The sequence below is a fragment of the Toxotes jaculatrix genome, chromosome 22, assembly GCF_017976425.1.
Source record: "Toxotes jaculatrix isolate fToxJac2 chromosome 22, fToxJac2.pri, whole genome shotgun sequence".
NCBI lineage: Eukaryota > Metazoa > Chordata > Actinopteri > Toxotidae > Toxotes > Toxotes jaculatrix.
The window spans coordinates 1,057,403-1,195,865 of record NC_054415.1 but is presented as its reverse complement, the minus strand read 5'-3'; the positions used below and the strand labels follow the sequence as shown (position 1 = coordinate 1,195,865).

General features: G+C 45.0%; 11 protein-coding genes and 2 long non-coding RNA genes across 20 annotated transcripts in view; 5 read left to right on the top strand and 8 right to left on the bottom strand.

Moving 5' to 3' along the window:
• LOC121175940 (ras-related protein Rap-1b) overlaps positions 1–1,115 on the bottom strand; it is a 7,714-nt gene extending 6,599 nt beyond the window's left edge. The window contains exon 1 of one of the 2 annotated variants that reach the window (XM_041029822.1): positions 1,008–1,115. The gene's annotated coding sequence lies outside the window, so the exon portion shown is untranslated. The remainder of the gene's footprint in view (positions 1–1,007) is intronic. The other variant, XM_041029823.1, reaches the window with a different exon arrangement.
• A 2,815-nt stretch (positions 1,116–3,930) lies between these two features.
• Positions 3,931–16,380, bottom strand: cand1 (cullin-associated and neddylation-dissociated 1). Its single transcript, XM_041030263.1, has 26 exons — positions 16,071–16,380; positions 13,348–13,423; positions 13,134–13,201; positions 12,805–12,959; positions 12,523–12,646; positions 12,171–12,258; positions 11,899–12,067; positions 11,635–11,740; positions 11,410–11,555; positions 11,167–11,318; positions 10,879–11,019; positions 10,041–10,182; positions 9,556–9,764; positions 9,302–9,470; positions 9,123–9,212; positions 8,725–8,878; positions 8,392–8,629; positions 8,095–8,283; positions 7,838–7,981; positions 7,413–7,548; positions 7,158–7,334; positions 6,774–6,869; positions 6,507–6,676; positions 6,242–6,406; positions 5,493–5,600; positions 3,931–5,197 (listed from the first exon to the last, which is right to left on the bottom strand). The coding sequence occupies exons 1-26, from the start codon at positions 16,136–16,138 to the stop codon at positions 4,973–4,975; spliced, it is 3,705 nt and encodes a 1,234-aa protein (XP_040886197.1). The 5' UTR covers positions 16,139–16,380; the 3' UTR covers positions 3,931–4,972.
• Positions 16,381–40,039: 23,659 nt separating this feature from the next.
• On the top strand, positions 40,040–61,143 carry grip1 (glutamate receptor interacting protein 1). The gene is made up of 26 exons (XM_041030416.1): positions 40,040–40,168; positions 43,781–43,861; positions 45,282–45,417; positions 45,898–46,043; positions 46,249–46,332; positions 46,414–46,489; positions 46,789–46,934; positions 47,289–47,436; positions 47,613–47,782; positions 48,019–48,156; positions 48,356–48,505; positions 48,635–48,821; positions 48,916–49,061; positions 49,968–50,048; positions 50,615–50,684; positions 51,076–51,221; positions 51,830–51,974; positions 52,617–52,756; positions 52,838–53,035; positions 53,193–53,346; positions 53,767–53,805; positions 54,060–54,171; positions 55,386–55,496; positions 55,586–55,702; positions 55,789–55,935; positions 56,034–61,143. Exons 1-26 carry the CDS (start codon positions 40,114–40,116, stop codon positions 56,331–56,333), a joined length of 3,423 nt encoding a protein of 1,140 aa, XP_040886350.1. The 5' UTR covers positions 40,040–40,113; the 3' UTR covers positions 56,334–61,143.
• Positions 61,144–61,734: 591 nt separating this feature from the next.
• lsm8 (LSM8 homolog, U6 small nuclear RNA associated) lies at positions 61,735–63,592 on the top strand. The gene is made up of 4 exons (XM_041030190.1): positions 61,735–61,934; positions 62,194–62,234; positions 62,550–62,677; positions 62,909–63,592. Exons 1-4 carry the CDS (start codon positions 61,904–61,906, stop codon positions 62,997–62,999), a joined length of 291 nt encoding a protein of 96 aa, XP_040886124.1. The 5' UTR covers positions 61,735–61,903; the 3' UTR covers positions 63,000–63,592.
• Positions 63,593–64,021: 429 nt separating this feature from the next.
• On the bottom strand, positions 64,022–68,846 carry LOC121176259 (thymidine phosphorylase). Its single transcript, XM_041030286.1, has 10 exons — positions 68,822–68,846; positions 67,891–68,014; positions 67,594–67,796; positions 67,254–67,352; positions 67,013–67,142; positions 66,814–66,932; positions 66,371–66,533; positions 65,314–65,541; positions 64,762–64,902; positions 64,022–64,663 (listed from the first exon to the last, which is right to left on the bottom strand). The coding sequence occupies exons 2-10, from the start codon at positions 68,006–68,008 to the stop codon at positions 64,512–64,514; spliced, it is 1,353 nt and encodes a 450-aa protein (XP_040886220.1). The 5' UTR covers positions 68,009–68,014; positions 68,822–68,846; the 3' UTR covers positions 64,022–64,511.
• A 162-nt stretch (positions 68,847–69,008) lies between these two features.
• LOC121176023 lies at positions 69,009–79,246 on the top strand. The gene is made up of 4 exons (XR_005892865.1): positions 69,009–69,145; positions 77,770–78,121; positions 78,799–78,974; positions 79,132–79,246. It is a non-coding gene; the product is annotated as an uncharacterized LOC121176023 (long non-coding RNA).
• shank3b (SH3 and multiple ankyrin repeat domains 3b) lies at positions 69,751–95,701 on the bottom strand. 5 transcript variants are annotated; one of them, XM_041029945.1, is made up of 26 exons: positions 95,334–95,701; positions 88,240–88,411; positions 87,851–88,054; positions 87,679–87,750; positions 87,265–87,373; positions 86,832–86,983; positions 85,790–85,919; positions 85,598–85,635; positions 85,323–85,439; positions 85,132–85,209; positions 84,426–84,492; positions 84,043–84,265; positions 83,323–83,498; positions 83,090–83,203; positions 82,859–82,934; positions 82,470–82,552; positions 81,761–81,885; positions 81,490–81,622; positions 81,164–81,244; positions 80,369–80,499; positions 79,714–79,807; positions 78,849–79,457; positions 77,806–78,099; positions 76,235–77,540; positions 76,085–76,111; positions 69,751–75,141 (listed from the first exon to the last, which is right to left on the bottom strand). In XM_041029945.1, exons 2-26 carry the CDS (start codon positions 88,405–88,407, stop codon positions 74,547–74,549), a joined length of 5,202 nt encoding a protein of 1,733 aa, XP_040885879.1. In that variant the 5' UTR covers positions 88,408–88,411; positions 95,334–95,701; the 3' UTR covers positions 69,751–74,546. The 5 variants fall into 5 exon arrangements, with proteins under 5 accessions (XP_040885879.1, XP_040885880.1, XP_040885881.1 ...); XM_041029946.1 differs by having other exon boundaries at positions 84,043–84,262; XM_041029949.1 differs by having other exon boundaries at positions 75,007–75,141; positions 76,068–76,111.
• On the top strand, positions 79,356–82,089 carry LOC121176022. 2 transcript variants are annotated; one of them, XR_005892864.1, is made up of 4 exons: positions 79,356–79,491; positions 79,719–79,809; positions 81,177–81,251; positions 81,506–82,089. It is a non-coding gene; the product is annotated as an uncharacterized LOC121176022 (long non-coding RNA). The 2 variants fall into 2 exon arrangements; XR_005892863.1 differs by lacking the exon at positions 79,719–79,809 and having other exon boundaries at positions 79,382–79,491.
• Positions 95,702–102,211: 6,510 nt separating the features above from the next.
• LOC121176564 lies at positions 102,212–105,026 on the bottom strand. Its single transcript, XM_041030656.1, has 6 exons — positions 104,803–105,026; positions 103,675–103,837; positions 103,461–103,562; positions 103,208–103,333; positions 102,916–102,957; positions 102,212–102,690 (listed from the first exon to the last, which is right to left on the bottom strand). The coding sequence occupies exons 1-6, from the start codon at positions 105,024–105,026 to the stop codon at positions 102,592–102,594; spliced, it is 756 nt and encodes a 251-aa protein (XP_040886590.1). The 3' UTR covers positions 102,212–102,591.
• Positions 105,027–106,045: 1,019 nt separating this feature from the next.
• LOC121176090 (bestrophin-3-like) lies at positions 106,046–114,009 on the top strand. Of its 2 annotated transcripts, none has more exons than XM_041030060.1 (14): positions 106,046–106,155; positions 106,309–106,465; positions 107,305–107,399; positions 108,627–108,714; positions 108,866–109,011; positions 109,557–109,711; positions 110,550–110,627; positions 110,792–110,944; positions 111,358–111,438; positions 111,606–111,757; positions 111,870–111,960; positions 112,236–112,354; positions 112,521–112,796; positions 112,912–114,009. In XM_041030060.1, exons 2-14 carry the CDS (start codon positions 106,320–106,322, stop codon positions 113,291–113,293), a joined length of 1,962 nt encoding a protein of 653 aa, XP_040885994.1. In that variant the 5' UTR covers positions 106,046–106,155; positions 106,309–106,319; the 3' UTR covers positions 113,294–114,009. The 2 variants fall into 2 exon arrangements, with proteins under 2 accessions (XP_040885994.1, XP_040885993.1); XM_041030059.1 differs by having other exon boundaries at positions 106,309–106,471.
• A 214-nt stretch (positions 114,010–114,223) lies between these two features.
• nots (nothepsin) lies at positions 114,224–116,954 on the bottom strand. Its single transcript, XM_041030655.1, has 9 exons — positions 116,872–116,954; positions 116,423–116,603; positions 116,171–116,288; positions 115,863–115,981; positions 115,365–115,564; positions 115,068–115,193; positions 114,751–114,895; positions 114,565–114,663; positions 114,224–114,400 (listed from the first exon to the last, which is right to left on the bottom strand). Exons 1-9 carry the CDS (start codon positions 116,931–116,933, stop codon positions 114,224–114,226), a joined length of 1,227 nt encoding a protein of 408 aa, XP_040886589.1. The 5' UTR covers positions 116,934–116,954.
• Positions 116,955–117,712: 758 nt separating this feature from the next.
• Positions 117,713–123,902, bottom strand: cct2 (chaperonin containing TCP1, subunit 2 (beta)). Its single transcript, XM_041030061.1, has 16 exons — positions 123,837–123,902; positions 121,995–122,069; positions 121,796–121,861; positions 121,566–121,677; positions 121,334–121,410; positions 121,138–121,250; positions 120,748–120,950; positions 120,563–120,663; positions 120,150–120,277; positions 119,807–119,910; positions 119,532–119,651; positions 119,159–119,287; positions 118,915–119,018; positions 118,357–118,456; positions 118,119–118,260; positions 117,713–117,950 (listed from the first exon to the last, which is right to left on the bottom strand). Exons 1-16 carry the CDS (start codon positions 123,837–123,839, stop codon positions 117,920–117,922), a joined length of 1,608 nt encoding a protein of 535 aa, XP_040885995.1. The 5' UTR covers positions 123,840–123,902; the 3' UTR covers positions 117,713–117,919.
• A 3,889-nt stretch (positions 123,903–127,791) lies between these two features.
• The window catches only part of LOC121176201 (myelin regulatory factor-like protein), an 11,937-nt gene continuing 1,265 nt past the window's right edge, over positions 127,792–138,463 (bottom strand). Inside the window, exons 2-24 of the mRNA XM_041030211.1 lie at positions 138,095–138,259; positions 137,640–137,733; positions 136,877–136,938; positions 136,239–136,674; positions 135,897–136,115; positions 135,582–135,777; positions 135,251–135,327; positions 134,830–134,940; positions 134,612–134,702; positions 134,306–134,506; positions 134,026–134,134; positions 133,242–133,351; positions 132,999–133,144; positions 132,324–132,479; positions 132,160–132,231; positions 131,856–131,902; positions 131,317–131,505; positions 131,125–131,169; positions 130,694–130,778; positions 130,355–130,429; positions 130,129–130,240; positions 129,068–129,139; positions 127,792–128,915 (exon numbers count right to left, since the gene is read on the bottom strand). Coding sequence (XP_040886145.1) covers positions 128,823–128,915; positions 129,068–129,139; positions 130,129–130,240; positions 130,355–130,429; positions 130,694–130,778; positions 131,125–131,169; positions 131,317–131,505; positions 131,856–131,902; positions 132,160–132,231; positions 132,324–132,479; positions 132,999–133,144; positions 133,242–133,351; positions 134,026–134,134; positions 134,306–134,506; positions 134,612–134,702; positions 134,830–134,940; positions 135,251–135,327; positions 135,582–135,777; positions 135,897–136,115; positions 136,239–136,674; positions 136,877–136,938; positions 137,640–137,733; positions 138,095–138,167 — 2,871 coding nt within the window. The 5' untranslated portion in view covers positions 138,168–138,259 and the 3' untranslated portion in view covers positions 127,792–128,822. The remainder of the gene's footprint in view (positions 128,916–129,067; positions 129,140–130,128; positions 130,241–130,354; positions 130,430–130,693; positions 130,779–131,124; positions 131,170–131,316; positions 131,506–131,855; positions 131,903–132,159; positions 132,232–132,323; positions 132,480–132,998; positions 133,145–133,241; positions 133,352–134,025; positions 134,135–134,305; positions 134,507–134,611; positions 134,703–134,829; positions 134,941–135,250; positions 135,328–135,581; positions 135,778–135,896; positions 136,116–136,238; positions 136,675–136,876; positions 136,939–137,639; positions 137,734–138,094; positions 138,260–138,463) is intronic.

Below are 138,463 nucleotides of genomic sequence, written 5' to 3'. Positions count from 1 at the left end.
TTGCTTTTAATACCTGAAGCACATTCTCATTAAGTTCGTATCATCTTTTAGTTAAGTAACATTTTCAGAGCTGGACTTATGACAGAGTATTTCCACAGTGTAGTTCCACAGTTACTTCTGCTGAGGTAAAACATCTGAATACTTCCTCCACTGCTGAGCAGCTCTACAACAGTCCAGACAGAACCTGCATTTTATCTGTACTGTTAGGAGTACGCAGTGTGAAGTTCTGCTTTTTCCAGGAGCCACCAAACGCAGCATGATGTTAATCTACTAAAGTGAAGTTGTTGGAGAAGAAAGATGGACACACAAACAAGACACAGATCCCTGAGTCAACCACAACTAGGTGGGGCCTGTCAATACCAAGTGTGTGTGTGTGTGTGTTTGAGTGTGTGTGCTGCTGACATTACAACAACAGAGGAATAAACCAGTCCTTGTCTATTCACTGCACACAGACAGACAGGTAGACAGACAGCCCGAGAGGCAGACAGGTTCCTCCGAACTCCTAAACTCCGCAGTTTGTGATAAGTTACTTCCTCTCTTTTTTCTCCAGCAGAGCAGCGGGAGTTCCGCAGCTCTGTTGCCGCCTCAGAACGCTCCCTACTCGGCCAGCTTAAGCAGCAGGCCCCGCTGCCTGGAGGACCGGAGACAAGCTGAAGGCTGCAACACACAGACCGCTATAGACACACGGGCGGACAGACAGCCGCCATGATGCTACCCCGCGGCGTGTCTGTGTCCAACAATCACAATGTTATCATTATTAACGGAGCTCCTGTCTGTCTGCCGCTCCGTCCGTCCGCCCGTCTGTCTGTCCGCCGGTCGGTCGCTTCCGCAAACCCAGCCCAGCTCGGCTCGGCACCGGCCTGTCTCCCTCCCTCCCCGTCTGTCTACACCTGAGTGTCAAGGTCTGTTCATGGTTAATCTACATGTATATGATGGAGGGAAGAAAGAAAAGAGAAGAGCGTAAAAACGGGAAAAGAGAGAAAAGAGGGAAAGGAAGCGGTACTTACAGTCATCCACCGTCCGCTCCGCTGCGCTCTCTCTCTCTCTCTCCTCCGCTCTCTGTGGATGTCGCTCTATCAGAGCCGCTCCCTCCTGCTGCCGCCGCGTTCTGACGTCAAGCTAGACGCGCTGAACGTTAGCGTTTCCTTTCAATCCTTTCAAAATAAACGCCATAGACGTTAAACTACAGAAGCTAATTTGTTGTGATGAAAGAAAATTAATAGCTGAATTAAAACTTTACTAATTTTATTTGACTTTTACTTAAGTAAAAATAGTAATACCACACTGCAAAAGTCCTCATTATGCAGGATGGCCCATTTCAGAACAATGTATATCAGATAATTATTGATACGTTAATGTGTAAATATCACTTTAATATTGAAGGTGGTAAAGGTCCGGCATATTTCTTTCAAAATGAAGGCCTAATAGAAACCTTTAACTCTTTGTCCATCACACTATTTTAAGAAATTTAAAGAACCTCAGTAAAAAAAAAAAAAAAATCACAAATTAATAGACCTTAAAATATTTTTCCATTATTTTTCTCCATTGTCACAATCTGTTATGACAGTCTAGTCTTTAACATTGTGCTTTTATTCTGACAGAAGTCTACACTTCCTTCCTATTTGGCTCTAACGTCGTCACGGCTTGGCTCGGGTTCTTTTTTTCTTCTTCCTGTGACGTTTCTGCCTCGCTCTCAGCTGCTTCCCGCCTCCCTCAGAGTAGAAACATCAGATATTTTATTTTTCATCTGTCTCTATTTTACCAGAATAAAACGCTGAGAACGTCACTTCCCCTGCTTTTAATTGCAGACAGCGCTTTGCTCATCGGCTCCGAGTCAGATAAAATCAAATTACATTTTTTTATTTTATCTGTCACATTTTAAAAAAGTGACATCCCAGTGCATTTACTATATTTGACCTCCATCATTACCAACCTGTGTTATACTGTTTTATTACATTGTATGTAACATTTCTATTAATATAATCAAATATAAAGTATCATTACTTAATCATTAAACAGTATATTATGTTGTTTTAGTAGATTTTATCATGTTACTCTTACATGTATCACACTTTGCTGCTCCTGAACACGTCACCTTGCTGAGACAGGAGCATTAAAGACTTCCTCTGGCTGAGCTGACTTCCTGCTGGTTCCCTGCACAAATGAATCGTGGGAAAATAATTTATAATTTTTAAATTTTGTTGGACCATGACTCGAATTCAGTGAGTCATGTAGTTGTGTTTGTGTGTGTTTGCATTGTTTGTACATACTGAACATGGTCGTCTTTGGGCCGGTATGTGTCACATGATCCTGTGATACTGAGAGTGGCCACTACATCAAAGTGGCTTCAGAGTCCAGCGCTGCTCTGGAGGCTCGGAGAACACCAGCAAGCTTTGTCGCACTGACCTTTGACCCGAGGTCACGGAGATTCCTGTGGTCACCAAACAAACTACAGAAGTGTGGGTGTGTGTTACTGCAGAGTCAGAAAGCAGCAGGGGGTATCGGAGCATGTTGATGGGAACACGCCTATACACACACACACACACACACACACACACACACACACACACACACACACACACACACACACACACACACACACACACACACACACAGTATTTATTACAGCCAGAGATACAGTGTTGTGAAGCCACACCCAAACAGGGTCACCAAGAATAGAGCCACCCCATACAGCTTCCCTTTCACTGACACATACTTCCTCCCTGTGTGTGTGTGTGTGTGTGTGTGTGTACTCCAGTGTAAGTTCTGTTATTTTTTAAGTAGAAGTACACACAGTACACTCACTGAGCAGGAACTCCACACTGAGCCTGGGTCGTTCCTCCCTTCGCCATCATGGATTCACCAGAGGTTGGAAACCTTCCTCTAGTTTTTGTTTTGTGTCTCTGTGGTTATTTCATTTTGCAACAAGATGATGTCAAGAGTTCAAACAGAGGCTCCGATCGCCGGGCCCCCAAGCCCAGGCCCCTGGGCCCGGTAAGCCTGTTCATCCATGGGCTCACTGCTGAGGTCTGAAACATAGAGATGTGCTAAGAACAGCATCAGTTCATCAGGGCAGAATAAATTACTGAACTTCAAAGAGAAAAAATCATCAGCATGTCAATGATCAGCCAGGCCAACACACACACACACAGAGTAACACAAACTCATCAATTCACCTGTTGCTAGGAGACCAGATGAATGTGCATCATTCGCTTTGTTTGCTCTCTAACAAATTTCTGCCTCATTGAAACAGCCAATCAGAGGTGAACTTAGTCCCAAGAACAGGAAGTTGTTTCTCTTAATTCTTACCTGTGTATCTGTAGATAAGAGGTTTCCACATGACGTCAGCACGTCACAGCACCGGAGGCTCGGCGGACCCTGAGTTTAGGCTGTCAGGTAAACAGTCTCTAACGTGAACCATCTGGTTGGTGGAGTCACCGACGGTTCACTGTGCGTCTCCCTCTGCTGCTACCAACTATTTCATCAGCTGCTGCAGACTGTGAAGAGAGAAGCTGCTCAGTTGTATTTTACATTTTACAATTTATACCATTTGTCTGGTCACAGACTAAATAACAAAAAAACTGTTAAATGAATCAATAATGAAACTGCAGCTCTAACTTTGATAATAGATTTATTGTCTAGGTCATTTTTCAAGTAAAAATGCCAAACAGTTGGTGACGCCATGTCCTCGTCCGTGCTGTTCCAGAACAGTAAATCGATTATTGATCTGTCACCTGGTGCTGCAGGATGTTATCATGAGCATTTATCATGTTGTGTCATGTTTCATAAACCGAACAATTAACCAGGAAAATGTCTAATATCAGTGGGTTTTTCAAAGATGTTTCTCACTTTCTTCTATCATCCGAAAATCTGTCCGTCCCCAGCTTACTGACGCACACACCCAGAAAAAGAACTGAGACAGGCGGAGTATGAAGGCAGGCAGAAATGGACCTTTTTTTATTTGTCTTGGGCGATAAACAACAGTGGACTGTCCTGACCAGACCCGAGTGGACCAGATCAAACCAGACAAAATCCAGTTTATCAAACCAGATCAGGCCAGACTCACGGGGACAAACGGAATGATCCAAACACCCTAACTTTGTATCACACGGCGTCACCATGGCAACAGACACACAGCGTTATCGTCAGCATGGTCCAGTCAGGTCTGGTCAGATGGGACCTGGTCCAATAATCCCTCCTCCCTCCCTCCCCGCTTTCCTTCCAGGGAGTGAAGGGATCGAAGGGCAGGTCCATTGAATTAGGGTAAACAAGGAAGCTGATTGGTCCACAAACAGTAAAACCCCTCCCACCCGCTGTTACCCCCAATCATCCTATTGGTTGCCTACATCATTCGCAAAAAAAAAGAAAAAAGAAAAGAAAAAAAAAAACAAAACAAAACAGAGCGAGCCCTTCTCCCATTGGTCACCACAGCCTCAGGCAGGAAAGGCTGTTTTCCCCCCAATTGGTCAGTTTTGATAACCCGCCAACTGTCAGTCACTCAGCAGCAGCCAATCAGGTTACAGTACCTGTGGAACTTTCTGGAATTACGAAAAAAAAAAAAAAATTAAAAAAAGAGAATGATAATGAACATGGAAACCAACCCATCATATGATCTCGCAAAAAAAAACAAACAGGAAGTAGGAGGAGCTTCCAAGCCTCATATGGAACTTATGTTTCTGGAATTTTTGTTTTTTTTTCTTTTCTTTTTTTTTGTTCTTTGTTTTTGTCCTTTTTGTCCATGTGTGTGAGCCGTACATCACTCTTCTTCCTTTCTTTTCCAACAGCTGACTTCAGTGCAATGCATCATGGAACGATCAATTGCTAGGAGAGGGTGTGTCACTACAAGTGTGTGTGTGTGTATGTGAATGTGTGTGTTTGCGTCCTGTTGTCATGGAAACATGCTGCAGGGTTAGCGCTCCAGCAGCGGGAGTGGTGCCGTGTTGCATTGTGGGAACTTCTTGTGTCCGTCTTTTTAGCTGGTGTCCATGGACTCCATGTTGGCAGAGCTGGAGTCCCTCTGGATGGAGTCAAAGATGGCCGCCAGCTCTTGATTGGATGAGATCTGGGACTGGAACTCCGACATCAGCGGCGACTTCTCTGCCTCAGGGATCGTCAGCAGAGCGACGACGGCTCGCATCGCCGACCGCTTCAGCTCGTCCTGCTTCTCGAACTCCTGCTTCACCGAGTTCGCCTTCACCTGCAGAGTCAGACGAGAACATTTTACTCTTCTGCTCAGAGAGTGAACATTGAAGACCGATTTATTTCTCAAAAAGAAAAAAAAAGATTTCCACTAGTTGTTTTTAAATTTGGAACCAGTTTCAAAAGAAAAGCTCCAGAGTGTCAGGCAGGATTTAAAGTTAGACGACTCAAGGTAAGATAAGATAGGAATTTATGACTTTTATGACAAAGCATTATTAAACTGTTCACTCCACGTTACCAGTAAATGACCTGTGACGTGTAATACTGGTGACGCGTGTCTGTTGGTTGCGTACCTTGGTGGTGCAGGTGGCTCTCAGTGGTTCCACCAGTCTGTCCAGTCTCTGCAGAACAGCACTGGGACACAGAGACGACAGTCGGGCCAGCATCAGGAACGTCAGCATCTGAAAACAACAACAACAACAACTTCAGTAAACTGTGGGCAGCAGCAGTGAAACTGGCCCAGCAGCAGCTGCTGTAGTAACAGTGATAGTCAGGAGACCAGGCTGGAATCACACAACGGCATTCAATAGGACTCTGATATTATTACAGGCGTCTTAAATATGGCTATGAAAAAATGAATAAAACACTGGCTCATCAGCTTATTATATATATACTGGTATCAGTTTTAAATAAAAATGGCAGCACAGAAATATGTTTGAAGGACTTGACAAAGTGTCTGTTACACGAAGGTAAGTGCACATTAACAGGAACCTTTTCAGAAAAGTTGGTTATGTCATAGAAAGTTCAGTGGACAGATTAAAGCCGCTTTCACGCCGCGGCCATGTCGGTGGTTTGTGAGCGTGTCTGTTGTTAAGGGGAAGTTACTGTAAAGAGGGGAAACAGCTGGTTTCTGCTTTCACAACAGACTCAAACCATGTGTATGAAATGATTTAGCAGTAACTGACAGAAGGAGGAAGCTGCATTGTTTATATATCAGGTATCAATCCTGATGTTCCTGTGAATATACAGACTTCTAAAGACCCGGGCTCTGCAGTATTCAGCCGAGCAGCAGCAGAGCCGTGTTTGTGGCGTGTGCTAAGACCTTGATGTCGTAGTGGTCCTTCAGGCCGTCCTCTACGTGGTTGAGGAAGGTGAAGATGTCGAGTCGGTCCAGGCAGCTGTCCAGCAGAGTGTACATGCACTCGAACGCAGCCTTCCTCAAGTCCAACCCATCATCCACCGTGTGTTTGAACGGACCCATCTCCACCTGCACACACAGGGACACAGTCAAACACCTGAGCCCGGTCCGGCTATCAGCTCGTCTGCATATCTGTGTCCTTATGTCCATGCATTCCATGTGTTCTCACCTCTCGGATCAGCTCCTTCCTGACTTTGGTCTCGTTGTAAAGTTGCGGTAAAACAGAGTCCAGCAGCTCCCGGATCAGACTGGGTTTATTGTGGGCAGCAGAGTTAAACGTTACCAAGGCAACGCGGCGCACGTTCAAGTCCGGGTCCTCCAGCGTCTTCAGGAAGTCACCTGAGGATAAAAAATAAATTCAGCCAATCAGAGCACAGACTCAGTGTTTGTTCCAAGCCTCTCCTTTTTAAACTCTGAACTCGAGTTTACGACCTACCTATGCAGTTCTTCAGCAGTGGGTCGATGGGCTGTGGTTGGTCAGAGATGGTGAACTTCACGGCTGTTACCACGGAGCTCCTGGCGTACGACGAACCTACGCACGGAAGCACATGCAGAAATCTTTTCATCAATTATACCTTCTAACCTGTGACACTGTTCTGATTGGTTAGGAATAGCCCAGGGGCGGGACTTAAATGAACAATATTCCTATTGATAAGTTTTTGTTTTTGACTGAATGAGGTCAGAGTAAAGATTCACTGTCACCAAGACGAAAAATGAGCCTTAATCAATCAATGAGTCTAATAACATAAAATGATATAGACCTTTTGATTGATTGGCTAATGATTAACTAGCTGTCAACTTTACACATCTTATTGATTACCTGAGAGCAGGTATCCCTTGAGGCGTGGCAGCAGGGTTTCGGGGTCGATCAGCGTCAGTTTGCCCAGACACTCAGCCACCACGTTCCTGGTTCCTTCCTCCTGACATTCGCAGTGTTTGAGCAGCAGAGACCAAACCGACTCCACGTACGGCTTCAGACCGGACACCGACGCCGAACCTGAACACAGACACGCAGTGTAAAACCAAACACACACACACAGATTCATGTACAGACTGTTTGCACTGCTGCTCTTACTGATGATCTCTTTGAGCGAGTGCAGCAGCAGGTACTGTCTCTTGGAGGACGAGATCTCCTGCAGGACAAAGGGCAGATACTCTGGAAGATTCCCCACCGCGATACTGCCCAAAGCATAGGAGGCTGCTGACTTCACCTGAGACACATGGGCACGGAGAGACGGGTTAAAATCTGCTGCACAAACATATAACTCAGATAAAAAAGAAAAAACAGGAAATAACTGGAGGAAAACCACTAAAGTTAAATGACACGTTAAACTAAGCTGATGAAGATTCTCACAGAGCCCATGGAATGGCTGTCAACTCTCAGTCATAGTCTTAAAAGACTTCAAAAGTGAAAAGGCAACCAGGAAAAAAAAAACCAACACTAAAACAGAACCGAACGTTCTGTATATCCTCCTCTAAATCGCTGCTGAACGTTGTTACCTCTTCACTGGAGGAGGAAAACGCGTCCAGGATGACCGTCTTGAGCTCTGGTTGGCTGCTGAGGTCCACATGGTGTCCCACCTCGCCCAATGAGAGCAGAGCGAGCAGTCTGATGGAGTCTGTAGAGCGGCTGTTCTTCACATCCTGTCGAAACAGAAACCAGTTTATAAGAACCTGCTGGAAAACGTTCACCACAGAGGGAACTCACATAAATCTGGGCAGAGATACAGCATCTCTGTCTGGGACACACAGTTCACCTGGATGAACTGTCCCACCACAGCAGGTCCCTCAGTGGGACAGGCTCTGGTCAGAGCGGCGACACATTTAGCGATGGAGCAGTAGGCCTGTTTGTGAGGCAGAGCGGCACTCTGGGAGTAAACTGGACCGGTCAGCATCCTCAGCAGGTCCATGTAACCCAGACCAGGAGTGTCTGTGGACACCAGAGCCTGAACACACACACACATATACACAGAGTTACTACTGATATGCACATTTAGACATCACCAAGGAACTCCGAGTTCGTTGACCCTGTGTCTCATCAGTCGTCCTCGTACCTGGTAGAAGTCCAGCATTGCGGCAAGCGCTCCGCCCTGCAGGAGCGGGGATCGAACCAGGGCGATGAGCTGCTGAAGGATGTTTCCTCCGCTCAGCTGACCCAGAGAGGACGGGTGAGTCACCGCCAGCGTGGACAGGAAGCTCAGGGCCATCTGAGACACATGCATGTCGCTCTCCGAGATGAGAGGAGGCAGCTCGGCCAGGACGGCGTCCACCATGACCGGAGTCACCGCAGAGCTGAAGCAAAAACCCGTTCACAGCGTTACTGGAGCTGGTGGCTGTGGCTGCGTGTGGCTGCGTGTGTGTGTGGTTTCCAGGTGCGAGCGTGTTACCTGTAGTTTCTGAGCAGGATGTCCAGAGCAGCCAGCGTGCAGAGCTTCAGAGCTCGCTGGTTCTTGCGGAGGAAGGAGGCGAGGATGGGAACGGCGTCTGGGAGAACTGGCCTCAGGTCAATTTTCAACGGCGAGCCGGCGATCAGCGTCAGAGCTGCGACACAAACACAAAGCGAAGACGATGAGGATCCAGATAATGGAGGCATAAATTTACCTGCACACGTTCAACACGTCCAGATCCAAACCTGACCCGGCTCTCAGAACCCTCAGGATCTTGGCTTAATGTGGGCACTGACACACTTTGACTGCACTTGAGCCATAACTGATAACGACTCACAAAACACAAGTACAGCAACAGAAGACCACGTCAGGGTCATGGCAGATACGACAGGTTCTACCTTTCACTGTCGTCAGTCTCGTGATCTCGTTCTTCAGGCGTTCTAAGAAAATCAGCAATGTTCCTGGAAGTTCAGCGGGCAGGCGGTCACCTACACAAAAGATTCAAAGTAAGATAATGAATCAGTAAGACAGAAGATCAGCTGACATCATATGACTGTGACTGACAGGTGGTGGTTACCTAGGTTACAGATGATCTGTCCCATACAGGATATGGCGCGCTCTTTGACCTCCTGATCGATGTCGGCGGCTTTCAGGCGTTTGATTGTACAGGTGAACAGGTCGTTGATGTAGGGGGAGGGGTCAAAGCTATCTGAGCCCTCTGATTGGTTGTCCAGAGGTCGAATCACCTGGAAAAGACGGAAACAGCTGTGAATTCTTCATGTGGCGTCAAATGTTGAAGGAGCTAACGGAGGTTGCAGGTTCGACTCCCACCTTGACGAGTTGCTGAGTGACAAGCAGAGCCTCAGAGGTGATCTTGTAGAAGGGGTCTCCCACGCACGCCACCACGGGCGGGACGAGGGCGGGGACGTGGGCGTGGAAGGCGTGAGCGGGATGCGTGACCATGATGACGTGGAGGCAGGCCAAGGCGTCGATCTTCAGGTTGGAGCTGCTCGACTTATCGTTCAGAGAGAAGATGATACCTGAGGAACACAGACACAGTTTATTTGATAAACTATTTTAATTACTGTTTATATCTATATTTCTGCTGTTATAGAATTGTAAGCAGGCAGAAATGTTGTGCTCTCTTGCAATGAAACGTAAATCTAATTATAATTATATCTATATTTACCATCAGAGGTGTTACTTATGTTGTGTTCACAGGGGTGTCTTATTTTGTCTTCGATACTCTCTGCAGTATATTATTATTTCCTGCTACTTCTACTATTATTACAGTAGTAGTAGCAGAGTAGTATTACCAGGTATTAGTACTGGGATGTGCTGAGTCAGGGCTCCAGGTAGGACGTTCACCAGCTCTGTCAACATGTTGAAACAACACTGACGAGTTTTGACACTTTTCTCCTTCAGCTGCTTGTGAAGGGCTTTCACTATCATGGGAACCTGCAGAGGGCGAGAGACATTCAGAGACACAAAGTGTGAGAACGAGAGAGAAAAGACCACAAAAGTGCTCGCTGTTGTCTGTGGCTGGTGGTGCAGGATGCTGAAGGCTTCCTGTCACCATCACAACACAATCAGACCAAATCGAAGCTCTCAAAGTGTCCAACAGCGCCGCCTGCTGTATGAAAACAACACTGCGACCAAAGGGAAGAGTGAGTACAGTATGTTTTAAACTTCAACCCATAAAACAGGACTTTTATACTAAAAGAAAGGCAACAACCAATCTTATCAATTAGTTTTCTCTACAGACTGACGGACAATAATAACATTTTTGCTGCGTTCGCTTAAAAGAATGACTTTTAATTCATCAATCACTGATATCATCAATTAAATTATGTCATAGATTCAACTCTAACATAAAAACGATTAACAACTGATATCGCTAAAGAGCCATTAAAGGATTTTACATCTGTAATTAATGATCATTCCCATTATCAATTTATCAATTAACTAATGACTGAAGTAACTGATTAATCAATTAAGTCCATGAAATGTCACAAACAGCAAAACATGTCCATCACAACTTTACTTTGAAATAAACAGGAAGCTAAACGAGCATAAGAAGCTTCAGTCACTGCTGCAATTACACGTCTACTCTTCATCAACTTCTGATCAAACAGCCCCGAGCTCGCACGTCACCTGGCTCTGCAGCATCGTCAGCGGTGTGTCTCCCTGCTCCATGGCGTCTGGATCGGCCAACCAGCTCTGAGCCGGTCTGGTCTGTTTAAGCAGCGACAGGTAGGCGTGGAAAACATCTGCCTTCACGTTCTCCTCCCTCTCCTGAAGAAACACAGGTATGATTTCATGCATTAGGTGGGGATTTGTCCGATTAGGCCCACTGATACACACACTGATTGATCCACAGGCTGCTGTCCAAACTAGTTAATAATCAGAGTATGGAGGTGACGGAGTAATGGAGGCTGGTACCTTGAAGCGACAGACGAGTGCGGGAGAGACGGAACGATAAAACTCTGGTAACATCTCGTGACGAGTTGAAACGACGGCGTCCAGACACTTCGCCGCCGCCCGTCGAACCTTCCAGCTCATGTCATCATCATCGCTATACTCATCGTCGCTGCCTGGACAGACAGAGGGACAAACAGACAGATCGTCATCACACAAAACAATCAGATTAATCAAGAAACCATGTGCTGACTCATATCTCAGTACCTTGGTAGTCTTCATCGTTCTGCTCTGCGTCCATGGCGTTGTCGTCCTCATCTTCATCATCGAAGTTGTAGTTGGGGTCGTAGGTCAGGTAGCGCAGGCAGATGGAGATGACCGTGGGAACGTGGGGGTAAACTTCTTTAGGGCACCTTTAACAAATAATAAAGAGCTAAACAACCAGAACATCTACACCTGTAACAGACTCTGGAGCATCGCTGTGAGTATTACCTCCTAACAAAGGACTCGAAGGCCTGGATGCAGTACTCTCTGAGCTCATCATCGTCAACGTTACAAAACTTCACCACCAGAGGAATGATCTTCTCCAGATACTCGCCTGAAGACAGACGGACGAACAGAGAGGACGTTAGAGGCGATGGACAGTCACAGGTAGTGTTGAGAGTGGACGTTTTGAAGGCTCAACAGAAATTTTGTCTTTGTCTTGCATTAAAAGTTTACTCTTGTGTTATATCCTGGTTAACATGCTGCTCTCACCGATCCTGTGCCCGGCCTGTCTGCTGATGGCAGCCGTGCACTGGATGTAGGTTCTGGTGGTCGACATGTTGTCGTTCCTCCCCAGCTCCGTCAGAAGGTGTTCGATCAGATCGATGAAGACCAGATTCCCACAGGACATCACCAGGTGGCCCAGAGCCATGATAGTCCTCTGAAACGTTCACATCCATCATTCCACAATACAACAACTATAAATGACAGAACACTTATCACAGGTGAATCTGGTGAAATAAGGGTTGAAAGGTGAGGCGTACCTTTCTGACAGCCAGTCTGGGGGAGGTGAGCTGTGGGAGCAGACAGCTGAGGATGGAGGGATGAAAATTCACCAGCAGACCTCCCTGTCTGCAAAGAGACAGAAACGTAGACAGTTACTCATTTATTCAATTCCACACAAAATCAAAAGCACAAAAATATCCAGTTAAACGGTGAAACAGTCGATCCAGTATCAATCCAGTTTAAGTTTGGAACATCCTGATCGGGCCATTCTCGTCACAGTTTTGGCCACAGTGATCACGCTCATCTGGCACTAAACCAATCAAACGTTGCATCCAGTTCTGTACTTGCTGCAGATACAGGTGTAACAGACGGACAGGCAGAGACAGGTACCTGCAGAGCATGTCAGCCATGATATCGAGCGCCTCTAGCTGGACAGAGACGTCCTCCTGTTTGGCGATGGCGCTCGTCAGACGACCTGTTATCTTCTTACACACACTGGCAGCTAAAGCAGAGCCTGAGCCGCGGACAGAAAGAGAGAGAGACAGGTGGGTCAAGAAAACAGAAAACAGAGAGGAAGGTGAGGAGGCACAGAAACAAGGAATAGTTTTAAGGTTTAAGAAATACTCGTAGTAATATTTGTGGGGACAGCTAAACTATTTGTAGTATTTTTACCACTGGATGCAGGCGGTAACTCTCCAATCACAGTTTTCAGTCCAATGGACGAAATGTCTCTGAGTTGTTCTTTGTCCGACAGCATGTTAGTGCACAGGGTGTCCACGATCGTCTCCACCTGGTACTCCTTCACCTTACTGACCAGGGGCCCCAGGCTGACGAAACAAACACACACACAGTTAGGGCCACACAAAATGCACCCACAGCGAGAGTCACACCCGGAGGTTAAAACAGGAAGTAAAATAACACCAGTAAAAACACCAGACGTGTGTTTCCCCTGTGGATCAATGAAGTTTATCGAAGTCTAAATGTGATGTGTGTGTTTTTACCATTTGACAGCCAGATTCTGAACTTCTCCATTCTTGTCTTCCAATAGTTTCAGGATCATCCTCACCACCTGTCAAGCAATCAATCAATCAATCAATTCCTGGATTAGTTCAAAACTAAAATTCTTAAACTCTCATTGGTCACAAACCCACAGCTTTAACACAGACCAGTGTAGGCCATACAAACAGTTATACTGGTACACCAGTATGAACTGACCTTCCTCTCGCTGTCGTCATCCAGTTTGATTGAATCTTTTTGCAGCTCCGTCATCAGGTCGTTCGTGGCCATAAACCTGGAGGAATAAGAAATCAAAGTGTGATTAACACAACACACACGACTGATCCGTCTCATACAGAACCTGCTCAGTCTTAAAGCGGATTCATGAACAGAGACAAAGCAAGAAAGGAAAACGGTTAAACATCTTCTGTTCTGTGAGCTCCAGCCTTTACGTTCAGAGGACGGTGAAGACACTGGGAATGTGCCTCACTTTTAGGACGACTTTCTAAACTTCTCTGTGGAAATGTCCTCATCACATTTCTGCTGCTTTAATACAGAGTATATCTGATGGCACCATGTCCAATCCGATATTTATATTTTCCTCTGTAACGCTGGCTGCACAGAGCGCACACTGAAATTAGAAAAGCAATTTAGATATGTTTGACAGCTGAATGGCTCTGCACTGTGGAAATATGCTCTGAACCCACCAGCAGAGACGCATCACCTAAAAAGAACGTGTAATTATCTCTCCTGCAGAGCATCTGCTGATACACACTCCGTCTTTAAGCGCTCAGATCAGGATTGAAATGACTCTGTTAGCTCTGCTTGTTCAGGGTCAGCAGCAATTTTTACAGCAACGAGCTCGGACACTGACAAGTCTCACAATTTCACGGATTTCTTGTACTGAGAAGGCTGCTGTCAGAAGTGATGAAACTGATTAGTTGTGCTGCCAACTTTGGTTGCGAACGTCCTCGAGCAGCTTAGAAAAATGGCTGTTTGCTCTGAATCTGTTAAATGAGGGTTTTTATGGACGAAACCGATTCTACTGTTCACTGCCTCTGCTTTAACAGGTCAGCGATACACATTATTGATGGTTTCTGTTTCTACGTCGTCACAAGAAACACAGAAGTTAAACACACTGAGACTGGCTGGGCAAAGCAGTGTGGTTTAACCCATTATCACCATACTGATTAGACTGTTTTATAACATGATATAATAAATAAAGCCATGGTTAGTAAATTATTTAAAAGAATTAATATCAGATTAATTAGATTAATTTTCTGTCAATCGACCACTGATTGGTCGATTAATAGTTTCAGCTGTTTTACCAAACATTAGAAACAATGACCTTAAACAGTCGAAAGCAGCAAACGCTCACATTTTAGACTGAAACCACAGAATATTTTTTTCAATTTCTGCTTGAAAAAAATGACTGGAACCTTTAACTGATCATCAAAATAATGCAAATAACTATTTTCGATGTGTAAACAAATTGAGTGACGGCTTATTACCTCTGAGCATCAGACCACAGAGTAGAGCTGAACGATTTTAGGAAAAGATCTAATTACCATTTTTTCTGGCGGATATTGCGATTTCGATTTGATTTTTTTCAAATCAAGCTTCAGTGCAATATTCACCATGTACAGTAACATTTACAAACATGGCAGAAAACTACATACCATTAAAACATTAAATGCCATTACTCTAATGCAAGAAACCTGTGCAGAGCAGCACACAGTGCCAGATCTGGTGGAGCAAAGAAAATAACTCGGCCCACAGTCAGTCTGCTCCCATTCAAAGTTTTGGACAGCAGTGGAACTAAGGCTGCTGAAGCTCTGCTTTATGTCCCCACTTTAAACTGCAAATCCATTTAACTATTTTCATATAGGAAGAAGATTCTTAGATGCTTCCTGGTTAATGTAGTTAACCTAACTCTGATAAAAAAATAACCTTGTCTTAAGTCTGTCTCAAAACAAACCCCAGGGGTCAATATGAACCATATTGGTCAAATCGTGTGGATATTTTCCAAATGTATGTCTTTTATACAGGACTCCCAATGTAGTCAGCACTAAAAATAAGGTGAGGATATTTTCACAAATAACGTCAATCAATTAATCGACTATAATTGAAAATTAATACAGAAAAATTGTTTCTATTATTTAGTCCACCCCATTTATTTCAGTGAGGGTAGGCTGAAACATTAACACCAGTCTGTTTAATACAGCAACACAGCCCATATCCTCCAAACTGATCGTACAGCTGAATCAGCACCTCTTCAACAGTTTAAACACAAACTAAACATTATAACCTTCGTGATGGGGGATTTTCTTCAGGACTGCAGTATCCGGCTGCACAGTTTGATAAAGTGCAGGTAAATTTGGTTTGAATTCACGCTGTGATCTGCTCCTGTCTGATTACCTGTTGTTTTTACCTGTACTCCCAACGGTACCACACCCCCAGCGCCAGCGCCCCCACCACGAAAAGACACTATGCTAGTGAGCACAAACATACCACAAACCACATCATCTTGGCTTGAGTAGCAGTTAGCTGTCATGCTAACTTCACATGTTAATCCCTATAGCCAGCAAACACCGTAAACAGTCAGACGTTAGCTGACATCACGCTAGCTTGCGGCATGACAGAAGTTAGAGCTAACCAGCTAGCAGGCAAGCTAACCACTAACTGGCGGTGTTTACCTGCAACTCACCTGTCGGTTTAGCGTCGTTAGTGCCTGGTTACTAACGCTGTCGTCGAGTTTAAACCAAACGTTAACCACTAACTAGCTGGTAAACGATGTGACGATGATCAGACAGGTGGCAGGCTAGCTGTTAGCATCAGGCCTGACAGCGCCAGTCACTGCTTTTAACGCTTAATAAAAACAGTTTGAGCTATAATAATGCAAGCCGGGCAGTTAGTTTGCTTTGCAGGGGGTTTATTTTTACCTGAAATCCTTGTCGCTGGAGGTCATTTTCTCCAGCAGGTTGGAGATGTGGTACGAGGCGCTCGCCATGTCGGGGTTAGCCGTTAGCCTCCTGCTAGCAGACTGCGCTCACAGAGTGTGTTCCGGCTGCGGGGTGACGGGCTGCAGTGTCTCTGGCTGGCTGTTTCACCCTCCTGCTGCTCTGGGTTTTTGAGGTAAAGCGTGTGGTTCTGCTTCTGGTTCTGGTTCTGCCGCCTTCTCTCCTTCTACAGCGACTGTCGCATCCCGGGGCGCGGAGTTTGGTGTGTTTGAATGGAGCTCCCGTTCTCTCCGCAGAGGGGCGGGGTTAGCAGGACTGGACGCTGCGGGGTCGAAGGTCAGAGTTTGTGCGGTTTGTTTTTTAACACTTTCTCTCTCTCTCTCTCTCTCTCTCTCTCTCTCTCTCTCTCTCTCTCTCTCTCTCTCTCTCTGAATGTCCAGTACAGCAGTGATGGAACTCAAGTACAAGTGTGAGGTACTTGTACTTTGTTGTATTGAGTATTTTAATTTTATTCTACTTCATACATCAAGTCCTTCATTAAACACATACTCAGGTATGTCTGATTTATTATATGATTTATTACCTTTATTTAACCAGGAAGTCCCACTGAGATCAGAAATCGCTTTTGCAAGGGAGACCTGGCCAAGGTACTGCACTTCATTTCCGAGGCAAATATCATATTTTTTAATTCACTACATCTATTAGATATCTTTAGTTACTTTGCAGATTAAGATTAATACTACAAAATATTAAATATGATGTATTATCATAAATTAAAGGGCTTCACTTCATTTACAGGCTACCCATCAGTATATGAAATAATTTAAATTATATTTATTTCCATTACAAGCTGAAATAATTAAAATTATGTACATCAATTCAATGTATTTAAAATTAAAAACTAAATTTACTCATTATGAAGTAAAACGGCTCTCTGTGATGTGTTATTAAATGTGACATTATCAGATCATTCTGATGCATCAGCATATAAGCAGCATTTTACAGCATTTCACCGTAGCTGCTCGAGGTGGATATGGTTTTAACCACCTTTTTAACCGTGGTGTATGAAGTAGCACACATACACATAAATTTTTGAACTCCTGTCCCCTGCTTCTCTCTAAACCTGAACTCCTCCCCAAGTCATCTCACTATTTGCCCCAAAATGCTAGAACTCCCTTCCTCTTTCTATTTGATTATCTCAGTTTATTAATGACTTTAGGAAACAACTTAAAAGGCTTTAAACTGTTTTTGACCTCTTAATGTGACCATGTTCATGTTTGCTCTTTGCTGTTTTGTCAAGCTCTTTGGATCAACCATGTTGTGTTTAAAGTGCTTTTTAAATAAAGTTGACTTGATTTGATCATCTTCTCCTGATGTGAATAATCACTTCCTTCACCTGCGGCAGGTGTCTCCATTCAGAAACGTCAGTGAGAGCTATTTCCTGTTTACGGAATGAGTTAAACTGAGAAAGACAGAAAGAGAATCAAATACCAGTGTAAAGTGCTCTACATCTGTGTGTGTGTGTGTGTGTGTGTGTGTGTGTGTGTTTTCAGAGCTATATTGAGGACATTATCCTCTGCTAAATAATGAATCACCCACACACACACATACACACAGGAACATCAAACACACTGTAATTTCATACATGCAGGAGAGAGACTGAGGATATTCAGGATGCTGCAGTTGTTTATTCATGCTGGTTGAATGCATTCTGTGTGTGTCTGAGTGTATGTGAGTGTGTGGTACTTGTCTATCTATCTTTGTGAGGACCAGTTTGAGTTTTAAACCCTGGGACTTTGTGACACACCGGACTCTCAGGCCTGGAGCTGATGGTGTATTTTAAAAGGTTCAGGTTAGAATCAGGTTTAAGTCAAGGTAGAATGCATTGTGTCAGTCAGTGTCCTCACAACCATAGAAGTACAAATGTGTGTGTGTGTGTGTGTGTGTGTGTGTGTGTGTGTGTGTGTGTGAGAGATGAGTCACAGATCAGTTGAGTGGGATGTTTACAAACCCCCAGGCGCTCTCTGTGTTGACACATAATGCAGCCACTGACATATGCATGCTGTGATTCTAGTGTGTGTGTGTGTGTGTGTTAATGCATTGACAGCATTTGACAGTAATCTATGAAATGAGGCTCCAGCTGCATCACACACACACACACACACACACACACACTCTCTCTCTCTCTCTCTCAGTCTTCTTCAGATGTCTCAGGAAATGATGATGATCATGACTGTGACGATGATGAAGATATCAAGATCAAGAATATGATGGTGAGATCACAAGCATGAAGGAGCTGATCAACCCTGTAAAGCCCAATACATGAAACACGAAGCAGAACATTCACATTTTTAAACCTGATGTTTCACTTGTAACGTTGGTGCTCAGAGGGGGGTAATGTTCAGGTGCCGCACAGTTTGTCACGTTGTGTATGTTTAATATGAACTAACAGACCAACTGTCACATGTGGAGGTTAAAACCAAGCTGATGTTAACATGGAGCATGTTAGCTGTGCTCGGACACAGCTGCAAACAGCTGAAAGTATTGGTAAAAGCTGACAAAGAGTAGGAACAGGCAGAGCGGAGACACGGGTACGAACATGTTCCTTCCACCTTGGTTTCAGAGTTTGACTGAAGTTTTGACCTTTTTGTGGCTCTGCAGTTTGATGTCAGCTGTTTGAAACCCAGACATCCTGACTGAGAGCAATCAGAGTCACTGTGTTCACATCATTTCCTGTTCGATCTGTGATTTAAAACACTTCTCAAGACGTAATATTTCAGATAGAGATGATCTAAGTGTTTTATCATCATATGTTTAGATGTAACAGCCACGTGGTTCTGTGGAGGATCAGTGCCAGTCTGTGGTTGGTCGGCCCACCTCTTTGATCCAGACTGAAAAACCTCAACAACCACTGGATGCTGGGAGCAGAAGTGTTGGTTAGTGGTACTGAGAAAATTCCTGATTCATGCTAGAGAACAACACACATCTCCAAAGTCTTTGGTAATGAAAGCAGATGGAATTTATCTGGTGCCAGGTGAGGTGTATCACCTTCTGTCTTGCCGCTATTTAGCTGGTATTTGCAGAGTGTTGTTGTTATTTGCTCGTAGGTGTCAGACGTGAGTATTTCTGAAGTGGATTATCTCCTACAGCACAAATCTGAAAGTCTGCCGTCAGAAGAAGGACCGGAGATTACGCTCCTCTGTGCATCGGCCGTGGGATACAGTTACAAACCAAACCACTGGTAAAAAAATAACCAGATTTAACTGGTTCCAGTGTGTGTTTTTGCTGCTGCTCCAGTTGAGCAGAACAGGTACTCAGTCAGATTATCACCTGGATTAAATCGTGTGGAAAATGTGAGATGGTGCATTATGTCAAATTGTAAAATTGAGTCATTTTCTGGTTTTCAGCAGGTGGACTTTTTTGGAAAAGTTGAAACCCAAACTTGAATTTAAAATAAAACTGGTTGAGTTTAAACAATGTTTGCCCACACATCATGAATTAACAATGCTCAGTCCACTGGTTAACAAAAGGTTAAATGATGATAACTTGACAATACGATAAATAATAATAGTGAATTTGCCTGAACGGCAGTAAAGCTGCAGGGATTGACTCTGAGTCTCTCTCTCTCTCCATATTGAGGTCAGTCTCTGCTTTTTGTCTTGTAGCCTGCAGAGACTCATTCTTCCAGTTCACTGCTTCTTTTCCTCCACTTCATCCTCCACCCGTCTCTCCACAGCTCCACAGGGATGAAAGACGGCTGCTCGTCATGTTGAAGGCTGACACTTAATCGCTGTTGTTATCTGGCATTTTAGATCCAGTGGTTTGGATTATATTTGTTTTGATACCAGTGTTTTTTTTCTTCCTGTCAAACTATCATTTCATCCCAAAACATTATAAAACAAACAAGAAATCCTTTACTGATGTGTCAAAATATTATTTTTTTTCCTTCTTGCATTGCACAAGTTACATTTGATAAGTTTCCATCAAAATTTCAACCAGATTTCTAGAACGAGTTCATGTGTCATTAATTCATGCTCCTTGACTTTGGAGGTAGATAATAGGCGAGTTAGCCAGACATATTAACAGTAACAGCTCATGTTAGAGAAGATAAACAATGTTAAATTCAAACCTTACTGTTCTGTTCTTGTGTTTTTGGAAAAAAAAATCTTCATATGCCAAGTATCATTATTACTACACCTTTATGTGCACTGTGTCAACAAGGGGAGAAAACAGAAGCTTGTATTGTCTGATGAAAGCTGAGAAAAATCATCCAGGATCAGGACAAACAGGTCAAAAGTTAAAGGTCACAGGCACCTCACACAATAAACGTGTTTGTCAGATATTGTATGTTTACTCTGTAATGTCAGTTTGGTGTCTCCTCCACTGCTTTGTTCTTTACTTTAACTTGAAAAATTAAAGGCTGAAATTTGCCAGAATTCCCCTTTAATCCACAGCTGGGTGAGGTTGGGGGATGAATTCCTCAGAGGCGAGTTAGGACAGGAACCAGACTTCAAATACCTGTGTGTGTGTGTGTGTGTGGTTTCCAGGTTAATGTGTCTGCAGCTATTATTGCAACACACATCAGCAAATTGCTGCTTGACTGAATTTCAAAAGTATCTTTTCATTTTGAGTATTTTGTAAGTTTGTATGAGAACAGCTGTAAGATCACTGAATCACTGTTTGTGTTTCTGTATTTTTTATTTTCACATTGTGAAAACATTGTGATTTTTCATTTAAAAAATGACTCAAACCATTAAAGAGTTGGTTAGTTGAGATAAACAGCTGGGGGAGCTGTTCTCCAGTAGGTTATACATTATACAGTTGCAGAAGAACACGGCGCAGCAAGATACCGTAATTAAACAGGTGCCAGTCAAACGTGAAACGGTGAAAAACTTTTGTAGGAAACTTGGTGGGAAAATGGCGGATTTGTTTCATGTATGAGTCTGAGGAGTGTTAGTTTCCTCATCGGCCCACGAAGATCACATTTAGCTTTTAGTCATGTACCAACTTTTTCCACCTCAGTCATATGTAAACACTTTTTTTTGTTGTTGTTGCAAATTTCGTCTTTTTTGGTTTTTAATTTGGCCTTTCCACTCAGGGTTTGTTTTTTTCTTTTTTCGTGCGCGAACTGAAATGCGCCGTAAACATGGTGGACGTAAACCCACCGAACAGCAGCGATGTCTCTGCCTGACATCAGCATCAGGAGGACGTTTGGCTGAGAGGACACCTCTCTGCCATGAATGAATGAATGAATGAAGGGGAGGCGCGTGCTTAGGGGGCAAATTAGCAATGTTTCTGAACAATCGCTAATATTCAAGCATTTTTAAAAAAATATATATATTAATCCGAGTTTGGGTTCTAACGGTCGACCCGGACCCTACTTGCCCCGCGAGCTCCTTGACGGTCATCACGTCACCCCCCTCTCTCTCTGCCCACCACTCTACCTCGCTCTCCCACTCCTCCAGAGACCACAACGAGGCTCGGGGGGTAGAGTTACAGAGGGGGGAGGGGGTAGAGAGACATAGACAAAGACAAGAAAAGGGAGAGAGAGAGAGAGAGAGAGAGAGAGAGAGAGAGAGGTTCGCGTGCCCGCGTGAGGTTGAATAAGAGAGAGAGTGGTCGAGTGAGGTAGACTCAGAGTGCAGGGGGAGGTGGGTCCCTGTGTAGAGCGGCTTGAGCTAAAGCTAACTAGCCATGTTGCTGTCGCTGCTGCTGCTCCTCCCGCTGCTGGTGGTGTGTGTCTGCTAGCGGGCCGCCCTGGACTCCCTATCCGCCCTGAGGTGCATCATGCCCGGCTGGAAGAAAAACATCCCGGCCTGTCTCCAACCGGACCAGGAGGGAGGTAAGACCGGACCAGACCGATCCGTGCAGGTTCATACCGCGACCGGCGAGTGTGCCCCCCCTCACTCCCCCCCCCCCTCTGTGTGTGAGTGTGTTAGTACATACCTGTGTGTATGTGCGTGTGTGAGCGCGTGTACTAATTATCACCGGTGCAATCTCTCGTGCAGCGTGGTTTGGCGCCGCCGGTAGAGCTCGCGCAGACGGTGACTGTCTTTAAATTAGTTAAAGTTGGTAACTGATACCGTGTGAATGTGTGTGTGTGTGAGGGAGAGTCTGTGTGTGTGTGTGTGTGTGTGTGTGTGTGTGTGTGTGTGTGTTAATCTGACGCAACGGGTGAGGTTACAGTGACGTTACGGTGATTTTTTCACGTTGTGTGCTGATAACGTGTTTATCATTTAGAGCGGTCACCGGTGACCGGCTACCGAGCGGTGGAACGAAGTTAGCAGGGCTGCTAACAGGCTAACCAACGGTTAAACCAGACGAGGAGTAACGGTTGGGGCTGGTCACAACCGAGGGTCTGCTCTTCGTGTGTGTGTGTGTGTGTGTGTGTGTGTAACGACCACCGGGGCTGCGGGCGGCTGCAGCCCCGGTGTTTGCCGGTGTTACAGTAACGCCTGTGACCCTCCGGGTTCTGACGGTTTCAGTACATGTTGACGGGTTAAGCGTTAATGCTTCACGCACAGACCTGTGCGCCGCTGGTTTCTGCTCACAACCGTTAAAATCGGTGACTCTAACGCTTTCTGGCAGCACCGTTTAATGTTTTCATAACACCTCTCCGTTAACAGCACTGTGCGGTGTGCTGCTGTTAATCCGGTGTGTTTTGTAGTGTAATGTTCTGTGGTGTAGATGTGTAAGACCAGGCACCAAAGCTGTAATGAATCGATTAATTATTGGTTAATAAATCATTTGATTATACTGTCTCCTAATGCATTAATAAGAACATCTTTTCTGTTTGTGGAAAATCCTCCTCCAGCACCACACTTCACTCACTAATTCATTCCAATGGACTGTTTGGTCACCTCTGGACAAAAATCAATTTATGAACTCATCATATTTATATGAAATATGACAGGAACCGATTCACTCAATTTGAGCAATAATTAAACTTAAAAATAAATAAAGCACGGACCACCACTGACACTTTCTCCAAGGATAAGCACAACAGTCTATTGATAACCCAGGATAACTAACCTGATCTCTAATTTACAGAGGGCCAGTTGGCAAAGGGCCCCACGAAAACATGTACTGATCAAGTTTATTGAGTAGAGAGTATTTCAGTCCCTCACGAGCAGCCAGCTGTCACATGGATGTGCACCGTTCTCGGTAACGAGGCGGGCGTTTCTTCCTCCACTGTCTCCGTAGTATCCGTTTGGCTGTTGTAATGCATCTCCTTTCGAAGCAGGAAAGGCTCAGTTTTTCAGAGATTTGGAACTTTTTGTTTAGGACTTAAATCATAATCTCTTGGATATTAGTCCCTGAGTGTTGGACTTGTCCAGAGTAAATGCAGAAAAGCGGCACTGTTTCCTTCACATCTACTGGCATGAGGCTCCATTTATGTAGTCTCTGTGGTGTCTGATGCCGTCTGTGCACTGTTTTCAGTTGAATAAACCTATTACCCGTTTTCTTGTTCACTGTATTAATGTTCACCACAGCCACGTCTCCTCTTCAGTGTTTCTTGACCTTGAGCGAGGGGTCACATATAAACTGATTATTACTGCAGAGCTGTTATTGTATAACCCTTTATTAACTCATATATGGTTTGACTGGCCGTTGATCTCAGTGCAGAACTTAAAGTCTGTGAAATGTTGACATCACAGCTGTTTTTATGGTTTAAACATGATGTTTTGGTAATAACACGGCTGTGTGTTCTGTGTCAGTAGAAATTAAGTTATAAATGCTGGTAAACCATTACAAAGTACTTTTTCTCATAGCGGATCATGTCTGCAGTAATACATGTTTGTATGACATATAATAATAATAAAGGCTCACACCCAAGTTTCTCAGCTTCTAATAAGTCATTAGCGAAAGCGAGTCCCCTGTAATTACAAAGGTGAAGCGGTCGTGGGCTCTATGATGCATCACGTCTGTAAATGTTAATCAGTTTATAAATGGAGTTTGGTCCAAATGTCCTGCAGCTCTTTTCCAGATTAGTGGTCAGTGTCCTCATCTTCTGTGGTATTAAATTGAATATCACTGAGTTTTGAAGAGACGGTCAGACAATACAAGACACTTGAATATGTCGGTTTGGGCTTTAGGTAATTAATGGACATTTTTTCAACATTAATTGACATAGTTCAAATGATTAATGAAATAATGGATAAAATAATTTACATATGAAGAGAACGGTTTTACAAGACACAACAAGATTCATGTTCCATGTTATCTTTATTCTCTTGTAAATAAAAGCAGACCTGTGTGGAAATACAGATGCTGTAATAGAAAATAAGCAACAGATGAACAAACCTGATTTGAAAAAGCACCGATGAACTAAAGTGGACATGTCATCACTAACCTAAACTGTACGAGGGGTTGTTATTCTCCTTTTACATGCGGTGTCAGATTCAACAAACCATTTTTAGCTCACATTTAAAAGGTTTGAACTCACAAACTGGTCATGGCCGCCGCCACAGAATGAGGACGCATTCTCCACTTTAAAGGTAAATTGCAGAGATGAAGCTGCTTCCAACTCTTTTGGTTACTGAATGTTCAAATTCATCACGAGGGTCTAACGATCAAAAACTGCACTTTTGTTTTAATTTTGACAGATCAACACCCACATGTGGGGCAGGTGTTACAGGATTAATTGCCTCACTGGGGTTGAATTGAACTCATCTGAATCCTGAGAGTAGTGAGACTCTCCATCGTCCAGCCAGTTTGAAAGAAAGACTGTGTTTTCACTTCTGTTCCTGTTAATGTAACGACATGATAGAAGATGACAAGCGTCGCAGTAGCAGGGACACTGGATGTCAAGTACTGAGCACAAGGACACAGACAACAGCACAGTGTTCAGTAAAGTTCATAATCATTTACACGTCAGATGCTTCACTTGTATCCAACCAGGCTCCTGCACTTCAGTCTTTCTCACAGTCTCACCTGCTTTTTAACACAGTGTGCGAGAATAATTTTCCTTGCTAACTGTTAGCCACCCATAATCTGAATTTTATGGCTTTAATGGTAAAATTATTATGAATTATCCTCTGACACTGTCAGGCAACAATTAACTGATAAAACCAGATAATAATCAGCAGATTAATCGATATTGAAAATAGCTGTTAGTTGCGATCTTAGTCCAGGAAAAGACAGGGGCTGTTAAATGATTTTTAATCTGACTAGCTTCAGTCCCAGTGGCTGTTTTTCAAAAATATAAAATATTACAGTGTTGATTTAGTGTTGTGTTGTAAACCTGTCTGTAGCGCTCATGGAGCAATAATAATGTGATCTTCAGGTGAACAGCTTCAAGGTAAACGGTGGCCACAGTCCTTCACAGTTATATTAAAATGTTAAATACAAAGAGCTGTGCAGAAAAGCATGTAACAAAAACAACACAAGGAGAGTAAACAGTTCGCAAAAGAACATCACAAAACCAAAGGCAAAGAAAGTAAAAATAGACAACAGGTAAATAATAGATAGACAAACCATCAGAGACAGTGTACGATCATACACCACTGTAGTAACATGTATTAAGTCAGCTTTATTTCTATATCTTGATATCGTTCTGTGTCTCAGTGGGTTTTTCTACACTTCAGCTGTCTGAGAAGATAAGAACTGAAATGTAAACGCAGGAGTCAAAAAAAGAGGAACATCAGGGGATGAAATTCAAAAAGCGATCTCAGCTTCTGAGGTGCAGCTGGACGTGTAGGTGGAATATTTTTTATTCTGGATAATGCAGAATAATTTAAAAATGGAAAATAGAAAAGCTGAAGTGACCAAATCAAAAGCTTAAACTGAAAACATGAGGAAAACATGGACACCAACGGCCGGTCTTTACAGCACGCTGACAATGACAGCGTCGGGTTCATGGCCCTGATTTTTTACCTGGCAAGTCCAGAAGGTACCAGCACCTGTCTCCCTTCAGGCCACAGTGAAAGTCTGAGCTGTGGCCAGACCTCTGCTGTCTGCTGCTCGACAGGAGCGTCCTTCCCACAAACATGCCACCTTCATCTGACTGTTAGGAACTGACAGCTGCAGCCTGTGTCCTGAGGAGAGCCACGCTTGCATGATATTGTACACGTTAGGACCATTTGATTTTTTAAACGATTAATCCTTAAGTTCAGTGGTTCCCAGCCAAGGGTACTTATACCCCAGGGGGCACTGCTGCAGTGGGCAGGGGTCTCACAGAGAGACCCTCAAACGCATCTGAAGACGGTGCAGGTGTACCCCGAAGTGTTAGCGTTACGTTTTAAATAAAGATACAGTAAAATGAATGGAGTGAAGACGAGCATGAGCCTGTTGAGGATGTTACAGCCAGTGTGTGTGTGTCTGTGTGTGTTACTGTGTGTGTGTGGGTGTGTGTGTGACAGCATGACATCATCCCACCGTTTTAAGCTTTTTGACTAAGAAGCAGAGAAAATGGCTCATACACAAACACACACACCAAAAGACACACACAGTAACACACAACGTTGCAAACCATTTTCTTTTCAGTCAACACACACACACACACACCCACACACCCACAGACACACACACTGTCCTTTAAGAGGTGCTGATGTCAGAACTCTGCTCATCTTTGTCCTCAGGATTATTGAAGCAGACCTGACTGTGTGTGTGTGTGTGTGTGTGTGTGTGTGTGTACATCCATTTTCCTCAGCTTAATGTATTATCCCTATCGTCTCTGACACATTTTACCAAGAGACTCTCTCTCTCTCTCTCTCTCTCGCTCTCTCTCTTTTCCTCTGTGTGTGTCTATGTCTCTCTCTCACCATGACTCTGTGGAACAAACTGCTGATTGTGTGTATGTGTCACTGTGTATATCACTCTGACTTTATCTGGTTAAATGTGTGTGTTTCAAGTGTGTGCAAATATTATATCACAAGGCAACACACTGCAAGTCCTTCCAGTGCTGCCTACATGGCCAAATGTATATGGACGCCTGAACGTCACATGATTGTGTGGCGGCTGAACGTGTCGTCCAAACGGCCTCCGCATCAGGTTTGTCTGTTTTTCACAGTTAGCATGAGAAATGTTTGCGTGTAGTAATCCTACACGTGTAAACAACAGTCACAGATACAGAAACATAACAGTGGTAGTGAGCCGTGGCTTCTTCAGCTAACACGGCTGTAGACTCTTAGACCCGTTTAATCATTCAACAGCTTATTACTTTTACCAGGTTAATTGTTGATCTTGTGATGCAGTGACTTCAAGAAAAGAGAAAATCATTCTCCAAACTGTCCGTTAACACGCGCACTTTGCTTATCACACTTAGTCGAGTTGTGTGTACGTGTAGGCTTTAGCTGTGGCGGATTACGTTCAGTTTTGTTTTCTCTTCCAAATCAAATCTTTTAGTCAAAATGTTTGACTGAGTGTTGGTTTGCAGCCTTTTGTGTTGTGTTGTTGCTGCTGGACTCTGCTGTAAAGCTGTCAAGGTGTTTTCCAGATCTCAGTGTCGAAGCTGAAGAGTGAAATGTCATCGTAACAAACAGAACTGAGGGTGGAGATGAATGAAAAAGGAGCCAGATTAAAAAAAAACGGAATTTCCATGAATGCTGCAACAGAAAACAGACTCAGGATCAGGATCTGTTTCACCGTCCTTCATCTGTTACAGCCTGAGACACACACACACACACACACACACACACACACACACATACAGTAACACACACACAGCCCTGGGCAGCTTCCAGGTGGACAGCCAGGCTGCTGGCATCATACATACACACTCATTTTCTACCTGGATAAGCCCAGCATGGACACACTAACACAAAACACTTATTAATACACACTTTTCTCTCTCTCACACACATTATGTCTCAGTGTGTCTCTAACAGTCCAGCAGCTGGCGACACTGAAACCTGCAGAGGGAGAGAAGAGAGTATTTCCACTATTTTCTCTGGTCTATTTTATCCGTTATTGTCCTTAAGAAGCTCCCAGACGTGTGTTTGTGCGTGCGCCAGCTGCGTTTGTCTGATAAGTCCTTTTCGCTCTTTCTGTTGAGGAAGGTAGAGGAGGGTTGGCTGAGGAAAACATTGGTTCATCTTAAAGCCCCTTTTTCGCAAACTGCAGTCAGTGTAAATTTACATCGTTTTTCCTGCTGGTTCTGCCCATTGAGACTCAGAGACTCAGTGTGGGCTTGGACTGTATGCATGCGTCCTCTGATGTGCCAGAGTGACCGTAAACCACAAACACTTTTTAGAAACGGAAGCACAGAGTTGTTTGCTGCTCCAGTCAGCTACAGGCCAGTCGAGTTCAACTCCTCCAAGTCCAAACTCCTGACGATGGGAGGTCACACTCTGATCATGGGTGGATTACTGAACCAGCCTGCGGGGCCCAGACCGAGGGACCCGAGGGTGTAGTTGGACGGGAGACTCTGTTTGAAGTGACTTCAAAGTTAAACATTTCATGTTGGAAAGTCAGTGAAACGACCACAGACACACACAAAATGACCATAAAGACGCTCAAAAGAACACAAAGACACTCCGTCCTTTGTAGTTGCTTCTGTGTTGGAGGCATGAGGGGCCTTTTTCCTGAATGTGCCCAGGGTCATTGTCTCATGGACCAGTGTGTGTGTGTGTGTGTGTGTGTGTCTGTGTGGACCTCGAACCAGTCGACAGGAGACATTTTGTCTATTTTTAGATAAATGTGAGTCCTTTAGTTTGTCTTCAGTCCAGTTGTTGTCCAGCTGTTTGTCCTTTTCTCTCACTGGGTTTAGGTTCAGGTTGGACCGAGCCTTCAGGGAATGAATGGAAGTCAATGCAGTGTCAGTGTGTGTGTCCATTAGGAATCAAGGTCAGTCACTCAGCAGTCCATTAAGAGCATAGATTCACTCCTCTCTCTCTCTTTTGTTCTGTTTGTTTCTAGGTCTCTCTGTCTGTCTTGCTCTCCCTCAGGCTTCATCAATCACCGTCTGTCTGCGTGCCTGTCCCAGTGAATTATGGGTAGTTTTTAGCTGGACTCGGACCTCTGAACTTACAGTTTGCTCTTCAGGGTTCTAAATGCAGCTTCTGTGGTTGGAGGCTGCAGGTACTCTTACCGACCAGGAGGGGGAGTTAGAGGATAAACTGTGTGTGTGTGCGCTTTGGCATGGAGAATCAGATTATACACACACACTGAAACACACAGAGACACACCGCCAAGGCATCCAATCGTATTACAGAGCTGCAGAGGCCTGAGAGTGATATGCAAATGAACCTACTCTTGTCATTTTTAGCCACAACACTCACTCTCTCTCTCTCTCTCTCTCTCTCTCTCTCTCTCTCTCTCTCTCTCTCTCTCTCTCTCTCTCTCTGCCAGTGTCAGTAAATGTGACTCGACCATCTGCCTGACTGTCAGCACTGTGGGTATGAAGTGTTTGTGACGCAGCTCGTGGGGCACTGAAGCCCACAGAAATGTCTGACAGGTGATGGGGCTCATTAACAAGGGGTGCAATTAGCGTCATGGTTATTTTAATGATTAGTGTTAAATATATTTTTTTATCATTTTTAGTCTATAAAAGGCCAAAAATGTGAAAAATGCACCATCCCAACTTCTGGAAGCCCCCGGAGACGTGTGCTGTGTCTGGGTTTGTCCGAGAAACGTTCAAAAACCCAAAGATAAGAAGTTTAATGTAAATATCACTTTAGGTAGTTTTGTGTGGTCCGTGTGTGTGTGTGTGTGTGTGTGTGTGTGTGTGTGTGTGTGTGTGTGTTGCCGTTGGTCATATTTCCATCAGCATTTTTCTGTCTGTCAGGCATCGGCGCTACGTGGCCTACAAGAGCTGTCAGGACATGACAGGGGTCAGAGGTCAACACACACACTCACACGCACCAAACTGTCACTGTACACCCTGCAGACCAGCTGTCAGTCACTGTCTCTGTCAGTTCCAGAGGTCAAAGGTCAGAGTTCACTGAGATTTACTGTGTGTTTCATCTCACCTCAGGACACACAAACGCGTTTCCTGTGGATGTGTGTGTTTGTATTGAGCCTTGTCCAGTTGAACCAGTTTACAGCCAGTGGTGGCAGTGGGAAGGCAAACAGGTGCTTTTCGCTCTGTGTGTGTGTGTGTGTGTTTGAACAGCTGAGAAGCCTGAGTAAATGACGTGAACCTGTCTCTGTGTCCACTGATGCTGTGGAAATGGAACTCTAATCTTCCGCCGGTGTGAAGAGGCAGAAATGCAGGTCGGGAATCTGACGCCTAAATGTTTTCACTGCTGACATGAAGACGAGTTTTCCTGTTATTAGCTCCGTGTTGCCTCTGATTATATCTGGGATGAAACATACAGTAACATGGTTATCTCCCAGTGTGTGTGATTATGATTACATGTACTCCAGGCCTCTGATCACACTCTGCTCTCTCTGCCAGTTTATCCTTTGTTCAGCCAGCACGCCCAGTCAGGAGGACCCACATGGATTAGTGGTGCCTGCAAATGGGCAACAGAAATGGATTAAGAAAGGGTGGGGGGGGGGGGGGGGGGGGGTGCTATTAATAGTACAACGATGTAAAAATACTCCAATAGAAGTTAAAAGCATTTACTCAAGGAAAAGTACAGAAGTGTTACAGCAGCTTTTTGTCTTTTGGATTTTTCACTAATATTCGATTTTGTGTGAAACATCAGGTTGTTAGTTTTCTGTGTGTGAACTTGAAGGGCCCAAATTTTTCTACCATGATTAACCACAGGCCTAATAACTGGACACAGTTGTGAGGCTCGTGGTTGTGGCCCCTGGGGTCTTTCAGGGCCTTGGGATTACTGCACCACATGGGACTGACTCGGAGTCCTCCTTGGCCTCATTAACAGCCCACATGGTCAGATGGTCATGGGGACCGTGTGGAGCCGAACTGCTATGCCAGCCTATCACCAGCCCGTGTGGGGTTGACATGGACATGTTGGTGTGGGTCAGCAGTCATCTGGACCCGGCACGTCCCTGCTGCTTTGATATCTTTGTTTCTGTTTGGGCTCAGCACAGTCTTGTGGCTCGTGTCTCAGAGCTGAATGATAAAATGATCCCGGTGATTGACCCTCCTGTGCTGAGATCAGAGACCTGGATCAGGTGTTTACATACCACAGGATCCCCCCCCCCCTTCCATCCTCTCTGCTCCTCTTCTTCTCACTGCCTCCTCTCCTTTCATCCTCCTGTCCTCCACTACTTTCCTTTTTGTTTCTGCTATCCCCTCACCTCCCTTTCTCCTAGTTTCCTCTCCTTAGTTTCCTCTCTTCCTCTGGTTTCCTTTCCTCTTGTCCTCTCACCGCCTCCTTCCTAGCTTCAATCATCTTCTCCTTCATCTTCATCCTCCTCTCCTCTCCTCCCTCCCAGTGTTCAATTACAGACCATTCTCTGGAATTCACACACACACTCTCTCTCCCTCTCTTTCTCTCCCTCTCTCTCACACACACACACATTCTCACACACTCTCTCTCTCTCACACAGACACACTCCATGCCTGAAGAGCTCTCCCCTCCCCCTCACTGGAATGAAGTGTGTGTGAATGAGGAGGAGAGGAAGGCAGGAAAGGAAACACAGCAAATATGGATAGAGAGAAGAGGAAGGAAGGAAGGATAACAAAGGAGGAAAGGATTCAGCAGAGGAAGGAAGGAGCTAATGAAGGATAAGAAGCTCGTCTCCTCTCTGCTGACTCTTAAAGTGCCCATTTACAGCGAGCACACACACATTCACACACAATGGAGCGCTGAGATGGAGGTGGTGTGTTAGAGGGCGAGAGCAGCGAGTGAGCAGAGCCAGCAGGAGTGTGTGTGTGTGTGTGTGAGAGAGAGAGAGCTGTGAGCCCTGTGATTGGCTGAGCCCGGCTAGATGCACCAACAGCCGAAAGAAGTAGACGGGAACGGAGGAGGAGGAGGAGGAGAGGGAGGCTGCAGAGAGAGAGAGGAGAGGATACAAAGAGCGTGTGAGTGAGTTAGTGCGTGTGCGTGTAACATGCGCGCTAATGTGTGTGTGTATGCATGTGTGACATCCAGAGGTGTGTGTGTGTACAGAGGCAGGCAAAGCGAGGAGGAGGAAACCTGATCTCTCTCTCTCTCTCTCTCTCTCTCTCTCTGTGGAATAACGCTTTCCGTTAGCTCTCGTCGTTATTTGTCTTGCTGTTAGCTCATAGCTTAGCCCGGCCCAGTTCGGCCCGGCCCGGCTCGGCTCGGTCAGGACCCGGCTTGTAGCGGTGGTGATGGAGCGGTTCCTGGCCCTGCTGCGCCTCCTGGGCAGGAGGAGGCGAGGGAGGAGGTACCGGGCGGACGACGATTACCAGGAAGGCTACGAAGACGTTTACTACTACACCAGCAAGTACAACACACACCTACTGAGTGAGTGAGTCCCATAGAGAAACACGGAGGGGGCTTTGTTTCATTGTGCTGTGACAGCGCGGGTGAGAGGAGCTTATCAACAGATTATGACACTGGAAGTCCTGAGTGAGTGTGTGTGAGTGTAAGGTCCTGTATTATAGATGAAGGTCGTTAGCACAACACTGTTCGGTTACAGCACACACACACACTCACACTCAGGTATCCAGGTGACAGGGGGCCAGGTGGTTTGTGGGTAATAACAGGGGAGGGAGTGTTGACTGTGGAAAGGAATGCAGACAGAGTGGGGAGCACTGACGCTAATTCCAGGTTTAACCTCCTGTGTAGTTTTAGTCCACGTTCTGCTCTGGTTCCATCCCGCGCTCGGGGTTTGGGTGTGTTCCTGATTTCTGTTCTCGTCGTGTCCCAGCTTCTCATCTAAGGCTGTTGATCGGACCGTCTTCAGTACTGACAGCAACCTGTCTGTAGCACCGGGTGTCAGAAGCTCAGAGTTTCCATAAGTAGGAAACAAAGTAGGAATGCAGGTGCATTAACGTTCACAGGAGCACCTTCGCTGGTGCTGACAGCAGCAGGACTCTAAACAGCAACAGAAACTACAGTAGATCATCTCCTGCTGAGAGCAGGGAATCAGTTTGCTCACAAAGCGCCTGAGAAGGTTTTAAAAAGGGTCTTACATGTTTTCTCTCCAGCTCTGAACACTAATGTTTATCATCATTTTGCACCTGCTTAAATGAGACTGAAGAATATTTTAGTATTAGTGGATGAACTGTGGTTCACAGCTCACCCGTCTCCATCTGTCTCCCTGCTGAGGAATCTCCAACTGGACTTGAACTCGCCTCGTCTACTAAACTGTTTACACTTCTGAAAGTGTTTGTGAGCGCTGTGAGCTGCGAGCAGACGATGAAAGATTCAGTTTGTTGTCTCGTGTTTCTGAATGAAGTGGACACAGCGTGAACCAAAAGATTAACTGGACGTTATTAGGGCGGCAGCTAACAATCGTTTTCATTATCAGTTAATCTGCAGTTTCTCGATTACTCTTTTTATCTGTGAAATGTCAAAAAGTTGCTGCTGTAATCCCACGGCCCACGGCAGCGCCTTCAGATGCTTTATCCCACCAACCGTCCAAAACCCAGAGAGATTCGTTTCACTATCAAGTGACAAAGAAAAGCATCATATCTTCACATCTGAGAAACAAAGCTTTGGTTTATTTACTTTAAAAAATCCTAAAACTATTGATCAATCATTTAAAGAGCTGCAGATTGATCTTCTGTCAGCTGACTGATTAATTGACTAATTGATGCATCTGTCGAACTTTGACTGTGGTTCTGTTTGGAAAGTCTCACAAATAGCTTTTGTGAATATTTGTGGAAGCTTATTTGTGTAAATTTTACGTTATTAATTTAAAACATTTGTTGGTGTGAGTGTGTGTTTTTGTGCTAACAACTGACACTGAACTGAGTTTTTCCTCTGTGAAAAATTACTGGAACACTCCTGTGTGTGTGTGGCAGAGCTGCCAAGAGACATTTCTTGCAGCTATCAGCTAACTAAGTGTGTGTGTGTGTGTTTAGCACAGCGTGTGATTCTATATGAAGGCAATTTCAGGCTGGTTGACTGGCTAACCCGGAGACACACACACACACACTCCCTCTCTCTCTCTCCTCAGACCTTGTTCAGTGTGATTTCAGTCCAGTTTTCTCAGTGGTTGTGAGCAGAGTCAGTGGTTGATTTTACCTGGTTGGGCTCAGTTCACCAGGTCGATCTCATCTGTCAGTTATTAGAGTTCACACTCCCAGTGCTTTGGAATGGATCATGTCCTCATCGTGTGAAGCCACCGCGCCTGGTTCGGTTCTCTTGATGTTTTGGGTCAGTACCTTGCTGTGGGACGAAGCCCTGACCAGCCCGTCTGTCTTCATTTGTGACTGCCTTTTCCTCTCAGCAGCATGTACAGGAGACACAGTCCAGTTCCCTCAGTACAGTATTGTCCTGACAAAGCATCAGAGAGTGTAGTTACACACTTTGTTCCATCACTGACTTTTTACAGACACAGGGTTTGTCAGTCCTCAGCTAACGTTGCGTTGTGTGTGGATGTGACACAGCTCATTGTACGGTTCAGGATGATTATGTTCACGGTCACAGTCCTCATCAGCAGTGGTCCTGGGAGAAGGTTTGGAGTATTTGGAAACACGAGTCATGGTTAAAGGTGTTGGTCTGAAGCCTCTGGCCCCGCCTCCATCAGTGATGTCAGCTGTATCTCACCTGTGGGCGACTGTGCATCCTTTATGAGCAGACAGCTGCCTCTCTGCCCGCCTGCCTCCTCCTCTGTAGGCTCAGTGATCTCATTACATGTTGAAACACTATGATGCATAAATCTGCACATCAATGAGGTGAAATGATGTCGACTGTTACAGATACAGAGTTCAGACCAGCGCGGTTCTCAGCAGTCATGTGCTTTGCGAAGGTTGTTGACATAGAAAAATTTGCTAATTAATGTTTTAAATAAGGACTTCATTAGCATAACTGGTCCTGTGTTCAACATGATGGAGATTAAAGAGGAAAATGGGCAGCAGGAGGGAGGGCTGCGCGTCTGAGTTAGCATTTTGCTCATTTTTTTAATCCTGCTTCTGATTTGTTTTATAATGAGCGCAGAAAGAAAACTGAATTCATTAAAAGCAAAAAAGCATCTTTACTTTCATCTGTTTTTGGCTTCCAACAACAGCCCTGTCAGACTCTACACCTCCCTGTTTTAAATAGTCACCATGTGTGAACGTGTTAGACTCCTCTCGACTCTGCTGGCGTTCAGTCCCACGTTTTCCACTTCTCCTTGTGCTGGTGTTGGCTTCATGTTGGTCCGGAGGCGTCGTTCTTCACTGCTGGATTATCTATCACAGCCAGAGAGAGGAAAAGTAGAGCACAAATCTGCACAGGTTCGCCTTAATTAATGTGTGGGCCTCTCGGGATTCAGAGCACTTCGCCCTCATTATTTGGATATGATGTTTAATTAGTTTTCTTAATTTAAAGAACAACTGCTTCCTTTTTTTAAATGGTCCGATTCCTATTTAATTAGGGAAACCAGGAAAAAGTAGAATATACGACAGGGTACAGTGCACTCAATTTACTGACAACCAGAATCAACGATTCACTGGCTTCAGTAAGAGAACGTGTTTCTGTCCAGCTGTGAACTGCAGGTTTAACTGGAACCAAAATGAATGGGCCTCAGTGGAAGTGATGGGACTCATCCAGCTTCAGTGCAATATTCACCATGTACAGTAACATTTACAGACATGACAGAAAACTGCATCATACCATTAAAACATGAAATGCCATTACTCTAATGCAAGAATGAAAACTAACTATTTAAGTATGTATAAGTCTGCTGTCTGCAGGCAGAGACTTTCCAACTCTGGTCGCTGTGCGTGACCACATATACCTGGCTGAAGTCCCGGTGTCTTCGGCTGCTCTTATCATCCGGAGTGACGCTGGTAAAACCTGCTGGAATTGTCTGTTCGCTTCTTCGGGCCTGAGCATCATTTTCACACTTTTCAGCGGAACTTTTCCGTCATGCAGATACCTGTGCTGATTTTTCAGGTGTCGGTATAAACTGGTTGTGTTTCCGCTGGATGCTGCAGCTTCAGCGCGACAGGTTTTGCACAGAACCTGTTTCTGCTGCACGTAACTCCGCTTGTGCTCCAGCTGAAGCCATCTGACTAATGAAGCAGCAGGTGGAGCAGGTGATACTGATTGCGTTAGCCTGACCTGTGCACGAGCAGCATGCCGCTTCTGATCGGTGAGCTCGGCAGGTAGGGAGACGGCAGGTATGTGGAAAATAGTGGACACAGCAGATCCTGGGTCAGTCAGGAGCACTGCAAAACCCGCAGCTCTGCCGATCACATGATCGGAAAACCATAAATCGATCAGCCCTGCTCCTCAGACAGTGATATCTCTATCTGTTGGTCCAACACTTCGGATCAGAGTGAAATATCTCCGCATCTATTGGATGGATCAACGTGAAATTTGGTGCCGACATTTCTGACCCAAAGAGGATGAAACCTAATTACTCCATAGGACGGACTGATGCTGTTTAATGTCCCAACATTAAGTTCTGATGTCCGTCATTAAAATAAATTGTGTCCAAACAAGACACAAAATTACTCACTAATGAATCGCTGATATTTTTTTATAGAACACATGCTGACCGAAGTGCTTTACGGAGAATTTGTAAATACAAATAAATTATCATTAAAATGAAAATAAATAGATTATAAACATGACGTGGCATTAAGCAAGCACTGACAGCTACATGTCAGGTCCAGGTTCGTATTCTTTGATCAGCGAGTGCTCGTTTTAATCTGTCAGTAATGTTATGAAGACATTTCATTGAGATGAAGTTCTTGTATGTTTGCTGTTGAGGTGTCAGATAATGAACCTGCTGTTCGTACTGAAAATCACGTTCTGTATTTGTCGTTTAGGGTAAAATGTCTTTCTGAAGTCTGAGAATTTAAAGTCTCTGCTCCGGCTCCAGATTTCAGATGTTAACCTGAAAACCTGCATCACAAAGTGGGGGCATTGATTTTTAAAGACCGTGGTATTAACCTGACAGGGAGGGATTAAAGAAAGAAGTTACTGAGTTGCATTGTGGGAAATGTCGGATTCTGTGTTTTTCATCTTGTCCCATACTAAAGACTAAAAGTCAGATTATCTCCACCTTGCCTTGTGCAGTGAAGGTGGAGGTGATTATCAGTCGCTGCTGTGTTTGGTCCTGAGTTGTGTCCTGTCAGTGGGACAGTGTCCAGCTGAGGAGCTGAACTTTTCCTGGTTTGTTGATTACAGTGCTGTCCCTCTGTCCCATCTGTTCCTCACACACATGGAAACTTGTCAGTCTGACTGTGACTGTTAACACTAATTAAAGGTTTACACATCCGTCCTCTGCTCTGCCTGTCTCTGGAACCGTGTTATTAGCACTCTGAGTGTGTGTGTGTGTGTGTGTGTACTTACATAAGAAGATGTCATGGTGACTCAAACCCACATGTTTAACTTTGGGCGGTGAGTGTTGACATGCACACACACACACACACACACACACACACACACAGTTTCAGTGTTATACTCTGATTTGGTTATTTTGAAATGCCGGGGGCTGTGATGATAACCTGTAATGTGTGTGTGCAGTAGTGTGTGCTTTAGTGTGCATGTGTTTTCGTGTGTGTGTGTGTGTGTGAACACTTCTTTCATCTCTCAAAATCACTCTTTGTACGGTGCAGAGCTGCTCTCTCCCCTCAATTATTCATCAGCTTGTTCCCATGGAAACAGCTGCAACTGTGTGTGTGTGTGAGGGGGGGGTGTTGGTTGATTTCACAGCAGGAGGATGGGCTTCATCAGCTCATTATACCATATTATTACATCTGATGTGCATACAGGGACGGCTGTCAGACCTCTGAGACTGTAAACAGGAGGCAGCAGCAGCCAGAGGTGCAGGAGTACAAGTACTAGTAATACTAACAGTTTAATTGTTATTTTATTGTTAATGTACTTACAGAGTTGGTTGGAACTTCACTTCAGCCTCTGGTGGTTTTTAGCCGTGTTAGCGCCGTGGCTCAGTCAGTCCTGTGGACTCGCGCGTCCCCCAGAGGGTGAATCCCACCAGCTCTGGAGGTCCTCTGACCTTTCCTGTAGCGCCACCGTGAGGTGGACGTTTATGGACTAACTGTTTGATGCTTTGCCATCAAATTTAGTTAAATGAAAAAAGTAACACCTGCACAGACAGTTGCAACTAGTGCAAACAACAGTAGCAGTATGTGTGATTTTAGAAGTAGTAGTAGTTTTTGCAGCAGCAGCAGCAGTAATAGTAGTAGTAGTTAAGAAGGAAACTTCCTGAAAACTTCATGTCAGGAAATATAATATTTCATCACCAGAGGTAAATCCTGAGCAGTTACATCTCCCTGTAAACTCGTTACTCTCCAAGTAATTAAACAGAAGGATAATACAACAGTACTGAGAGGGAAATCCAGCTGTACAGATGTAGATGCAGTAAACTGTGCTGCCACGTTGTCTCCAGCAGGGGGCGAGACAGGCTCATAATGGAGCATAGTGGAGTGTGACAGCACAGATCAGAACGGACCAGTTCAGTTCAGATCAGTCAGCACAGACACGGAGAACAAAACCTCAGTTATATAAGAACACACTACTGTAACGTGAGAGTGAGGAGTGGTTGAGAGACATTAACAGAGAATGGCACACAGAGAGAGAGAGAGTTAGATTTAATATGTTGGCCTGCATTTTCCTGCAGTTATGGTAATATCACCGTTAATACCTTCAATACACACTCTGACACTAATCCGGTGTAATCTGCTGCTGAAACACTGACCTACATGTCTGACCACTCCACTACCTGCTGGAACAGGACACGCCCTCCTCCGCTGTCGGCCAATAACATCACAGAGAATACACCAGCTGGTTTCTCATAGGTTCAAATGACAGCAAACACTAGCACAGGTTAAAGTGCACGTTCACGTAAGAGTTCAGCTCCTTTGACAGGACGCAGAGGAATCGTCACTGTGACACTAACAGTTTTTGTAGGTGCTGTGTTCTGTGTGCGACTGTGGTGACAAAGTGTAATTTGCTTGTTTACTTGCTGCTGCTGCGTCTTAACACTCAGGAAGAAAATACTCACGCTGTGCAGAGTTTCCACGCTCGCCTGTGCGTGTGTCTAACAATGTGTAGCATCATCACTGATCTCAGAGCAGTGGAAGCTGAGTCAGATGCAGCATGACGGGCACACCTGTCTGTAGGCAGCTGCAGCTCTTCACCTGTCAACGACCCCAGGATTGTCCACGATACGAAAACATCCCGACACTGCGTTTCCTTCCTTTCTGTCCTTCACATTGTCCCTGTCCATCCTTCCTTCCTTCCTTTATAAATTCCTCCCTGTCATCTTCTTTCCCGTCCTTATCCTTTTGTGTCCTTCCTTCATTGCTTCTTTCACTTCTTTCCTTCCTTTCATCCTTTCATTTCCATACTTTTGTGTTACTTTCCTTCATTCCCTTATTTCTTTCTCTCTTGCTTTTACTTTCAGTTTCTTTCACTCACATTACTTTTCCTGTTCACTCCATCTTTTCCTTCCTTCCTTTGCTTCTTTGCTCCTTTTCCTACTATATTTCTTTCTTTCTTACTTTCCCTCCATCCTTTTTTACTCTCCTTACCCATTTTCTTTCTTACTTCTTTCCTCCTTCTTCCTCTTCATTTAGTCCTTTCATTCATCCCTCCATCTTTATTCAATAGCTCCCTCCATTTATTTCCACTTCCTTCGTTGAGATGCTTTTTCCATCCATCCATCCATCCATCATCCATCCATCATCCATCCATCCATCCATCCATCCATCCATCATCCATCCATCCAGCTGCACAGAAACACATTACAAACCATCTGAGAGACACAGCAGCCTCCCTCCTCCCTCTGCCTCACCCCCCCCCCCCCCCCCCCCCCCCATTCTCCCATCTGCGCAGACTCTGCCACCCCCTCCCCCCCTTCCCTCCCTCCTCCTCCGCTGCCTCATTTTATGGAGGAGCTTCACATCTGCAGCGCTCCCTCTCTCCCTCGATGATGGTTTCCATTTGAGGAGGTCGTTCGTCAGTCAGTCAGTCGCTCACAGAGGAAGAGGAGGAGGAGGAGGAGGAGGAGGTGTAGTTTGTGGCGGCTGCATCTGCATGGCGCTGGGGGGGGAGGTGACGCTCGGCTCGGCTTCACGATGATCGCCGTGTCGTTTAAATGTCGCTGCCAGATCCTGCGCAGGGTGAACAAAGGTAGAGAGACATAGGAGAACACTGGGAGACAGAGAGAGAGAGAGGCTGGATGTGTGTGTGTGATGGAGGGCTAAGCGTGTTTGCATGAGGAACATACGTGTGTGTTTGCATGGTCGAGCGACATTTGGTTTAAACTGCTGACATTGAAAAGAGAGAGTGGGTTGTTTATGACCAAATCCAGCTGTGTGTGTGTGTGTGTGTGTGTGTGAGAGAGAGAGAGAGAGAGAGAGAGAGAGAGAGAAGTGTGTTGAAAATGATCTCCTGATGGATCCATTCAGTCGATCGCTGCAGGTAGCTTTGGACGAGAGACCTTGAGAGTGAGTGTGAGCACAGAGAGAGAGAGCATCTCATTTTCATGAATGTAATATTCATGGTGTGTATTAACCGGGGAGAGCGAGGATAGAGGAGAAAGGAGGGCAGACAGAGAGAGAGAGAGAGAGAGAGAGAGAGAGAAAGACTGTGTCAAGGTTTCTGTGATATTTTTATCGTTTTTCTCATGAAGTCTGGTGCAGTTTGAAGCTTCAGGTGTTTGTTTTTTGGTTTAATATTTCTCATAAAAATGCTCCTTTACGAGTAAAAGTCCTGTGTTTAGAATTTTACTGAAGGAAAAGCACATTTTAAAAACCTATTATCAGCAGAGTGACAGTATTTATTATGACTGTCTAATACTAAAAACTAAACTAATCGTTTGTTATTTTTTTAAAATAAAAATGCCAGAATTTCACTGGATCCAGCTGCTGGTGATTATAATAAGAATATATGTGTGGATTTCTCTGTTGGTTTGACAAATCAATCTGAACACATCAGAACATTTAAGGCAGAAGCATTAGATCTTTATATTTTTATATTTTAGCCTCAGGCTGCAGCAGCCAATGAGAACAGGAGTGGAGTCACACCACACGTTAGACAATCGCACCTTTAATGAGTGAAACTGAATAAGCAATATTTACGAACAGGGGAAGTTCAGAGGGGAGAGATGGACGGATGTCAAACAGCCAGTTCAGGTCCACTCTCCAGTGTCTTCACTCCGTTTCATGTTTATCTTATTGAAACTGCTCTGGACGGCTGTGACAGACTTTTTGATGTCACCTGTTTCAGAAGAATCAGAACTGTTAATGGATCGATCAGGTCTGTGTTTGATTTGTGTCTTACTGTGAGAAGTTTCTGTCTCTTTGTGGTTGTGTCTTTACAGTCCTGTCTCTTCTGTGGTCTTTCTGAATCTCTGTCTGACTGTTCAGACCCGGAGCCCCTGGGTCTGGGCCCAGCAGACCCGTTAGTGTCAACTGTCACATACATGTAACATGTAGTGGAGTAAAGAATGTTCCCTCTGAGCTGTAGTGGAATATGAGTACGAGCAGCAGGACTGTGAGCAGCACCTTGCTGTTCAGTGTGTGCAGCTGTGGTTGTGTTGTTGTGTTGTTGATGGAGCAGCGTGGTGTGTGTTTTTACAGATGACCTCTGCTGCTGAAGGTCACACAGCTGTTTGTACACGTGACGCTAACTCCTCATGCTGTCGGAGGAAGCTTTTAGTTTCCTTTTGCTTTGTGTGATATTGTTTATGTTTACTCACTTTATGTTACGTTATCTCCCGTGTGATTTTATTTACCTGAGCAGAGGAACGTCCTCTGGCCCAGAGCCGTACGTTAGGGCTCAGCTACACTCAGAAGACATCTTTATCATCTGTTATTAAAGTCTGGAATATTTTTCCTTTATTTAATAGGAAACTTTCCAATGCACATGCAGACAGGAAACAGACTGATCCAATCACAGTTTACGGTGTGTTATTGTATCTGTGAGTGTCTGTTTGTTGAGTTTGTTTAGTATTTTTCCCAAGGTACAACTGCAGATGACATTTAAATGGGATTATCAGATCATTTTTAGGAAATAATGAGGAAAGTTTCCAGGGAAGCAGCTGGAAAATAAAGCCTACATTTTTACTGCTGCTGTTACTTGTCTGGGCTGTAGGTGGCGCTGGTTAGACTGTTAACTGAGGGCTAATATCTCTGAGTGTGTGTGACCTCCTTAAAGACTTATAGCTCAATTATATATGTTCTGTACGTTTGTGTGTGTGTGTGTGTGTGTGTTTGTGTTGTAGATGGAGAGAGAAGGGAAGAGATGCTGCTGCTGTCCTACATCTGGAGGAGGAGGCTCAGCTTTCATCTTCATTTAGCTATGGTGTGTGTGAGTGTGTGTCTGTGTGTGTGTGAGTGTGTGTGTGAGTGTGTGTGTGTGTGCCTTCAGTCTCATTGTGTTTCTGAGCTCAGCTGCTGGCACCAAACAGAAGAGAGAAAAGATTAGAATTAAGTAGAATGAAATAAAATAGAACCGGACTAAAGACTAAAATAGAACAGCTCTGCACTAAATGAAGCTGGTGCTCTGTCGTCACCTCAGCTGCAGTTTAAGGTTTAGGACGAGTTTATACCAGAGCCGCCAGGGTCAGAGTCACATGATCACTTCAGCCGTTTGGTTTGGTTTAAACTGCACCTGTGGTTTAGTCTTTAAGGTTTGACTTAAACCTGCTGCGAACCTGGTTTAACTGAGGTTTAACTTAAACCAGTAAATGTGTCCTGGTTTAAGGACAGATCTATGCTGCTCAGATCGTCTTATTGATTTCTGTATCAAGCCTTTGATAATGTCATGTTTGTTTGTTTGTTTTTGTTTGTGTAGATATTGGGATTTGTTTATCAGCTGTAAACTGAGAGTATTGTGAGTTGTATTTGTGTCATCATCACATATTTCCCACCTCCAGATCCGTCCAGCATCCACACAGAGTGGCCCTCATCCAGTTAATTAAGGTGACAATCAATCAATGAATTGATGAGTCAATCAATCAATCAATCCATCATCCAATTAAAAGACAAATCTGATCAAATCTCACACTGACACTGATCTACATCACATCATGCTGGTTCTCTCAGCAAAAAAAAAAAAAAAACTTTGGTGGTGTCATCTGTGTGATGACACCATCGGGGGCGGGGGGGTCTCCCAGCGGATGGCTGCGATTGGTCCAGGCTTAGCTACACCACAGTGTCCTCCACAGGGACTGGTCACTGTACTGATGAGGTCACCTCCGTCTGACTGGAGTTTCTTTATTCATGAGGAAAAGCTGCAGCAGCTTCACGCTGTGAACCAGACTGATGACTGGTCAGGACGAGGCAGGCGGGCGTGAGCAAGCAGCGTGACTGAAGCTCACTGAAGCTAACATGCTAACGTACTGGTTAGTGATACCAGGAAGCTTTTAATGCTAGGACTACAGTAGCTTATCTATTAGCTCTTTTTGAATAAGTTAGCATTTTAGCTCTGACATGTATTTTTGTAGTAGAAGCTCTGCAGCATCTGATGATGATGGTGAGTATGGAGGTATTACGGGAGCCTGTCAGGGACATTTCATCTGGGCTCAGATTGTGCTGGTAGATACTGAAATCTGTGAGGCCGTTCAGATGATCTGATCCAGTGTCAGAACCAGTTTTAGGAGCTGGTAAAGGTCTGGAACTGGTTAGGTCACAGTGCGAGCCTGGAACAAGTCAGAGAAGGTGGCAGAGCTTCTCTACCGGTGTGCGTTTGTTAGTGTGCAGTGTGTAATAACAAGTTGTGTGTTGCTTTGTGTTTCAGATGAGGGGCCGTACACCAAACACTCTGCCGGGTCAAGACCTCCAGATGGAGCGCTGGCCATCAGGAGGCAGAGTATACCAGGTAACACACACTCACACACGTTTATTGTGACGTCACATTTTAATTTATTTTGTTATCTGTGATCGGTTGTATCCTCTGTTCGTTTCCATTTTTCTGATTCTTCTCTCTGTGATTCCACCAGCGGAGCTGATGAAGCTCACAGATGAAGATAACAGCTCTGAAAATAGAGCGCGCACACAAACAGAGAGTTAGCCGATGTTTTCTGTCTCTGCAACCTGCAGGAAGATGCTTGCAGTCGCAGTTTATCTCCTCCCACCTGGAGCTGGTGGCCTACTTGCAGCTCGTATCTGAATCCTGCAACAGATTCATCCAATAACAATATATGAAGATAAAGCCAGTGATACTCGATCGCTGTTATAATGATGAAGGGCCCTCCAGCTCACTGTTTCTCCAGCGATGCATGCAGATTAAAGGAACTGGAAGAGCTGTTAAGACCTGTTAGATCTTAGGAAACTGGTTTTAAACCAGTTAGAGGAAGTGATGGAGCCTCAGAAGCAGATAGAGAAAGTAACACAGCTCCACGTTTAGTAAGACAAACTGAGTCACTTATAGGAATTGGGAGAGCTTCAGAACCAGTGAGAGGAACTGGTCTTGTAAACCAGGATCCCATGTAAGCAGAAGTTAAAAAACACCACTGATCATCCTCAGAGTAGAATTTCAGATGACGGATTCTCAGTGGCAGACTCAGAGGACATTAAAGATTTATCGTAAAATCTGAAATCATGCGGCTTTAACAAAACTCTGTGTTGTACTTCTTCTTCTTTCAGCGTAAAGTTAACGGCTGCTTTGTGAAGTAACACTTTCAAAGGTTCCTCCCCCGTCGTGGCAGGAAACCGGTTCATCTAACTCTAACTTCCTGAGTTTTTGGGGGTTTTATTTTTCAGACTGTGAGTCAGAGCTGATGTTTCAGAAAAGGTGAAAAGGTCACTGCAAAGCCTCTTTGGAGGAAGAAGATGAGGAAGCAGAATTAGAAGACAATGATGGTCACTGTCAGATATCAGACGTCTTAATCCTGTCTGAATGAAAGAGGGAGAAGCTTCATCTGATTAATATTAATGTATAACATTTTCATTTTAAAGTCCTGCTCTCTGTTTTATCACCTGAGGACTGGTCACATCACATCGTACCAGCTCTGCACCGAAATATCTTCCTCTCTCTCTATCCATCTCTCCTGCAGCTAAATATTTCAGGCGTCTGATAAAATATAGATGGACGACAGAATAGAAGATGACTTCACTTCTCTCTTTGTCCAGATTATTATTTTATTTCTCTGTGCTGATCGTCAGAGGAGGAAACTCTGAAGAGTGCAGACAGAGAAAAGAGGCAGAGCTGGAACAAGTAAAACGTGAAGAAATAAAAGAATCAAATTTTATGGCGACAAAGACCATTCGACCAATCACGTGCTCTCCTTGTGATGCAGATGAGTTTCGGGGCTGCTCGGTGGTGGAGCTGATGAAGAAGGAGGGGACGACGCTCGGACTGACGGTGTCAGGCGGCATCGACAAAGATGGGAAACCCCGGGTTTCAAACCTGCGACAGGGAGGCATCGCTGCCAGGTAACAAGGGCTGAACAATTTATCGCTTTCTGATGGAAACTGAGATTTCAGACGTGATCATGTGATCGCCAGAGCTGCGGGTTTTTGCAGCGCTCCTGACTGACCCAGGATCTGCTGTGTCCACTGTTTGTGTAGTAATTCTTAACTTTAGTTTTCATTCTTGCGTCCCGTCTTTGGTTTTGTTCTGTTTAATTACATGCTGGTGTATAGCTGGAGATGCCTGCACAGAATCAGCTGTCAGCTGCAGAGATCTGCTCAGAGCTCTGGATTTTATGAAGCTGTGGGTGTTTTACTCTGAAGCTGCAGGAATAAAGCAGTTTGTTTTGATTTGTTAAAAAAGTGACAGCCCAACTGTGCAGGCAACAACTGCAGCCTGGAGAAGAAAGTTTTCCTGCTTCTTGCTTCATCCAGTTACAAAGTTTTGTTACAAAGATAATCTGGATTCTGGTTTTAGCGCTGACGTTCAGACTGTTTGTTCAGGAGCGACCAGCTGAACGTGGGCGACTACATCCGCTCTGTCAACGGCATCAACCTGGCCAAGTTCAGACACGATGAAATCATCAGTCTGCTGAAGAACGTGGGGGAGCGGGTCGTCCTGGAGGTCGAGTACGAGCTGCCGCCCGTCTGTAAGTACTGGTCATGATAGTTAGTTTTGGAAGACCATAATTGGCCCACGGGCCACTATTTGCCTACCACTGCTGTAAACCAGAAAAGTCGGCCTTAAACTTGAGTTTATGCTGAAACAAAAAAAGACACCATGAATGTGGTGTAAGGAGAGTTTAAAGTTGGTCAGAGGTGATGTTGACGTATCGATGTTGTGATGTGTTGCAGCGGTGCAGGGGTCAGGGGTCATGTTTAAGAACGTGGAAGTCACTCTTCACAAAGAAGGAAACAGCTTTGGATTTGTCATCAGAGGTGAGGAAGGCTCTGTGTGTGTGTGTGTGTGTGTGTGTGATAAATAGATATAAATACATGACATGACTGTGTGTCTTGTAGGTGGGGCCCATGAAGACAGGAACAAGTCTCGCCCCATCGTCATAACAACCATCAGACCAGGTGGACCGGCCGACAGGTGAATGACCTCCTGTTGTTCCTGATCACCTGACAGAAACATTTTGTTAACATAGCGACCTCGGCTTGTATTCATCAGTCTTCTAAAAGTAAAGTTTTGGTGACAGATAAAAGTAAAATCCTTCACTTTTATTCACAAATTTAAGAATAAAAACTATTTATCAAACTTCTTTTGATTTCAAAATGTTCTTAAATCTCAGAGGGTTGTAGAGTCTGTGAGGATCCTGCAGACTCACTCTCTCTCTCTCTCTCTCTCTCTCTCTCTCTTTCTCTCTCTCTCTCTCTCTCTCTCTCTCTCAGAGAAGGAACCATCAAACCGGGCGATCGGTTGCTCAGCATCGATGGGATTCGTCTCCACGGTAGCACGCTATCAGAGGCCATGAGCATCCTGAAGCAGTGCGGGCAGGAAGCTACACTGCTCATCGAATACGACGTCTCTGTGATGGGTCAGTTAATTCTCCAACCATTAATACTTTGTCTTAATCAGCGACTATTTTGATCATAGATTATTTGTGTAATTGTTCAAATACAAATGTGATGATCACAGCGTCTCCGCGTCAGACTTTTCTTTTGTTAATTTGAACATCTGTGGGTTTGGACACAGAAAAACGCTGTTTGAAATTCATTATTCTCAATTTTCTGTTCAAAAGCCCAGACAGGAAATAATTTTATTTATTTAATCAATAATTAAATAAATAATTATACATTGCAGCCCTGCTACCAACAGTTCACAGCTGATATTGAAGTAGTTAGTAGAAAGTACTTCAATAAAACTTTATGCGTCTGTTTTCTTTTGTCAGACTCAGTTGCCACGGCGTCGGGGCCGCTGCTAGTGGAAGTTGCCAAGGCGACAGGCTCCAGTCTGGGCGTGGCTCTGTCCACCTCCATGTTCTGCAGCAAGCAGGTCATCATCATCGACAAGGTCAAACCAGCCAGCATAGCAGACAGGTACCTGACCTTTGACCCGGAAAAGCTTAAATACACTAGTTCATATAGAGCACAGGCGTCCAAACTGTTCCACAGAGGGAACAACCAATCAAGAGCACACACTTTGACCAATCAGCTGCTCTGCTGACAGTTCCTAACCTTTGTTATGTGTGTGTATTTTGTGTTTGTGTGTGTAGGTGTGGTGCTCTTCATGCAGGAGACCACATTCTGTCTGTTGATGGGAAGTCGATGGAGTTTTGTTCTCTGGCTGAAGCCACTCAGCTGCTCTCTGCCTCCTGTCAGACTGTCCGCATGGAGATCCTGCCGCAACACCAGGCCCGACCGGCCCTGAACGCACCACAGCACGGTATAAACATACACAGGCCGGGCCCTGAACGCACCACTAACATCAGAAAGAATCTTAAATAGTTAACACACTGTACATATAAAAGATTACATAAATAACATGTAATCTTTTATAAAGCTGCGATACAGGCAGCACCTTGACCTCTGAACTTTGACCTTTCCTCTTGTTTTGACCTAAACACCCTCCTCTGTGTGTGGTACTGTGGTGTGTGTGTGTGGGTGTGTGTGTGTGTGCAGTCAAGGTGCAGCGTAGTCCCCGCCCCCTCCCTTGGGAGACCGGAGGTTCTGCTCCCATCCTCCCTCCCTACCACTACAACACGTACCACCCTGACCAATCAGCTGCCAGATCGCACAACCGCCATACAAACAACCCTCGTACGTCCACCTCTCTCTCTTTATGAAGTGTGATCTCTTATTTTGAAAGGGATACTTCCACCTATCATCTCTCTGTCTCTCTCTGAAATTGCATTTTGAATGAGAGACCTCAACTCACCATGCCCCCCCCGCCCTCTCTCTCTCTCTCTCTCTCTCTCTCTCTCTCTCTCTCTCTCTCTCTCTCTCTCTCTCTCTGTAGCTCTCAGTCACTCGTTCTCTCCTGGCTCCATGTCAGCCTATAGTCTCTCATCCCTCAATATGAGCACCCTGCCCAGGAACATGTATCCCACGAGTCCACGGGGCACGCTGATGAGGAGGAAGGCCAAGAAGAAGGACTTCAAGAGCTCATGTGAGTGTGACCTCTGACCTCTGACCTAAGCTGCAGCTCTATAATCTGCTGCCAGTGAAACTGGGAGACTTGATCAGTCATCACAGAAACCGTATCTCTGGGTCCTGACTCTCTCTCCGTCTCCATCAGTGTCCCTCGCATCCAGCACCGTGGGTCTCGCTGGACAGGTTGTTCACACGGAAACCACAGAGGTGACGTTGCTAGGCGATGGCATCATGGGGTTTGGCCTGCAGCTGCAGGGCGGAGTCTTTGCCACGGAAACGTTGTCCTCTCCACCGCTCATCGCTTACATCGATCCGGACAGCCCGGCCGAGAGGCAAACACTTTTCCTGTTCTCTGACGTGTTACAGACCAAACGATCACAGTGACTGTTGGTGGCTGAGGTGTCGTCCATGTTTGTGTGTTTGCAGGTGCGGTATCCTGCAGATCGGTGACAGGATTTTGTCCATAAATGGAGTTCCTACTGAAGACTCCACTCTGGAAGAAACCAATCAGCTGCTCAGAGACTCGTCCATCACTGCTCAGCTCACGCTGGAGATCGAGTTCGACGTGGCCGGTACACACACACACACACACACACACACATCTTCAGTTTACTTATCTCAGTTTATCTTTAACCGCTTAATGATGCAAATGACAAGATTTACTGATGAATTTGATGTTTAATGTTGTTGAAAGCCGTTACCGTTTTACAGTTTTATTTTTGACATTAAAAACAGTTGAACCAGTGTTTTATGTCTTAGTTTTTGTTGCCTGCTCTCATGCACAGACCAACCAACGGTCTGGTGTGTGTTTCTTCTCGTTTTGGCTGGTTTACACTCAGTCTGTGTTTAGTTCTGCTTCTCTGGCGTCTCCCTGTAATCTGTCAGACTCTTTGTTAATGAAACATACTCCAGCTCTTATAAATAACCGCCTACGCCTGAAAACAACATAACATGTTGACACTGATGAGTCACTCAGTGAATAATCCAGAGGAGCAGATACTGAATGAGATATCGCTGATGATAATCACAGGAAACTCACAGCTCAGCCGACACAAGCAGCAGCCACATCATATGTTCTCTGACCTTCCACAGTTACACAGCTCTGTGTTGTCTTCTGTCTTTTAACCATCACTTCACTGGTTTCACATCATCACACCAAAGGCTGCAGTCCAGTATATGGACACCTCCCCAGAAATGACTGAGTCAGTCAGAGCTCGTTGGTGGATTCATAATTATATTAATGGAAAACAGAATATGCCACAAAACGTTTGTTTGTGCTGTATGTAAATTGTGCTGTGTTAATATTTTGGTGTATTTGTTCTTCAGCGTAGTTGGAGAGATTTGTGAAACATTCTGACAACAGACGTCAAGAGAGTTAAAGTCCCTGAAAACATTTGGCTAACAGTCACATTTTTCGGACGTTGTGACTGAGATAATAAAATCTGTGTTTGCTGAGTGCGTCTCTCCTTCTGTCTCAGAGTCGGTCATCCCCAGCTCAGGAACGTTTCACGTGAAGCTCCCGAAGAAACCAGGGGTGGAGCTGGGAATCACCATCAGCTGTGAGTAAAGAAGCCACAGCTTCAGGTTCTGCTTCAGTTCCTTCACAGTGCAGCAGCAGACGGGTGTGTACGGTGTGTAAGGTGGACAAAATAAAAGGAACACCTGCTCACCAAGCACTTTATTAGGAACACCTGTACACCTGCTTATTCATGCAGGTGTACACCTGCTTAAACATCAGCGCAGACAAAATGTGATCTCAGTGACACCTTGTCAGTGAAACATGTCGGGTTCTCAGCTTAAATCATTCTCTGGATGTTTTAACAGTAATGAAGTTGTTTTCAACATGAAAATCAAACAAAATTATTGAATTTTAATTCTGGTTTGGTTTGACATCGTGCAGAAATCTGGGAAATGAATTTTTTATTTTAAATGAGGGATTTGATTATTAAACATTCAGGCCTGGACCTCCTCATGTTGTGATACACATTTGAAAATTCAATATTATGTTTCCTGCCTTGATTTCATTTTCCTTTTTAACATTTAATCCTCATCTTTAGTAGCAGTGGAGCAAACATGTTCAATTATTCACAGTTTTCAGTTCGAACTCTTCTTTCTGTGTCTGCAGCTCCGTCCAACAGGAAACCAGGTGATCCTCTGATCATCTCTGACATCAAGAAAGGCAGCGTCGCACACAGGTACACACACACACACACACACACACACACACACACACACACACACACACACTCACTTACTCTACAGAATCTCAAACATTGCATAACACAAGTGTCAGCTGTGTTTAAGCTCGGTCAGATGTCTGTAGTTGGCTGGTTAATTAGGTCCAGGGTTAACAGGCCAGGAGTGTGTGTGTGTGTGTGTGTGTGTGTGTGTGTGTGTGTGTGTGTGTGTGTGTGTGTGTGTGTGTGTGTGTGGTTTATAGGTCATGTGTTTTGGAGTGTGTGAAGCAGAAAATGTGAGTTAAAGCGCTTCTGTTTGTGAAGCAGCAGGTAGCATCTGTTTACTGTACATGGTTTTGAACCGGGACAGAAGAGCCCATCTTGTGTTTAATTAACCTGTTTTTTTTAGGACGGGGACACTGGAGCTCGGAGACAAGCTGCTGGCCATCGATAACATCCGGGTGGAGAACTGCTCGATGGAGGAAGCAGTCCAGATCCTCCAGCAGTGTGAGGAGCTCGTCAAGCTGAAGATTCGCAAAGACGAGGACAACTCAGGTTTCGTCTCTCACCGTTTACTTTAGTGCAGAATGTTCCTGAGGGAGTTTGGCTCAGAACTAACAACCGTCAGCCATCATCTGCTGTGTCCTCTGTTCACGTCTCTGATGTTGTGGGTTGTAATGAACATTGTCACTAATGAGACTTCAGACTGACAATCTGCAGCTGTGTCTCAGCTTCTACACACTGATTCTCAGCTCTCAGGTTTTAAAGTGACAAAAACAAGTGGACCCAACGTGCACACTGTTGTCCCATAATGCACTGCAGAACATGGAACATGTACAGAAACACGTTTTGCTTTTTTATGCATGATGTCACTGCAACTGGCTAGAACTGAACCTGCTTTTAGATTCAGGTCAGTGAGATTTTTTTAGAGGCTGAACAGACTAAAGTCCAACATTTTTCACAGAGAAGAATCTTTACTGTTGAAGCAGCAGCTGAGGGAAGTCATGAGAAACGTGTGAGGAGAGAAATACGCTTCATGTTTTAGATCAAGGACCTTGATAAACTTTAAGTTTCCCTGGAATCTGCTCAGTGACCATTCATCTTGGATGACACCTTGAACATAATCTGACGTCATTAGAATGAAACTTTATTGAACGTTTCAGATGAACAGGAGGTGTCTGGCAGCATCATCTACACGGTGGAGCTGCAGAGGTACGGGGGCCCGCTGGGAATCACTATCTCAGGCACCGAGGAGCCCTTCGACCCCATCATCATCTCCTCACTGAGCAAGGGGGGGCTGGCAGAGAGGTAACCGCATTAACACACTGTTAATTTAATCACAGCATATTAAAGCTTCTTTAGCTGTTTCTAAAATTAATCATTTAATAAGGTGCAGATGTTACTCACGTTTCAACATTTATAAGATTAAATAACAGGTAAAGGTACTTTAAGGTGTGTTTCAGTCTGTTCTGAAAGTGTTGTACACATTGAATGTAACAGAGAATTATTATAACATCACTGATTCTATTTTACTGTAAAGTACAAGCTGTGACTCCAGGCTTGAATTATAAAGTGAAACAGTGACGTGTTGAGGATGAAGTGGAGAATGTCGCCCTCTGCTGCTAATAAGAAATATTATCATACCTTCATTCAGACTTTACTGGATCTTTATCATTCATTTACTTTGATGTTAAACTTCACTTTTTATTTTTGTTTGATATTTTGCTGATTGCAGTTCACGCTAATGAGAAGCATCATCATTAGAACTGTTAATGAAATGATTAATGTGATAGAAAACCTGAAGTTCAGTTCAGTTACAGCAACAACAGAAAGTCAAAGCGGCTGCAGAAAGAAGGCTGTGAATACGTGCAGTCTGCAGTCTGATGAACAAACTGGGATGAATAAGTGATGCAGATACAATTTGTGTGTGTGTGTGTGTGTGTGTTGTAGGACCGGTGCGATCCACGTAGGCGATCGTATTCTGGCGATCAACAGCAGCAGCCTGAAGGGGAAACCTCTGAGTGAAGCCATCAGTCTGCTGCAGCAGGCGGGAGAGACGGTCACTCTGAAGATCAAGAAGCAGGGAGAGCGTACGTATTCACACTATTTATCACAAACAGGCGAAACGGAACTTTTGGTTTGATAAGTACTTTACGTTTGTCTCCCTTCAGTGTCGAGTCCAAAGTCCTGCGTGATCGGTCCAGGTCTGGGGTCGGGGCTCGGTCAGGAGAACCAGGACGGGGAGGAGGAGCCTGTCATCATGGTTGCGCCTCCGTCAAGCCAGAGAGCGTTCAGCACGCTGCCATCTGTGGACAGCGCTGTGGAGTCCTGGGACGGGTCCAACATGGACAGCAGCTTCACCACGCCAGGTAGGAAACTGAGCGCTGAGCTTCACCTACATGAATCTGCAGGTTCTAAAAAGCTCTGAACTCAGTTCACTGAAAAAAGGGAACACTGCTGAAACAAGTTGTAAGTCAATACAGCAGCTAATGCCTGCAGTAAGAAAATATTTCTGTTTGTTTGCAGCTCCACCGTTTCAGTCGTCTCCGTACAGTTTCCACGAGTGGCGCAACGCCAAGACAACCAACAGCCAATCATCGTCCTCTATTCGCCAGCGAGCCAATCCGCTGTCTGATCTGGGTCTGAGTGACGACGACTGGGACCGCCCACCGCTCGGAGGGTGAGACAGAGAGAGAGACAGGCAACAGATTTTTAATTTCTGAGTGGAAAGAAATGGAAATCACATAAATGGTCACAAATTACAAGATGTTTATACAGTGTCTGTTTAAAATGACTATTGATAAATATATGTCAGATGAATAGAAAATTGATTGATGTATAAAGAATGAAATAATAGCCTGGATAACACGTTAAAATACACAATGATGTTCAGAAGGATCTAATATTTCTGAGTGATTTTTAGTTTAAAGAGACAAAAACAGCTTGTCCTCATATCATACCACCCCCCAAAAAATTGTCCCCTAAATTCTGCAGCCGCTTTTCACACATGACATTAGCCTATTAGCGTTCCTTATTCAAATCACTGGTGGTTGCTAGCGGGGAGCTAACAGCAGTAACAGCAGTGTGTCTCTGTCTGCAGAGCCTGTAACCTGCCCAGCGGTCTAATCACTGACAGCAGGTACCACACTGACCTTTGACCTGTGACCCCCCCACAGTTCTCTGTCACCCTTCTGACCTCCAGCTGAAGCCCTCACCTGGTGACACATACACCTGGTGGAGGTGTATGTTTGTCACTGCACATGCCCCCTCACCCCACCCGTCGTAAAAACACTCTCTCACCAGCATGACCCGTCCTTCACCAGCCTCCTCAGTGTGTTAACCTGTCAGGCTGTTCTTCTCTCTGATTGGCCGACTGTTCACCTGTTCCTCCAGGTTCACTGTGGGGCATGATGGGACAGAACCGGACCAGGAGGAGAACTTCTGGTCTCAGGCTCTGGAGGATCTGGAGACCTGCGGCCAGAGTGGCATCCTCAGAGAGCTGGAGGTGAGTAGTATCAATATATGTGCAAAACTACATTGAGTTCCACGGGTTGTATTGCAAAAAAAACGTTATGTGTAAAATAAAAAACTGAGTTTCTAATTTACTGTTTGCTTGTTACAACACAGTATGATCAAATGTTCACGATACTGAATTATTGTCCAGCCCTGTGCAGTGTCAGCAGCAGTAGTAGTGGTGATAGTAGTATTTACATTCCTCTCTTGCTGAAAGAAATACATGTTTTTACCTTCTCTGGAAATGCAGCAGTAAATTTTAGTGACTGAGCTGAAAAGAGAAATGACTCCTTCTCTTCCAGGAGTCTGGAAAGGAGACGCACCTCCTCGCTCTGGTATCCTCCTTCCTCCCACTACTAACTCTCCTCCTGTCCTCTCCTCTCTCCTCTGTAACTGGACTTCTAGCGTTGTCAAACATCTGACATGTTAGCTGTTTTTGAATGTGACTCTAACCGCACCCCAGCAGCAAGCTACAGACCATGGTGACGTTATTGTGACATCTTAGTGACATCACCCAGCTTCTGACCAATCACGTGGCAGAGTCATGTTGCACCGGGCATGGCAGTTTGAGCAAGGCATGCTGGGAGAGCTTGTGCAAGGCCTGATGGGTAGTTTGTTTTTGGCCGCCATGAAGCAGAAATGTCAGTCATGCATGTGACATGTGAGTCCTTGATTCTGATTGGCTGAGGAGTGGGCGTACTGTCATCCAACATGAAGAAGAACAGGTAGAATCTGAGAAGAAACGAGAGCAGATTATGTCAATAGGAACAGTTTCTGAAAACTGCTGTTCAATAAAACAGCAGTAGATCCTCAATAAAACTTTCAGTAGAACTAAGAAGTATGAACAGCAGTAGATTATCACAGAAGCAAGAACTTTGCTTCAATTTCTAGTGAATAGAAATAATGGATCCTATAAGTAGATCCTGTCAATAGATCTTGTACTGAAGGTTCTGCGAATACAGTCAGAAACAACAACAGAACCTGTCACAGAGCAACAGAAGATCCTATCAGAAGAGGCAACAATAGAATCTCTTTGTCCATCCTGTCAGTAGAAACCTGTCCTGTGATCATGCTAGCTGGGGTCAAAGGTTGTACACCCGGGTTACTTTTAATCTCCATGTTTTTTTGGATCGATGTGTTTTTAACCAGCTGTCTTCCGATTGGATGGTTTTGTTTTATTGGCTTTCTCTGATTGGCTGTCTCCAGGCAACCATCATGTCGGGCTCCACCCTCAGTCTGAACCACGACCCCACCCCACTGCGCAGCACTCTGGGACGCCAGGCAAGTTTCCAGGAACGCAGCAGCTCCCGACCACAGGTAGGTCTCACCTGGACTTTTACACTTGTCTTGAAAGTTTGTGTTTGTGTCTTTGACATTTTTAAGAAAGATTCTTTGAACTTTCCCAGGTGACCCCTAGGTCAAACACCTTGCCCTCTGACCCCCAACGCCGAGCCTTTGCCATGAGGAAGATGAGGCAGGAAGTCAATGAGATCCTAAACCAGAACCCAGTGGAACTCCATAAGGTGACAGCTGACACCACACTACACTGTGACAGAAATGTTAGTTGACAGGTTGTGATCCCTAACAGAGTGTGTGTCTGTATTTGTAGCTGACTCTAGAGAAGGCCTCAGACCTGGAGGACTTTGGTTTCAGTGTGTCTGACGGTTTGTTGGACCGTGGTGTCTACGTTAACAACATCCGGCTGGGAGGCCCAGCAGAGAGGGGCGGCCTGCGAGCCTTCGACCGAATACTACAGGTACAAAAACCTGGCTGATAAAAAAAGATAAAGCCTCTGAAAAAGTCCATCACCACACTTTGTCTCTGGATTAACCATGTTCTTTTTCTGTCTTTCAGATTAACCACGTGAGGACTAGGGACTTTGACTGCTGCCTCGTCGTTCCTCTGATCGCAGAGTCTCCAAATCGCTTGGATCTCGTCATCAGCCGAAGCCCTACCTCCTCTTCTCTGCTGGCCAATCACACTGATGGCACTACCAACATCAGCCACTCCCCTCAGCCAATCGGCAGCGAGCTGGGACTGTCGGACCTTTCTGTTGGCCAAGCTGATGATGGTGGTCCAATCAAGTGGAGCCAACCTGGAGATGGGCTGGGGGCAGGGCTTGGGATGGGGCAGGTGAATAATAGCTCCTCATAGCAGACAAAAACTGGATCAAACTGGTTTAAACTGGTTCTAACCAGACTGGAACAGAGAGGTCAATGTGGAGAACAATACAAATCAAACTGCTTTAGACCCATCCAAACTCAGTTTCAGAGTGGACCCTCATGGTGCTACATACACCCTCTGGATGAACTTTGACCTTTGACCACTAAAGTTTGACCCTTGAACTGCTAAAGCAGCCTGAAAGCACACTGATGGACTGGAGCAACTCCTCACCTTTTCACCTGAACCAGTCCTGCAAACTGGTACTACTGATGTTCCTGGAACCAGAACTATGACTACTGACCCTACTGGTACCACAGCCAGACCTACTGGTCTCGTTGGTTCTACTAGCCCAGATCCATGGCCATTGGTTTTACTGAAAGCCAGAACCACAGCCAAAGGTCTTACTGGTCTAAGATCAATGGCTACTGGTTCTACAAGCCTAGAACTAGGGCTGTTTGTCCTACTGAAACTAGAGGCATGGCCAATGCTCTTAATGGTGAAAGACACATGGGTCCCAGTCTTGGTAGTAACAGAATCATGGCTACTGGTTCAAACAAAGCCAGAGGTCTTACCTGTTCCGAGACATGGCTCTGGCCCATGGTCTTGGGGTCACAGGACCATAGGTACTGGTCCTACTGAAGCCAGAGCCACAGCCAGTGGTCTTACTGGTCCAAGACATGGTTCTTGTTCATGGTCTTGGTGGTCACAGAATCACCATACTAAGCCAGAGCCAAGACTGCTGCTTCAGTGAGTCCAGAACCGTGGCTCCTAGCCTGTCTCGTCTTACTAGAACCAGAAACATGGCTTCTGGTTGTACTGGCCAAGAACCACAGCAGCACAAAGACTGATAAGACTCTGTCCAGAATCCAGAAGTAGCTGATGGACAGGCAGGTTGCCAAGGAGACAAGGGATGCTCCGATCAGGGTGTCTAAGGCTGACGTCATTGGGATCATCCAAACCAGTGCAGATCACTGACTGGTTTCTTTTCTCAAACCTTTTTACAGGAGGAAGCTCTTGCATGAGAAACCCTTTAAAACCCAGCACTTTGATTTACGTCAAAAATGTACCCTTTATATTCTCCAAGCCCAAATCACTGGTAAAAATAGTATATTATGCTGCTACTCGCTTTAAAGATAATAAGCAACTCCTCAACCTCTGAGCAGTCTGGTCCATCCGGTCTTTCCATAACAAAGGCCAAGTAGAGTGTCGTCCTACTAAAGGCAAAAATATTTATAGCTGTTCAGAATAGTCGCACTCAGCATTGATGGAAAGGGAATTACCAACAACGCTGCAGATGCTGTTCAACAATCTGTAAAGCACTTTGTTTGAGGCATACTGACGCCTTAATGCTGCTCCTTTATCTTGCACAGCTGGTGGAAGCTGTGTGGCAAATACCAAAAAGGTATGGTTCCCACCGGGGGTTTCATGGCAGAACCACTGTGATTGGGCCAGAAGGTTTGGTTTAGGCACAGGATTAAAGATTATTATGGTAAAGTGCAAGTGCTGAGATGGTAAAGTATAAGCATATTGTAGAAAATGACTGAGTTTTAAGTCAGATGTGGTTGGTGTTAGGCAGGGTTTAATGTAGGTCAGATTAGGATTAGAATCGAAAAGGGTGGGATCCACAACTACTGTCCACTATTTGGATCAAGAAATGTTCACTGGACTCAAGGCCTTTTGCTTGTCTTTGTACTGTTTTGATCCATTTGTCAGAGCTTGTGCTGACACTTCAGAAAGTTTTGGTGCAAACCACATGATGGCCAAGCCACACAAAACAGTACCTGATCAAGAATAACTGTTAAGACCCAGGCTTCGCAGGCTTTTCTTAGGGATCAAAACTAAAATGAGTACATTATTTTTGGCCTTTTGGTCTCGAATGGCTGCAAACCGCCAGATGTCACTGGGTTACTAATACCCTGGAGCTTCTTTTAATGGCATAAACAGAAAAGAATTCTTAAGGCCTTATCTGTTCATATCCACCAAACCTGTCACCAATTAAGGTCCCTGAAGGCAGCATGGTTGAGGCTTAGATTGAACGAAACCATTCAGTTGGGGGAACAAAAATTATGCAAATCTTAGACTGGGTTTTTGTAGTAGCAGTATCGAGACTAAGGCGTCGTATCAGATTAATAATGTCAAAAAATGTTCAAACAGTAACCAGTTGAACGAGTTGTAGTGTGGAAGAGCTGGCAGCCATGATGGATGTAGCAGCAACAAATGTTTTCTTAATTAGGTGAATTTTACAATCAAAAAAATTAAGTAATTATCAGCTGGTACTGATCGGAGCATCCCCAATAAAATGGACAGACAGACAGACAGAGGGGTTTACTGTTAAGATTTTAGTTCTGTGCCATGAATGAGCTGCAGATATGATGAAGATGATGATGACACCGAGCAGTTCAATAAGAATTTTTTTCTACTGTTTACACCTGTTGGACTGGCCACACTGTGTGTATGTGTGTGTATGTATGTGTATGTGTAAGTGTGTGCGTTAAACACAAGGCCAGTTAAGCCCCTCCCACCTCAACTCCTCGTCTTGGCTTTGCCCCCCCCTCCCGCCCCCTTGACCAGTAGGCAGCCAGGATGAGAGACAGATGGCAGTTCTGAGAGATTCAGCTGATTGGCTGGAACCAATCAGAAAACAAGCGCTTCCCTGCCTGTCTGTGATTGGTTCTGCTCGACACACAAACAAACCAATCAGCTCCCAGGATAAAGCCAAGCATGCCCCCAACCCAGACTTCCCCCACCCCCAAGTAACAGTGATCTATTATGCTAATCGATCTGTGTGTTTTTTGATTGACTGTTGTCAGTTTTCTGTTTGTTTGTTTGTTTCCATGGCAACTGAACCTAAAAAGATGTAAAATAGATTAAAAAATGGTTCAGTCGCATCGCTGTTCACATCCAGACCATCAAACCCTGAAAACCTTCACCTCATAACCACAAAAACAACAAAGTTACACGAGAAAAAAAGTCCTGTTTGAACAGGAAACCTGTGACAGTAAATACCTGTGTGTGTGTGCGTGTGTGTGTGTGTGTGTGTGTGTGTGTGTGTGCGTTCTCTGGAGTGAGGTCAAGATCTTCCTGCTCTCACCTCAGTCTGAACTCACTATTTAAACTGGCCAATCAGAACCCTCCCTTAGCTCCAACGGCCTGTAGAAACCCTCCCTGACCTGTGTGTTTTGAATAAGAAAACTATGATTGGCTGTTTCTGTGTGGATAGCTGTGATTGGCTGTTTCTGTGTGGATAGCTGTGACTGGCTGTTGTACTCTGTCCCAAACTTTGTTTACAGTGACATTTTGAATCTGAAGCACAGTAATAGCATATGTCAGATATTAGCCTAATGTGGTTATCATAGGGTTTATGCGAATTTAGCACAGGGCTAACATTAGCTGTGTTTATCACTTCACCATCTGCTAAACATAGCAAATGTAAGGTTAGCACACGCTAAAATGGCTAATATATGGTTAGTACACAGTTAATACAAGGCTAACATCAAACCAACGTGTTAGTATATGACTAGCCTAGGGCCATCACCTGGTTAACATAGCCAGGATGTGGTTAGCACCTAACACAAGGTTAACACAGGGCTATCATCTGCCAAACACAGCTAATATTTGAGTAGCACACAGCTAACACAGAGTTAACACCTGGCCAACAGAGTGGTGTGTTAGCACATGATTAGAACAGAGCGAACACCTGGATAACGTAGTATATGGTCAGCACACTCAGCTAATGCAGGGCTACACTTTGTAAATTTACAAGATATTTACAGATAAAGCACGGCTAACACCTGAATAACTCAACTAGATAGTTGTCAGCACAGGCCTAAAACAAGCTTAACACAGAGCTAATACTTGTTGGTCATGGCTAATATTTGATTACAGCTTAGCTAACGTGGACCTCACCCCCAGGTCATGTGTTGCCATATGTTAGCACATTGCTAACACATGGCAAACACAGACATTTGTTAGCAGCACAGGGCTAACACTGCAACAAGCACATGGTTAGCACATGCCCAGAACAGAGGTAACACATAGCAAACAAGTATAGTTGTAACACAGGGCTATCACAGCAAGTCTTTGTCTAGTGCACTGCTAACACAGGGCAAACACAGCTAGTCAGTGGGTAGCAACAACCTCGAAACGCAGCTAAGACATAGGTAATATTCGATTAGTACACAGCTAACAACTGGTTCACACAGCTCGTAGTTAGTATACAGCAATCTATCGTCATTTTAGGATGAAAATTACTCAAAACTGAGCTCAAAAGCCAACCAGTTACCATAGCAACAGCCATGCCAGCCAAGACAAACTGTTCCACCAACTGAAAGAAGCAACAGAGCTGAGGGGCGTGGCTTCAGGGAGGTTTGACAAGTGAGATCTAAAGCCATACACACTGTGTTGGTGTGTGTGTGTGTGTGTATGTATGTATGTGTGTGTGTGTGCACGCTCGTGTGCGTGCGCGCGTGTGTGTTACATTGCAGGGATTTGCACTCTAGTGATTCACCTCAGCAAGACATCCACCCACACACACAGACACACTCACAGACACACACACATACACAAACACACACATGCATTGCACTGCCATTTGAAATAGTGGGTCAGATTAGTTTCCATGTAGCTTCACCAACCAACCAAACTGTATTTTTCTTTAAAGGAACAGGGATGTTGTAAAGTATTTTTGTACAAATTTAATACTTTGGTAGCATGACGTTCCTGGTGTTTGTCCTGTCGGGCTCCACTGCTCTCCTCCACCCCCCCTTTGTATGGACGACTACTGAGCAACAATAAAGATGAAGACCTGCTGGAACGACTTGATTCCATGTGTCATCTCACACAAAAACACATACATACATTTTTTTTATCCTATATGTATTGGGAGGGACATTTTACAGCTAAAATAATTTACTATTGGAAAATGTATATATACTTTGACAAGTAAACTTCACTGGGAATTAAATCAGAACTTTTACAAATACAACAAACAACAGGGCCTATAAAACTTATTTTAAATCTGTAAAAAAAAAAGTATATGTATAAGTATATATATGAGATTGACATGATAATTGTAAAAATTACATAGACAAGTATAAATAGACAAGTAATAAAGCGTATAGTGGAGTACACTATTACTTAGTACAAATGCATGTACTATTAATACATTTTATGTTATTCCAGAATGTTGACTTTGTATAATTAATATGAAAACGTTTAATTAAAAAAAAAAGAATAAAAGAATAAATTACGTACCAAAATATAATATATTGCTGAATATAACTTAATGATATTTCTTTTATAGGTGATTTTTTCCGCTGGTTAAAACCATGAACTGTAAAACCGGATGTGACGCTCCCGCTCAGCGCTCTCCTCTCCTGCCTGCCTGCTCGGTGAATCGGTGTTGGATTATTCCGGTCTGTTCTTCGGTGTGTTTTCGGGGTTAGCGGCTGCAGCAGCTCGTTGTTTTTTGCCTTTCTTGCAAATATTCGTCTCCACAAAACCGGTGAAAACGTTCACCCACATTTCTGTTGAATACTCAAACACCGAGCCCGACAGGAAGCATGTCCACAGCCCTGGAGAGCTACATCAACCGTATCCTGCCGCCGCTAGCTGAATAACATGCTAACTGCCCGTCAGAATGGATGGAGAAATGCTAGTTAGCTTAACATCCAAGCTAGGAGAGATATTTATGTTTAGTTATTTTTTAGTGCAACTTCACTTTTAGCATTGCCGGAGTGTAGATAACAGTTATCTGTGTGATAAAACAGCGCAGTTTGTTATTTTTGTGGAATTTTGTAACGTTCGTTCAATGTTTTTCCCAGAAAATGTTGTTTCTTTAACTGTGATTCAGGCACTGTGGCCATAGTCACCTCAGACGGTAGGATGATTGTGGTGAGTTAAAATACGTTTCTTATTAATATACTGTAGAACTAACAGAATAATTATTGATAGTATGTGACAGTGTTGCTGTAAGTTGGCGAACAGTCTTTAGTCTTTTCTCCATCAGAACGTTTCTGGATCGATCTTCACGTGAGGACTTTGTTTGAACTCAGTGTAAATTGAATCTGTTATCTTTCCAGTGATGCACATTTTTTTTTATTTGAGCTTTTGCTGTGGGTTTTAGCATTTGTTTTCCATATTTTCATGCAATAGAGTAAAATGTCTTTACTGATAATGATGAATATTTTTGGCTGTGTTCGGGTTCAGGGTACTCTGAAGGGCTTCGATCAGACCATCAACCTGATCCTGGATGAGAGTCATGAGCGGGTGTTCAGCTCCAGTCAGGGGGTGGAGCAGGTGGTGCTCGGTCTCTACATCGTCCGAGGAGACAACGTGTGAGTCAGAAATATTCTGTTTCTTCGTTAATAACTCAGCTGCATTTTCAAAAGTGTCACTGTGGAGTCACACACACAGAATAAGTTTTCCCTCCTGAATGTTTAATTAGACAACATTCACAGGGAGGGTCAAGTAAAAGCAAGTGAAAAAGGAAATGATCAATAAATCCCACGATGATCTGTTAATTGATTTGCACACGTGTGTAGAGTTTAACGTCTGTCGTGTTTCAGAGCCGTGATCGGGGAGATCGACGAGGAGACCGACTCCACTCTGGATTTAGGAAACATCAGAGCCGAGCCGCTCAACTCTGTCGTCCACTGACCCTCTGATCTTTGACCTCCGACCCCTGCTGTCCTCCTGCTGTGTCGTTGTTTCCACAGCAACAGGAGGAAGGTGACAGCATAACTCGCGCCGTGTCCGAACTCGCTCCCTCATTTGCTCATTCACTCCTCTCTGAGAGGCGCTCGGCAGTTCTCTCAGTAACCAGCAGTAAATTCATTTGTCACCGTCATTTTGTTGTTACTCACCTGCTGAGTCGCACAACTGTAATAAAAAAGCAGAAGTTGTGGTACATGACGCTGCAGTGTCTCCTTCCATTGTCTGACGTTTGTGGACGAATTACACAAGATAAATTCACACACTGAGAAAACACGACGAAGTGATTTCGGACACAGCGTTTGTGTGGATGGGTGTTACAGGAGGCTGTTTTAACACTGGATCAGCTGAGACCTCCTCCAGTCTGTAATAATGGACTGAAACAACAACAACAGTTTACCCAGTAACAGGCTCCTGTCGTCACGTGTTTCAGTTTGGATTTTTATAAATGAAGACGTGAATTTTTGCTGGATTAACTTTTTTATGCTTCAAGTGTTTTTGTCAGATTGTGGTTGTTTAATAAAGTTTCATTTCTCAGATTCTGACTGAAGCTTTGTTTGTTTGCTGAAACATGAGACTGAGCAGATTTAATCATTTCATTTCTCCTGATGTTCGAACTTCCGGATAAATCACAGTAGGACTGAACGATCTGCTGTGTCCACTATTTTCCACATACCTGCCGTCTCCCTACCTGCCGAGCTCACCGATCAGAAGCGGCATGCTGCTCGTGCACAGGTCAGGCTAACGCAATCAGTATCACCTGCTCCACCTGCTGCTTCATTAGTCAAATGGCTTCAGCTGGAGCACAAGCGGAGTTACGTGCAGCAGAAACAGGTTCTGTTTAAAACCTGTCGCGCTGAAGCTGCAGCATCCAGCGGAAACACAACCAGTTTATAAGCATATGCATGCGTCATGGCGTCGGGCTTTCAGTCATTTAAAACAGCTGGTTTCAGATTAAACAGGTGAGTTTATTTAACAGGTGAGTTTACAGACAGGTGAGTTTACAGACAGGAGATCGCGGGGCGGTTGAAGGAACAGCAGGTCAGAAGGCAGAGAGCATGCACAGGATCAACATCTGGACAAAATCCATTTATAATCTGATCATTAACTTTTTTAACTGCTGACTTTGTTTCATGAACGTTTATTAAAATAGTGAGAGAACAACACAGTAAATGAAATGCGGACGTAAGAAACGTTAGTGTAACGTTAAACTGCTGCTCAGCGGCTGTAAATGTTAATAATCACTTTATAAATAAAAATAAAAAAGTTTTTCCTGATGGTCAGTGGTCGAACAGAGGTAGAAGGATTTTCACAACCTGACAACACAAACGTTCCTGTGAATGGCTCATAACTGATCTGTGAACCATCAATAATTCCCTTAATTACAGTTTTTAAACGTCTCTTATTGTGTTTATTAGTAATTTATGTACTAATGAGTAGAAAGTATTAAAACGTGTGTTAATGAGGCAGCAGCACTTCCTTCACCAGAGTGTGTTCCTGTTGTATTTGTGCGTCTCTGTCTGTTCCCAGAGTCAGAGCCTTCTGCAGTTTACTCATCTGGTCTGGGCTCGGAGCTGGATCCTCATAGTGAAGCCGCAGCCAGGAGGCACCTGAAAACACAAACATCACACATGGTCAGGAATCCTCTTCATCTTCATCATCATCATCACCATCACCATCATCAGAGTCGTCCTCATTGACCTCTCACCTTTCCCGACCCTCTGACCCAGTGACACCAGCAGCTCCGCCCCCACGCTGTGATTGACAGGTTCTCCTGCCTTCGATCGTCCCACCCCCAGTTTATGAAGAACTTCAGCCAAAACCAAACCGTCCACGTCCAGGACTACTCCTGCAGAGAGGGGGGAGGGAGGGAGGGGGAGAGAGGGGGAGAGTCTTCAAATGAGAAAACAACTTGTGCTTCATTCACAAATAATCAGTGGACGATTATTCATCAGTCACATCATCATCTGCCGCTTGTGTGGGTCCGGGTCGCAGTCCTACGGCAGCTAACACGGGTGGTGTCATTATACTAAACATTCAACATTTTGATTCCGTGTCCTTGGAGCCAATGTGATTATTAATCCCTTCAGAATAAAAGTTCTTCTTCACTATTTGAAAAGATAAAACTATCCAAACTAGTTTGTATAGATCGACTGATGTGGATTATCAGTCTGCAGAGATGTCCAGGCTTCTGCAAAATAATTTCATATGAATGAAGTGAAGCCAAAGGCTACCTGGAACAAAGGAAATCTTTTTTTACCCTCTGCAGGAGTCTTCAGCTCGGTCTGATGCTCAGCTTTTCTCAGGACTCGGTAATAATCTGTGCGGGTGGAGCACAGAGACCGAGCCGCCTCGGCGGCCACGCCCTGAGCCTCCATCATGGCCTGGAACTTGGACAGAGCTGCTCCACCAATCACAGCATCGGAAATCTGCTTTCTGCCTTCTGATAGGTCGGACACCAACCCAGTCATCTTCAGCAGCAAACCACCTGCAGGAGCACAGACAGTGCATCATATTTTAGTTCCGTCCCGGACGTTAGTTGAGGCTGTTTGTCCTGTGTTAACAGTTTTCAGACCAGTTTTAACCCTTTAAAATCACATCTGATACAGGACACCATTACAGTGTCCTGTATTTACAGGTCTCGGTGGTCCTGTAGATCTGCTGTTACTTGGAACAGCGGCGAGTTTACGCTCCACTGGCGCCGTGAACTTCCCCCTAGCTCTGTATTTTGCCTGGAAATGCTCCCCTCTCCCACGATTCCTGAACTACTCACGGTGTCCTCTGTAAGTTCTCTAACTGGGCTGCTGAAGTTTGGGTTGGGCAGGTTGTTGTTTTCTGGGAAAACGTTACAAACCGTTGCTCCGGTTTCCAGCAGCGAAACGTTCGCTTTAATTCCAGAGATTTAAACTGTGAAGTGAAGATGCTGTGACGTGGACGTCACAGGTGCACGCAGGTGTGGCTAAAAACCACAGGTGAAGTTAGTTATTGTAGTTCGGCTGCTTATCATCTCATCTACAGCTGCAGGACCGTAAGGTGGGTCCGTTTTAAACCCTTTACACCTGAGTGCATAGAGTCAGAGCTAAATCAAATTTAAACACGCAGAAACGAAAAAACTACTAAAAACAACTGATGAGCTCTGCAACGCAACAGATTGTAATTTTTATAATAAACTGTCATTTATCGCAAAGTTAACTCTCGGCCTTCATGTGTGGTTCTAATGAGGTTTAATGAGGTTATAAAATGTGCGAATACAGTGAAGATGCAAAACTTAAATGCTACAGTTTTCTGAGCGATGTGCTGTAATGTACTGTGTGTACCGAGAGTAGCAACCAGCTCCATCAGGTCTCTGGGTCCATTTCCCTTCAGCGTCTCCAGAGATTCAATCACCTCCAGACTGTTGCCCACACATCGACCAATCGTACCGTCCATGCAGCTGAGGACTGCACCTGTCCGCACGCCCAGGCCGTTTCCAACGCTCACCTAAAATAATGATTCATCATTATTTACAACACGTTTTTTGTCTTGGACTCCTCGGTGTGATGAACATGAGCTCACTATATGAACACTTAATGCTAAACTTAAGGAGACATTTACCAGAGATTTGCTCTCCAGACAGATGTTTTGATGTCTTGTAAACTCAGCTAACAGCTGGAATCTATAATTAATTCCAACATCTTGTATTTAGCAGTTTATTTATTGCTTATAAGTGTCTGTCTGTGACCTGTTGTGTGAGTCTTAGCACCTTTTTTTATGTACGTACCAGTGACTGCGCTAGTTCTTTAGCACTTTCCAGATCTTTATACAGAGCAGCTCGTCCAAACTTCACATCCAGGACCAGAGCAGTCAGAGACTCGGCACCTTTTTTAGAGATGATAGAACCTGAAAAACAAAAACACATATCGACATTTTTATTTTTCTGGCAGAGCTGCTTTGTGGTAGTGTCAGGTTATGCTCAGTACCAGTAATGAGAGGTAAGCTGTCCACGGTGCTGGTGGCGTCCCTCAGAGCGTACAGGACTCGGTCTGCAGGAACCAGTGTCTCCGTCTGACCCACAATACAGCAGCCCACTGAGCCCAGGATCCTCTGAATCTGCAGTCAGGACGTTTGAAAGACTCAGTTCCTGTAGTGTGTAAATACAACGTGTCTGTAGGGTCAGATGCAGATGGATAGAGTTTGTTGTGAATGAATGATTAGTTGCACCTGTTCTGCTGATTGGTGGATGTTGAATCCTGGTATTGACTCTAGTTTATCCAGAGTTCCTCCTGTATGAGCCAAGCCCCGCCCACTGATCATGGGTACCTGTCAAAGACACACCTGAGGTTATGATGTCGTTGATATTTTTAAGTGCTGTTTTCATGAAAACATCTGCACTCTGAAACCAGTTTGACCTGGAGTCAGATGACGCACCTCCTGTCTCTTGTTATTCACTGGCAAACTGTTCTGTTTTAGCTGTTTATCATGTATTATTTATTGATGTCTTCATCTGATTCAGGGTCAGACAGCAAACTGGAGTGTTTCTGTAGTAAATGGTAGATTTTACCTTACAGCCACAGGCGGCGAGTGCAGGCGCTAACACCAGGCTAACTTTATCCCCCACTCCACCTGTCGAATGTTTGTCAACCACTAGCCCTGCCCACTCCTCTGGCCATGACATCACTTCCCCCGATGACATCATCTCTCTGGTCAGGGTCTGGGTCTCCTTGACGACCATCCCCTTCTGCCAGATAGCCATCAGCATCGCCCCTTAACAGACAAAGGGATGTAAGAGATGTGAAGTGTTGGTGATAAAGTTCTGATAAAGTTGTGTGAGTTTGAATGTGCGTCGGCCTGTTTGTACCTGTCTGACAGTCCTGGATGGTTTGGTTTGTAATGGCCTGGATGAAGGTTTTCACCTCTTCATCACTCAGCGTTCCTCCATCTCGCTTCTTCTTGATCAGATCTGGTATCGACAGCATGTCAGCCTGGAAAAAAAAAAAACAGGAAACAGTTCACGAATCTGATCAGAACTTCAATGATTAGTCGATTCATTGATTAGTCAGTCGAGAGAGAGATAATCAGCAGATATTTTAATAATCGATTAATCATTTAAGTCATTTTTTGAAGCAGATTCCAGCTCTGATCTCTGATCTTCTGTCACAGTCGCCTGCATATCTTTGGGTTTTGGATTCTTTGACAGGAAGTCAGTGCAGTGATCGAAGGGCCGGTGTGATGTGCTGCCATGTCCTGGTGTTAGTGACGACTCAGCTGCAGCTGTCTGGTTGATTTTTTACTAAGACCCGTGAAGACGCCGCGACAGGAGTCTGTCCTGTAATGAGTAAACTGTGAACACATCACAGACTCAAACCTGATTAGATCTGAGACACAGATTCAGTCCTGTCGACTATAAATAACAAAAATCTAAATGTATTTCAGCAGATTCTCGTCTGCATTGATCCGTCCAATGCACCACGAACGCTTGGTTCCCTGTGCACTTCGGCACTTTCTCTTCTCTGCAGACTCATCGCTGCTGCTTCTCTTCAGTCTGGTCACATGAATCATTTGCTTGTCTTCGGTGTTGCAGTAGTAGCAGTGTAATTTCCCTTGTGGGGCAATAAAGATCTGAACTGAAACCATCAGTACCTCACGTTAAAACATGGAACCTCACAGTTTACCAGCTTCAGCAAAACACTTTAAATCCTATTCAGTCATATTCCTGACAACACACACACACACACACACACACACTCACTCACACACTCACACACACACACACACTCAGAGCAGCGTACCGGGTTTGGTGTTTGCAGTCCGTGAAGTCGACTCATTGACCGTACAGCTCATCTTAAGTCAGCCACAGGTCGAGTCTGCCAGCCAATGGGAGAGCAGGGAGGAGGCGAACAGCCGACAGAGCCAATCAGATTTCAGCTTTTGTTTACTCACTGTCCACAGAGACATTTTGTCTTTGTGGACAAATAGCTTTTGTCCACACACAAAGCAGCTTCTTTTTATCGTGGTATCTCCGTTTCATTTTGCCAAATCAACACACTTGAACATAAAGGAGCAGTTCAACATTTGGGAGATGTGTGACTCCTGATCTTCCTCTTCAGTGCACGGTACAGCAGCACACACACACTGTGATATTTAAAAAGAACTTTCAGGGACTGAACTCAAACTGTTTAAAAGTCACAGGTTTGTCTTTTGTTGTGAAACAATCATTGGAAGGAAAAGTTGAACATTTTGGGAAATGTGTTTTTCCGTTCCTTTAAAGCTGGTGATCAATGTGTTTTTATATCAGTTGATCAGATTAGTTCATTAATCAATTAATGGAATGACAGAAATTAATTAGCAACAATTCTGATAATTGATAAATCATTTAAGTAATTTTAGTATTTAAAAAAAATATATTTTTAAATTAGCTGGTAGCAGCTTCTTAATGGAAATATTTACTACTTTCATAGTTTTATATAACAGTGATATCAGCATTTTTATATTTTGAATCAGAGAAAACAGTAGCATATAAGTTTTGCATCTTCACTGTATTCGGACATTTTATAACCTCATTAAAGAAAATAACTGTGTTATTGTCTCTAGGCCAAAGTGAAACTGGTCAGTTATTAACTCTGAGCCTTACAGGGTCAGAGGTCATAAACCTGCTGACTCTTTTAAACTGACAGAACCACACATGAAGGCCGAGTGTTAACTTTGTAATAAATGACAGTTTATTATAAAGATTACAATCTGTTGCGTTGCAGAGCTCATCAGTTGTCATCATGTGCTCTTTAGTTTTTAGAAAAGGGAAGAAAAAAACTACAAGTACACACACACCACTCACTCCAGAAGAAACTACAAACATACTGTAAAAAGAGGAAGCCAGAAAGGAGGGGGGGTTGGCGGGGGGAGGGGGGGGGGGGGGGGGGGCACAAATCCATTATAATCAGGAGGAGGAAGGTTTCACACACAGGTTAGAAAGCCAGGATTCTCAGCCAATCAGCAGGAAGCTGAGGTGTTACCATGGTCCTCATATTTGTTCATAACATCATCAGATTTCCAGTGGCAGCCATTTTGGCTCTTTATTCCATCTGTTCACGCGACTGTCCTGGTTCTCTCCTGTCACCATGTCGGTTTGTGATTCTCAGGCTTCGTGTTTATATTTATTATTTGTAATAAATGGGGGAGTCTGAGAACGTCGTTAGCTCACATTGGTTTAGGTTAAGTTAAACTAAGACGACTGGTCGACATTGAGAACACGTTTAGCAGAGTAAAAAGGCTTTACCAGGTTTTCAGACGTTACTGGGGCTGGAGACATTTTCCAGTTTTTATTCGATCCAATATTGACTCTTAAAATTCTACGATCGATCCCTGTGTTTGTGCCTTTCCTCAGAAAACATGTTCATCTGTGCGAAATGTTCTGTGAGTGCAGTGGTTACTTGTTGTGAGTGGTTCAGTTAGAGCTGCGTTCCCTGTTCAGACCAGATAACTTCATGACTTCATCTGTTTTCTGACACAGCTGTTCATCTTTTGAACTGATGAGTCATGTTTATCCAAACCTTGAATCTTTGTATCGTGACTTAACATTGATCGTGAAATGATCGGAAACAGTGGAGCCAGAATTTCTCCTCACAGCTCCACGTTATAGGCAGAGGTGGGCCAGGTACGGCAGCCTGGATGTGCTAATGTTGTAAAATTGCTTTAACTCCACTTAGGAACACCACTGACTTTATTTCACCACCGTGTCACTTGCTGGTTGTATTTCTGATTGGCTGAGAAATCCTACGACAGGTAAATGACCTCATGTCAGGTATGTTAGCATACAGAGGGACTTTTAGCAGGGACCTGAGGTCAGAGGTTAAGAGGTCACAGGACCTCGTCATCACTGATCCACATCCGACCTGATTTCATTGTTGTGCTGCAGAGAAAGCGACAGCTCATTGTGCTCGAAGGCCTAAAGGTTTCCTAACAGGCCTAAAGGAAACAGGCGAGAGAGATGAGTCTCAAAGAGGAAGAATGTCACATCATTTCTCAAGAGAAGAAACTACAGTCATGGAAAAAGAGCCGTCACCAGCCCATACAACTGCCAGAGATCCAGAGTTTGAGGGAGAACCAGAATCGTTCATCGATTATTTCACCTGCACATCACCAAGACCTGATCTGATGACTACAAGAGAAAGTCCAAGGGAAGAACGCCACCGAGAGAAGAACAGAAAGAGCAGCTGGAGGATAAATAGAAAGATGATTCACTGAGCATAAGAGTAAGAAGGAAAACTAATCAGTATATAACCATGAAATGTGTGATTGGCAGTGATAACAATACTTAATGTTTTTGTTGATGATATTTGTGTGTTTGATAAAGTTAATTACTTCGCAATCCAATAGGGGAAGTGAAGCTACAGTGGAAAGTACCGGAGAGACCAATAGGACACAGATGGTCTGAAGAAATGTGAAGTACCAAGATGATTATAGCAGGATTGGCTAACAGTTAGGCAAAATTGCAGGTTCTTCCTGGAAAGCCAGGACATGGGGCTGAATCTTTTTCTCAGATTTTCTGCTGGTTTTCATTCGGACTTAATCAAACCTCTGATGGTGCCTTCAAACATTCATGTTGGGCGTCCATTATTTCTTAGTGACATCAGTCAGCATAGAACCCAAAAGGGTAACTTAACACTGAATTGACTGTTTTGAATTTGTAAATTAGATGCAGAGCCTCTTTATTTTAATGTGTGGTCTCAGTCTGTGGTGTCCATTGTAATTAAACCTGTGATAACTGATCGTTTCAGTGGAAACAAGGTGCGATTATAACACTGAGTCCACCAAAATATTACTGTATAAATTTTATTTTCTAATATACTTTATATATTACACTATAGCTACATTATTCTACCATAATATATATTATAGAGACTATATAGTCTGCTGTAATGTGCTGTACATAGACTATACATTCTACACCTCTGCGGTTTGCCATGGGCAGGTTTTCCCATAAAAGGACATTGTGGTAAACTTGTACAACTTTGGAAAATATTTATTGCAGCTTGGCACGTGTTCAGGTACTTAAGTTGAAAAAAAAAAAAAAGATAAACATGGTAGATTAGTTTTTAGTGGAAACAGGCACTGAAACGTTGATTGTGCTTTAGAGGGGAATCAGGACGAGGGTTGATTAGTTAAAATACTGAGGATGGAGGAAGTTGTAGCTGTGATGGCAAGCACATGCTTCAGCTGTTAATGCTAACAGTTCTTCATACATCGTTTTAACTCTGCTGATTCCAATTCCAAGAAAAGTGAAAGAAATACACCTTCCAGCGACTTCACAGATCTTATTTACCAGCTCTATCTGCTTGTTTGTACAAGTTTAGAAAGACAATAAAAATAAAAATGAAACACTGTGGTTTTAGCAGCAGTTACTGTCGTCCTTGGAGCTTGGGTCGGTGACTAGCTTCTTAACGAACAAGATACAGCAGGTAAATCCGACTGCTTTGTTGTTGGAAGGTGTATTACTTTTATCGTCTCCCTCTGCTTCTCGTCTTTGTGTTGAGTGAGGTTAAACATACCCTAGACCCACTTCTGTACTGGACTCAACAGATCACACTCTTCTGATATTAGGGTACGATGTAAACTAGAGTTTGTGAGAGCTAAGTGCATTAGAGCTGCAACAGTTAGTGTATAAGAATATATATTTGTGTTTTGGACAGTTGGCGAGACTTTACTGGGGTCGCCAAGGCGTCTAAGAAAACACGCTTCATCTTCCATTCACTTCCTTTTAAGTTCACCTGTTTGAATTTGACAGGTTGTTGTACTTGCAAACAGACACTGCTGCACTGTGTTCGGGTATATTTAAACGATCACACTACCAGACTACAAAATGCAGTGTCGCTCTCACAGTTTACTGACTGTGATCGCTCTGATTGATGTTTATTTATTACCTGAATCAGATATGTGACATTGCTTCCTGTTTCGGGGCCGAGTGCAGGGAAGTTTTGTTGAACTTAAACGTAATGTGACCGTGTTTTTACAGCCTTCTTAACTGAAAAGAATGGGGAGCGAATTTCAGCATGACCGAATCTGTTAATCGTTTAAGTCGTACTTCAGCTCAGTTGTTAAACGTTAGATGGTTTTGGGTTCTGTATGGTCTGGAGGAAACTCCACATATGGCAGGGGAGAAGTCCCCAGTATGGCAGGGAGGAAACTCCATTCATGGCCTGTTTCTGGGTCATGGCAGGTACAGCCATACTTGATTCATTTAATTTAGAAATTACGCACTAGAGTTAAGGGAGTTAACCTAAGAGTTTCACTGTGAGGAAAGTGTAAGAGGGGAAGGAGAAAGGTATTTTCTGTACAAATGGCTTTAAACAGATAGCACCATGTACAGTAAGCCCTCAATAAGCAGGTTAGAAACCAGAGAGGTTTACAGTTGGAGCTCTGCTGCAGCTCTCCCTGAAACACACAGCACATCAGCACAAAGTCACACTCATTGACAAATCATTATGAATTCCAAAACATCACCGGAACAACCTTGAAATTCAACTCATTGTCAAATCATAAGGAACTCAAAATCATTTTCCAAACTATTATAAACTCTGTAAATCATCACCACCACATTATTATTACTTGTTATTCATAAATTCTAAATGATCGGCATTAAGATATGAACTCAAAATTAACACAAATTCTTCATGAGTGATATTTGGAAAAAATGCTAAGTCACAAGATCTTTCTGAAAAGGAGCGGAGAAGTATCCTCGGCTATAATCTCCGGTCGTTAAGGTGAAGACTCTCAGTAAGCTTACTAGTTGTCCAGCTCTGCTAGTAAATGTCCAGCTAATCTCATCTGGGGAAGCAGAATGGCACAAGGAAAAGAACCTGTCTCGTTATATTTGTAGTCAGTTTGTCAGATCAGCTTTTTGATCAACGTATCTTCACCTGTTGAGAATGGCAGCTCTGTGTCCAGGGATAAATCTGTCGTATGTTAGTGTAACATTGTAGAAAACTGTGTGGATGCTAGAGCTGAAGTGAATAGTCGATTAATCAATTATTAGGTCTCTGTAAATTCCTTTTGATTAGTTTTGTCTAATAAGAACCTGGGATGTAGCTGCAGGATTTAAAAAGTGCGGCCAACATCATCGGTCCTGTTCGTCAAAATGGCATCAGTATCAGCTCCGGCCTGGTTTCCTTCTGTCCTTTAAATAGAGAAATGACAAATCTGATTGAAGGTTTTTACAGTATGAACAGTAGGCACTACATGTTAACAGACGGCAAACTAAAGAACGATACTAAAGCTAAATACTGGACACAGAGCTTAGTGCGACCACTCATCACAACTCTGAGTTGATCGAACAGCTGACGAGCCAAAATGTCACCAAGATCACTCAGAGAGCTGGGCTCCGCGTTGGTAAAAATGTCTAAAGATTCAATCACTGATAAGATATCCTAGTCAAAGAGATGGCCTAGTGTCTGACCAAAGGTCAGGGGTTATGAGGTCACAGTTCAGGATGTCTAGAGGTTAGTGGTCAGAGGTGAGGGGTCAAGTGGAACCATCTAGCAGCTGTCTGAGTGCTCTCTCGATGTTGATCCGGTGTCCCAGTCTGGTGACGCCCAGCTCCACATAGTCCTCCTTGGTGAGGGCGGGGAGATGGGAGCCTTCGATCTCGTGCTCTTGGAAGCGCTGGCGGTGTTCGGCCAAGCCCACGCTCTCCAGCCAGTCACCCACGTCATATTTATTCCACAGGTTAAGGGGCCGCTGCCTCCACGGCCGAAGGGCCAACAGGGGGCCACTGAGGACTGGGGAGGGGCAAGGTGAGGCGTGGGGTGAAGGCGAAGGGGAACGGGACCTGGTTCGTGCGCTGGCGCTTCGCATCACAAACCGAACCTCCTTTGGTTCTGAGGGGAGACTTAGACTGGATGACTTCAGGATGGTTAGACCGCGACCCGAGCTCAGATCTGGCCTTTCAGAGCAGGGGGCGGGGGATGAGGTGAGCCCTATTGATCTATCAGAGGGGGAGGGAGAGGGGGAGGGGCTCCGACGGGTGACAGGGTATCGACTTCCTGGTCGGACTGTGTAGCTGGCACCATATCCTCTCTGGGAGATGGTGTGAAGTTCACCGAGACTTGAGAACAACCTGCAACACAGTAAACATGATATTAATGACATGAACATCACTTATACCTCGTTATCATTTGAGGCGTTTACATGGAGTCACTAATTGATCCTTTGCTAACCCCGTTAATAAGTGTTGCTATTCCTGTTAAGCTTTGCGTTCTCACGCGGTGCAGGTGGAGTTTACCAAGATAATGGCGGCAGATTTATCACTCTTCCTTTTTTAAAGAGAGGGAGACAAAGCATCCTCTCATTTCTAGTTGATGTCAACTTTGGTTGTTTAAATTACAGCTGTCATTAGCAGATTTAATCAGCTAACTAACTAACACTCATGTTAGCTATAAGGGTTCGTTGAAGCATTTCTGAAAATGAAACATGAACATGATGGTTACAAACACGATACTAAAGCTAATATGTCACAGACACGTCTTTTAATAATAGCAATAAACCTCATACAGCTACGTACTGTTAATATTGTTCTACCATTTTGGATACTTCGCTTTCTCTAGAACATACTTGGACAAGCAACAAAGACGTTAACGATATGCTAACTCTTAGAAGAAACATTAAGTTAATACTGTAGATAGTATTAGCTAACAGCTAATGTTTGCAGCTTACATTTGAACAAATGAACACATAGTTTAATCAGTTCTTTGTGCTTTTGCTCTTGTGAATTGGTTTTTGAACAGATATAAATAAAGTAAGTCTCAAGTTGTGAAACACAAAGCTTGACAGGGCTGCCATGACTTATCATGGTTGCTAATCTATGGCTGAGCAGTCGCTTTTTAGGAGAGATGTTTAGCAACAGTCAATTCCAAGGGTTTATTCCAAAGACAGATGGGAGAGTAATGTCAATTTTTTAGTAGTTAGTCATCTGCGAAGACAGTGCACGTTAGTTAGCTGTTAGCTAATGAAAATCATCTCTTATCAATAACGAGAAGTGTTTACCAGAGATAAAAACCTACGATTTACTCTCTCCATTGTCCACACATCTGGAACAACACAAACAACAGATTCTGTTACAACACACACACACTCACACACACGCACACACACAGTAGTACTATCAGGTCAATACTACTGCAGTATTTACAATGCAAGGTAGTTCAATGTACCTTGCACCTCCTACTGGTGACCTCCGACCTGGGTCAAGGGGGCTTGGCTCCTCCCCCAGAGAATGACTGTCCTTGTTGAGGAGCTGTAGACGATTAGCCAGATCCAGTCCCGACCCGGCCCTGCCGCTCAGCTCCAGTGCTGATGCTGACCGGCTCGTCAAATCCACAGCTGACCCTGACCCCTGACCTCCCAGTGCTGCCGGACGCCCTCCTCCTTCATCTGGGCTGAGGCCCCGTCGCTCCTCCCCGCGATCGTCCCCGCCCCCCCACAGCTTGGACCTCCTCTGGAATAGGTAGCGTGGCTGCCGGCCACCTCCGCTGGTTGGGGAGGAACAGAGGGGGGAAGAAGGAGAGGAGGAGGATGCAGCAGAGGGGAGGAGCTCACTGTCTGATGATTGCTTCAGCAGCGGATCCCGAAGTGCGGAGCGGCCCCGGCCGATTGGCGAACGAAGGCGAGGCTTTAGGCCTGATGGGGAAGTGGAGGCGGATGAGGGTGATGGGTGAGCAGCAGGTGGCGAGGAGGGGGAGGATGGAGCAGGAGGGGAAGCCAAGGTGATGGAGGGAGGGAGTGAACTGGGTGAGGAGGAGCTGTCATGGAGCCTTTCATCACCTCCTTCCTCCTCCTCTCCTCGTCTACCTAGGGAATCAGGACCACTCTCTCCTCCCCCTCCCTCCCCACTTCTTCGTGGCAGTATAGTGAGGGAGGATGGGGGAGGAGGAGCAGGAACAGTGGCGAAGGCAGGGGGAGGAGTCACCAGACCAATTCTGCGCAGCTCTTCCCTGGTTTCCTCATCGCTGGATGACAGCAGTGCTGGTGGGAGTGTCACTGTGTAAGCCCCACCCTCCTCCTCTGAACTGCCCACTGTGAGACTTCTGCGCCTGTCAATCAGAGCAGAGTGACTCTCATTGGCCAGTGGTGGCAAGGGAGAGGGTCTCCATCGTTCAGGGGAGGGGCCAGCAGGTGATGTCACCCCTCCCTCTGTTTCTGGACGCTCCACCTGTCCATCGGGGAACAGGGGCGGGGTTATGCGTTTATGCCTCAGCTCAGGGCTGGTTTGAGGAGTGGTGCGCTTGGTTCGCTGCTCTGGGCTTGTCTGTGGGGTGGTCCGCTTGGATCGGGGCTCAGGGCTGCTCTGTGGTGTGGCGATAGGGGTGCGCTTGTGTCTGCCCTCCGGGCTGGCGGCTGGGGTGGGGATGGGCGTAGTGGAGGCAGATGCGTGTTTAGTTCGAGGCTCGGGGCTTGGCGTTCGGGCGGTGAGCGCTCGTTCTCGTGCAGCAAGAGCCAGGGCGAGTGGAGAGGAGGGATCTGAGGAGAGAACAGGAGAACAAAGACGGACAAAAGTTTTTATATGGGTGGATCTGAAAGGTTCATTGTCATATTTGGATTATCTTTGATTCCAGTTTTGCTTGATGTTAGTGAAGTATTACACTCCTGATGTTATCCACTCTGTTGATTTGAGTTATTAATGCTTTAGTGTTTTCTAGAACTGATTTTAGTTACTTGATCATTAACTCAAACATAATTCTGTTTCCAGACTCTTAATGAGAACAGGAGAGATCAGCTGACTCACCTAGAGGTTTCCCCGTCAGTGGATGGAGGAAGGTGTGAGGTGTTGGTGAAGGCGATAGGACCGGGGCGGGAGGAGGAAGCTCTCCGAGGTCATCCATCGAATGGCTCTGAGTCAGGAGGGGCGGGGCCTGGTTTTCTGACCCTGCCCCCTCAACAGACAGGAAGAGAGACGACCGGCGGCCCTGAACCCGAGCGCGCTCTGAAAGAACTTGCTGCTGGTACAACTCCGCCCTGCTGGGGCTGCCGGGCCCGCCTCCATCTGATTTGGACGAATCGTGATCTTTGATTCCAAGTACTAGAAGAAAAAAACACAAAAGGTGAGACTGATTGGAGCGATGACTGGGAGGCTATGGCTTTGTTTCTGTGCCTTAAACCTGAGCACGTAATGGGACACTGTGAGCTCAGAGAGCGAACAGGTTGCACCAGAGGAACCAGGGTCTACATTAAGTTCCATGAGGATAGTTTTATGACCATAAAGTCTGTGCTCAGGGAACAGTGCTTTCTGAAGGACAGGTATGCTAGTGTTTCCCGTGGTATCTGATGGATTTTTCAATTTTGAATTTGTTCACCTGCTACAGCCAATCAAAATTGGTGGCAAAGCCGCTGTTTTCGGTTTGAGCTCATATCTCAGGAATGCTTTGGTGCAACAAAACCAAATTTGGTCGCACGTTTCCAGACTCTGTCCAAAGTGCATGAAACAAATCTGGTGTCATCTGGCCACTAGGGGGCGCTGTAATTAGCAAAACAGTGTTTTGGCTCATATCTCTTGGTGCGTTTTTAATTTGAAATGAAATTGTGATATCTGCAGTTGCCGTGGGTTGCCCCATTGATGGAACATGCCAACTTTTCATGTTGGCATGTTTGTTGGTAATAAATACGCAAAATAAAATTTATTGACCACAAAATACATTTGTGTTTGCACCAGTTAAATTATTCTGGCGTGATGATAATTTCTCTTCTAAATATAATTTTTGTGCTCAAAACTTCCCATCAGGCACTCAAGAAACTCGACACACAAAGATGACACGTCTGAACCATCCTAACCCTGCTCCTCTACAGGAAGTTGTTTCAACAATGGCGACTTCCTCCTCTGTGGTTTGGTGGGTGGAGCCTGCTGTCCCACGTTAGCATAAGGGTTTTCTATTGGTCGACCCCGGCGGCGTGACAGCGGTGAGTGGCCGAGGGCGGGGCTGGTGCTGTGGAGAGACAGCGTGGAGGTGTGTGTGGCGGTGTGAAGCGTGTGTGTGGCGGTGTGTGTGGCAGTGTGCAGCGTGTGTGTGGCAGCAGCGTGCGCATCAGGCTGAAGTGGTGGTGGCGTGTCCTGCAGGATGATCATCGACCTCGCCTTCCTCTGCCGCTCGGCGTGGGCGTGGCTCCTCGCCGGCGAATCGGATAGCTCCTGGAGCCTTGGCTCTGCCCCCGGCTTGAAGCTGGAGCGGGTCAGCCCCTCCCCTCTGGCCGGGGGAGGAGGTGGTAGGAAGGAGGGAGGAGGTCCGGAGTCGAGGAGGAAGAGCGAGGAGGTGGAGGAGGCAGAGGGAGGAGGAGGTGGAGCTGTCTGAGGAGGGGGAGGGATGAAGCTGTCTGTCAGCGAGGAGCTCCGTGGAAACCGACTCTCATTGATCAGAGCCGTGATCCTGTCATCCTCAGGTGTTCCTGTCGTAGTAACCATGGAGACGTTTCGATAAAGGTACCCAACAACAACAAATTTTTACTTTTCTTTTAAAATAATAAATGTATTTCAAACTCTTAAGAGCTCATGACTCAGTGTAGAGAGCTCAGCGTTCTGAGAATATGTCAATATGTCCAAAGGTAAACGGAGCCAGACAATCTGTTTCCTGTCTTAATGTAAGCTAAGCTAGTAAGTGGTTGTGTGTGAAATATTGTGTGTGTGTGTGTCTGTGTATCTCACCAAAGCTCTTGGTTCTGGACATTCCTCTGGGCAAAGGCATGGTGCTCTTCTCTGGGGCTGAGGGGGGCACCAGACCCTGACGCTCAAACAGGGACTGTGTACGTACACACATGCACACGCACACGCACACGCACACGCACACGCACACGCACACGCACACGCACACGCACACGCACACGCACACACACACACACACACACACACACACACACACACACACACACACACACACACACACACACACACACACACACACAACAAAAATTTGACATCTAAACTCATGTAACCTCTGCTCTGAACTCACTGAGACTCCAGCTCTTCAGGCAGAGCTGATGAGAACAGTCACTCGGACTTCGTATGAAGGGTTATGCTGTGTTCACGCGACTGGAGAACTCAAGATGTTTGTATATTTACAGAGTTCGTAAAATGAGGGTTAAAAATTTATGACAGTGGTTATATTTGGGTTTAAATGACCTTAAACGGACTTCGTCCATGTTTGTACCAAACTGGATTTGAGCTTTGAGAAAAATCTCTAAGTTGTAATTGCACCTCAGAGGTTAGTGAAAATGTTATTTACAAGCTGTAATCTGGTATTTTTGATACGACAGTGTTAGGACCGTGTCTGTGACGTCCCCTAAACTGAGACTCGTCTTACATTAATCTCAGCCTGTGTGATTCGTCGGCTGGTCGGTCGCTGTTTGACCGTCGCCGCCCTGAAGTCGTCTGATGGACGGGCCCTCAGGACGACTTCCTGCTGGCTGCCGGCCAACATCTCATCCAGTTTCTCTGGAGGGAAGAGACACAAAGATCAACATAAACAAAACCAAAAACCACACAACATCACAACGTGACACCACAGCAGAATCTGGACTTTGCTGACAAACTTCAGACATCACAACATCAGTTTCCAGGGACGTAGCCAGGACTTTAAACTTTGACAGTCGGACTGCAATTAATGGTTATTTTCAGGACCTAAAGCGACACCTTTGAACAGTCCACTTCTCAGATATTTTACTTACTATCAGAGAAAACTACAGAAGCGATAAATATTCATTTTTCAGAAGCTGAAATTGAGTTGAGGATTTTACAGTTGACTGTTTATCAGAAATCACTCATCAGTTCATGATAATTATCCGGACTGTTTAATGTGTTCAGCGTCCTCAGCTACGGCCCTGACTGAAACACCATGCCATCACTGAAGCATCGGTCCAGCACCATCATGCTAAAAGACGAAAATTAGAGTCACTGCAGTTTTACAACACAACACGATCACACACATTTACACTGAAGCCACCGACACCACGTCCATGTGACTCACCGAAGCGTCTCCTCCTGGCTGCAGACAGAGCAAAGGTCAACACACACTGCTACAGTCTGACTTAACACTGTGTGTGTGTGTGTGTCTGTGTGTGTCTGTGTATGTGCGTGTGTTTGTGTGTGTTTGTTTTACCTATCTCCTCCAGGTCAGCAGTCATGGACTTGGATCGGAGTGTCAGCGAGGTGCTGGGGGCTCGTTTCGGAGGGGGTGGAGCTATAAGGTGAGAACCAATCAGATTACAGTTAGAGCACAAACAGAGACAGGAAATAGCGGCGCACGTGTGGTCGACTCCTTGAGTAAATGGACGGTTGGTTTTCTTTAGTTTGAGCTGAATCATAAGACTGAAAGTGATCAGATTCAGATTCTGTCAGATCAGAGCTACGTGAGGCGAATGAAGTAAACAAAAAAACAGGTGAAAAATAAACAAATAATAATGAATGATAAATAATAACATGCACCTTTTTTCCTGAGCAGGTTGGATTCTGATTTTCTGGAAACAGACACGACTTTCATCAGCAGACGACTTCCTCCCTGACGGATCAGAGCGACGACCTGCCGGTGACCCACCTTCACCACGTCTGTACCGTTCACCTGGACAGCACACGCACACGCACACACACACGCACATGCACACGCACACACACAATCACAAGAGATTACAGCAAAGTTTTAATTATGTTTTAACAAACAGAAATCTAATGATGCCACAGGTGTGAGGACAGGTGTTACCTCTATGAGAAAGTCTCCAGTCCGTAGCCCCGCCCTCCAAGCCACACCCCCCTGGTCGACTGACTCCAGGTACTGAAGAGCGGGAAACGCCGGGGTGGGGGCAAACTCCTCAATGGGCGTCTCAGCTTGAAACAGAGAGAGAGAGAAGACGTGTTTTATTTCAGTATTTTTTTCTTATTGGTGATCAATGATCGAAGGTTCTGTGTCAAACCTGCCGTGATATAATTCTTTTTAAGACGTTTCACAGTTTTTAATCTTCAGTCTTCGAAGCTCCTTGGATGAATTTGATTGTTTGTTCTTTTTGAAATGACGTTGTGTAACTGAGGCTTAATAAAGATTATAAACTTTTCAGAAATCTGCTGCTCTTCTGTTCATTCATTCAGATTCAGGGTCAGTTTGGGTCTGTGCTGGGGAGCAACTCCTAAATCTGCTTTTATTTTGTCGTAGTGTTTCACTGATACAACATCATGAAACTGTAGAGATGTGATTTACTGGTATGGAAGGACGACATCATCATCTTCAGTGAGGAAAAGTCCAGTTGTCTCAGCGGACTGTGTCGCTATTATGAAACAACAGAGCGAGGAGTTTTAAAGCTCTCTGCTCTTCCTCTGAAGACTTCACTGTTTTAAATATCCTTCTTTTTTCCTTCCCAACACCTCCAAACACCCACCACTCCTCCATCCATCTATCTACTCATCCCTGTTTCTACCTTTAGCTCCTCTGAGGACGAAGCCGAATCCCTCGCTCTCTCTCTTCTGCAGCACGGCTGTTTTCTCCTCGATCACGTAGTCACTGACAGAGAAAAGACAGAGACGTACGTTTATCTGCTCAGCGTGGAGGCTGCAGCTTGGTTTTCAGAATTAGATCCTAAAGCGCTTTAAACAGAAACTTCGTGTTCTTCCCACATCTCATTTTACAACCGAGGAAATCTGTGAAACATACCTGCTTTCAGGTGTGGAAGGTAAAACATGGGTGTTTATTATTGTTTATAACTGGTTGTTTAGACCATTTACCTGTATAATAAATAGTAAACTAATGGTTAATAATTCTATTTCTTTAAAGCCACCGTCTCTGAGTGATGTAGTGACGGTGTCTTACCTGTAGGAGGTGTAGTTGTCATAGGATCCTACAGTGTAATGTCTGAACAGTCTCTTAGTGCGGTCCTCCCTGGTCTCTGAAACACACATGAACACACAGCACTGTGTCACATTTAAGTCCAGTCCATTACAAACACGGCACAAATTAAAGTTTGAACTCGGACGCACATCGTTTCTAAATGTGTGTGTGAAGAACGGGCTCATTCCACCACAGTGTCGTGTCTGTATTTACCCAGTCTGGGGTCGTATTGTCTCATCTGGACTTCTTCCACACAGTCGGCAGGAAACCAACCAGTCCTTCCTTTGACACTTCCTTCCCAGAATCCTCCCTCGCCTATAGACAGCACTGCAGAGCCACAGCACACACAGTCATTATTACTGCTGCGCACAAAACATTGCAGCATTTTAACTGTATACACAACAACAACAGACGTGTAACACACACATCCGTCTTTTCTGTCTCACCTTTCACCCTCTCTCCTCGGTGCAGCTGGATCTCGCCGGGCCCCTGGGGGACGTGGGACCGGGTGGCGATGAAGGTGCGTCCTGGTACGGCGCTGTACAGCCTCCTCTTTCTCATCTGGGGGGTCAGGGGAGGGGAGGAGGGGGGGCTGGTTTCCACATGACCTCCACCGCTCGGGCTGCAGACAGGTCAGAGACAGACAGGTCAGAGACAGACATCTGCAACTTTAAAGGTCGACATCGATCCAGATGTTTAAGCAGCATCCGAAGATGAAGACGTCTCAGTGACTCAGTGACAGTAACGCTGCACCTCTGCTGCTGCCAGTTTTAAGCTTTACTCTAACCAGATCCACCAACTGTCATCTGCACCAGTGAAGCTGCCAACGTGTACAGCTACAGCTGTGCTCAGACTGAACGCAGACACACTCGCTGAAGCAGGAAACGATTCGCGCTGAGCAAAACTGAATTACACAAATAAACTCGGCGTGTTAAACACACGGGTTCAGCAGAGTGAAAATCTGCTTTGCTTTTAATCTGAAGTGACTGTAACACTGTTGGCTTAAGGCAAGACCAACAATCAGCTACACAAAAACACAACTATCAAAGAAACACATCAGTCCTGAATCCAGATGCAGTGAAACAGCATCAGTATGTAAACACACAGCGGTCAGCTCGAACAATGAATGCAAACTGAGAGCACACCCTGTCACAGTGTGTATGTACCTGAGTCTGCGTGTGTGTCGTCGTAGCGAGTGTGTGTGAGTGTCGTGGTGCGTCTCCAGGCTTTGGAGGGAGGGGCCTGGGGAGGAGGCGGGGCTTTCCAGAGCGTTGTCACTGGCTGAGCGAATCAGAGAGCGTGGAGATGACAGACCGTTTCCAGCCGTCGTCCTGGTCAAGCCGGCTCGGCGGCGCTTGGTGTAGGAGGGAGTTTCTCTGAAGGGAACTACTTGGGCACATAGAGACATATACATACACACAAAACACACAGACACACAGACACAGACACACAGACACACACATGCACAGAGTTAACCAGCTACCGTAAAATGTGCTCATAGAAACATTTACACATGATTTTAATGTGTTTAAACTTTCGGCCAACTCACCAACATCAGAGGTTTTATGGAGCTTAATGATTTCTGCAAGATCAAAGTTCCCAGCAATGATCGCCACCTGTGCACGCACACGCACACACACACACGCACACACACACACACACACACACACACACACACACACACACACACACACACACACACACACACACACACACACATACACACACACACACACACACACACACACACACACACACACAGAGTATTAAAGCATTATCATAACTACAACAGCTGACGTTTTTTTTTTTCTTTCTTTCTTAGTGTCAACAAACAACAAAGACCAAAACCTACAACTTTATGATTTTCATTTTAATAGTCTTCTGACTTCCCTCCTCTGTGTTTGGCTCTGAGCTTCAGGCTCATTGGTTCCTACTGAAGACGTAAATCTTTAACAGGTCGCATATATAAGTTCCAAAGCCTCAGTATTTTCCTAAAACAGCTGCTCACTGTGGTTTTTATCAAACAAGCAGGAGGAAATATATAAATCATTTGCTGGGGACTATTTTCAGCGGCGGATTAATTCACACGTGGCGCTCGCTGATAAAACTCACACAAAACAAATGATTCACTGGGCTCCAGGAAAAACCCACAAACCTTCATGGTTTAAAAATGATTATTCATCACGTGTGTGTGAACCATGTCAGACACGTCAGGTGTGAAACGTCCTGAAAGGTGAGCCGGGTCTTCATTTTACCTGGAAGGCGGTCTGGTTGTTGTAGTTCTTGATGTCCTTGTTAGCTCCTCTGAACAGCAGCACTCTGGCACAGCTGTCCTACAAACCCAGCAACCATTGTTTTATTAACCACACAACAAAGGCAAAAACACACGACACACACGTGTTCATGACTCAGCTCTGTCGCTCTCACTTTACTGTGTGTGTGTTACCTGGTTGTAGAGCGCACAGAGGTGCAGTGCGGTGTTTCCCGAAGCATTCTGGGAACTCATGTCAGCGCCGTAGAACAGCAGGTGCTCCAAGTGCTGCACGTTACCATAGCGACATGCCTGAATTCACACACACGCACATACAAAATCATAATTGTACAGGGCTTGAACTGATCATCAGTGCAAGTAATTTAAGTGTGTGAGTGAGTGAGTGAGTGTGTGTGTGTGTGTGTGTGTGTGTGTGTGTGTGTGTGTGTGTGTGTGTGTGTGTGTGTCACCTGGTGAATTTCCTGCCATCCGTTCTCATCAGTCATCCCTGCAACCATGGCAACAAGAAATCTTTCAGCGATTAAGTGTTTTTTTCCACAGACACAATCAGAATCACACACACACACACACACACACACACACACACACAGGTGTCAGCGTTTTATGACATCAGCTAGGTTGACCCTCTTGAGCCTCCGTACCAATGGTTGCGTGGTCCTGCAGCAGCAGCTCACAGCAGTAGGGGGCGCCACCCACCATGGCAGAGTGATAGAGTGGAGTGAGACCTCTGCTGTCCTTGTAGTCAGGAGACGCTCCGAGGTCCAGCAGGGTCTGAGGACCAGGACAGAATTCAGCGTGTGGATGAATCTGAACACGTCTGTTAATAATAAAAATCTCTGAGCAGCAGATTTAGAAAATGGCGCAGAGCAAACATGCAGTGCAGTGTGTGTTCGTGGGGGTGGAGCTGCTGCTCATACTTCGCTGGGAGTATCAGATAATTCACAAACACAAAGTAAACTTCAAACAAAGACATTTGTTTTTAGGCAGCGTTGATTTCACCAGTTTAATAAACATAAACTACAAACTGCAGAATCAGTTTATGTCTCTTATGTTCATTAATAATTAAATCTCTTTCCTCTCTAACAATGTGTTTTATATATATCTGTATTTCATGCACGGTTTTTTCCTTATGTAAATCCCATCTGCATTATTGTGTCGCTCTGCTGCACAATATGTCTTAATAACTGTTGGCAGCTAACGAGCATGAAAATGTGCATGTTCTTATTCCTGTTTGCTGCCTACACTTTCCTGCCTTGTGTCTATTCCTGGTCTTTTCCCCACAGAACTGACCACTGCAAACACACGACCTCAGTAACCATCACTGGTGTGATCCACCTGCAGCGAGGAGGGAGATGTAGAGATGCACCTCACAGATTCACTAAAATGATAAATACATTATGTGACAGAATGAGTCACATCTGCGCCTGAAAAACTGGTGTTAAAGCCTCGGTAAGTCCGGGCCCGAGTTCTGGAGGAGGTGTCGGTGTAAGTGAGAGGAGCCGCCACGAGATCCCCAGCGTCTGAGCCAAGCCAGACTCAACACGTTCAAACTGTACTGAAGCCCCAGAGGCTCAAATTTCCATTACACCCAACAACAATAAGAAACACGCCGCATCAGAGAACACACTGATGACTTAGCTGCTCCTGAACAGTGGGGCTATAAGGGCTCCTGTGTTTGCTCACAGTGAGAGCAGCGCTGTTCCTGCAGAGGATGGCTCGATGCAGAGCGGTGATACCGTCTCTGGTCCTGAAGTCCAGGTGAGCTCCTCCACTGCGGAGAACTTTAATCAGCTCGCAGCTCTCCTCCAACTGCACCGCCAGAGTCAGAGGACACTCTGAGACAGAGGACGACAGACTTCAGTTATTACGGCTCCACAGTCAGAGCAGATCACTGGAGAATTGTGTTGTTATTTTGGATAATATTTCAAATTTGACAGGTGCTCAGCACATCAGGGTTTTATATCTGAGAGAATAAAATTTTTAAACTCCATTCAAACTAGGCTAGCAGTTTCCCCTTGCTTCCAGCCTTTGTGCTAAGCTAGGCTAAAAACATGGTGATTTCAGCTGAGGGCTGTGTGAATGTTTAAACTGTGCAGTGTGTGTGGTTTGTTCGTACCCCCGCTCTCAGAGTCATGGAAGTTGGGGTCCAGGCCTTTCTCCAGCCATTTGGAGACTTTCTCCACGTTCTTCTGATGAACATATTCCATGAAACGCTTCAGATTGGCCTGAAAAACACATCACGTCATCTGCATTTTGTTCTTCTGAAGGAACCGCAGGTCTGTTAAATGGAGATGTCTGTGCAGAATAAAGTTTGGGCTTTTTAATGAACTATATTTCACTGTTGTGCAGAGTGGGAGTAAATTCAGTTAGAATTCTGTATTATTAAAAAAAACTGTGCAGATTTACTTAAATGAACAAAAACTGTCGACTTTTAGACGTAAAGTAATTCATCAAAAACCAGTTTAATGCCGCACATGATCCAATCTCTGTGTGCGTGTGCGTGTGTGTGTGTGCGTGTGCGTGTGTGTACCTTGGTGTGTAACTTGGCCAGCTGTTTATCGTCCACGTAGCTCTGTGTGTAAACTCTCCTCTTATAACGAAACTGTGAGGAAACAGAAGGTTTTACAGACACAGCTCTGTTTCTTTCATCTGTCAGAAAGTGCTGAGAAAAAAATAAATAAAAATAATAATAATCTGCTCACCTCCAGGTACGGGATGGGTGTGATGGGGGGGAGAGGATACTCCTTCAGCAGCCGCTCCTCGTCCAGAAACTTTCCGGCTCGGCCGTTGAACGCCGGCTGGAAGAGACCATAGTTCAAAACATCCGACAGAGACTGAGTCAACGTCACCAGAACCCTCTGCTTACTGGTCCAAACTGGTAACTCTGGGTCCAACCGCAAACACTTCTGAGGGAGCCAGAGACAGAGAAACAGACAGACAGACAGAGAAAGAGACAGACACAGACAGACAGACAGACAGGTTTGTCCTGCTGATTCATTCATTTAATCCTCTGTACTCGAGGTTTCATGTGTATCTATATATATACTGTATATTCATGTATATACTGTATATATATCTGTGTGTGTGTTACCGTCTGCTGCAGGTCCGGGATGCCAATGCGGACGACAATGCTGTTTCCAGGGGGCGTGTCATCTGCGTCGTCGTCCCTGGCAACAGCAGAGCCTGTCGGGTTGCCGTTAGTAACCGCCTGTTGCCGCGGGCGATCATGTTTGGTGTCAGCAGCCGGACTCAGAGGCATGTGGCTGAAACACACACACACACATTATGATTCCAGTGTGAGGCAACAGATCACAGTGCAAACAGTAATGATTAAATCATCACATCATTACAGCTGTTTTAATCAGCTTCATCCCTGCTGCCAGTGCTGGAAAGTAACTAAGTACATTTACTCGAGTACTGTACTGAAGTAGGTTTGGAAGAATGGTTTAGGTCCCGTCTCCACCGTCCATCCTGCTCTGGGGACAAACACAAGCACCGACTGTGAACTTTTATCCTCTTCATAATTTGGCTCTCTCTTATTTTTCTTTGGTATTTTTATTTAAACGTGACACACGTGGCTGAAACAGGCACATTCCTCGAGTTCAGCTTCTTCCTGAATTAAAAGTTGTCTCTTCATTATAAAAACATTCACAGCTGGATAAGACATGTCAGAGAGACTGCAGGTATTAGCGTGAATCTGACAGCCTCCCACAGACATTTCTCACAGCAGACATTTTGCATTTTCAAATTCAGGTCTAAGTGATAACAGTAATAATGGCTGCTTTCCATTTCCACTGCAGACGAGTGTAACAGCCATGTTAATGTGATTAAATGCTGGATTTCTCTCTGACTGTGGGACGACGTCTTATTCAGATTGTCTGCTGACTCTGACTCTGATCCGACCTCCACCTTCTCCATCGCTAATAATGGCCCCGGGATGTTGCATCACATCCTGTTTTTCATCCCGAGTTAAATGTCCCCCCCCCCCCCACACACACACGCACGCACGCACGCACGCACGCACGCACACACGCACACACACACACACACACACACACACACACACACACACACACACACACACACACACACACACACACACACACACACACACACACACACACACACACACACACACACACACACAGAAACAGTTGAATCACCAGTGTTACTGCAGGTTTAGGGCCTGTCTCCAAATGATCAGGGAGCTTTAAATTCACAAAAGTGGAAACAGTTTCATCAGTGAAGTTATTTGTATAATTAATTGTATATTTAGCAGCTTTGGTTTAAAAAATATGGATGAATTTGGAGCAGTGAGTCACTTTGTAATCTGATCGTTGTGTTATATTGTTCTGAGATGGGAGTGACCCTCCGTGCTGTCTTCAGATTCATTATTACTACGGCTGCTGTTATTCTCTGGTCGATACGACACATTATTATGTGTTTAATTATCGTATGTGTTAATCATCACTGGTGCTAATTAGCACTTGATTACCATTCATCCCAATAAAGCAGAGCAGAACTGAAGTCAGAACTTAATGGCTGCTTCCATTACAGCTGAAGATAAAAGAGCGACAGACAGGGAGAGGAGGATGAGTTGTGAGTTGTCATAGAAACTGGAATAGCAGGGAATCCTGTGCTAACCTCACTGTGTCACTCTGTGTGTGTGTGTGTGTGTGTTTTAAAAAAAGCCCCCTGATCTACATCCTCGCTGTTGCTATGGTAACGCGGTTGAACAATTTTCGCAGTTCCCGTTTAAAACTACCGACCTACCTGCTGACTCTCTCTCTCTCTCTCTCATTTCTGTATGTCTTTCTGTCAACCTCGCTCAGCCCTCACATCCACACTGTACTGCTCACACATCTGTACTGCTCACACATCTGGGACCACTTCATGGCTTCATGATGAGGTGCGTGCGGGTAAAAAGCAATGATCAGGTATTGATTTCCAATAGAGGATCAGTACAAAGTGACAGGTGGAGGAGAGGACGGGCTGAGGTCTGAGTTCACGTGTCCACATCACCACTCTAAACATTGGAAATGTCTTTTTGTTGTGGATCAGTGTTTAAATACTCTTCAGCAGTCGACTCTCACATCTCCAGTGTCTGAGTGTCCTTGAAGGCACCAGCTGGGAGAGTTTTCAAAACAGTCCCTGCTCTCAGCCGCTTCAACCCGCGATGATAATTTAATTTCACCATAAAGGTCAACATCCCAAACATCCCAAACACATCCGAAGATCTTCCCAGCATGGCTGAAACCACTGTAACCAGGCAGTGCTGACAGGACGCGGAGACGCAGCTCACTCACATGAATCACTTCCTTTCATTTACTACAGTAAAAGCCTGGTAATTGCAGCGATATTCAACGCTAACATTTCACCCTGTGGAGGAATCCTCTGCACACAGGACGACTTGTCAATCTCTGAAATGTCAGTTTAAAAGAAATTCATTCATTCAGAGACTGATTCATTTCTTTTTCCATCACTGTAGAGTATCCCAGCACGCACTGGGTGAAGGTCACGGACAGGCCACCTATAAACACCTTCGTTTTAACACCTTCACAAACTCTCATATTAAGTGTCTGTTTGTTTTACCTTGACTGTGTTTCCTTCACATTGAGTGATCCTGTCTCATTAAACTGTTTCTGTTCACTATCAATTATTTAAATTTTAAATAATCACAGAATGATTTAAAATTTAAATTATTAAAAATTATTAAAAATTATTAAATCTATAATATATATATTATTTTTCAGCTGTTTGCTTTTGCTGATGTTCTGTAACAGAAACGAGGCTGAGAGCTGAAAAGCTCCGGTTTGTCATTATAGTACATTTGTTCTTAGAGGGTTCATGAACTCCCTGTTTTAACAGACTGACAGTAAACACTGAGTCCAGATAACAGAGACCAAGGTGCCATCATTTAACTCTGCTGTATCTCTGCTTATTAAAACAATAAAGTCTGTATAAACGTCCAGCCGACTTGTCTCTGTCCACTTCCTGTCTCAGACACCCTCTGTAATCAGCCCTGAACTGTTGGGTTTGACTTCCAGTTTTCTCCACTTCAGATCCACCAATCAGAGGCTCTGAATCAGCTTCCTGCCATTTAAAACTCTGAAACAAAACCTTTCCTGTTGTGAGAGGGACGGTGGACGACTGGACGTCTGGACACACAAAAGTCCAGAAACACTAAACTCCATCTTTTCTCTGAGTAATGATCCTGTTTCCTCTGAACATGATGGATCTGAGATCAGGTTCATTCCCCAAAACCCTGGAGGGAACTGCCTGAGCACCTCTGAACGACCCTGCACCTGCTGGAGGTTTCGTTATGAACTGAGACACTTTCTCTGCTTCTAAAAAAAGAAAAAAAAAATAAAATCACTGTTTTGTTTTTGTTTTTTTTTTAAATTTGGGGACTTTTCATGCATCAGTGCCAGGAGTGAAAGCTCATTAAATCAGAGCTTTCACTGTTGTTTGATGGATTAACCTTCAAAGTGGAGATAAAGACAAAAGGCGAGCTAACTCTCTGACAGCTGTTCAAACATAAATCTGACAAACGCTGCTGTGAAAGAGCTCGATGACACAGGAGTTTCTAAACGATGACTCTCATCCTTCACAGTCATTCATACAGAAAAAGCACCTTTGGTTTCAATCTGCAGAGACTGACCACGGTCCTGAACGGCTCACATCCAGCCGCAGCTGTACACTTAATATCCAACCCTCCTACAAATAACGTTTATATTCTCCTCATAAGTAACTGAGGAAACTTTCCCGCTCATACATCTGTGACACCTGCATCACTTTTTTAATCAATACAACAAGAAACGGTTTCTGCAGCTCTTCACTTCAGGCTCCATCTGATGTCAACAACTTTCACTGATAAGCTGAACGATTTTAGGAAAAGATCTAATTGCGATTTTTCTGGCAGATACTGAGATTACGATCTGATTCATGACTTTTTTTCAAGCTTCAGTGCAATATTCACAATGTACAGTAACAGAAAACTACATGATACCTTTAAAACATTAAATGCCATTACTCTAATGCAAGAATGAAAACTAACGTTAAGAACTGATTTCAAATTCTATAAAGTGAAATATCTCAGAGCAGTGTTCTCTCCGGTGTGCTCAGTGGGAAAGTCTGCTGTCTGCAGGCAGAGACTTTCCAACTCAGAGTTGGGATTTACGAAATGCACAGTCAGACTAAGATACGGCTCGGTCGCTGTGCGTGACCACATATCAGCAGCTGTGGCATAATACTCCACATCTTTCAGCTCTGTTAGCACTTTTTCTTTCCACTCACACGGACAGCTGTGGGATGGAAACCTGGCTGAAGTCCCGGTGTCTTCGGCTGCTCTTATCATCCGGAGTGACGCTGGTAAAACATGCTGGAATTGTCTGTTCGCTTCTTCGGGCCTGAGCATCATTTTCACACTTTGCAGCGGAACTTTTCCGTCATGCAGATACCTGTGCTGATTTTTCAGGTGTCGGTATAAACTGGTTGTGTTTCCGCTGGATGCTGCAGCTTCAGCGCGACAGGTTTTGCACAGAACCTGTTTCTGCTGCACGTAACTCCGCTTGTGCTCCAGCTGAAGCCATTTGACTAATGAAGCAGCAGGTGGAGCAGGTGATACTGATTGCGTTAGCCTGACCTGTGCACGAGCAGCACGCCGCTTCTGATCGGTGAGCTCGGCAGGTAGGGAGACGGCAGGTATGTGGAAAATAGTGGACACAGCAGATCCTGGGTCAGTCAGGAGCACTGCAAAAACCCGCAGCTTTGCCGATCACATGATCTCGTTGTCTGAAAAGCACAGTTTCGATCAGAAAAACATAAATCATTCAGTCCTACTAATAATGGAGGACAGACCCAGGGCCCAGTACAGGAACCGACACATCACATCCGAACCGGATTCACGCAGGGTGTTCAGACTTTCTGTCCCAGTCAGATGTGTAAACCAGTTGCTGGTCAGCTCACGCGTGTTGTTGATGTGTTGCACAGAGACACAGTAATCATCCGTCCATGCATGAGACACAGTGACGGCTCTGCAGCTGTCAGTCAGGGCTGATGCTGAGCTGAGGGGTGTTGACCTGATGAAGTGATCTTAGTTTAGATGCTTTAAAAACGGACTTTATTTTCATATTTTTTTGCTTTTATATTTTTCTCCTTTGTTCTCATGTTTATTTCACCTGCAGCTGAATTTATATGAACATTTTATTTTACCTGAGCAGGTGCAGGACTCGGTAATAAGAGCATAGAGACGATGACTGTTCCTGTAGCTTCTCCTGTTCCTTCTACCTTTAGTGGGCCCGTTCTTTCTCTCTCTGCCTTCCTCCCCTCACTCGTCTTCCTCACTTCCTCTCTTTGAATCCACTCTCTGCTCGTCCCACAGCTCAGACTACTTTCACACCTCAGTAAGCAAAACACTTCTGCTGTGTTTCTGTGTTGTAGATGTGAATGGCTCCTTCAGGTAACGCTCAGTGGGAGCAGAAGCAGCTTTTGTGTGCTTCACAGCGGCTGTTTCCCTCCATTCTTCTCTGCAGAGAGCTCTGTTATGTAACGTCTCCTCGGGTTGGTCCTCAGGTTTCCTTCAGGACTGATCTGATCCGGGATGTTCGGCGCTGGTCCGATTTTGGCACGACATGATTGTGGAAAGGTGAAATTCTTGTTCGATTAGAGCAGCGGGAGGCTTCGTCCTGAAATAACTCGGGGTCACCATTTCGATCATTTCCTGTTTTTGTCCCGAGCAGAGCCGCTGTCCTCCCACACAGCCTGCACAGTGCTGCAGATACGTTCATGTGGAAATAAGAGTCAAATTCAAAACGCTTTGGTTCCTCCAAACCAGAAGATGATCGCCCACATGGATCCGAGGGACTGTGGGAACTGGTTTGAGCTGTAAATCGTTATAACGATTCGGGTTTAATTTGTTAAAATTTAAATATCTGATGCAAAAAAAAAAAAAAAAAAAAATCTCAACATCAAGAATGTTTGAGCCCGGATACTGGGGATGGGTTCCCATAACTGGTTCCAGTTTGGATCCAGTTTGATGTGGTAAAATGATCAGACTGATTAAGCTCCACAGCAGGAATCCGTCACTGATGATACCTGCAACATGAGGACGGAGCTAATTCACTTCTTCTTCAGACCAGCTGAAATGATTCAGGGTTTCTGTGTTGCGGTGTGAATGTCAGCCAGCGATGTGTACTCTTTAAAGCCTGAGATATAAAAAGACTTCATAGAGCTAAATGAAGAGGTGGAGGAACCAGCAGAACCTCGTCTTAAATTAGGCCGTAAACATAAAGATGGATGAGCTTACAGTGCGACTGTCTGGAAGCTCAAAGGACCGTACGGCAACATACTACAAACCCTGTGTACGTCCCCTGGAGCCAACAGGCCTGAGCGGGATTAAAATAAAGTTTCCAAACTAAATGGACGGTTTCACAAAATAAATTAACCCCTTGTTCAGTTTTTGGCACAGTCTCTGCTCGTCTTAGCCAGGTGAGGCAGGTAAGCTGGGCTCCTGCAGGCTGGGGGACGGTTCTTATGAACTAATTCCAAAGGTTTTGAAAACAGGTGATCAGGACGTGAATCAAACTGTTTACAATGAAATTTAATTTTAAGCTAAAATGTTTGTTTTGCTGCACAAACGATGCGAAAATGACTGAGTCACCACTTTGGAGTCGTTAATGATCTGATCCAAAAATGTGATGTTTCCCAAAAACAGTCCAACACATTTTTACTTCGCCTGCACAAACGTGCAAAAACAAATCAAAATGATTTTATTAACTTCCTGATCATATGAGGTGCAACCTTCAAACAGGTACAGACTAAGGCTGAAGTCGTACGACTTCGTGATGTACACGTTAATCTAATTAGAATTGAAAATTCAGATGGATCATTAAATTGATTCCATCTATTTCTACTTTTGTTCAGTGAAAGTCATTTTCAGTGTTGAGGTCTTTCATCCTTCTGTCTTTATTAGCACAGTAATCTGGGCCTGCAGAGCCCATAAATCAACACACACGTCGAGCTGAAGACGAGCAACCCTCTAAAGTCACACAGGTAAATTCAGGTCCAGCATCGCTGCTGGGAAACACGGCCTGAAAAGACTGGTTCTATCTCTGACCCAGTTTAATTCCAGTGAGGTGAAACAACACATCCAGTAACACACTGCAGTCACGCCATCACACTTACCTATCGTCAGCAGTCCCATCAAACTTTTCCAAGGGCCTTTTCTGATTTCTACTGGTCTCTTCAGGTCTGTCTTGGCCTGGTTTGGTCCTGTCTAGACTTCTCCTGGCTTAACTGGTCCAGTACTGGTTTTGGCCTGGTTTTCTGGTTCTGGTGCAGCTTGAGGTGCCAGGTTCTTGTGCCTCTGGTTGAGTTTGGATTGGTTGGACCTCTGAGGAGTTTCTGGTGGACTGTTGTAATCCTGTGGTTGTAGCAGTAGCAGGAGTACTTTCTGCAGCAGATGAAGTAGTTTCCGTAGTGAAAGGAGCAGAATCCGGAGTAGCTGAAGTACTTTTACTGTTAACAGTCAAGTAGTTTATTTATGTGGTGTTGTTGTGTAGGAATCCTGCAGTAGAGTGAGGGGTCTCGGACTTTCAGACTGTATTCTGGGAGCTGCCCTGCCCATCCTGTAGAAAGGGAGGAAAAGGGGGAGGAAGAGGAAGATAGAGAGGAGGCGGGTGGGAGGTAAAGGAGAGGGGGGGCCAGGATATAAAGGAGGGAGGAGGGGGAGAAGAAGAAAAAAAAACCGTCAGAGGAGAAGAGGAGTGGAGGGTTTGCAGAGACGGCAGAGTGTGCAGTCTTCCCGTTTAAACTGGGTCAGACTCGGTTGCATTTGGTGGAGGCCATTTCAGGTTCAGTGTGTTACACAATGTGAAGCTGTTGTATCGGTTCACATGGCAACTGAACGAGCGGCGAACCTTCTTTCTAACTGCTGCTAAGCCGGTTGTATTATGTAAAGTTTTAAATATTGATTTATCTTTCTGTTTCTATTCTCAGATGAGCATTAAAGATGGCGGACTGATGGCGGGAGTTCGTGCAGGAGACCAGCGGCTTCATTTATCCACCACAGCTGACAACAGGTGTGTATCATTGTCCATCATCACCTGAGCGATGATGCAAAACGACACTGATTAGTACGAATCCAAAATCTCAGTTCACTGCTCACTGCAGAGGAAACTGCTATAAGTGTGTTATTGTTATTATTATTATTATTGTTAGTACCAGCTGTTGACCTTTGCCTCTGCTGTTAGCTCACAAGGCTAGTCAGCCTGTAGCATACTGGTAACCAGCTGGTGGCCTGCTAATAGCTAACAGCATGCTAGCCAGCTGGTATGTGTGTGTGTGTGTGTGTGTGTGTGGAACCAGTATGTTTCCATGGTAACACAGACAGCAGGAGGACATGTTTAAAACAATTCAAAGACTTGACAAAGATTAGAAGCACTTCCCATCACTCACACTTCCTGTTTCCAGTCTGGGTTGCCAAGGAAACGGATGTTTGGCAGGAAAAAGCTGAGAAGCTGGACAGCACTGATAACACACACACACACACACACACACACACACGCACGCACGCACACACACACACACACACGCACGCACGCACACACACACGCCTTAATGTATGAGTCAGTCTTTGCATCTTGTACCAGACTGATCCAGATTACTGATCCAGTTCACACCTCACGTCTAAAACCAAAATGTGTTTCAACTGGATCTGACTCTTCCTCATTCATCAGCGGTTAGAGGAGCAAAGTACCCACATATTATTCTGCATTTAGAGTCAGGAGTGGGCGGCACTGACTAAATTAATATTGCAGTAATTATCACATCGTAGTTTCAGTTTCAATACGTTGCTCTGTTCTAGAGCTGAGATGATTATTTGTTTCGACCGATTGTTTAACACTGAACATCTGTAATGTCCCGCTGATCGGACAGAACATCTGGAGACACTGCTCTCTGGGAAATCCTGATGGACCTCATTTTTTTCCCCAAATAATCCAATAATCTGATTAATTATCAATAATTAAAATAACATCAGCTGCAGCCTTTTAATATTAACTCGTTTTCCAGATCATGTGGTTTAAAGTTTAACCCCTGATGAGTCACGTCAGACCAAAACGCTGACGTATATATTTATATTTGTGTCGTATTTAACGTGGGCTGCGCTCACTTTATTTTACTCTGCTGAGCGTTTCGATCCAACAGTTTCATAACAGTGAAATCAGCATCGTGCTGTTCTGGTGGGTGGGTATATACACCTGTTTGGTTTGATGGTATGTGGAATGTAAATATGTAGATTTAAAGCAGTGTACAGAAACACAAATGAACTGATGGTATAATGTTATCAAATGTCACGTTCGTCCCATCGTCTCCTCCTGAAGATGCTTCTCCTTCAGTGAACCTGTTTACAGTTTTCACTTGTTTGAGCTGTGGAACTTGAGTTTGAGTCATTTGGTCCCTGAGTTTGTCCTTCAGGCAGCTTCTCCCCAGGCTGCTTTCAGAGGTAACAGGCCACTTATGTCGCCTGTAGGCAGGTTCTGCCTTAAGGACTAAAGTCAGGGAACAGCTGAAGTTAATTTGCAGCCTCCGTCCCTGGTTAGGTTTTAAATCCAGGTTAATATAACTTGAGCATAAATTCAGAACAACGCTTTAACATTTATGCAACATGGGCATTTATCTGAAACATCTGAATCTTCAGGATTTAAATTTAATCAAAGTGAAACATGAAATTGGGACTGAGCCGAACTGGGTTTTCACAGGCGCCTGTGAACCATCATCTCTCTGTATAACCGTGGTCTTACATGGGGAAATGATGAGTGAAGATGTTTTCACCTGGCCCTGCTCTCAGTACCTCCACCTACTTTATACTTCACTGGATTACGTTAATCTCACACCTGCTTTAACGTGTGTTTTCCACGTCTAAACTGAAAGTTAGCACCTGCTATGAACGGAGCCTAATTTCAGCAGTGAAACTTTAAGTCTCTCTCTCATGTAGTGAAGTTGACAAAGCATCTCACTGCATTTGCATTCATCATGAATCTGCACTCACACTTCACTTCCTCTCACGACGCTCTGCATCTAAAGGTCCTGAAACGACCGTACAGTTGTGGTCAGATCATCACAGATGCATTTCATTGTTAGGTGTGAAAATGGTGTGTGAAAGAGAGAGAGAGTGTGTGTGTGTGTGTGTGTGTGTCCTGGAAATGTAGCTCCCTTGGCCATTACCATGGTAACCAATGGCAGGAGCTGATAATACACACTGTATTTTCTCTGTTCCTGACACACACACACACACACACACACACACACACACACACACACACACACTTTATCTTGTCAAGTTTCTCACATCACTGGGAACCAAAGAAACCGAAGCGAAATCCGCTCAGTTTTCCTGAGGCCCTGTAAAACGCCACCTAGAGGCTGAAATGTCTGTTACAGGCAACATTTAAACGGATGAAATGTTGATTAGCTGAACGAGCTCATCCGTAAGGCCAGCAGCATCACTGGACAACACATGGAGACGTTTGAGTCAGTGAGGAACAGGAGGTCACTGAACAAACTGCTCTCCGTCGTGGACAATCCGTCCCACCGCCTCTACAGCTCACTGCAGAGTCCTAAAGAACGATCGGGCGAGATGATCTGGTTCCCACAGAGGCCTGATGTCAGTATCTCATGAAGTGACAGAAGCAATGAGACAGACTAAAGCCACAGAAGGACAACATATCTAACAAGTACCTGAGAAACTGTGTGCAGGAGAAGTGGTGAGGGAGGGTCACAGCAAATCCTGATCTGATTCAGATTTTTTTGTACTTTGTACTTTGTATGAAATGAGGAATAAAAATGATTCATGTGTTATTTGTGAAAGAATCCTCACTTTACTTTCAGCACCTGACACAGCAGCACGGCGGTGTAAACCAGGCGCCTGATGCCGACACATCCACAGCTCACACCACGTTTTTGTGTTTTTGACTTGAAGCTGCTGGAGGGCCCTGATCATCTGAGCATGACATGAAGGGAAAATGGTGGCTGCAGGTCTTCATCCCAGAATGACTCTGCACTGCGTTGGGACATGAGCACGGGATCATGGTGAAATCAGGCGTTTAACCCTTAAATACCTCAGACCTTCAGCAGCCTGGGACCAGATTACACCCTGTCGCTTAATTCAGAACTCAACTTCCTGATGAGCCTCAAACTATTTGTCTTTAACTATGTTCTGGTGTCAGAAGTGATGTGATTTTTTTTAGCACAAATTCTCTTCTTGTTACTGTCCTTCCTCTGCAGCTCAACCAGGACACAAGGTCCATGGAAACACCAGGAAGGTGGGACAGAGGATTTTGTCCCCAGGCTCTTTAGGAACAAACCTCTCCAGTTTGAACAGGAGGAACGAAAACAGCCAGAAGAAAACGTGTTCAGTATCCACATGATACAAACTGGAAAAACACCTGTCGCTAACGCAGCAGTTTGACCTCTGACCATCAGCGCTGAGGTAAAGTCACTCAGACGTGGCGAAACGCGTTGCCATGACAACCACGTGATGTTTGAAGTGTTTTTTTTTTGGGCAGATCATCTCTTCAGATAGATGGTCTGAGATTACGGCCTACACACTCTCTGCTGTTCTTACATAACAAACACACAGAGGATGGTAAAGTGATGCTGGAGGAAACAGAAACAGGAAATAAAAAGACGAGAGAGAGAGGAGGGAAGGAAAGGAGAGGGGGGAAGGAGAGAGATGAACGGAAAGAAAAAGTGGATGAGCAGAAGAATAAAGAAAGGATTGAAGAGAGGAGAGGAAGTGAGGAGATGCAGAAGCAAATGAAGGGATGAATGGAAAAAGAGAAGAGAGGAGGAGAAGGAAAGGAAGCAAATGAGGACAGGAGGGAGGGCAAGGATAAGAGGAGTAAGGGAAAAGCAGAGATGAAAGAGAGGGAGGAAAGGAGAAGAAAGGAAGGGAGGTGAGAGGAAAAGGAGAGGAGGTAAGGATAGGTAAGGAAAGGGCACAAGGAAAGGAAATGATGAGGAGTAAAGGAATGTGAGCGATGAAAGAGGGAGGGTAAAGGAAATGTGAGAAGAGACAAGGCAAGGAAAGGAAGCATATGATAAGGAAAGGAAAGGAAAGACGGCGAGGAGACAAGAAAGAGAAAAGGAACCAAATGACGAAATGAAAAGATGTAAAAAAGGTAAAGTATAAAGGAAATTAAGTCACGACTTCTAAAGTTACAAACCGGCAGCAAGTGACCGACGCGCACAGACACACACACAGACACACACTGCTGTACATATCGGGAGAAACAACATTAGCCGAACACACAGGCATTCCCTTTAACACACACACACACACACACACACACACACACACACACACACACACACACACACACACACACACATACACACACACACACAGAGCTGCAGAGAGAGACTCACCCAGAAGATCACCGACTCGTTCTCCATGATGATGAACTGAAAAGAAAAGAAAGGACTGATGGAGAGAGAAAGAGAGGAAGAGGTGATGGAAGATGGGTAAAAAAGAAGAGGAGGAAGAAGATGAAGAAGAAGAAGAAGAAGAAGAAGGTGTATCCGGAGACGAAAAGAGAGAGGGAAGAAGAGAGAGAGAGAGAGAGATGAAGAGAGATGAGGAGAGAGAGGGAGAGGCAGGATGAGTGGAAGGCTGGTCGGTTCAGCCCACACACTGCTAGCATGACACACACTGTGCATACGAGTGTGTGTGTGTGTGTGTGTGTGTGTGTGCGTGCGTGCACGTGTGAGTGCGCACGTTGTCTCCCACTCCAATGCGTGGGTTAGAAAACACACCTCTCTCTCTCTCCCTCGTTCGCTCTCTTTGAGAGAGCGAGCGAGGGAGAGGGGGTAAGCAGCGTGGGTGTGGAGGAGCGGCCCCATCGCCATGGCAACGATGCAATAGCAGAAAAAAAAGGATTCAGCATCCAAGCGTCATCACCATGATGATGATGATGATGATGATGAGGAGGAGAACTGGTGCAGAACAGGGAATTTAAAAAAAACAAACAGTTCTTTTGATTTTATTTGACAAACCTTTGATTTCATATTTTACATTTTTCTAAGTTGGATCCGACCAATCAGAGCGCACGTGGCAGCAGTCACATGACCCTCTGTGTGTCTTCCACGCGTTGATGTTGTGACAGGGCCTCAGACAGAGTAACATCACACACCGCAGGAGTGAAAAAAAACGGAAGTTCGGGAAAAACAAACATCTCGTCCATCAAGACGGAGCAGAAGGATCCCACAGTCTGTCGGCCAACACATCGTTACTGATGTGACTCTGTAATATAACAACCACCTCACTGTGCAGAGCAGGCAGCACCATGAGCTGAGCTACAGTCCTCCCTGCAGCGGCCCGGGTTCGAATCCACCCTGCGGCCCTTTGCTGCACGGCAGTCCCCTCTCCCTCTCTCCAACTGTCCTATCAAGAATAAAAGCACAAACACACAGCCACCTCCAGCTGTCCTTCACTGAGAACAAGTCCTAAACATGGAGATTTTTCCATCTCTACCATCCAAACCTGCAGAACATCAACATGGAACCCAGGTTGGAACCAGGTCAGAGGTCTGGAACAACAGACCTGGAGGTTTTCCAGCCAGTTTGGCCTGAGCTGCTCAGCCTGCTGCAGAGTTACAGCGCCCTCTGCTGGACCGGAGCAGCCTGTACGCTTCTGCTTGGCTCCTGAAAGTTTGGTCTGCGGGATGAAACCACGGATTCAGACGCAAGCAGAAGATTAAAACCGCAGACCTGCCGGATAAAAGCTTCCCGCTGCGCCGCACATCTGTATTTTGGGATTTACATTTTAATTTCATGCTGAAACAGCGACTGATGACCAACTGTTGTTACCCTGGCAACCGCCCACCTGCGGGAGATGAAAGACGTGTTTAATGTGTGTCTGAGGTGTGTTCAGGTGCAGCAGCTCCACAGCACTGTAACACTTTCACTGCTAACGGGACAAAAACTTTAAGTTCAAACATTTTAGAAACTCAAATTAGAACATTTTTATTATCGCTTTTTATTTGATCATTAGTTGATTTGTGGTTATGATTCGTTTTAGTTTATAAATGTTTTAACTTTCAGTCTTGTTATTTAAATCCTCACCGAGGCTGTTTCTCAGTTTTAGAGGTAAACAGCAGATAACTTCAGATGAACCTTTGCTAACCGACCAGTCTGTGCCAGCTGCTCCAGGTGAATCCATACAAACACAAACAGATGTTTGTTTGAAGTCTGAACTTATTTATTTAGAAAAACATCCTCCTGCTGCTTTGTGCCAGCGTCACATCAGGACTTTCTCTCTGATGGAAAACATTTAGCACTGAAACGTTTCAGAAACGCTGAACACTGTGAGTGTTGTACTGAGTTTATTCTACATGCTGCTGAGTCGTTGCTGTGCAGCGTCTTCAGTTCCGATGTGTTTGTTTTATGTCTCTTCTTGTCCCTTCAGCAACAGATCCATGTACGCTCCAGTCACCAGACTCTGCTGTGACACACCCAGCTGCAGCATCAGATCTTCAGCCACCTGAAAACAACACAACCACACGAAAAACACCTCAGGGCTCAGAATCCAGCAAATAATTTAAAACACGAGGTTTTATATCAGGTGTATCTCAGGTTAAAGACACAGAAAAACATCTAGAACTAAATCCTTTAACACCAAATCAGTTTGAGTTTACAGACAAATGACAGAAGACGCTGACTCTGATGAATCCAAACAACCCACAGCGACAAAGTGAAACTAAATCACCTTCTGTCCGTCTTCAACAGCCTGCTCAGGTCGCATCACCACCTGAACACAGGAACACACACGTTATGAACACACACGTGTGAAACAAAAGCTCGTCTGCTGTTTTCACTGAAGGTTGATGTTTCATTCATAAATTAACTGATGTCCATCAATTTCCTGCTGATCACTAATCAATAAGCTGTTTGTTTAAAAACAGCGAAATAAATGTGTGAGTCAGTTTTATGTTTCACTGTGTGTGTGTGTGTGTGTGTGTGTGTGTGTGTGTGTGTGTGTGTGTGTGTGTGTGTGTGACCTCCAGCTCCATGTAGTGTCCCAGTCCCTCCACCGTGTCCAGGTGAACTCTGGTCTGACCAATCAGAAACAGCCGTCGCTCCTTCCGCACTTCACCTTTAACCCCGAGGGCGTCTGACAGCACGGTCTACAACCACACACACACACACACACACACACACACACACACACACACACACACACAGTTAAAAACCTGAATATGCATCCACACATTATTGCAGAAACACACACAGACACACGTGTTGGTGTCTTACCTGGAGACTCTGCGGGTCGTTGGTCGGACTGATGGAGTAACGAGACAGTTTGGGTCCATCAGTGTCCGGACGCTCGTAGAAGATCAGCTGACCGGACCCGTTCTAACAAACACACACACACACAAGTTTGTCAGGTACACACACACACACACACACACACACACACACACTCACTCACTCACTCACTCACTCACTCACTCGGCAGTGTATGTACCATGAAGTCTCGCAGCTTCAGTCGCCCTCGGCTGCAGTTGAAGAAGGTGTCGTGCTGCCTGATGACCGTGCCCTCTGATTGGCTGAGCTGGGCCGCCTTCTCAGCGAACTGCGTGGGGTCGCTCACCTTGGCTTTGATCTCCACGTTGGACGGCATGGCTCTACTGAGCACGTGCAGAACAGAGACAGAAGAGGTGGTGAGACAGGAGATTACTGATCCTGCATCAAAACAAACTGTGAAAGTGATGATGCGGACCAGAGAAATCAGGAAGAAGAGAAGAAAGATGATGTGAAAAATCAAAATAGAAACGAAGCAACAGAGACGCTTCATCAGCCTCCGTTCCAGTTTGTACATCAGGTCAGAAGTTTTACAAGAGTCGTTCATCTTAAGATATCCAGAAACGTTTTTAGTGGCACAAGCTGCTGGATGAACTGACTCCGAATATTCACATAACAGACTGAAGCTGCAGAGATCTGCTCTGAGACCTGCTGCAGTCGGAATGCACAGTCAGACTAAGACAAGTCCCGGTGTCTTCGGCTGCTCTTATCATCCGGATAAACGCCGTAACTCCGCTTGTGCTCCAGCTGAAGCCATCTGACTAATGAAGCAGCAGGTGGAGCAGGTGATACTGATTGCGTTAGCCTGACCTGTGCACGAGCAGCACGCCGCTTCTGATCGGTGAGCTCGGCAGGTAGGGAGACGGCAGGTATGTGGAAAATAGTGGACACAGCAGATCCTGTGAGTCTCAGGCTGTTCAGAGGAGGCTGCGTGTGGGAGTTTCAGTCTGAGTCGTGGTGACAGCTGATAGAGGAGCAGACTGATCAATCACACTGATTAAATCCTGCACTGACAGTTAGTCGCGGTGAAGACCAGCACGTGCACAGCAAACGTGTGTCACCGGAGATATGAGTGTGTGTGTGTGTGTGTGTGTGTGTGTCTGTGTGTAATAACACTGACAATCTCCGAATCAAAGCTGCGATGATCACGCGCATCACTGACAAACCGGAAATCTGTTTATTATCAAAACCTCTGCAGTAAATCTCTGAATCGACGCATTAAAGAGCCGCGTGCACACAGCGCGCTCACCTGGCAACATACACGAGTTTACACTACACAGGTCTGACTCACCTGTTCCCGGTGTCTCCGTCCTCCGACGCTGCGCCAGGGCTCGATTTTACCGCCAAAGCCTCCTGCAGGGGCGGAGCCGCCGCGCTGATCTGAGAGCAGCCGACCACGCGCAGAGGGAGCCGGGGACAGAGAGGAAACTGACCGCAGAGCGGCGCTGAAACACGGAAGAGCCACCACATGGGAGAGTCTCCTACCGCCTCCCGTGTGAGGCGGTGTGATTCCATAGCGCCACCGTCTGGTGTGGAGGAGGAAACACTGGTGACGCAGACTTATTTCCCTTTTCTTTTCAGAATAAAACAGGTTTATAAAACTTGTTTCTGGGTTGTAGCTGAGGGCAGATGTTATTCTTCCCATTATCTGGTGCTAACTGCAGCTGAAACGACTCATCGGCGTCAAACAAAAAATATTTTCATTATGGTTCAGCTGCAAATTATTTTCTTCGTGAAAAAAATTAATATTTTATCTATAAAATGTCACAAATCCCAAAGATACTCGGTTTGCTGTGATAGGAAACAAAAACCCGCTCATCTGAGGAGCAGTTTGGTGAGTGGTTAAAACAAGTGTTCATCATCTAAACGCTGATTAATTTTCTGTCAATCAACTAATCAACTAATCAAAACAAATCACTGACTCATCTTTACTGGAGTCACACAGGTTTCTTATTCACTCTGTTACCCAGGTTTGATTCAAACAGTGAAAGAAAGACTTATTAATAATTTAGTTGGAGGACCGGATTTGGTCCACGGGCCACTGTTTGCCCACCACTTTAATGGAGAAGGTTTGTGATTGTGATTTTTATTTCATGTGTTTAATCGTCGTCATGTCCTTTGCTTGTCTCTGATTGGTTGGTCATGACAAACACTCACTGGAATGACATCATGTTGTGGCTCAGAGAGTTTCTGTTTATACATGTTTACCTCTGCAGCTATCTATGCCAACACACACACACACACACACACACACACACACACACACACACACACACACACACACACACGAACACACACACACACACACACACACACACACACACACACACACACACACACACACACACACACACACACACACACAGCTGAAACATAGCCACATTTAGCTCGCTGGCTCGTCAATATAAATCTGGACCTGTGTGTGTGCTGCCAGACATTACTGGGAAACTGGACAGCATCATGGTAGGGAGAGAAACAGTGAGCGAGAGAGAGAGAGAGAGAGAGAGAGAGAGAGAGAGAGAGAGAGAGAGAGAGAGAGAGATGGGGGGCAGTGGTTAGTTGGCATTGGGCAAAAACAAATCAGGGCAGAAGAAGCCTGATGAAAAGCAGCGCAGAGGACAAACGAAGACATCTGAGTTTTTCTGTGAGTAAAACACTTTGATTTGACAAAGACTGATTAGACTCATAACAACAGCTGTGATGTTACACTGGGGTTAATTATCCAGGCTGGAAAATTAAAGAGAGGCTACTGGCTGCTAACTCGCCTCAGGTCCATCTGTTCGCCTCTGTCTCTCAGGTTGTCTCAGGATGACTGTCACTTATTCCAGTAAAGTCGCCAACGCCACCTTCCTCAGTTTCCACCGGCTGCTGCTGCGCTGGAGGGGAAGCATCTACAAGCTGCTGTACCGAGAGTTTGCACTGTTCGTCCTGCTCTACACCGTCCTGAGCATCGTGTACAGGTCACACACAGTCACAAACACAAACACAAACACAGTGTGGAGAAATTACAAGCAGCTGAAAGGGAGACAGGCTCCTCAGGACATGATGCAGCAACGTAATTTTCAGCCTCTCTTTTCTGTAGAGAAGGAAAAAGTTCTGAGTTATTTGACTTTTTAAGAAAAGTGAAAACAAATAAGCAGATACAAAACATAAAAACGAGAAAATGAAAAGTAAAGAAAAAAAAAGTCCTTGTGGTGCAACCAGAGACACAAGAGCCTGTGTGTTAATTCACAGAGAGAAATAATCAAATGAAACATGCATCAGAAATGCTGTTAAATTATGTCAAGAACGTCATGTTTTCTCCTTTTCTGAAAGAAAAACTGATTCCAGAGAAGCAAACATGATCCTTTAAGTCGTCTCATCACTCATTAACTGAACCAGGATCCAAATTCGGGTCCAACGTTTCCAGTTGGGAGGGATAAACCTGTCAGCTGAAATAAAACCCGTGAGGGCAAACACTGATTTGGAAATTGTAGGTGAACATGATCTGTTGAAGTGACTGAAGAGTAACCACACCACTCATGATTTGATTAACTCGCTCCAGAAAGACAAAACTGGAGGACGAGTCCATGTTACATGAATAAAGCGACTTTTGAGTCTTTTAAATTTCCAGCACGTATTATTTTAAATGTAAACCCATTTAATGCAGATGGTCGGGTGTAAAGCATCGATGAAGAATCTTATAGTGTGAACATCTTTTTCTGGAGAGGAGTTAGTTAGTTAGTTAGTTAGTATTTGCAGTTGGTTGTCCATGAGCTACTGTTGGGTGTGACCACTGTCCTCTGTCCTCCAGGCTCGTCCTCTCTGAACATCAGAAGAGACTGTTTGAGAAACTTTCCATGTACTGTGACAAATACGCAGAGCAGATCCCCGTCACCTTCGTCCTGGGTACGTCTGACTGTTCTCTGACTGAGTGTAAAATCACAGGACTCTCGTCGCCTCGAGGTGCAGCACAGGAACTGTACTGTTCTACACTCTCACCTTTATCCACCGAACAGTTCATAAATAACCAAAAGCACCGAGATGCTACAACTGTCCAGCATAAAGTTGAAGCTTCTCCTTTAATTCCCTCATTTGAGTTTAAATTCAGAAGTGCTAGTGATGAATCATAAAATGTATTCACATTTTCTGACAGACAGAATCAGGAGACTTGGAGCTTTCAGATCATACAGAATTTGTCAGGTTTGTGTGAGAACTGAAAAACAGCCACACACACCTGAGGTGGCTGCCAAAGCCACAGCGTCCCACAGGTGATCCCGCTGACTTATCACTAATTATGACAGGAGTCCGGCTAATGTCAGTCCTCTGAGAACAGGGCTTAACACTCAGCCACACTCACTGACAAATGAGCGTGATGTCTGGATACGACAATACATGATGGACTGTAAGAAACTAAAATCTATTTGACGACTAAGAACTGAGCTGAAATTGAAATAAAAGTCAGTGAAACTGAAACGCAGCTGTGAGACTGAGGAGGAGCATGAGAAACAGACAGATGGAGTGTTTGGTTGCTTCATTATCAGGCTGCTAATGGAAACAGATCATTAAAGAGCAGAGAAAGGCTAAAAGCCGGATGAGTGTTTGTGTCGCTGATCTGATCCACAGTCAGAGAACACGCATCGTATCTGTGTGTGTTACTGTCCGACTGAAAACAGCCTCATGTTCCCTCAGTCCAACGTTTCCTCAGAATAAAAAGAAAAAAGAAAACATCTCATCTGACTGTACTTCAGTTCAGTAATAACATCCCTCCGACATGTGACCCACAGCCCGAGGCAACTCAGTCGCTTGAAGCTGTTTGGTATATTTTGCATCTTTGTGGTTGCTGTGAGTCTCTTTGTGGTAATGATCCACTCATTGTGTAATTTCTAAAATGGTGTTTATAGACCAGCGGCCTCTAAAATGTCCTCATCACTGAGAAGACGTTGTGTCTCATGCTGTGACGGCAGTATGAGAACTATATATTTACCTTGACTGTATGTTTGTATGCGTATGTTGTTTTACTGACGTGTTGAAAATGTAGATATTCAAAATCTGTAGTTCAGGATTTAACGATGAGAATTCAAATGAATTTCAGGAGTAAAAGGTGTTTGTGCTGTTTCTCGGTTTGTGTTTCAGGGTTTTATGTGACTCTGGTGGTGAATCGATGGTGGAATCAGTTTGTTAACCTGCCCTGGCCTGACAGACTCATGTTCCACATCTCCAGGTACTTTTCAAACTCTCAATATAAAATGTAATACGTTTTGCGAATGGGCTCAAACAACATTAATAGGATGAAGATACTTCAAGTTTTTCACCTGTTCATCACCTGTTGAACAAATGGTCACGGGGCCATAACGTCCCTGTGTTTCCTCCAGCTGTGTTCAGGGTAAAGATGAATATGGCCGCCTGCTGCGCAGGACGTTGGTGCGTTACGTCAACCTGACGTCGCTCCTCATCTTCCGCTCCGTCAGCACCGCCGTCTGCAAGCGATTCCCGACCATGGACCACGTGGTGGAGGCAGGTGAGAGCCTGAGCGACGGTGAGGGGCTTTGTGTCTGGTTTTCAAATATAATTATTATTACTGATGCTCACGGACGGATCACGACACAACACCCCCAAGACCTCCCAGACTGAAAGAGACACAGTCTCTGTGTGCTCCCTGTTTAATAATCCTTCCATACCAGTGCTGTGCAGCCTGAGTGTACCGTGTGTGTGTGTGTGTGTGTGTGTGTGTGTGTGTGTGTGTGTGTGTGTGTGTGTGAGATGATAGAAGTCAGATGGAGTTCAGCTCCTTCCCGGCTGAATCTCCTTCCTGTAGCCCTTTGATGTGTCCCCAGAGATCGGCTCGTTATCGGCCGATTAGAGCTGCAGGACAGCAGAGCGGCGATGACCCGTGTGTCCCACCCTTCATGTTGTCTTCAGAGTTAGACCCTCAGACTGCAACACAATCCGATGCTTAGTCTGTCTGTCAGATTTCTGTGATGTCTCCAACGTAAAGCTTTATTGTTTGATCCGTTTCTCAGCCAGACCAACGCAGTGCTGAATAATGGCTCTTTCCACCTGTAGGTTTTATGACTCCAGACGAGAGGAAGGTGTTTGACAACATCCGCTCCCCTCACCTGAAGTACTGGATCCCTGTGGTCTGGTTCTCCAACCTGGCGTCTAAAGCTCGGCAGGAAGGACGCATCCAGGACAGCATCGACCTGCAGAATATTCTCAATGTGACTCACAGGATTTAACACACTTTTTAGACCACTAAAAACTTTAACAAATTTATTTGTCTACATGAAAAAAAAAAGTCAGAACGTTAAATGTCAGATGCTCGTATCCCACAGAACTACAGTCCCACATCAAACATCATAAAACACAACTTTATTCAGTTTTTTCTGCTCTGTTCTGTTTTTGCTGATTGAGAGACGGAGTCATGTGGCTGCAGCTCGTCCCATTGTAACACACACACACACATACACACACGATCAAGATATTAATAACTCAGTGGACTCAGTGGAAGTGTGTCCTGTTGAGGGAAAGGTACAAATCCCAGAGTTCAGTTTGAAGCAACACGTGTCAAACGCTCTCAGTCTGTCTGAGTCTCTAAAACGTCACAATCTATTTCTGGCAACTTCAGCACTGTAGCTATGTCGTTAGAGTCACAGTTGTGTTTTTTTTCCTGAGGTAGAACTGAGCTAAGCAGAGAGGCCATTTGGAACGATGACAGGGGCATAACTGGACCGAGCAGAGGTGCTTTGGGCCTCAAGTGCTGCTCTGCTGTGCAGCGTAGAAGTGTCCCATTAGGGTACATGCATATCCTGTTAGAGAGAAAAGGGCTCTCAAGTACTTAAAACACACACTCGTGCATCCTTCAAAGTCAATTTAGAGCCTGATCATGTTCGGTGACCACATACAGCAGACATGTAGGTAACGTGACACCCAACTTACTCCCAAAAGGGAGGATGAGACTTTTTCCAATCAGCCTGTTGAGCTGCAGAAATCTGGGGGAGGCAGCTGGTGCCAAACGTCTGACCCCTGTTGAATTTCTGTCTCTTGTCTCTGTTTCAGGAGATGAACGTGTTCAGGACTTGGTGTGCGACTCTGTTTGGCTACGACTGGGTCGGCATCCCGCTGGTCTACACGCAGGTCTGTCTCGTCCCTGTTGCAAAAACATGTTTAAAACGGATGTAGCTCATCTAATCGCATCAGTAGCCATCCTCCATGGTTACTGTAACTGAACCAGAGCTCAGGATCTCCCACACAGGCAGAGGGAGGGATACACAGCATGTTCTCTTTCTCTTTCCCTTCAGGTCGTCACTCTTGCCGTCTACACCTTTTTCTTCGCTTGTCTGATTGGTCGTCAGTTTCTCGACCCCTCCCAGGGTTACCCAGGTCACGACCTCGACCTTTACGTCCCCGTCTTCACCCTGCTGCAGTTCTTCTTCTACTCCGGCTGGCTGAAGGTGAGAATAAGTTAACAAAATCTGCCAACAAATCCCACGTTCAGGCCTAAGACGAGACAACGAGTGTGTGTCCTACTGACAGATGTGAAAAGTCACTTTAATTTTTCGACGTCATCATTGTCAAACATTGACAGAATATCACACACCTGGAAACGATCTCCATCGTGTTTTCCTGCTGAGACACAGGCTTGTGGTTGAGCTGTTGTCTGTATCTCGACCTTGTTCTGTCATAGTTATTAATAACTTACTCAGTGGACATGAGCCAGAAACACCGGATGAACCTGAGCTGCACTATAAGGACTTTAGGTCATTGAATTAAAAACAGTTCATGTGCTCTGTAGACTTCGTAGAAATCTGGATGCAAACAAGGCCGATGTGTGTGGAGTCAGTCATGGTTTGTGTGTGATTGTTAGGTCGCAGAGCAGCTGATCAACCCGTTTGGAGAGGACGATGACGACTTTGAAGCCAACTGGATCATCGACAGGAACCTTCAGGTGAGCCGCCGATCACTACGCTCACAAAAAGACGAGACCTTGAAAATTTGTTTAGCAGAAGTGATGATTTATCTTTAAAGAAAGGAGCCCGCAATAAATAAAACCAGTGAGAGCGGGGAGATTGACTCAGCTGTTGTTTTAAGACTGTGGTTTACCTGTTCATCCAGGTGTCTCTGCTGGCTGTGGATGAGATGCACATGAACCTGCCTCATATGACCAAAGACATGTACTGGAACGACTGCGACGCTCGCCCGCCGTACACACTGGCTGCTGCAGACTACTGCATCCCCTCATTCCTGGGCTCCACCACCGACATGGGGTCAACCGACATCCACACATACTCTACATATTACACACATCACACAGATTACACGCACTGTTTCAGGCAGTATAATGAAAATGAAAAAGATTTTATCCAATATCTCTTCCAGACTCTCTGACATTCTCCAGTTTGATGAGGTTGACATTAGCGACAGTCGCCCACGGCAGCAAGACTCTGTTCTGACTCGGCGCCAAGAATCGGTAACACAGCATTTTTATTAACTTCATCAGCAAGGTGAACTTCTCATTCCTGCATAATTTTCCTGTTCAGTAGATCTTATAAATTTTTTTTTACAGATTTCACTGAAATTTGAAAAATTAGTGCAATGGTTCACAAATGAGTTAAAATAAAATGAGTTAAATAAAAACAACAGGAAGAAGAAAAAACCTCAGAATTCAGAAATGTTCTTCACATGGTTTTCATCCAGTTTAAAAAAAAGAACAGGATTTTATGTCCTATCTTTTGAATGCTGCAGGTTCTTGGTCGAGTCCGCCGGCTGCTTAGCGTTCAGGAGCCTCCTGACCTCCGACCTCCTCGACCCATTTTCAAAAGGCACAGCAGTGATGCAACAGGAAGCTTCTTCCCAGATTTCAGGTACAGCGTTGGTCACTGTTGGCCAGTTTTCATTTCAGCGCTTACGACACTGGGCAGAACAGTTATCCGGTTCTGCTTCTTTCAACATCTGTAGCTGATAATAAAGATGGGGGATGATCTTTATGTTTTCTGTTGGTCATTCTTAAATCCATTTAATTCCATCCAGGCTCAATCCAAGAGCAGATGACATGGCTCCACCCTCCTCCTTCGTCATGCCCCCCACCTCCATGGACACACTGTCCACCTTGAGGGAGGTCAGCAGCAACCCTCCATCCCCTGAAAGCTCAGTCTCATCTGTTTTCCCCCGGCTCGTCATCAGCCCGCCGTTGTTTGGTGATGTCCATCTCAATGGGGATTCTTGTGGCAACGTTGAAGCAGCAAAGCCCCAGAATGGGCTGGATCCTTCCCCCTCTGAGGAGGCACCGGGCTTGGAAACTCCAAGGTGATTGATTTTGGAGTTTCCCCTCCGCATTCGTCGGACAGTGTTGATACTGAAACCATTATGCTGTAATCCTTCCTAAACACTGCTTTGACTTCCCTGTGCTTTGTATTTCCAGAGCCAACTCTTCGGTCTGTTGCTCCCCCACTCAACTGGGACCAAAGGAATTCCGTTGGACAACACACGGTGTCCAAAATTGTCCACCAACACGGCCACGGGGCCGCCAGTTCTCCCTCCAGTTCTCCAGGCAGAATTCCAAAGCATCAGTACGCAGCCTGCCAAGCCCCAAGGCCCTGGGGAGGCGGAGACGAGGCCTCGCTCGATTCCAGTCCCGGAGATCACCCGGTCCAACCCCTGACACTCTGCAGCTCCCAGACCCTGAGTATGACCATGACTTCCAGGGAATGGCAGGAACTGATGATGGTGAGACAGAAGGAACCAACAACAGTGAAGAAGTAAAAAAAAATAACTTCAAGTCGCAGAGTTCGGAAAAGGAGTGAGAACCGCTCACACGGTAACATAATACTGCCCAAACAGAGCCAATCACTGAGCTGGAGTCACAACTTTGACCAAGAGGAATGCTCTAAGTTACTTAAATTTGTTGCTTTGAACCAACAAATGCTTGGAAAGCTGGACATTCCTACCATGGATGTTTTGAGTCTCAGTTTACTGCTCGTTTCCAGTTTTGTTACAGTAGACAAATAAACACAAACCTTACCCAAAAAATGGCATATGGAAAAAATGCAAAAGAGACAAAAGAATCCTAATATTGAAATTTCATGCACAAAAAAATCCTGCTTTGGGAAAAAGAAGTGAAAAAAGAGCAAGCAGCAACCTTAGTGTGAAAGAATGAGGCACATGCTTGTGTCTCTTCGTGCCGTAACATTCACTTAATGGAACAATAACAAGCGAAATCAGCCCTGAGCTGAACTTGTGGAAATAATCTAAATGGTGCCACCTAGTGGCCATTGGGGGAACTGCAAGTGAACACACTTAAGAACTGACTCTGAGACTCAGCTATGGTGAATGCCCGTCCTGTAAAGCGCTGGTGCTCAGGATTAGTGACTGGACTTTAAAGTTTTCTAGAACAAAATAATCTGTCTTGATGTGATGACTGTTATATTTGTTTTTGTAAATGTGAGTGAAGTAATGAACATAGGTCACACTATCTGTTGCTGCTGAATCACCAAAAACTACTTTTTAAAAAAATAAAACAACTGACTGGCAGTACTCAGCAGTTAAGCTCGTGTCAATTGTCTATGATTGGACACAGCTGAGGGACAGCTGACTGCAAGATCACCACGAAGGAAGCACAATGCTGATTGTAAACGACTGCCATGTGTGTCGGTGGCTTTCCAGGAAATTACAAACGGCTCCTGAGCTCTTTCTAATTCCTTTTTATTTATTGATCATATACAGCAGTTGATTATTTATTGTTTGTTCGGGTGCCTAGCAGGCGCAAAGCCAACCCGGTCCTGTCCTCTGTCGAAGACACTGTAGTACTCTGTCAGAAACACGTCTCCCAGAATCCACAGGGGTCCCTCCGGGGAAACGATGTCCAGGGCCTGGAAACCACTGAAACACAGCTCCCTGTCTCCAAGCATCTCCTGAGCATCGAGACAGAGACACAGCAGTGTTTCTTGAAATTTGAAGGTTCCATATATTTACAGAGCAAATCATTTCAAATACTTAAGATAGTGTCTGCAAATTTGTCCCACAAAAATACTGATGCTGCTCCAAGAAGATGAGAGACAATCAGACACTTCATTACCTTCCTAACGTAGTGTTCAGCAGTCAGCGTGTACTCTGTTCCACCCAGGACGAATGTCACATGAGGCAAACTGGACAACCTGACGCAGTCAATGAGAAACTAAAACACAAAGGGAAAGCTCAGATGTGATTATACAGCACAGCAACACGTTCAGATTTACATTATACAGCTTAATTCTTCTTTTACTTCTCCAATGTTTGTGGGTGTGGCTCCAATCAGCTGCTGGAGGCTGAGGATGTCATTGGTCGGTCCAGCAATTAGGGAGGTTCCTGTGTCTACAATCACTTGGCAACCATGAGGACAAAAGGAACTCATACCCTGCACCGCCACACTGAAACACACACACACACACACACACACACACACACACACACACACACACACACGAAAGGTTCGTTCCTGGTGTGTGAATTCTTGTCACGTCATCATTAGGAGAGGTAGGTACAGCACATCAGCACAGTGTATTAATTATGACAACACACAACATTAAAAACATATAAGACCTGTCCATTTTAATCTGCCAGTATCCCTTCGAAGTCACTGGGAGCCAGTTAATTGGTCCCTGGTACAACGCCTCGTCTGTTCCACCCAGCAACAGTTCACCCTCTGGGTTGCTGCTCTTTGTACTCCTGCAGAGACAACAATCGCATTTCAGTCAAATGCAGTTTGGCTGAAGACCTGCAGAGTCTTGGTCTTCCATTGCACATGGGACAGGTGGGAACAACAGGGAACGTACACTGGTTGTACTGGTGAGCTCCCTGTGTAAATGCTTGACCATAGTCCCAGCATTAGTCCTGTACCTGCTGAGGTAGAAGGAGAAGACTGGCTCGTCCACCGTCTTCTGCGCCATCATATTGTCAAAAATGGGGTTTCCAAGGATCTCTGCCAGGGATGGGTATCCCATCCCCAGAACACCATCAAACCTGGCCATTACAAACGTGGCACCAGGCTCATAGACCGACTCCCCAAACTCCTGGTTCAGAGTGGTGAGGCCACCAATCTGCAACAGAGCAAAACCGATTGCACAATATTATCAAGCAGAGAAAATCTACAGCTGCAGTTGTTTGGTATCTTAAGAAATGGGACAAAGAATTAATTCTATTAATAATAGCTTCTCAGCATTTTTTTTCCAAAACAAATTAATTTTTTCCAGATGATTTTTTGGACATTTTTGTCTGTATTGAACTGTTGGTAGTGAAGAAGCAGACACATGTTCCTGGGCCGTAGCTCTTTATATTAACTTCAAATGTTTTAAAATGAACTTTTCACATTTTTGTGTAGAGATGAACAGAACAGACCTTCAGTGTGTCTCTGGCCATGACTCCCAGCAGGTGTCCTGATCCGTAGTGAATCCCAAACAACCGACCATCATGATGAAACGAGGTCGACTCAAACGCCCTGAAACGCCTGTGCAACGCTGTACACACACACACACACACACACACACACACACACAGACCTTGAACTTCTTATCACCACCTGGAACATACTAAATCAGAGTCATGCTGTCCTGACCCACAAACACAGCTCCTACAAATATAAAAACACAGATACTCAGTGCAGTGCAGTGTAGTGTTATACAGTATGGTGTGTTGTGTTGTGTTACCGCAGGCCTGGCTGACACAGTAGGATGATGGCACCCACAGATCAGCTGAGCCGGTGTCAAAAACCACAGAGAAGTTCTGCTCTGGTGTCCCCAGACTGATTTCACCATAATACTGAGCCTGACGCACAACACAGACACACAACGTAAGCACATGGCAGTCATGGATGAGATGAAATGCTTGGGACCCCATGAGCAGATGGGGGGTTTAGTCTCGTGACCTCTCCACCTGCCGGTCAGTGTTGTTGTTCTTACATCCATGAAGTTGTAGATCTTCTCGCTGGCGCGTCCGAGCCTCAGTGATGGTGTGCCGGGGGGGAAGCACTGAGCGTAGCGGCGGTTAAACATGTCAGCACGGTGATCCTTCAGAAATTCCTCCAGCAGGTCGTCAGCCCGCAGCTGGGTACGAATCGAACGCACCCGCCTCAGAGGGACCCTGAGGGGCGGCGAGTGGTGACAGTTCAGTGCCTTGGATTTAAATTATCAGAGAATCAGAATAATTTCTCACAAAAACTTTGATTTGATGCCGTAAAACATGATGGACTGATTAAAATAAATCATGAGTCAGAACACAATTTACTCACAGGCTCAACCCACAGTACGGAACCAAAAATAAGGAAATATTTTTAAAAGGCCTTAAAACAATTCTAATCATCAGCTGATCTATGAAGAGAAATACATCAGTGGAGATGGATTTTTCCAACCTGACCAGCGCCAAGCTCGTCCACGTCCAGAGCACCAGAACCAGCAGCAGCAGCCTCAGCATGTCTGTCTGCCTCTGTCCGTCCATCTGTCCGTCCATCTGTCAGTCTGTCAGTCAGACTGATGTTGATGGTAGAAACTGAGGAGTTTATCAGGTGTCACTGATGCTCTGATTGGATCTGAGTCTGTGAGAGAATCCTCCCCAAAAACCCACAGCCACACACCCTGTGTGTTCACACCGTCTCTGTCCTCACACTGTCTCTGTCCTCACACTGATGATGATTCATCATAAAACAGGTGACGTTAGTAAAGACAGGGTCTTCGGCTTGAGCGTGTTGAAGAAAAGCTGCAGGTTAACTTCACAGAGCTAAAGTTTCCACGGTAACCAACTCCCGGGTCAACGACCCCTGAGGTTTCACTGAACCAGTTTGTGGAGCACCCCCCTGCTGACTGAAGGCAGAGAGTCTGGTTGGGTAACTTCAGTCTGTTGACTGTCGGTCACTCTGACCTGATGGACATTGGACAAATTAACATGGACGCTTCAGAACTTCACCTTTAAATGGACTAAAACTTACACTCTGTGTTGTTGTAAGTACATCGGTGACAGTTCAGGCTTTAGAGACACCAGCCTCAGTCCAAAACTGTGCTCCAGAGCAAAATGTCTTTAACTGTCAAACTTCATTTAACATGGTCACATGACTCCCTCTGTCCCTCTGTCTTCAGACGCTGGAACCAGATGAACTCCCCCCAAAACACCTTTATCAGCACCAAAAATGAAGTTACTGGACAGACTGAAAAACTCATGACTTTAAGAAAATAGACAAAGACGATAAACAAAGCGACTGATGACCAGCTGATTTATTTCAGTAAACAAAAACAATGTCCAAACTTACTCGCTGGCTAACGTTAGCCAGCTAGCCAGTGCTTCCACAGTGAGTTTAGTAACAAAGAAAAAAAAAACAGCGGAGCGTTTCTTTAACTTGAACTACACAGAGGTGATAAATAACAAAACTGATCCCCTCCCCCAACATTCTTCATCCTCCTCTTCCTCTAGCAGGGGTGATGGTCAGGAACTCTCTTCCTACAAAAACAAACAGTATAAATACTGAGCCTTTTACTCCATTACACTCATTTGTCAAGTGTAGTTACCACATCAATTAAATATTCCGATAATAAGTTGATGAATAAAATCCATGATTTTGATGATGTATTTTGAGATGACGTGGGAAACCTCGGGTGATGGACTGACCTGGGTGCAGCTTTGATGATGTTGTCGACTCTCAGGATCATCTCGGCGGCCTCAGAGGCGCTCAGCAGCACCTGGCGCTTCACCTGGAACGACTCTGTGATCCCCAGCTCGGCCATGTTGCCCACTGTGCCTTCAGACATGTCTGCAGGGAAACACAAAGGCATCAGTGTTGGGCTTTAACAGGTATAATGTTTGTACATACGTGCGTTTTTGTTTCACGTGTGATGCTGTAACTCACTCAGTCCAAAGGTGGTCTTATTCTCCTGGTGAGCAGCCCTCAGCTGAGCCACCAGGTCGGCGCTGTCGTAGCCAGCGTTGTCAGCAATGATGGTCGGCAGCTGGAGGACGACACGGGAGAGACATTTATTAGAATGTGGAAAAAAACCCAAAAACGTTTCAGACTGTTCGAAGGCCGTCACCAGGAGAACTGATCAATAACTGCTGGAGCAGCTGATTAAAATGTGTCAGGTGGTCTCTCTGGATTTTTCGTCCCTCTGCAGCTGAGTGCACTCACAGAGCGATATCCGCAAAACAGAAAGACCAAAACATGTTTGTGAACATCGCTGTTATTCCACAGAAATTACTCACATTTCCAGTAACAACTACGAGATTGATCTTCACAAAAACACAAGAACAAATCGAGGCCCAAAACGTTGTTCACTCAACAGGAAGGAAAGAAATCGACCCAGAATCTGATGATGTGTTTTGACTCCTCTGCAGTGATGTGCAGCTAATGGGACAAAACATTTAAAACCACAGTATGATCCTGTATAACAGAGCAGAGACGGGTGCGTACCATCCTCAGGGCCTTAGCAAACGACTCCATGGCGACCGCCTCCTTCCCTGGTGTCCTATTGGCCAGATCAGTCACCACTTTGGCCATCAGCATCTCAGAGCAGCCTGAGTGTGTACAGGTATGAGGGGTGATTAGTGCCACATGTCATGCAAACAATACAAGTGCAGCTGTTCCTATTTCAAACCGTGACCAGTGAATCTGGCACTCTCCACCTCCTGTACACAGTGTGTGTGTGTGTGTGTACCTCCTCCATAGACAGTGCGTGGTTCCTTCACGGTCTGAGCTAACACGCACAGGGCGTCGTGCAGCGAGCGCTCCGCCTCGTCCAGAATCTGCTGAGTCGCTCCTCGCAGGACGATGGTGCACGCCTCACCTGTGGGGGGTCAAAGCCTCAGTGACATGTGCATAACCCATAAACAACAACTGCGTTTCCACTACAGGATCTAAGGACCTGGAACATGGTCCCCCATCACCTGAACCTTCTGAGAGCTGACATCAGCCACACTTCATATAAAAAGGTGGAGGACGGTGGGAACCACAGCAGAACCCAGAACAACAGCTACACCTTCAGTCACAGGTCAAGTCCCTGTAGTGGACAAAAATATGTGTGTTCGTACCCATGGCGACTCCAGAGAAGTGGATGAGTGTGTCCTCTCCGATCATCACTTCTTCGATGAGCTTGCAGTGACCGAGCTTCACCAGCTCAGGGTGGTCGAAGGTGGAGGTGATCTCTCCGCCTAAACACACACAGAGTAATCGATAATCAATAACTGTTAAATGCATTTTTCCCCCAGTTGAAGTTAAAGTTCAGTGAAACCTCAGACTGAACACACAGGTAACATATAGACCATATTAGTCAACACAGTGATTAATAAACTGTGTGTGTGCGTACCAGTGACCAGAGCGAGGCGCTCGACGCCGGCGAAGTCCGCGTGCTCGATGGCCATAACACCGGCCTGAGCAAACAGCTGCTCTGGATAGTTGTAGATCAACTGTCTGAGATGAGAGAATCACAGGGACATCAGAGGTTCAGTCATAAAACACACAAAGTTGGACAGTTAGTGACCAACAGATATTCATCACATAAACCTGAGAAAAGAAGCAAATCACTGAGGAACTGTTCTGAAAACCCTCGCTGATTATTCTTCTGTAGACTGACTGACTTCATGTTGCAGCTGTACGGCCCTCAGCACGTTGCTGCTGAACTCAGAGCACTTTTTAAAATGTGTTTGTACCGGTTGATGAAGCAGTTGATCCCGTGCTTCAGGATCCGATCGACCTTCTCCTTCATCTTCTCTTTCTCTGCGAGTTCAATCTCTGCGACCTTCGCCATCGAGTCGACGCGAACCCTGGAGCCAAAGACCTGAGAGAGAGAGAGAGAGAGAGAGAGAGAGAGAGAGAGAGAGAGAGAGAGAGAGAGAGAGAGAGAGAGAGAGAGAGAGAGAGAGAGAGAGAGAGAGAGAGAGAGAGAGAGAGAGAGAGAGAGAGAGAGAGAGAGAGAGAGAGAGAGAGAGAGAGAGAGAGAGAAAGAGAGAGAGAGAGAGAGAGAGAGAGAGAGAGAGAGAGAGAGAGAGAGACTGAATTAAAGCCACAAAGCAAATGGACACAGGTCAGTAAGAAGTTACCAAGATCACCACAAGTCTTGTACCTTGATCTTGTCGGTGTCCATGCCGGTGTTGGCGATCAGGATCTTGGCGTTCTCCAGCCTCTTCGGTTGGTTCACTCCGATCTTCTTGTCCAATAGGAAACCTAGACAGAGCACAAACACGACATTACAGCAACCAATCAGTGAGAAGGCCCCAGTCAGGGGGTAATGACATCACATGCCCTCACCTTCGTCCAGGTAGGAGTCGGTGAGGCTGCCTCCCAGCTTCTTGATGATGTGGATGGCCTCCAGGTTTCCGGAGCCTTTCAGCCTCATGACGGCGTTGACAGCCAGCTGGGCGAAGTGGTCTTTGTGGTGAGTCAGCAGTTTGGAGGACAGAGTGGTCCGGGAAATGTTCAGCAGGTCCTCCTGGAAACGAGCCGGGTCGTTGCTACGGAGACCAGAGAGGGCGACGAGGAGGGAGAAGCAGACAGAAGAAATTAAACACCTTAACTGAGGCTTTGGCAAGTCTGTAAGTGATGGAGGACAAAGTGAAAGAGGTTTATCTGAGGCTGTCAGTGAACACAGCACAGCTGGTACCTGCCCTGGCCCTGAACAAACCGCTGCTCAGCTCTAACCTGTGGTCGACCGCAGCCTCTCTCAGAGCCTCTCTGGCCGTCTGAGTCGCCTTCCTCCAGCCGGAGATGATGGTCTGTGGGTGAATCTTCTTGGCGATCAGCAGCTCCGCCTCCTGCGACAGCAACAGGGACGGTTAAAGAGCGACTACTTTCTCTTTGCTCTCAGCAGAAAGCAGACAGGACGACAGGTAGTTACCCTCAGCAGCTCTGCAGCCAGCACAGTGACGGACGTCGTCCCATCTCCGACTTCATCGTCCTGAACCTTCGACATGTCTGCAAACGCAAACAGAATTTAGAAACAACTCGTCCACCACCAGCTCTGCTCTGGATTTAATAATCAGCAGTGAAAATATTGTTGGTTGCCTTATTCGGATTCCCATCTACACGTGTCCGTTGATGCCTGTATAACTTTCAGCATCTTCACTCACCAACCAGAACTTTGGCAGCAGGATTGTCGACTCCGATGGCTTTCAGGATGGTCGCTCCATCGTTGGTCACTGTCACCGCAGCACCTTTCCCTCCACTCAGCAAGATCTTATCCTGTTCTCAATCACAGATTATTTCCAAAGTCAGTGATACTGAAGAACAGGAAACGCAACTAACACACAGCTAATGTTACGCATCCACCTCAAGTAAAGAAAACAGTGACGTGACCCACCATCCCCTTTGGACCCAGAGTGCTCTTCACCAGATCTCCGATAGCGATGGCACCCACAAAAGACGACTGCAGACAAAACACAGAACAGTTTCAGAAGTTCATCTGAATTTTTGTGGGTTTGAGTGAAACACAGAACAAAAACTTTACTAATTTAAGTAGTTAACAGCAAAACAAAAACCTAAACCACAATGAAACACACCAGTCGTGCCGTCTCTGCTTTCTCTTCATCAGCTCCATGCCTGAAGATGTTGACTGGGGCCATCGATAAGGACGCCTGCACAGAGACACAGAGACAGGAATCAATCAACCCATCAATCAATATAAAACAAAACTAATGCTCATTCCCTCTGAACACAAAAAATGTTCAAGGCTGAAACATTAAATGCCATTACTCTAATGCTAGACTGAAAACTAAAGTTAAAAACTGATTTCAAATGTGTTTGTTAAGAAGAAACATGCAGGTGCAAAAAAAAGTGAAATATCTCAGAGCAGTATTCTCTCCGGTGTGCTCAGTATGAAAGTCTGCTGTCTGCAGGCAGAGACTTTTCAACTCAGAGTTGGGATTTACGAAATGCACAGTCAGACTAAGATACGGCTCGGTCGCTGTGCGTGACCACATATCAGCAGCTGTGGCATAATACTCCACATCTTTCAGCTCTGTTAGCACTTTTTCTTTCCACTCACACGGACAGCTGTGGGATGGAAACCTGGCTGAAGTCCCGTGTGTTCGGCTGCTCTTATCATCCGGAGTGACGCTGGTAAAACATGCTGGAATTGTCTGTTCGCTTCTTCGGGCCTGAGCATCATTTTCACACTTTTCAGCGGAACTTTTCCGTCACGTCACGTCTGCGGCCTCAGAGCCGAAATAGTCCCAAATGAGCGACGTGCTGTTTTTACTGGGGATTAAACGCCGTAACTCCGCTTGTGGTCCAGCTGAAGCCATTTGACTAATGAAGCAGCAGGTGGAGCAGGTGATACTGATTGCGTTAGCCTGACCTGTGCACGAGCAGCATGCCGCTTCTGATTGGTGAGCTCATGATCACATGATCGCGTTGTCTGAAATCGCAATTTCGATCAGAAAACGATAAATCGTTCAGCCCTAATAAACATGATATACATGCATATCTACAACCTAATTATAAAAACATAAAAATCATCACTTTCCTAAAAAATAATATTTACAAAATGTCATTACTCTTAACCGAAACTCGAGCTGCAGAGATTAGTCAACTGATTGATTACTTGATTGACAGAAAATGTGTCTGCAACTACTTTGCAAACTTAATAATAATTTTGGTTTTCAAGTGGAAAAAAAAAACGCCAAACATATAATGTGCTGCTGGTCTGAAAAAACAAGACGTTTAGTTACCGTAGTTACATCGTTAAATATATTTCCGAACAGCTTTGAAAGCAGCAGTAATCGACCCCCGCCCCTGTCATCCTGGAAACCGCTAGAAGCTTTCAGCCATAGACTTATAAAATATAGTCCTTTAGAAAAAAAACGTTAAAAATGCCGACAGATCAAGGTTGAGGGTGAACTGGAGGTTATGTACCGCATCACTCGGCTTTTATTGAAGCATTTCCTTCGCACCTTTGATTAATAAACGTCTACAATAGCTGATTTGTTCATCTGTGACAGCCACAAAGCCCAGATGACAAGCTAAACTAGCATGTTAGCAGGCTAGCATGAAACAGCATGAGAACAAGCTGTGCCCAAACTGCGGCAACTGACACTTTAAACGTGACAGTCGAGACACAGTTATCTACAGGAGAGACGACAGCACCGTCGTTTCGGTGTGTGATGTCTAAAACGCCTGCGTTTCAGCAGTTAGCTTAGCCGCTAGCGCATTCATAACGCCCATGTGCTTTCACGCCGGTAAGCGCCACTAGCTGGGAGCTAACGGACCGTACAAACACCCAGGACAGTGCGTGTGTGCTGTTTCACCGAGTCTCTGTGCGCTGGACTGTATAAAGAAGTGAAGCGCTGAATTATAACCGTTTCCTTCGTTTCAGAGAAGAGTAAATAGAAGTTAAAACTCACCATGATGTCTGTGATTCAGGGCTGGAGCCGTGCACGTACAGAAGGAAGGCTAGACGGGAGTGTGACGTAGTTACGTACAACCTTAATGCTGCGTTCAGGGCAGATCATAGAAAACACGCTGCTCCCACCGTCTGTTGCAAAGGCTAGCTTTTATTTTTATACCAAGGACCTGGACCTGCGTGTTAAAGTGTTCAGAATTAAACAGCGCTCCTTATGAGCCGTCACGTCTCTCCAAGTGATCAGACCAAGGCTGGATTACCAGCTGGGCAACTGCCAATGACCAGACCCTCAAGGACTCCAAAAGCCCCAGGTTTACTCTGCTACTACTACTACTACTACTACTCTACAGTTGGTGTCTAAATAATTTGGTTAGTTAAAAATTTAGACAACTGAAGTAGAATTTCCGTTGTCCTCTACAAATATATGTATGTTACAAATAATCAGTAAACTGTACACAAAGGTGTATCTGTGTTGCAATGTTTCTGTTTTTATCATTTGATTAATAATTATATCCTAAATCAATAATTGCATCCACGGTTATTAAGATTCTATCAGATACCAGAGGTCAGCATAAACCCAGGACATAAATAAGACTTTAAATGAAACGTGTAGTTCACTGTAACTCCACAGGGGATGCTGTCAGTCTTTCTTTCACTGGACACAATGAACTTGTTAATCGAGCATCATTTCATAAAACAGACTTTAGCCTTAAGATGCTTTTTGGAAAGGAGCATCGGGCCATTTAAAACCACAGAGTCCAGTCTGAGGCCAGTTGTTACTTTAGAGGCACCAGTTAAATTAACTATGAAAGCCACCACTCCATCTGTTTCTGTGGACTCAGTGGCATTAAAGTCAGTCCGGTGGTTTAGACTGTTCCCTCTGCAGTCACACGAGGACATAAAAAGTGGAATTAAATCCTTTGCAAATCAAAATAATATAAAAGTTTCTTGTTTGGATTCTGCTGCAGAAAAGTCTCTTCTTGGATGTGGGAGGAAAACAAATTTATTTATCAGGTAAAAAATGACAACAAAACAGAAATATTTCAGATTCCTACATCATCTCCTCTTCTTCAGGCCCTGTCTCCTGGCTTTGTGAGTGGCGGCTTGGACGGGCAGACAGTAGATGTGCATGGGAAACTTCCTGAAGTAGCTGCTGACCCAGGGTCTGTGGGAGATAACAACAGAAAACACTAAGTTCCTGAGTGATGGCCGAACACACAGACACACAAATGAAGGTGTAGGGTTTCACACGATATGTTTGTCTAGTGTCAGTTGCTCTGATATTTAAACTGACAGATGAGTTGTCCTGTTTTGTTGTACTCACAGTGTAGCTGGTAGTGTTTGTCTCCGTTCAGTCAGTTTGGTCTGAGTCTAGTTCGGTTGAACTCTTTTATGGGCCCAAAACTTCACTGCATGTTTTGTAAATTGTTATTTTGGGCAAATAAAAACCTTCTTTTTTTCCTGCCAGCTCAGGCCCTCACACCCTGACAAACTGCCCCCCTCCCTGTGACTTTAGCTCAGCGTCCCCACAGCTATATCACGTACTTGGCCACACGTTGGCTCAGACTCAGGTAACAGAGGTTTTCCCACAGCAGCTTGTTCTCCTGTTGACGGAGGAATTCAGCTTCTCGCTGTCGCTCCACATCCAGACGCAGAGTCTCCCGAAGCTCTGCCTCGATACGACTCAGCTGAAGAACACAGAAACGTTCAGCTTTAAATTCGCCTCAAAAATACAAATTATAAAATACATTTCTGCAGATACCAAACGGCAGAGCGACAGGCAGAGGCGACTTCATGAGATTAGAAAATATAAATAAAGAAATAAATTTATAAATAAAGAAATAAACAGTCCAAAACCCAAAGATACTGAACTCACTGATATAAAACTTAGAAAAGCAGGATGGACTGTTTGACTGAATACAGTTAAGTGATTATCAAATTATCTGCTGATAATTTCAATCAACTAACTGATTGACCGACTAATCATTTCAACTCGAGGGAATTGGGCCACATTGTCTGCTCAGGAAAAAAGGAAATGTTTCCCTCTGACCTGTAGAGGGCGCACTCCCCCCCGACACCTCATGGAAAAACAGCCGTGTTATTTTAAATGCTACCTCCTCCAACAGACTCCTGTTGTCCTCCACCTTCCTCTGCTGCGCGTACAGAGTCAGAGACGCCGGATCAGACAGACGCCTCACATCCTGTCTCTTCATCTCGCCCACACCTGGTTTACCTGCTTCACCTGTCTGCCGCTGCTGCTGCTGGACGATCGGAGGCAGGAAACAGGTGCTGACAGACGGAGAGAGAGTGATCAGTTCATATTTCACCTCACGGTGTTGTAACGTCGAGCAGCATGTGTGCGCTGAGTGACAGCACTAATTAACACACACACACACACACACACACACACACACACACACACACACACACACACACACACACACACACACACACATCTTCTATGTAAACCAGTTTCCATTCAGATTTGTTTACAATCGGGTCTGATCACAGTAACATATCCCTCTGCCAAGGTCGCGCTTCGGTGGAGAGTATCTCTCTCTCTCTCTCTCTCTCTCTCTCTCTCTCTCTCTCTCTCTCTCTTCTCTCTCTCTCTCTTATCAGATTGATCCATTCATCCAGTTTCCGCAGACCGCAGTGATGTTTTTGTGTATAATTTGTTTTCATTCCACTTATACACAAACATGTAACAGACCTGTAAATAAAACACACTGAACTTTATTCTGATTATCACTGTGCCAGCTGTCTCATGACATCACTGAGGCCTCAGCCAACCAGCTGTCCAGTTACCTGTGCTCTCTGCTGTCTGACTCCTCCTTAATCTGAGAGAGGTGTCGAGCTCCCATCCAGCCCTGCAACACACACACACACACACACACACACACACACACACACACACACACACACACACACACAGGATAGAGTATCAGTTAATTACATGTTCTCAGAGGACAGACGGAAGCTGGGAAGAGGAGGAGAGAGACAGCTTCCCTCAACGACAGTAACCGTGGTGACAGGAGACATGTGTCCCATCAGTCTCCGGGCTGACAGGCGACACCACACACACACACACACACACACACACACACACACACACACACACACACACACACACACACAGAGACAGCTGAGTCGAGATTAGTTACCTGTATCGGCTTAGCAACGTTACACCTGGTTTTTGTTTAGTCTGGATTAACAATTTATATCTGGGATCCACACAGATCCAATCCCATAAAAAGTTTGTGTGTTGTGTGTTTTCTTTTTCTCCGAATATTCATAAACCCAGACAAACAATCTAAATCCCCTCCAGCGCCCCCCACAGGCTTCTATGTTCATTACAGCCTATAACATGATAACATGAAAGTTTAGGACAGAACAGAGTTCGATGTGTGTTCTTGTGAACATGGAATTCAGAAGTTCATAAATCTGAGAGTTGAAACTGGCAACAGAACATGCAGATACTCACATTGTGCTGAGTGTCCATCTCCGTCCTCCTGCTCTGTGTCTCTGTGTGTTTGTGGACTGTTACCTTCCTCTCTGCTGCTTGTCTCAGACACCTGATTAGTTTGGTGTTTCTGCTGCACCTCCTCCACCTGAATTAGTCATCAGTGTGTTTGAGTCACCTGAAGGAGAGCACACGTTAAAGACACCGAACCTGTGGCCTGACACTTCACATACAGCTAATCAAGTTTCCCACAGTTTGAAGTAAGTTTTAACAAAGTGTGCTCCACCATGGACGTTCTTTCCCTTCCTGCTTCCACATGATTGGCTGGTTTTTTGAATTTGTTGAGTCTTAAATCGACAGATTTACAGCTCGAGTCTGAATTGAGTCCATGTCTGTTGGACTCGCGACAGGTCCACTGAACTTCATCACTGAGTAAAACACATTTTATGTCAAAATGTTTGGGTCAGAAAATGTTTCACAGAGAAATGATGCCGTTTTTTAAAAAACATTTTATTAAACGACCTCGCTGTTCATTAGCTGTTATTACACATAAAGCAGAGCAGGATTCAGTCACATAGAAAAGACTCAATTTAACAGGTTCACACTCAGAAATGACTCAAACTTTATCAGTGTCGGTGTTTAACAAGTAACTTTAACATTTTGCTTCAGTCAGAAAACTGTTGTTACTGCTGGAGTTTACAGCAGCGGCTCTTAAATTACTGCTCCAGTGTTTAAAGGCTTTTTTATTTTTAACATGAATGTGCTGTGTTTTTCTATCTTGTCATTTACTTTGGTTCTGTGATTACGGTCGTCTAAAACAGTCTATGATTTGATTTTCTTAAAGACTTAATTTTAGGTAGAATCTGAGATAAATTTCAGGATTTAGAAACATGGTGTGAAAGTCTGAATTACAAGATTAAAATTCAGGCTTTGTTTAGAGAAATCTGATGTAGATCTCAAAGTTTTCTTGGAATTCAGAGATTGATGTTTTCACATAGATGTAATCCTGTTTCATAAACCTGAGATACAGGAAGTACTTCACAGAAAAATCTACAAATGCCACAATAATGGACTAATAACTAAAAACCAAGACTAACAAATCATTCAGTCTAATGAATTACACAAACATCCTGAATCAGTGTCAGAGCTTCATTTACTGATTTCTCTACATAACTGTCAGTTTAGTAAATAACAGCATCTGAAGTGCAGCAGATTAATCTTTGATAAATCTTCTACTGGGTGTTGATGAAGGGAATCATGAGGGATAAACCTTGACCTAATCTTTTCCTCAGTTCAGTGGTGATGTCTCTGTGTTGGTCTCTGTCCTCTGTCAGCTCAACGCAGTTTAATAAATGAGCAAAAATTATTTATATTACAAAAAAAAAACCCCACATAAAAAAACCTAACAGCAGAGGTGATGACAGTCTGCTTCAGTGTCTCTAATTTTCATCTTTATAAGGATAAAACTAATATTTAATATATTTGCATTTAATATGTTAACATTTAGTATTTTTAGTTTAATGTCTATGAGTCTGTGCACCGTCTGTAGAAGTGGAAGATGTAGTCAGTGTAGAGCAGTCCCTCGTAGTGATGGTCAGTACTGCAGTCAGCTTGACCCTGGAGAAACACAGGTAAACTCATATGAGTAAGATTCTTAGACAGAGCTTCATCTGTGAGGATCTGTGAGAGCAGGAAATAGTGAAGTCAGGTGAAACTTTCCCTCACTGACGGAAAAGAAAAGAAAAGAAAAATAATGCTCAGCTTCTTACAGCCACGCTGGAGCGGAAGTGATAGGAGCTGTGATAAAGTCGAGCCACGTGAAGAGGCCATTCATGTTCTCCCTGCAGAAACAGAGAAACACACCAGTCTTACAGTTCATCATCCACATTTCCCCGTCTCTGCTTCAGCTCTTCACTCAAGTCAGATGTTTATTCAAACCATTCAAGACAAACATCTTTGAGGTCTTGAGCATCATTTTACCCATTTCACCAAATTTCAGTCTGAAATTTTTCTGTTTTTTGGGAAACATTTTTGAGGGAAGCTCCACTAGATTTCAAAATAAAGCTCTGTGGGTTTGAATTTGGCAGCACAGCCTGCTTGTTAAGGGACCTAATTTCCAATAAAAACAAAATATTGTAAAAGGAGAACTTGAACCATCAATAACTGGAAACAAAGTCAGAACAATTGTCACATTTATGAGTGCATCTATCAATCTGCTGATTCAATGTTTGTCTCTATTTGTTTGGTCTGTAAAATGTCAAAAATGTCCAACATGTCTTCATTAAATTTCATGTTTTGACAAACCAATTCTTCAAAACCTGAAAATATTTGGCTCACAATGATAAGAAAGAAAATCAGCAAAGAAGAAGCTGGAGATGAAAAATATTTGACTTTTACTAAACACTGAATTATTTTTTAGAAATATTTGTAAAATAGAAACATGATCTGAACTTTTAGCAGAAACTGGGACAGACAAAATTATATCATGGAAAACACATGATTGCCTTAAAATACAGATTCTATGTGTGTTTTGACTATGATCCCTTCCATTGTGTGTCCTGTACAGTTAGTTAACATGTGGGTCACTGTGTGATCAGTGTCCATGTCCTGGACCAGTGTGAGTGTGGCTGTGATTAGCATGTTGTCGTCCTGATGTGAGGGAAACCCTGCCACTCATCTATTATTCATCAGTGTGTCCCCCCCACACTTCCTGCATTATTAACTGTAATAATAACTGAGTTAGTGGAGCGGAACCTCAGCGACTCTCAGACCAACACACAGATTGAATTACCAACCAATCAATCAGCTGATCACATGGATCAGTATTTACCTGTGTGTTGGACGGGTATCTGCTGCCTGTCACAGTGTTTATATCCAGCAGAGCAGAGCAGGTCGCCGACTCATCAAAACTGCACAGGTGGACGACCAGCAGCTCCGTGGAACTACACACAAATCAAAGACACGACGAGGACGAGAGGACGAGGACGAGAATCAGCTCAGTGTGTTTTTAGGTTCGAGAGTCAGCAGTTTGATTTTTACAGCCGCTCAGTCCTTACTTCATGAGCAGGGTGACTCTCATGTTGACTGGGACAAACTGGCTGATGGGAACTCGGTAGGCGTATCTGCCTGGCCTGAAGGACACAGAGAGATCGTTAGTCCCGTGATCACATTCACACAAGCTGCTTGTTAAAGTGAAGACAATCACTTTATCATAAAAACACAATTTATCCAAATCAAATCACAAATACCTACAATGTTTGACTGTTTCCCCCATTCTCATTTTTTTCACCCGAATTTCAAACAAGTCCAGACACAATATCTGCACTAATCATTGCATCGACATCATTGTGACATGGTTAATTATGGTCTGTTTCCCTCTGTCTTTCTGCACTTACCCACACTCGTCTCTTAGACAGTATTTGCTGTCAATCACCTGCTGGTTCTCTTTAATCGTGAAAGAATGGATTGTGGTGTTCGTCCCTGAGAGAGAGAGAGACAGAGACAGACAGACAGACACAGAATGACAGATTTATCAGTATAACATTAAACTGCTGAGCTAACATCAAGTCTGCCGTGTGTCAAAGATGCTCATTAGATTCTGACATTTCGTCCTGTTTGTTACGATGCTGCCACGTCTGCTCTCACTGAAAAATTCAGAAAAACCCAACGTGTTCTCCATTTACTGGCTCCAGGAGTTGAAGCCACAGGGTGGCGCCTGTCAGTTACCTGCTGAGAGTATACTGCAACTGTGATCTGTGAAGAAAAGTGTGTGTGTCTGTGTCTGTTTGGTTGTTCAGGGTTAGAGATGTGCACACTGGACACTCACAGTCTTTGGCACTTTTCAGCTTCTGATAAAGTGTTTTTCTTCTTTCTGCAAAACAGAAAAACATGAAGCCAGAAATCAGCATCACGTCAGCTTCAGCTAGTACAGGCAGCGATGTTCATCCAGTGAGTGAACAGGCGTGTGTGTGTTCATGTGTGAGGCCTGAACACACAGCACACTTCACTGTCTCTACACCTGTGATCGTGTTCACGTATGTATTGTGTGTCATTTCGGGCGTTTCTGCTCCAGCTGGTTCAGAGGTGGTGACGTTGAAGTCAGTGCTGCCCTCTGCTGGTGAAGGGCAACAGTACACCTGATAGCAGTACAACAGGTCACAGAAGTTCACATCTGGGGGCCAGGGTCCCACTGGACTCGTTGGCTGGACTGGAACAGAGAAGTCGGAGTTACCGTAGTAAAAAACAGTTTTTATTTAAACATTTGATTCACGATATTTTTTTATAAGACCAACATTTACAGAGTGAGCACAAGCTAGCATCAGTCAGTGTGTGGATAAATGAATTAATCAATCAATCATTAATCAGTAGCTATTTTCACATGCTCAGTGTTTATCTGATGTTACTTTGGACTCTGCATTATCCTGATTATCCACATGAAGTGCTGAATAATCATTATTCAGATGATATCATGCTGCATGTAAACGTGAGCACGGACGAATCAGCATTTCTTCACATCCTCAGTGAAAACACGGTGAGTTGCATGAGGCTGCAGTTTACCTGTGCTGGTCCAGGTGGTGGTCTGCACAGGAAGCACGCTGCCGTTACTGACACACAGAAACAACAATCAGCACAACAACACCACACACACCACTGAGGGAATGCTAAACAAAAAATAAGTGTGTTTGTCCAATGGCAGAGGCTGTGAAGGTGTTTGTCGTGTGTTGCTAGGAGACTGTTAATAGTTGCCGGGGTGTAGTTTGTTTTTGCTCGGGGATGTTCAGAGGCTGTTCAGTGTTGTTTGGTTTTACTTAAGGTGCCCAGGCGGTGTTTGATCCTACAATAAAAAGTCTTGGTTTTTTACCTGCTGCCTGGAAAGACGTCAAAGTTTTCCTCCTTTAAATTCAGCAGGTAAAGAGCGGTGATAGAGATGATGCTGCGGAAACACACCATCATATATTTTTATTTTATTTCCCACTACAAAAATATTCCTCTGAGGTAAAAACCGTAAGTGACATTGTGCCTCACCAGAAAGCCATGGTGGCCAGCAGGGTGAAGACGCTGGCCTTGAAGACCTTATGCTGCAGACAGTGGCTGTATTTCTGACTCCAGCCCCCCTCCTTCTGAACCTTCCCAGTCTTACATGTGTCGGTACTTGGCATCGACAGCACAGTGCTGGGCTTCCTGTTGGAGAAAACGCACAAACAGGAATTAGAACTTTTATTTACGACATTAACAACACTTTTCAAACAGTCTGTGGCCTTGAGGACAGTTCAGCTGTTGTGTTGTAAAGAAGTGAACCTGTTCTCCTTCAACCTGCCTCAGTCAGCCACTGCCTACATTTCCCACAATACATTTCAACAGGTCCACAGGTGAAACCACAGCTCAGCAGTGGAGTGTGTCTGTTACTGTGGTCACTTCACAACTTCATCTTTATTTTAGCACAGTGGATTCTGGTCTATGAAGCCGCCGTCCTTTGTTCACACACAGTAGCCTTCAAACCGCACTCGTCCTTGAACTGTGATTTGTATTGATAACACAACGATGCCACTATTATGTAACACACACACACACACACACACAGTTCACCAGTAGTTTTCCATGGTGCTGGACTTGAATAGTTCCTCAAGACAAAACAAACAAATTCCTCTCAGCTCTCAGATTTTCTGTCTGCAGTGAGACACTGCCGATGAGGACAGGTACCCTGTGGAGCGCAGGCTGCCCGTCAGGCTCTTCAGTTTAGCCAGTCGGTGGTTCCAGACCTCCAGGTCTTTGATCCGAGTCTCCAGGTTGTCTGTGAGCTTCGACAGCTGCTGCACCGCCCCAATGTTCTCCATGAAGATCTGCTCCTGGAGGAGGAGGAATTCAATTCTTAAATTGACGTTGACCAATAAAGAGAAACATGGCACAGTCTGAAGAAAAGAGGAGGAGGAGGAGGAAAAGTACCTTGTCCACCATGAGGAAATTATGAATCTTCTCTCCATCAGAACAGGTGACATCACCGACTTCCTTCACTGCTGATGGCAGCAGCTCCTTCACCTCCTGAGCAATTACACCTGGAAGATCAACATTTTTATTATGACACAGTTTACACAGCATCACAGTCACCTGGTGAAATAACAACACAGGACGGCTCGGTCGCTGTGCGTGACCACATATCAGCAGCTGTGGGATGGAAACCTGGCTGAAGCAGGTGAATCACAGATCTTGTGTCCAGCGAGTGGAGGAGGTTTTTAAATCCGTCTTCGGTGACCGTGTTAACAGTCAGTCGGAGTGACGCTGGTAAAACATGCTGGAATTGTTCGCTTCTTCGGGCCCGAGCATCATTTTCACACTTCACACACAGCGGAACTTTTCCGTCATGCAAATACCTGCGCTGATTTTTCAGGTGTCGGTATAAACTGGTTGTGTTTCCGCTGGATGCTGCAGCTTCAGCGCGACAGGTTTTGCACAGAACCTGTTTCTGCTGCACGTCTGCGGCCTCAAAGCCGAAATAGTCCCAAATGAGCGACGTGCTGTTTTTCTTGGGGATTAAACGCCGTAACTCCGCTTGTGGTCCAGCTGAAGCCATTTGACTAATGAAGCAGCAGGTGGAGCAGGTGATGCTGATTGCGTTAGCCTGACCTGTGCACGAGCAGCATGCCGCTTCTGATCGGTGAGCTCGGCAGGTAGGGAGACGGCAGGTATGTGGAATAGAATAGTAAATAGTTCAGCTCTAGTGACCAGTTACCTGTTTGGTGGGTGTGGTCCATTCCCATGGTGGAGGCAAATTCTGGTTTATAATCAAACTCGACTATTCTCATCTGAGTGATTCTCTTCAGCTGCTGCTCAGAGTCGACCTGACAAACAAAGAATCAGCAAACTGAATTTCACAGTTTGAAATGAGTAAAATTCACTGATAGAAACCTTCGCGCTGACTCATCTTCCTCTGCATCTCGAAGTACCAATTTTAGTGGAAATAAGAAATCAAGCAACAAAACTTATTACTTACTGTTATGCAACTGTCTTACCTCCTGTATGTTTTGCTTGGCCCGGCGGTCGGACGGCTGCATGATGGCGCCCATCACCTTGGCGTTGCCACAGACGACCAGCGCCTCATCAGGGGAGTCGGTGTTGATGCCCACCCGACCCTGACACACCACCACGTCCTGCACCGCCCCACGCTGCCACAGGACGTCCCCGTCCGTCTCAAACTGACCAGGGTTAGAAGCCTGCAGGAGGGAGACGACGACTCTTAGGCTCAGAGATTTATCTTTGATATGAGCATCACTGACTTATTGATTTATTGATTATTGGTTGAAAGTTGGTTTTGTTACCCTGACGATGATTCTCTCTGACACCAGAGCGTTCAGGAGGAAAGAGTCCTCTCCCACTGCAGCATACAGACCGACCACCATCTGAAAGTACCTGCACGCACACACACACACACACACACACACACACACACACACACACACACACACACACACAGTTCGCATGCAGCTCCTCTCTGACTGCAGCTAATTCATTTGTACTCTGACACAAACCCTCGTACCTCTGGTCAGGGTTGGGTTTTCCTTTCTTCCTCATGTTATTGGCCGTGGTCTCGCTGAAGTGCAGCCGGCCGAGTGTTACCTTTGTGATCTTTCCAGCGGGAAGGCTGACCCTGGATGTTCATAAATAACCATTGTTTTAAATATTAGTCAAAATTTTTTGTATTTTTACAACTTTAATAAAATGTGCCATGCACAGAAATAAATGTTGTTTATCAGAAAAGCTGCTGCTGAGTCCAGATGACTGACTGTGACCTTTGTATGTTTGAGTCCTGCCTGAATGGGCTCACTGCTGCCCCTTGTGGGGAGAACAAACTGTAACTGTGCTTCTCAGAAACTGAACTGGGCACCAGGTCAAGTTTGAATGTATATGGCTACTGCAGCTGTTTGCTGGTGCACACAGGGACTCTTCACGTTACCCACCTGACAGGGTGGAAGGGCTTCTTGCTGCGGTCGGGCTGAGACTGTTCGATGGTCACCTGGTGGCTCGGAGCTTCCAGCTGTAAACACAGAAGAAGAAGAAGCCAAAGGTATCACACAACTGGCACAGGTGAACATCACGATTTGGGGGAATTTTACACTTTAAGATGTTTTATAAGTCTTTGCTTGTAGCTTAAAGGCAAATTGAATGGTTAGACACATTTTATTCATCAGTGTCTTATCAATGTTTTTAATAAAGCAGGTGCAGATTTCGTCATATGTTTCTGGTCATTCACCGAATCTAGACAAAAAGGTTCGAGAGTCCTGAACGCACCTTGATCCCAAACACTTTTATTTGGAAGTGGTCGACCTCCTGTGTCCCGCCGGGTGTTCTGACGAACTGCGGCTCTGCGGCCACACCGATGTGAATGGTGACCTGAAAGTGGTTCTTCTTCTGGCAGATGAAAGCCTCGTCAGCTGCAGAGTAGTTGAAGCCTTTGTCTGTGTCGACGTGATAGGCAGGAGGAGACCTGGAAACAAAGCACAACCTGTTCTTGCTGAGATGGTAGCATCGGTTGGTCTATCCAACGCTTTTTATCCAGACATCTCAACAGCTACCACCCAGATTTCAGCTGCTTTCTTTACTCACAGCGTCTGGTAGTTGCTGTCGTACAAAGTGCTCCACTCTCCCGGCCTATAGTGTTCCCAGGTCAGAAGCTGGTAGGATCCCAAATTTAATCCACTACCACCTAAGCTGTTCCCTACACTGCCACCACAAGTCCTGTCACCATCAGTGCCGGAGGAGGCGTCGATTCCTGCCGACGGTTCCTCACACTCTGATCTCCTCCTCTTTTTACTCTCTGGTGAGCTGAAGCACAAAAGGATAAAAGGATTAATGACTGAATGAGTCTTTGCTCATCTGCTCATCAATCTCATCAACCTCATTGTCTCAGGTATAAATGTGATTCATAAGCAGAAATGTGATCATTACCAGGTGTGTAGTGTGGAGGCAGGGCCCACTAAACAGGTTGAAGGGGGTATGGTTGAATGTGGGACCATACCCGGACCAGCGCAGGGGGCAGCGTAGCTGTTGGAGGGAGGTAGGTGCGGAGAAGGAGGCGTGGGGGGAGTGTTAGCCTGTGAGCAGGTCTCTGGACTCAGGTAGTGAATGTGTTCAGGTGAGTGGTGTGTCTGCTGGTGCAGGGAGGCAGGCTCAGCAGGTGGGACGGGCCGTGTCCCGGACTTGATGTAAGTGTTTGTGAGGCCCAAACTGCGGAGCTGATCATGGGTCAGCAGGTCAGGGTGGGCAAGGGCGGAGCCTCGATCCCTAAAGCGACAGGAGGAAGAGGCGGCAGACTGGGTGCTGGGTGGGAAAACACCTTGAGCCGTCTGATGGTTGGACCAATAGGGCGGCTCGTAATGGAGGTCTGCCAATTAGAAAAGTATATTAGCGGACAGTTTCACACTATTAGCAAAGTGAACAACAGCCTTTAGATATAAGAATTTTCTTATTCTATCAGCACCATCGACAGTTTCGTTGCAGTCCAGATCTCTGATTGAGTTTTTCAGCTAAATATCACCAAGGAAGAAGAATAATCCTGTCTGAAGAAAAGATGATGTGGACGGTACCTGGTATCTGTGCAGGTGAACAGGCCTCCGAGCTCGAGTCAGGAGGAGACTCAGGGAGCATGCTGGGAAAAAAAAAGCAAAGGAACAAACGATATGATGCACAGACTGGACAGTGTGAAGTCCATGGTCTGTCCCTTCAACCTGCCAACTCACACTCTGAATGTGACTGATTGAATAATCTAATTAACCTTTGATATAATTATTAGAAATGAATAAATAAATCTTCATTCCTCACTGAGCCATGAGCAGAAGACTTTTCCTATAAATGTGTGCCATGTTTTTGTTTCTTGCAGGTTCCTGCCTGCTTTCTGCTGATTACCATAGTTTGTGCTGGTTCTTTTTGTGCAGCTGTTTATGGGGAAGAGTGTGTTTAAATGTTAATAAAACAATAATTGTTGTAAAAGGTTCTCCTGGTTCTGCAGACAGCTTTCTGTGCTCTGTATTTACAACCTTCAGTCAGCTGATAACCAACTGGGTCAATGCTGTTTTTACATGTGTTATATAACAGTGTGTGTGTCCAAGAATGAAGATAACACCGTAAAATTTCCCTCATTACTGCTACCACTCTTTCTACTAGTTCTTTTATTACGTGCTCTAACTCATTTTTAATGCTGTGAAACTTGTTTAATTCCACTCCTGATTTACCTGCTGCAACAATCTCTGTTTGGATTTTGAAGGCTCTTTGACAGGAAGTAAATAAATATGCAAACATTAAGTCAAACGTTAAAACGTGATGTGTGATGTGAGAGACAGAGACTCTTACAAGCTGTTGGGGTCCATGTCGTTGCTGAGGTACTGCTCCAGGATGCTCGTATCCACGGCGACAGAGCTGTCCAACACACCACTCACATCCTGACCTGCACACACACAAACACACACATTTTAAATACTTCATTTGAATCTGCCAGTTACATTGACGATGTCCACTGGACTCAAATGGAGCAGTTTTAGAAAGTACTCAGACGCCTTCACCCAAAATGTCTGCAAGGATTTCCACTTGCATGTTTCTAAGCCTACAGCAGAACTCCTCTGTCCAGGTGCTAATTCCTTCAGTGAATATACATCATAACATAAATGTGAGGAACTTCTGAGCTGTTGTGGGAGAGAAGGCAGCGCTGCTCATCCACGTCCTGAACCTCTCAGGTTTTATAAAGTTCTGACAAATCTCATATTTTAAACAGAATCTTTAACATGAACTGAAGACACGTGACAGCTCACCGCTGAAGAACTGCTGCAGTGCCTCGTTCTCTCCCAGCACCTGGACGGGCAGCCGGCTGACTCCAGGCTCCATGCTGCCCAGCAGGGGGCACTGATGCTGGGGAGCAGGGAGGAATCAGGAGGGGGGCCCGGCCGGAGCAGCAGCTGCAGGGCTGGGGACAGACGCTGATGGAACGAATGCAAAAATGAATGAATTCATTAGTAAATGTAGAGACAATTTAATTACAATATTGGTAGCCATTAGCCATTTAACCATTTTGGACAGTGTTTGGATGCGTCCACAGCTGGAAGGTGTTACAGTAAAGTCACAGAACTTTTCTTTCAGCTCTTTTTTTTTGTTGCCTGAACAGGAAAGAAACATAAAACAAT

Bases quoted from the DNA above. Each gene is read 5' to 3' on its own strand.
- cand1 (XM_041030263.1), bottom strand. From the start codon at position 16,138: ATGGCGAGCGCCTCGTACCACATCTCCAACCTGCTGGAGAAAATGACC. The intron at 11,741-11,898 runs GTGAGAGCAGCA...GTCTGTCTTCAG, and splicing joins ACAGGCCGGGCACAGGATCG to GCGAGTATCTGGAGAAGATC. The intron at 11,020-11,166 runs GTACCAGCCTCC...GTGTTTCTTCAG, and splicing joins CACTCGTCTGTCGCTTCAAG to GAGAGGGAGGAGAACGTGAA.
- grip1 (XM_041030416.1), top strand. From the start codon at position 40,114: ATGATCGCCGTGTCGTTTAAATGTCGCTGCCAGATCCTGCGCAGGGTG. The intron at 53,347-53,766 runs GTGAGACAGAGA...CTCTGTCTGCAG, and splicing joins GACCGCCCACCGCTCGGAGG to AGCCTGTAACCTGCCCAGCG. The intron at 54,172-55,385 runs GTGAGTAGTATC...GGCTGTCTCCAG, and splicing joins GCATCCTCAGAGAGCTGGAG to GCAACCATCATGTCGGGCTC.
- lsm8 (XM_041030190.1), top strand. From the start codon at position 61,904: ATGTCCACAGCCCTGGAGAGCTACATCAACC. The intron at 62,235-62,549 runs GTGAGTTAAAAT...GTTCGGGTTCAG, and splicing joins CAGACGGTAGGATGATTGTG to GGTACTCTGAAGGGCTTCGA. The intron at 62,678-62,908 runs GTGAGTCAGAAA...GTCGTGTTTCAG, and splicing joins ATCGTCCGAGGAGACAACGT to AGCCGTGATCGGGGAGATCG.
- LOC121176259 (XM_041030286.1), bottom strand. From the start codon at position 68,008: ATGCTGTCGATACCAGATCTGATCAAGAAGAAGCGAGATGGAGGAACG. The intron at 67,797-67,890 runs GTACAAACAGGC...TTGTCTGTTAAG, and splicing joins CATCCAGGACTGTCAGACAG to GGGCGATGCTGATGGCTATC. The intron at 64,903-65,313 runs GTAAAAAAAGAT...CCCTCTCTGCAG, and splicing joins GCTGAAGACTCCTGCAGAGG to GAGTAGTCCTGGACGTGGAC.
- shank3b (XM_041029945.1), bottom strand. From the start codon at position 88,407: ATGCCTCTGAGTCCGGCTGCTGACACCAAACATGATCGCCCGCGGCAA. The intron at 87,751-87,850 runs GTGAGCAGATTA...GTTTCCTCACAG, and splicing joins CACCCATCCCGTACCTGGAG to TTTCGTTATAAGAGGAGAGT. The intron at 85,210-85,322 runs GTAACACACACA...CTGGGTTTGTAG, and splicing joins TCTGTGCGCTCTACAACCAG to GACAGCTGTGCCAGAGTGCT.
- LOC121176564 (XM_041030656.1), bottom strand. From the start codon at position 105,026: ATGGAATCACACCGCCTCACACGGGAGGCGGTAGGAGACTCTCCCATG. The intron at 103,334-103,460 runs GTAAGACACCAA...GTGTGGTTGTAG, and splicing joins ACGACCCGCAGAGTCTCCAG to ACCGTGCTGTCAGACGCCCT. The intron at 102,958-103,207 runs GTCACACACACA...TCCTGTGTTCAG, and splicing joins GACACTACATGGAGCTGGAG to GTGGTGATGCGACCTGAGCA.
- LOC121176090 (XM_041030059.1), top strand. From the start codon at position 106,320: ATGACTGTCACTTATTCCAGTAAAGTCGCCAACGCCACCTTCCTCAGT. The intron at 106,472-107,304 runs GTCACACACAGT...TCTGTCCTCCAG, and splicing joins GTCCTGAGCATCGTGTACAG to GCTCGTCCTCTCTGAACATC. The intron at 109,012-109,556 runs GTGAGAGCCTGA...TTCCACCTGTAG, and splicing joins GGACCACGTGGTGGAGGCAG to GTTTTATGACTCCAGACGAG.
- nots (XM_041030655.1), bottom strand. From the start codon at position 116,933: ATGCTGAGGCTGCTGCTGCTGGTTCTGGTGCTCTGGACGTGGACGAGC. The intron at 115,194-115,364 runs GTACAGGACTAA...TTGTCTCTGCAG, and splicing joins TTCTCCTTCTACCTCAGCAG to GAGTACAAAGAGCAGCAACC. The intron at 114,896-115,067 runs GTCTTATATGTT...TGTGTGTTTCAG, and splicing joins TGGCAGATTAAAATGGACAG to TGTGGCGGTGCAGGGTATGA.
- cct2 (XM_041030061.1), bottom strand. The intron at 120,951-121,137 runs GTTAGAGCTGAG...TGGTCTCCGTAG, and splicing joins GAGGCTGCGGTCGACCACAG to CAACGACCCGGCTCGTTTCC. The intron at 119,019-119,158 runs GTACACACACAC...GTACACACTCAG, and splicing joins ACGCACTGTCTATGGAGGAG to GCTGCTCTGAGATGCTGATG.